Raw genomic sequence first — 144179 nt, forward strand, 5'->3', positions numbered from 1 at the left:
CAACCCACTCCAGTGTCCTTGCCTGGAGAATCCCAGGGACAGGGGAATTTGGTGGGCTGCCGTCTATGGGGTCTCACAGAGTCAGACCCGACTGAAGCGACTTAGCAGCAGCAGCAGCAATGCATATATACGGAATCTAGAAAAATGGTACTGAAGAATTCATTTACAGAGCAACAATGGAAAAACGGAGATAGAGAATAGACTTATGGACATGGGGAGAGGGGAGGAAAGGATGAGATGTATGGAAAGAATAACATGGAAACTTACACTACCATATGTAAAATATGGGAATTTTCTGTATGGCTCAGGAAACTCAAACAGGGGTCTGTATCAACCTAGAGGAGTGGGATGGGGAGGGAGATGGGTGGGAGGTTCAAAAGAGAGGGAATATATGTATACCTATGACTGATTTGTTGAGGTTTGACAGAAAACAGCAAAATTCTGTAAAGCAAGTATCCTTCAATAAAAAATAAGTAAATTAAAAAAAGGCGGGGAGTGTTCCCAGCTCATACTCTAGAGTGAAGGTTGGATATTTCTGAGGTGGTAAAATTGAGGGTAATGGGTTTTGATTTAGATATCTCAATTTAAAATTATACCACATGTGTTCAAATAGAAATCTTTTTTAAAAAATTAAAATGCCCTCCATTGCTGCCCTGCAAATAAATTCATCAGCACCATCTTTCTAGATTCCATATATATGTGTTTGTATACAATATTTATCTTCTTCTTTCTGACTTGCTTCACCCTGTATAATAGGCTCTATATTCATCCAGTTCATTAGAACTGACTCAAACGCACTCTTTTTTATGGCTGAGTAATATTCTATTGTATATATGTGCCACAGCTTCTGTAAAGCTATTATCCTTCAGATAAAAAAAAAATAATTAAAATGCCCTAAAATCCTGGTCATAAAGTGCTCCAGAATAGTAAGTTGTTAAAAAGCATTTGCAACTAATGCAGCATTGTCTCAACATTAAATAACAATGGAAACCAAGTGGATTTTATGACTTTGTTCTAGGATGTCCTTAGATATGATAATCTGATTGTTAATCCACGTTTTCTCCCTGTCCAATTGGATTTCACAGTCAGTTCGAAAGTGGGATTTCATCTTTTAATTTATTTATTTAAAAAATTGTCTATTATTTGTTAACTGAGCTATCCTGATAGCTCAGTTGGTAAAGAATCCACCTGCAATGCAGGAGACCCTGGTTCAATTCCTGGGTTGGGAAGATCCCCTGGAGAAGGGATAGGCTACCCACTCTAGTATTCTTGGGCTTCACTTGTGGCCCAGCTAGTAAAGAATCTGCCTGCAATGCAAGAGACCTGGGTTCAATCCCTGGGTTGGGAAGATCATTTGGAGAAGGGAAAGGTACCCACTCCAATATTCTGGCCTGGAGAATTCCATGGACTGTATAGTCCATGGGGTTGCAAAAAGTCGGACACAACTGAGTGACTTTCACATACACATTATTAGAGTATAATTATGATTATAATATACTGAATTTTAAGATGTAAAGAAAGTCAGGCATTTATTCAACAATGATTGATCATTATACATCTTACATACCATAGTCTATGCATGGATCTTCATGCTGTCCAGAGACTTAGTATAATTCACTGCAAAAAAAAATTTGGAAAAATCAACAATAATCCAAAAACTTGTCAAAATTCTTGTATCAAATTCTTAAAAACAAAACAGTTTGGACTTACTCAAGAGGATAAAGAATCCAAACTTAAAACTGGGCCATACATGGCCTTGGACCTGTAAAGTGTGAGGACCAGCTTGCAAGAGTTGATTGTCCTCATCTCTTTCCAGCTCCTAGTTTAGTAATGTCGACTTGAAATGGGCCATGACAGAAATAATTACACCATACAAACTGGCAAGTTGTACAAATTGGGGCCGTTTGTCCCCAGAAAACTGGTTTTGAGACATTTACATGTACACCACTGAATGTATGTTACTTGCTGTCTGAAGTTATTTATAACCAGATTGTGCTTATTCTAGTAAAAAAAAAAAAAAAGAGGATAAAGTCAGAAATCAATAGGAGAAGTAAAAGTGGTAAATTCCAAAAATTGTGGAAATTAAAAAACATGCTCTTAAGCAATGGATTAAAGAAGTAATCACAAAGGAAATTATAAAATACTTCAGTTCAGTCGCTCAGTCATGTCCAGCTCTTTGCGACCCCATGAATCGCAGCACGCCAGGCCTCGCTGTCCATCACCATCTCCCGGAGTTCACTTGAACTCACGTCCATTGAGTCAGTGATGCCATCCAGCCATCTCACCCTCTGTCGTCCCCTTCTCCTCCTGCCCCCAATCCCTCCCAGCATCAGAGTCTTTTCCAATGAGTCAACTCTTCGCATGAGGTGGCCAAAGCACTGGAGTTTCAGCTTTAGCATCATTCCTTCCAAAGAACACCCAGGGCTGATCTCCTTTAGAATGGACTGGTTGGAGATGAATAAAAATGAAAATAAAGCATACCAAAACTTATGAAACACAGCAAAAGCAATGAGTGCTAAGGAGAAATCTTATAGCTATAATCTCTGACATTAAAACACAAGAAAGATCTCAATTCAACAACGTAATTTTACAGCTTAAAGAGCTAGAAAAAGAAGGGCAAACTAGAACACACCCCAGTACAATGACAACCACTTTCCCAATGATGACACAGAAGCACAGGATATATGCTACTCAGGGACCTCTCCTGCAGTTGCTGTTTGAGACCTGAAGAGAAATTGGGTTTAACTTGAAGGTGGCACTTTGAAGTATGGCCACAGGAGGTCAGCAGTGTGCTGTGGGTCCACCAAGAAGCAAAAAAAAAAAAAGAAAAAGAAATTGAGCCTTCTCTACTCTCTTTAATCCGTAAATTCCTTACTCTAAACTAGGAGTATCTATTCTTTTCATACTTTCAGATAGATTGATTGATTAGCTTTAAGAAATAATGTTTGCAGCTTATAAAATAGCATAGGCACTAATTTCTTCTTAAAGATTCATGTACTGTGATACCAGTGTGTTTGAAGAAATGGTGTTTCATTAAACCTGTGTTTGATTAAGGGTGTTACCACCTATGTCACATTTAGATCACCACTTTTCAAGGAAAATACACGCTGCATTTGTATAACTGAATCACTTTCCTGTACACCTGACACTAACACAACATTGTAAATCAACTATAGCCCAATAAAAAAATACACTCAAACACATGTATTGTTAGAATTAGAGTATGCATAATTTCAGATTTCTCTGATATTTGGGACAGCAGAGACTGAATGGAAATACCTCTGAAATCCATTAATAAGAGGGCAGCAGAAACACTGTGCATACTTGTGCGTAGCAGACATGCCTCAGTATTAAAACACAGATTCCTGGGCATAAATCACATAAGGATATAGAAAGGCCACTAGCCATTGTACCGGAAGATGTTTGCCCTTCAAATGAAGCTGAGGATCATTTGTTCAGTTTTTGAAGTTAGACATCATGTAGTTTTGAAGTTGTCATTGTGATTTGAAGCCAGTAACTAAAAACAAGCCAACAAAACAAAATAAACCCCAAACTACTGCTCTTTATCTCCCCAAACGGTTCTTATTCTCTCACATTACACTCACCAGGACAGTTTTCTTGACAGGAACTTCTGTTTCCTTCCTTCCTTCCTCTCTATCTTTCTTTCTGTTTTTCTTTCTTGTGACGAATATATGATGTTTACTTTTAAAGCACACTTTAAAGGAGAGAGGTGAAATTTTCTCTCTCTGTCCTTGGCTGCCCACCCTCTCCATGCTTGTCTTGGGAATAAAGAGGTCAGAGAGGATGATCTCATAAATGTCTGATGATTTTAAAATAGGTTTGCTCTCCCTTAAGAGGGGAAGACATTTGTATCACCTGTATTCTAGGTTGATGATAAAACTATCTTGTAAAATTGGTTAATTATGCTGGCTTTCAACTGTTTACTATGCTGGTAACAAGGGCTTGCAGGGAGGCCCAAGGGGAAGAAATTGGTGATGAAGGAGGCCTCGACTTACAGCTTTTACTAGCAGTAAAATCTGAAGCCTGGAAAAATCTCAATAGTGCCCAATTACATAAAATCAAGTTAATATTTCTTGCACTGTCAGTATTTAAAAGCCACTTGGTGGACCATGTTGGCACACCTATATTTTGTAGTTTGTAAGGAAACAACTGTGGTCACATTTATAGTATTCCATTGGATAATGTGCTTCCAAGTCAAGATGTGCCGTTTCTCACTGGTCATATTTACAGACGTGTTTGCATCCAGTTCAGTTCAGTTCAGTTCAGTTGCTCAGTTGTGCCTGACTCTCTGCAACCCCATGGGCTGCAGCATGCTAGGCTTCCCTGTCCATCATCAATTCCTGGAGCTTGCTCAGACTCATGTCCATCGAGATGGTACATCCAGATCAGATCAGATCAGTCGCTCAGTCGTGTCCGACTCTTTGCGACTCCATGAATCGCAGCACGCCAGGCCTCCCTGTCCATCACCAACTCCCAGAGTTCACTGAGACTCATGTCTATTGAGTCAGTGATGCCATCCAGCCATCTCATCCTCTTTCGTCCCCTTCTCCTCCTGCCCCCAATCCCTCCCAGCATCAGAGTCTTTTCCAATGAGTCAACTCTTCGCATGAGGTGGCCAAAGTACTGGAGTTTCAGCTTTAGCATAATTCCTTCCAAAGAAATCCCAGGGCTGATCTCCTTCAGAATGGACTGGTTGGATCTCCTTGAAGTCCAAGGGACTCTCAAGAGTCTTCTCCAACACCACAGTTCAAAAGCATCAATGCTTCGGCGCTCAGCCTTCACAGTCCAACTCTCACATCCATACATGACCACAGGAAAAACCATAGCCTTGACTAGACGAACCTTTGTTGGCAAAGTAATGTCTCTGCTTTTGAATATGCTATCTAGGTTGGTCTAACTTTCCTTCCAAGGAGTAAGCGTCTTTTAATTTCATGGCTGCAGTCACCATCTGCAGTGATTTTGGAGCCCAGAAAAATAAAGTCTGACACTGTTTCCCCATCTATTTCCCTTGAAGTGATGGGACCAGATGCCATGATCTTAGTTTTCTGAATGTTGAGCTTTAAGCCAACTTTTTTACTCTCCTCTTTCACTTTCATCAAGAGGCTTTTGAGTTCCTCTTCATTTTCTGCCATAAGGGTGGTGTCATCTGCATATCTGAGGTTGTTGATATTTCTCCCGGCAATCTTGATTCCAGCTTGTGTTTCTTCCAGTCCAGCGTTTCTCATGATGTACTCTGCATAGAAGTTAAATAAGCAGGGTGACAATATACAGCCTTGACGAACTCCTTTTCCTATTTGGAACAAGTCTGTTGTTCCATGTCCAGTTCTAACTGTTGCTTCCTGACCTGCATACAAATTTCTCAAGAGGCAGATCAGGTGTTCTGGTATTCCCATCTCTTTCAGAATTTTCCACAGAGTGCCCCCTAAAAATTAAAATGAAATCTTGGAAGAAAGGAGGCAACTCATTTTCCTCACCTCCTTCTCTTTTTAAAAACCTTCTCTTTGAATTTAATGTTTTTACATGATGATTATTTCCCTCTAATACTTAAATATTTTTCAAAATTACTCTGACGTCTTCAGTGACTCCTTTCTGTATCAGAGACATACTTTGCAGCAGCCCCTTCCCTTATTCATTGTAACGATCCAACCTCCATACTGACATACATCTCAACTATGGTCAGAGGGATGCTATCTTTCAAAAATAAACCAAAGAGAAATGTAGTTAGCCAAATCTAATTAAGAGAATCCATTTAACATTGTGATGTAGTAGAAACAAACAAATTTCTTTTCTTGCCTCACTGATATTTACAAGTTACTTGAAGCCATTTTCAGACACCTCTGTTTGCTGCAAGCATAGGTAACAGCTGGGTAACGTTTATAGCATTCCATTCAATAATATACTTCAGAGTCCAGGTTTAGGATTTCAGATCTGTATTTTATAGGCATATGTGTCTCCAGATATCAGAAGACTTTGAAGTGAGATAAAATCATAAAAAAGAAAGCATATCATTCTACCACAAATTTTTTTTAACTTTTTTTTTTTTGCAAGTCAAGTATTACTATTAGTATGATGGCTCTTTTTTTATATTGCTTCAATTTTGAATACTCTTAAGATCTTAAACCATTCTCCTTCCTACGAAAGTCATTCTTAGCAGTTTCTTTCCATACCTACCCCATAGTACAAAAATGCAACCCTGAAAACAATGGAAAACAAATTTTTTTTTGAAAACAACTTTTAATATGAAATACTGTTGAATTTTATGATGAGCCTTATTGAATTCTCCAGTTTTTGAGCAGAATGTGTTGGGAAAAGCATGGTCTGTGGATTCTGACCCACCTTTGTTCAAGCATATTTCAGTTAGATACCCCTGCGCTTGACCTCAGTGAGCCTTGCTTTACTCTTTCATAACATGGATAAAACAATCCCAATTTACAGGGTTGTTTCAAGGATTAAATGAGAATGACTGTAATAGCTAATATTCATAAAGGAATTTCTACATGCTAAAAACAGTCAGGGAGGAAAACCTTTTCCTCTGTCCTCTTAGGTTCTGTGTCTGGGTACCTGTGAATGTAACCGAGAAAGACAGATTAACAGGAGAGAAGGAATACACAGTTATTAATATTTTACATGCACAGGAATTCACAGGAAAGAAGTGAAACTCAAAGGAGGGGTTAGACTTGGGAGCTTATGTAACATTTTGACACACAAAAGAGGGTTTGGATTTCAAGGGACTGTAAATTGTGGGGAAGTGACTAGGAAATATATGGGGGAACTAGTGGAAGACACAGGTTATTTTAGTAAAGTTTGTTTATGCAGAGTCATCTTGGTTGGTTTTGACTCTCTCTGATAATAAAGGTCACTTTCCTCATTTTGGAATAGGAGTGTGGGGAGAACTTAAGCTACCTTCACAAACGGAAATTTATGCCTGCATGCAGGCAAGTTAAGGGGAAGGCAGAGAAGTCTTCCTTTTTCTGTTGAGTCTTAATTTCCTTTAGCTTAAAATAATCTTTATGCCAAATTGGCGTATTTGTGGATGAAACATCCTGATTCCTTTCAGTACTGTGCAGAGAGCTTTATGCAGATCAAGTGTCCTTGGAAAAGGTGCAGCATTAATTAGGGCAGAGAAATATGAGTGTCCCTTCCTATGTCATTACAGATTTTCCTAAGAGTGACTTTTGATTAGAACATAATAGTCTAAAAAAAAAAAAAAAAAAGAACATAATAGTCTAAAGGACACGTCCTAGTGTACTTTGGCATTTCCCTATGTTGAAGAGCATTCAGATGGTTTCCGCTCTTTGTTTTGCTATTAAACACTGCAGTGAATATCACTGTGCCTGAATTTGTATCTGCATTTTGGAATTTTCACCCTTAGTATGAGGCCCCCAAATAAAATTAATGTGTCAAAGGATTCGAACGCTTTGAAGCCAATTTGCTTTCCAGATTGATTGCCCTATTTATTGATCTCATTCCATCCTTGCTATTGTAATTTAATCTTTTTGCAGTTGATAGGTGCGGAATGTTCTTTGTTTCAACTGAAGTTTTTAACATCACTAATGAATAGAGCAATAAAAATTTACTGAAAACTGTGTTTTCTCTGTTGAGAACTGTTTATTTATGTCTTTTTATGTATCTGTTGCTTTGGTGTTTTCCTCATTAATCCCAGGACTTCTTCATATGTTAAGATTATTAACTCTTTTTTCATTATCTGTTACCAAAAAAAAAAAAAAATCACACCATGCTGTTTGACTTTAATTCATTTTGTGTTAAATTTGATGACTGAGAAAATTTAAAGTTTAATGGAGTAAAATCTATCAATCTGTTTCTATTGTAACTTATTCCCTTGTTTTTATGATCTAAAAGTCTTTACCTTCCAGAGATCAGAAAAAAATTGTTGAAGTGTATTCTTCTAAGTTTATTTTTGGTTTAAGTTTTTCCCATTTAGTTCTTTAGTAATCTAGAATTTGTTTTGATGTGTGGTGTAAGGGGAAGATCAGAGTATTCTTTGGTCTGTACCATAAGATAGGGCCCACAGAACTTGGGTCCCATTAAAAATAAATGAAAAAGACATCTAAAACAAGACGCGCAAAGCCAAGTAATCAATTAATGGATTTTTTCCTTGGAAAAAAATCTGTCTTTACAAAAGAAAGAAACTTAGAAAAATTTTTTTTGTAACCTTAGGTTTAACTTAAGATTTAAAAACACAAGAAAGTCTCTTTTTTTATCTTAATTATTGAAGGCATACAAAACATTGTGTTATGTTGCTTCAGTCGTGTCCGAGTCTTTGCGACCCTATGGACTATAGCCCACCAGGCTCCTCTGTCCATCGGATTCTCCAGGCAAGAATACTGGGGTGGGTTGCTATTTCCTTCTGCAGCAAAACATTACTTTTACCTTATTCTAGAAAATCCACTTGAATAAACTCAGGGAGATAGTGAAGGACAGGGGAGCCTGGCATGCGGCCGCCCATGGGGTCACAAAGAGTCAGCTATGACTTAGCGAATGAACAACAACAAAGAAAATTTGTATCTTGGTATGTAAAAACTCTGAAACTTACATACCTGTATCTATATCTCTTATATCTATATCTAGTCTTTATTATCTACAGACATACATACATTCCTCGTTTGGCCTTCTCAACTTCTAAGGACTTGCTGGGTTAATTCTCTCCTGCCACACTGTAAGTTAAGACCTCAGGAGGGTATCCTGATTGAGATTGAAGCATATACATAAATAAATCCCCAGCCAATGCTTGATTTGAATAGATATATGGGAGTTGGGGATGGAATTGACCAGATGCTGGACCATATGATAAACACAGAGGGTCATGGTGTGGTATAAAAACTGGGCATTTATATGGTACAGCTGGCTGTGCATAATCTTCTACTAATTTATAAGGCAGGAGCATCTGGTCTCTAGTTGCTGCTCTTTCCAATTTTCTAACGGCCTTCTCCTTGAGTCTCTTGTTTAATCGAGCAGCTCCCCCCGCCCAACAAACAAGCTGCGGGAAAGAAGGGGGGTGGTCACACCAGGGAAAAACAACACGGTCCTGAATCTGCCTTTCAGAGAAGAGGGCCAGAAATAACTCCAGGAAGATTCTTGGTCTCATTCTGAATAAGACTTCTTTCTTGGCTGGTAGCATTTTGAACACGGTCTTTTACATGGAGCATCTTGGTTGCTATCATTGGGCAGGGTCTTCCTCTATAAGGAGAAGTTTCTCTTTGTCCCTTATCCTATTAGAGGAGAATTTAGGTCAAATGAAAGCCTCATATTGCTTTCAACCAGTATTAGTATTAGTTTCTGTTTAATTTGAATTGACTAGCATTACTGGGGACTCTGCAGGCAAAATTGGGAAGCAGGATCTATGACTCACTCCTCACCCTACCCCTCCCCTCAAAACATACCTTTGAGGGAATCTGCCTCCCTACTCACTGTTCTTTCCTTTGTTATATTTTTTTCTTCCTACCTCCTGCCAGAACGAGGTGGGGTAATGGAGGTGGCATATGCTTTATTACCTACTAGACTAAGATCAGCATTCTACTCCTTATCTACCTAAACCCACTCATGTATTAGGCGATGAAGGTTTAGAATATTTTTATTTTAAAAGAGACTTCTATCATTGATTTCAAAACATTCAAAGAAATGAGCATCTTCATGATGAAATTGTGTTTCCTGAGATGCATGGATCATATAGTTTAAAGAAAAGAAGCTCTTTAACTTCAAATAATGCTATTTGGGAAGAAACCCACTGGTCTAGGCTTTAGAAGAACTTTAGTCCTGATTTTGCCACGCATAGCTTTGTGATGTTGGTCATGTCACTTAGCTTCTCTGAGTCTCTGTTTCCAGAATATTATGGTGGGGGTAATAAGACCACAACTCATTTTACAAGAATATCTTTTAAGATGTAAGACATTAGGTAAATATAAGTGACTATGATTAGATCCATGGACTGTAGAGTATTAGAGCTATACATAATTTATTTAACCGTGTCCCTGACAATTCCTTCTCACCCCCTCCTTCAGCTTTAGCCATTTCTTCTGGGGCTGTGTGCTGTCCTTGATGTCCTTGATGTCCTGTGATCTTCCCACCATGCCCTACTCCAACCTAACACTACCTTCACTGATGGCACCCTGAGTTTTTATGTAGTGAATATTTTTAACTCCTCTGATCTTAAGAATCACTTGGGGTGCTCTCCTGGTGATTCTGAGTCAGAAGGTTTGCGGAGGAGTCTGCTGATCTGTATATTTAACCAAAGTCCCAGGTGATTTTTATGATCACTTGAGTCTGAGATACATGAATTCAATAAACATGAAAGTAGAAAGATGTCCTCAAGATCATTTAAGCCAGTGGTACTCAAAGAATGTCTTTCCAACCAGGAGCATCAGTATCATCAGGGACTTGTTGGAAGTGTCAATTATTGACCCTCTGTTGAGTAGAAACCCTGGAGGGGAACCCACTGACTTGCATTGTAACAAGCCCTCCAGAGATTCTCACATAGGCTAAAGTTCCAGACCACTGGCTTAGACCAGCCCTTTCCTGTTGTCCTCGATTTTACAGATGAGAAATGTTGATACTCTCTTCTCTCATGTTGGGACCTTGAGTGCTGATGGAAGGACAGTACCGCAATCCCTAGATGATTGTGAACAGGGTGAGATGACAGAAGGTAGGGAGCCACTGGGGATGGCGCATCATTGAGTGTGGTCCTTAACTCTCTCTACCTCCAGAGTGAGGTCTTGCCTGTGCAAATAAGGAATCATGTTTACCAAGGAGATTGCTGAAAGACAAAATCTTCTGGAGAGCCACGTCCCTGTGGTAAACCAGAGCCTGGTGTTACCAGTGACTCCCCACCTAAGAAATCCCCTGAGAACCCAGAAACCAAGGAGCCCCAGTTCCCTCCAGAGAAAGACATGCTTCAGCCTTGGAGAAGTTTCAGCTCTGCTTTCGGTGGTTAGTCTCTGCTCATTCTCAGGGTGGTTGATGAACGAATTCTAATTAGTGCTGCCTAAGAGTCATCTGAAATTGTAACCTACTGGTGGACACTAATGCGGTTAGATCACACATCTTCTTACATCACAGTGGTGAGGATGAGTGAGTGTTCAGCAGCTAGTTCACACATTCTTGGTAAGTGCAAAACCAGTGTTCTGAACTTTAGTCATTGACTACAATTTTCACAGTGTTTTCAATATTCAAGTACAATATGTTCTATTATTTAATACTTTTTATCTACTGAACTTTAGAAACTCTTTAAAAATAGTTTTGAACTTACAAAAAAATTATGAAGATAGTACAGAGGTTTCCCATATACCTACACCTAATTTCCCTTATTATTATCTGATGTTGGTAATATATACTTGTCATAATGAATGACCCAATCATGATACCTTATTATTAATTAAAGTCCATGCTTTATTCAGAAATCCTTAATTTTAACTTAATGTCCTTTTTTTTTCTGTTTCTTGATCCCATTTAGGATATCACATTCAATTTAGTTGTCATATTATATCTGGGTTCTAACCCAGACCTATTGAACAGTGAACTGATGCAAAATGATGATACTCTGTGTCATGTTATTGCCATGAGTGTTAAAGCTCTTTGTCTCTGACCCAGGAGTCTCATATCTGCTGTCAGCATTGAAAAAATATTGACAAGCTAATTTGGTGCTTCTAATTGGAGTAAACTATCAGATCTCTTACAGTTTTTGAAAACTTTGTGTTATACAATTGAGATAGTCAAAAGAATATGGAATATATTAAATTTATAAATATAGAGAATAATTCACTTAAATTGTAAAAGCCCTCTTAAAAGTGATTATTTAAAGATTGCCAGATTTATAAACAGAGTAATAAGGTTTATAAGTTGAACTGAGAAATAAAGAATAATAAGGGATTTGAATTTGTCATTCTCATAAATCAAGTATTAATTGAAAACAATCCAAATATCCTCTGAATAGTTTTTTTTTCTGGCAAAAAAGCCATTGCTAAGGATGTCATAAAACTCATGTTTTATATCATAAAACTCATGTGTGTGCTTAGTCACTTAGTCATGTCCGACTCTGAGGCCCCATGGACTGTAGCCTGCCAGGCTTCCCTGTCCATGAAATTTTCCAGGCAAGAATACTGGGGTGGATTGCCGTTTTCTACTCTAGGGAATCTTCTGGACCCAGGGATAGAACCAGTGTCTTCTGCATCTCCTGCATTGACAGGCAGATTCTTTACCACTAATGCCACCTGGGAAGCTCCATAGAACTCATACAAATAATCCCAAGCTTGATCTTGGGTTGTTGTCCTATGAGAACCCATCCTAGAAATGAATTTATGCCATGAACTCTTACCTCAACCCTATTTTGAGAACACTCTCTAAAATTCCTCCTCATCAAAGTGGGCATGCCCTTTTCACATTCCCAATGTCTCTCCCTCCATCCTTTTAAAGAAAATCTGGGATGGGACTTCTGGGCTTGACCACTATCCAAGGAGAACAAACAATGCCTACGAAATGACAGTTGAGTTGGAAGAAGAAACAATTACTCTAGGAGAGCTCTCTGCTCAGAGCTGCCCTCAAGCTGTTCTCTGCTTATCTCCATTATTACAACTTTGTCAAGAGTGGCTTGCTCTCTCACACTAACTTATGGAGAAGAATAGGCAGCAGCTTGTACAAAATGATAAGAAAAGCTCCCCCTCCTGTCCTCCTCACCACTTCTCCCATGATCTTAGTGGTTCTACTCTTGTTTCATTAAATTATCTGGCAAATATGAATTGAACATCTGCCGTGCATTGGTTCTGTTCTAGAGAACGAAGAGACAGCTGTGGGAACAAAACCAAACAAAACAAAATGAGAGCCCTAGTGGAGGAGGGAAAGATAAACAATTAACAAGACAAATAAGTAAACTACAGTGCATCAAATGGTTTAAGTGCTGTGGGGGAAAATGAGGAGCAGAGAGAATTGTAATGGGTAGTTTGCAACTTTAGACTGAATGATGAGGGAAACCTGAGTGGTAAGGCAACGTTCCAGTAAATACTTGCTAGAGGTGATGGCATGAGCCTATGGCTTTCTAGCACTGCTCTCCATGAAGCAGCTGGTATAGAGGCCTCGGGGCAAGAGCATTTTCATTCTAGGGCCAAGTAGCAGAGTCAGTGTATTGGAGCAGAGTGAGAATAGCTGAAATCAGGAAATGAGGTCTGAGAGATTATGAGCTAAGAAATTAGATCATCCAGGGTCTTGGGGACCATGAGAAGAACTTTGGTTGTTTTTTTTACCTTTATGAGATGGGGAGACACTGGAGGATTAGGAGCAGAAGAGTGACATGATCTAATTTACATTTAGAAGATCACCCGGCTATCCTGCTGAGACCAGACGAGAGCGAGGCAGGAGCAAAGAGGAAGACTAGCCAGGTGGCTCTAGAAATCATCCAGATGAGAAAGGCTGTTGGCCTGGAATAAGGTAGTTGTGAGAAATGTTGTATTTTGGAGTTTAGATCCAAGAGAATTTACTGACAGATTGAATATGGAATGTGACTGAAACAGGGGAAAAAAAGATGGCTCCAGAGTTTTTGGCCTGAGAACCTGTAAATGTGGAATTGCCATTTGATCGTAGGGCCAGATCAGTGATAAGCTACCCTAGTGGCTCAGATGATAAGGAATCTGCCTCCAATTCAGGAGACTGGGATTCAATCCTGGGTTGGAAATATCCCCTGGAGAAGGAAATGGCAACCCACTCCTGGAGAATTCCATGGACAGGGGAGTCTGGTGGGCTACAGTGCATGGGTTCGCAAAGAGTGGGACATGACTGAGCAACTAAGACTTTCACTTTTCTTTTTCAAGATCAATGAATGCCTCAAGTCCTGCTCAACTCTGCTCCGTTCTGGCTGGAACTTAGTGTGGGTCTAGCAAGTCTAATTAGGATTTCATCTGACAGGCTTCACAAGTCTATCCTTCAAAAACCCAAATAATAGATACTTCAAAATGCAAAGCAAAAAAATTAGAAGATTTATTGAAAGGGATATATATATAGTTGACTCATTTTGCTATAAGTAGAAACTAACACAACTTGGTAAAGTAACTATATTCCAATAAAAATTCATTTAAAAAATAGATTTATTGAGCCCTGAAGTCTACAGGCTCTATAATGGAATTGTTGGCAATCTCTGGGAGGGCTCGTGCCCAGGGGCACCTCCCAGCATTGCTGCTGCTGGTGCTGCTGTCCCCGAGGTGAGTTGCTGCTGACTCATGTCTCCGCAGGAGACCCTCCAACATAACAGGGACTGGTTAAGTATGCTGAGCCCACTGATTGCTCCTCCCAGTCAACAGCCAGCAGAGCAGCATCAGGATTCTTCTAGAACCTTGAGTGCTCAATATAAAGAAGACGTGAGTGTGGAAGAGGACAAGGGAGTGCTGACTCTGTTGTATGACGCGTGTCTGAACTGTTACTTTGATCCCCAGACTGGGAAATGCTATGAGTTAGTGTAATGCCTCCTTCCAGGGCAAAGAATGGCCACTCCAGGTGGAGGAGGATAGCAGTTCTGACTCTGCTAAATTGGCATCACAATGAGTGTCTTGGGCAGGCCCATGGAATTAAAAGGAGGCTGGCTCAGTGGAAAAGAATCCACCTGCCAGTGCAGAAGACACAAGAGGTGTGGGTTCAGTCCCTGGGTCAGGAAGATCCCCCTGGAGCAGGAAATGGCAACTCACTCCAGTATTCTTGCCTGGAAAATTCCATGGACAGAGGAGCCTGGAGGGCTACAGTCCAGGGGGTCACAAAGAGTCAGACACGATTGAGCAACTGAGCACTGAGCAAAAGAAATGAAGTTAGTTTGTACATAATGTTCAATGTTAAGACTACCTACATTCTTTTTGTGTATGGAGGTGTTTTTTATAACTGTGAAGGAATTAATACAGAGACAAGATTATAAAAAAGTTTATTGATTGAAATAGTGTAACAATATATTCCGAATACAATGAAGAATATGACATATCTTTGTTACAACGTATTTTATAGTTGCTTAAGAATGCCCAAGCCATATGGCTAAGTATGAAAGCAAAAACAAAGTATAGCAAACATGAAACAAAACTTGATTCTAGCTAATAACGTTCATGAGGCAACCATAACTTTTTTAAGCCAGACGTTAGGACTATTGAACTTCAGAAACTTAAATGCTGTTGGCCATGTATAATCCTTACTCCCAACCCATCCCATTGCTGTTAATTGCCCCTGAAAAGGACAGTAAGCCCCCCAGAAAAGCATAATTCAAAAACACAGATTAAAGTAACTTTAGTTTTGAGACGTTTTGAGACGTATGCTCAAATTCGCTTTTTATAACTTTATAGAAAAGCAGTAAGGCTAATTCTCTAGCTCTTTCTCTCTTACTATCTCCCTCCTTGCATTTCTGAATACTTTTTAATGTTTATTATTGTCTAGGTGGCTCAGTGGTAAAGACTCTGCCTGCCAATGTAGGAGACTCAGGAGACATGGGTTCAATCTCTGGGTCAGGAAGATCCCCCGGAGTAGGAAATGGCAACCCAATCCGGTATTCTTGCCTGGAAAATTCCATGGAGGGAGGAGCCTGGTGGGCTACAGTCCAGCGGGGTTGCAAAGAGTCAGACACAACTGAGCAACTGAGCATGCATGCATACATGTAACTGTGTAAAACCAGAAACTCTATACTTTTGTCACAGTTTGAACAATGTTTATGAGAAATTGTATAAAGGTTCTCCAATTCATATTGTTTCACAAGAAAGACAACCTTAAACACATATGCAAGGCTGAGCCCCAAGTGAGGAAGGCCACTTGAGCCCAAGGTCATAGATCTTTACTCACTGGGGACATGGAGCTGTTAGAAGGTTGTTGGGGGTCTTTAATGGCCCTACAATCTCTATCAGCACCAGCTCCTTTTCCCAATAAACCCACCACCCATGCTATGCTTTCAGCTGCAAGCCAACCTCTCTACCTGGTCCCCAGCCATCTCCCATGTCCCCAGTCAAACTGTCATTCAAAAGATCCTTGTATGTAGAGATAATGAAGATCCCACTGGCAGGAGACCCTTCACTGGAAGGGCTGGGTAATGAGTGTGGTGTAGTTTAGAGTTAGGCATTATTTTTTAACTTGTTGCTGAAAATTATTATACCTGATTTTGAGAATAAGGATATAGTCTTCTCAGGCAGTATTAAAAATCAAAACAAAAACAGAAAAAAAATATTAATGTGCTGCTGCTGCTGCTGCTAAGTCACTTCAGTTGTGTCCGACTCCTAGCGACCCCATGGACTGCAGCCTACCAGGCCACTCCATCCATGGGATTTTCCAGGCAAGAGTACTGGATTGGGTTGCCATTGCCTTCTCCGAATATTAATGTGAGTATGTGCTAAATGAGGGAAGTTGTATTGAGTAGGCGTTCTTTGGTGTTTAGATGTTATTGTTGATAAACTATTCAGATACTAATCCAGAGACTGTGAGAAGCTTTTTTAAAATACCATTCTTATTTACATAGGGTAGAACTTAAAATAAAATATTGGTTCATTAAGTAGGAATATTATATAATGGAAAATGAATGTCTTTGGAGTATATTCGTATAAAATAAAAACATATGGGAAAATACTTCTTCACATAAAAATTCCACTTTTGTTAAAGTTGAATTACCTATGTCACATTAACTGTCAATAGAGACTGAAAAAGAATTATATCTGGATCACTTGTTTGTAAAACTATTTTTAAAGATTTATTCAAGAATATTTTTTTTAAAATGCCTACACCTCTTTGGTTCTTTAGTTTTTATTTAGCAGACTTGGAAGAATGGAGATTGTGTTAGAGATGTTAGAAATGTAAACAAAATTCTGTATTTCAGAGAGTCCTTTTTTTCTAACTTTTTAAATTCTGATGATTTTGGGGGTGGGGGAGAGAGGTACTTCTTATTTTTAATTTACAAATAAAACATAAAAGAAGAAAGAACTATTAAATAAAGTCCCTGAAGTATAATGGTGAACACTGTGTTAAGAAAATATAAAAACTAACATTGTAACATTGTAAATCACCTATACTTCAATTTAAAAAAAAAGAAAATATAAGAATGGCTTTCAATAAGATTCTTCAAAACAAATCGTCTCATTCTCAGAGAGCTTTGAATTGCACTCTGCAGAGTACTTCAAGGAGTTTCCATGCATCTCTCTCGGCTTCTCTGACTTTTTCTGTCTAACATGGGCTGGTATAACTCAGCCACTACACAGTAACCAGTGTGAGGTGAGGTAACTTTAATTTCAACAACTCTGTGAGCTCCTTCATACACCTTTTGCTCCTGCACACAAGGGGGAAAAATGAGATGATAAACAGTTTTCAGTAAGTCATTGGCTTGCTCTATTTTTGATAAAACTAAGTTGTTCATGACCACAGTAGTAGTGGGCTGTAGAGCTACCTCCCAGACACATCCTCCATCTCCCGAGTCCTAGTTCTCAGACTGAGAAAGGGACAGGTCACGTGGCTGTGGAGGAACCACATGACTCCTTCGTGAGTGATGTCCATTGATTGCCCCAGTGGTCAGAGTCTCTTTTTTAAGAATTTGAACTGTGCAGTGAGGAGAATGGAGTAGACTTGGAGACAGCTGTAGATATGTGACTTACTTCTCCAGTTCTCCTTCCCAGTCATTATAAAGCCTGGCCACACTTTATTTCTTGCTTCCAGCTGCCTTAAGATTGATCTTTGCTGCTGCTGCTGCTGCTAAGTCGCTTCAGTTGTGTCTGACTCTGTGCGACCCCATAGATGGCAGCCCACCAGGCTCCCGCATCCCTGGGACTCTCCAAGCAAGAACACTGGAGTGGGTTGCCATTTCCTTCTCCAGTGTATGAAAGTGAAGAGTGAAAGTGAAGTTGCTCAGTTGTGTCTGACTCTTAGTGACCCCATGGACTGCAGACCACCAGGCTCTTCTGTCCATGGGATTTTCCAGGCAAGAGTACTGGAGTGGGGTGCCATTGCCTTCTCCGAAAAATCCTCTCCTTTCCACTTTCCTATTTGAACCAGTTTGAATGGGTTTCTGTTGTTTTTATAGCCAAAAGAACCCTGTCTTAGATGGATATCAAAAAGGGGAACATTTAGTTGACCACCAGACCTAAATAAAGGCACCAATGGGAAATTATAATATCATAGCAAAATTGGCACAAATATGTAATGCTCTGATCCAAAAGCCACTTAAAAGTGTGTAAAGATTCCATAAAAATGAATATTTGTGACCATCAAATGGAACTGAATATTGTTAATATCAATCTTTAGATATACAGGGACGATCAAATGGAAACCAACTGAGAGATTAAAAAGGTGCAAGTGTGCACGCAATTCTGATGGTGATGGTAACCATCAATTGCTTATCAATGAGGGTGAAAGGGAGAAGGAACTAGAAAAAGATAAGGAAAAATGAGAAGGGGTAGAGTAGCAAAAGACAGGACCTGTTTCACGGCTAGAATGTTACTTAAACAGAAGAAAAAATACCAAATTTATCTATCTGAACTTACCTTTTCCAGTGAATTGTTAAATATGAAGACTCGATATACTAGCTCATAGTATTCCATTGACACATTTTCCCCTTCTTGGTCTCTGTATGGTAAGTTGGGAGCATGGAGATTTACTAACAAAGATCCATTAACGTGGGTTATATTCATGACTGGAGGATCTATTTTTGCTGAAAGAATAGGAAATTTTGACAAATCACTCAAAATGTAATATTTCCCATGAACACATAATAACAGATCATTATTAAATTCAGGGATCAGGCAAAAGTCATCAGGGAGGGATACTGGTGACACTCAAAATATAAATATCTGAGAAGTTTCTTTGAAGATGATTTTTTATTTGCAAAGACTGATGTATTCTGAATCAGCTTTAAGAGGACATTTATCAATCACTTCCACAGCCTGCAGTGATTGTTTCAGAAAATGAACTATAAAAAGTTATTTGGGTGAATATTCTTAGCATAAGGCAAATATTTTGTAGGTCCTTAAAGAGGTAGAATTTCAAAGCAGCATTAAAATCATTCGAAGACTTGTTTGCATAACATTATTTCAATGGAACTATGTTATATAGTATGGAGTAGCTGGAGAAGGATTGAGAGAGAATTTTTGTTTCTTGAATTTTGGTGTCAATAATCAGATGATCATTAACTAGGAAAGAAAACCAAATAAACTGTCACTTTAATTTCCCCCAGATTAACTATTTGGGGGCAGGGTTTAAGGTCAGTTTAATTTAATTTAGCAAGTTAAATTCATTTAGTAATTATAAATGAATTAATTCATTAATTGATTTTGTTGTTGTTTTCTTATTTGGCATTCATTATGTGTTTTTAGTTTGTAGATTTCTATCTTTTATAATTCTTGAAAATAAGCCATGATCAATAGATTTATAGATAGATAAATTGATATAGAGATCGGGATACATATGTTTTTATTCTAGAATTTCAGTTTAGTATCTGTCACTATTTCTTATTTGATTTTTCCATGTCTTAAGTTCTTTTTTATTTTTCCATCTCTTTTTCTCAGTATTTTGAATGGTTTCTTCAGAGCTGTCTTCTAGTCCATTGATTTAAGAGTTGGAGACTAGTTGGCAACTGAACAACAACAGCATTTCTAAACTGATCTTTGCGTGTGTGCGTGCTAAGTCGCTTCAGTCGTGTCCGACTCTCTGTGACCCCATAGACTGTAGCCCACAAGGCTCCTCTGTCCATGGGATTCTCCAGGCAAGAATACTGGAGTGGGTTGCCCTTTCCTTCTCCAAAACTGATCTTTAACTCCTCTTAAAATCGAAGTTTTAATTTAATTGATTATATTTTTTTATTTCTATGAGTTCTATTTGAGTACTTTCCAGTCTATTTGGTCTTAGTAATATTTTGTCCTTTGATTATGTTTTTATTCTCCTCTATTATTTCTTTAAACTTATTTATTTTATTATCTGCTTTCAATAATACAAATCCTTAAAGCGCTGGTCCAGCCAAGTGCTTGTTTCTTACAAACTTGCTCGTGTTGATCTGCTTCCTTGTGTTTTTATTGTGAACACATGTTGAAAGCTGGTACTCATTTTTGTTGCTTTGGTTTGAAGTTTTAAACTTTAAATAAACTTTTAAAAAAATCAACCTATAAGATAGATGCAGACAAATAAATCATGACAATATGGCTAAACAAATCTTTACAGATAAACACCATGTACAGATACCACCCAGACAAGAACAAGGACATTACCAGCACCCCAGAAAACTCCATGTTTTCTCCAATGACTTAACCCCAGAGAATAACCACAATTGTCCTAGCTTTTATTGCCATGTGCATTTGTTTTTGGAATCATGCAATGTACACTTTTTTGTCTGGCTTGTTTCACTCTTTCACTTTTATTTGTATGTATATAATTATGGGCTGAATTATGCCCCACCTCAGACTCATAGGTTGAAGTCCTAACCCTAGCACCTCGGGGTATGACTGTATTTGGAGACAGGATCTTAAAAAAACACACACAGTTAAGATAAAATGAAGTCATATGGGTGATCCCTGATCCAATGACTGGAATCCTTATAAGACTGAATACAGAGGGATGACCATGCAAGGCCACAGTGAGTGAGGTGGTCAAGGAGAATGGCTTCAGAAGAAACCAAACCTCTGGATACCTGATCTTGGATGTCTAGCCTCCACAACTATAGGAAAATAAACTTGTTCGAGCCACCTAGCCTGTAGTACTTGGCTATGGTGGCCCTGGCAGTCGAACGCGTACATATCCATCCATGATGCATGTGTCAAGAATTTGTTTTTTTGATTGCTGTGTGGTATTTAACTGTATGAATAACACAGTTCATCCATTGTGTTATTCACAGACTCTTAGTTTGTTTTTAGTTTTTGGATATTCTGAGTAAAGTTTAATGAACATTCTTTTGTATGTAGTTTGGGAAACAAGCATTTCATTGGGACTATAACTAAGGCTGAAATTTCTGGGTGATAGAGTTTATATATGTTTAACTTTTATAAATACTTACATTTTCCCCACAGTAAATACACCATTTTTACTCCCACCAGCAGTATATGAAAGATTCTGTTTTTCACTTGACATTATTATATTTTAAAAAGTTTAATTTTGGTCATTCTAGTAAGTGTGTAGTACCAGTTAATTGTGTTTTTAAGTTGCATTTCCTGCTGACTAGTGGAATTTCATGTTTATTGGCCATTTGAATGTTCCCTTTTGTGAAAAGACTGTTCAAGTCTTTTGCCCCTTGTTATTGATGTGTAAAAGTTCTTTGTACATTCTGGACATAGTCCTTTTTCAAAAACAGGCATTGTGAATACTATATCTCTGTGGCTTGCATTTTCATTATTTTAATGTTATATTTTAATAATCAGAAGTTCATAATTTTAGTGTAGTCCAATTTATCAGTCATTTCCTTCTTCATTAGTACTTTTGGGGGTCTACCTATCTCCAAATCATAAAAATATTCTTCCATGTTATTTTACAGTGTTGGTTTAGTTGCTGAAGTTGTGTCCAACTCTTGCAACCCCATGGACTGTAGCCCACCAGGCTCCTCTGTCCTTGGGATTTCCCTGAGCCATCAGGGATTCCCATGTTATTTTATAGAAATCAGCAAAAGTTCTCTGTAAAGGGCCAGATAATACATATTTAGGCTTTGTGGGCTGTATATGGGGCTTCCCAGCTGTCTCAGTAAGTAAAGAACCTGCCTGCCAGTGCAGTAGACATAAGAGATGTGGGGTCAACCTCTGGATTGGGAAGATCCCCTGGAGGAGGGCTTGGCAACCCACTCCAGTATTCTTGCCTCAAGAAACCTATAGACAGAGGAGTCTGGCAGGCTACATAATCCATAAGGTCCCAAAGAGTCAGACATGACTGAAGTGACTGGGCATGCACACACATACATGAGCCATATATGTCTCGTTGTAACTGATTGACTTTACCATTGATGACTGAAAGCAGTCACAAAGTGTAAATGAATGGGGGTGACTTTGCTCCAATAAAATGAGATTTTACAGAAACAGAAGTAGGTCAAATTTGGCCCACAGTCTGTAGTTGCCAAGTTTTACTGTTTTCATTTCGCCATACTTGATTTTGAAAATGAGGGATGTAGGGGACCAAGATTTCTTATTTTTCCAATTGATCCAGTCTCCTTCATTAAAAAGACAGTGGGTACTCTACTGAATGGCACCATGGACACAGATCACATGACCTCATCTCGGTAGTGCTGCTTCTGAACTTGGGTCTGAGCATTTGCTTCTGCAAGGTATCCCATGGCACCGTCAGCCTGGTACAGCCTCAAAGTGGTATTTTCTGGAACATGAAGGTTGTATGTATTTGAATCTCAAAATGTTCTGAATTTAGGAAACATTTGATTCCTAACAGTCAAGACTGAAACTGTACACCTTTCTTTGTTTCTCTAAAGGGCTTTTTCCTGCACTTTTATTGAGAGTGTAGCCCTGTGTGGGGGCAAGATATTTTGGAAGTACACTCCCCACGCTGTGCTGGCTATGACATTGTCTTCTGTTCAGGGAAGGGCTGTTTCCCCTCCCAGGGTCCAGTTACTGCTAGTTACTAAATTGGGCAAATGTCCTCAGGGCAGTGGAACTTCACTTTGTTTCTTCTCTGGTTTCTAGCTTCTTTGTTTTGGCACCTGGGGATTTCCTTCCTTTTCTTTCCCTTTCGTCTACAGAGTTAAGAGAATGTGGTATAATATATTCAGAATTTCTAAGCCTCTTAGAAAAGGGGGATTCATTTTAATTTGTAACCAAAAAAAATGTTAATTCACTTTTCAACTATGTTGGAAACTTTGCCCGATTGCTTGAAGAAGGAATTCTTGTTTGTTTACATTTTAATCATGCAAAGTGGTTGATATTTAATTTTGTTTATGGTTTTCATGCTCCGAATTCTGGTGACCATAGACCTCCTGCCTATCACTTGAAAGATGAGAAGCATGAGTCAGTTTTGTAGGCCAGTATGATATGTATAGGGCTTCCTGGTAGCTCAGCTGGTAAGGAATCCGCCTGCAATGCAGGAGACCCCGGTTCAATTCCTAGGTTGGGAAGATCCCCTGGAGAAGGGATAGACTACCCACTCCAGTATTTATGGGCTTCCCTGGTGTTTCAGACTGTAAAGAATCTGCCTGCAGTGTGGGAGATCTGGACTTGATCCCTAGTTTGGGAAGATCCCCTGGAGGAGGGCATGGCAACCCACTCCAGTATTCTTGCCTAGAGAATCCCCATGGCAGAGGAGCCGGGTGGGCTACAGTACATGTGGTCACAAAGAGTCGGACATGACTGAGTGACTAAGCATAGCACAGCACGATATGCATAACTGATTTTCTCCTAGTAATTTTGTTATTTCTGGCCCAAGTTATGACTGTTGAAGAATTTCCCTTTAATCATATGCATACAGACCTCGTCCTTTGAATGTAGTGACTCATTATTTTAGAGTCTGGATGTTTAATGTGTTATTTGATCCTAAATACAGATGAAGCACATAATTTCAAGCATTGGCCTAGGAACACCAGTGAACCTGACTACAGACTTCATAAGGGCTCCTGATTTGTGATCTATGACGGAGGACTTTGTGACTCAGAGAGCATTATCAGCCGTTTCACTGGACTGTGATTGTGTTGCAATGGCCAATTTAAGATTACTTGACCTCATAGCACTGTTTTATTCATTGACTTCTCTCTCCTCGAGATATTCACAAATAAAGCAGTCCCCTGATTTCCTCCTACATCTTTGGCTATTTCTTTTCAGTCTCCTTTTAAGATTTATCCTCCCTACTCAGGCATCTTTTGTTGGGGTTCTCTCAACACCTGGTCTTACTCAACACTCAACACTCTGTCTCAGTCCTATCAGGCTTCCCCGATGGCTCAGCAGGTAAAGAATGTGCCTGCGGTGCAGGAGATGCCAGTTCTTTACCTGGGTCAGGAAGGTCCCCTGGAGGAGGAAATGGCAACCCATTCCAGTATTCCTGCCTGGAGAATCCCATGGACAGAGGAGCCTGGCAGGCAATAGTCCAAAGGGTCACAAAGAATCTGACACGATTAAGCGTGCATGTGAGCAAATTGTATCAATACCCTTTGTACCGTAGGCAAATGACTCACAAATGTGTGTCTCTAACAGAGTCCTGGATCTGTACAGATATTATCCTTGGGTGTCTGAAAAGTATCTTAAACTCAATACAATAAAAATTGAACTCAACAATCATAGCTACTTTGAACCCCCATTAAACTGGTCTTTTCCCATCAAATCCCATGAAAAACATCTCAGTGATTCATCTAATTATGCCAACCAGAAACTTAGAAGTCCTCTTTCACATATCCTTCTCCCTTAACATTATATCCAGTCTATCACCAAGCCCTGACAATTTTTCCTACCAAATGTCCCTCCAACAATAAATTTTCTGTAGCCCTTTTCATTACCCTAATTCAAGCCAAATTCTATCTTATATTTCAGGAGTCTACCTCACTTACCCGTACCCTATTTGTTTTTTGTTTTCTGATATGTAACTTTCCAATATACCGAACGTGATCTTTTTAATACCCAAGTCTGATCATGTGACCCCTTGATTTAAATTATATTTTTCTGGAGAAAATGATTACTCCAAAGCAATATCTCATTGATGGCCTACTGCTCCAGCCCTGCCTCATTTTCTGCTCCCTTCTGCCTACTCTTCTTAACCATACGGTTGTCTTTCAGTCTCTTGTATTTGCCATGCTTCTTCCTGCAAAAAGGGCATTTGCCAACCCCTGGGATGCACTACCTTCTTTGCAGTTGGTGTTGTTCAGTAGCTAAGTTGTGTCTGACGCTTTGCGACCCCATGGACTGCAGCACAAGAGGCTCCTCTGTCCTCCACTACCCTTGGAGTTTGCTCAAATTCATATGCATCTTCAGCTATCAGCTCAAGTGTCATTTCCTCAGAGATGTTTTTCCTGACATCCCTGATCAGGTCCCTCCTTAACCAGGCTCTCACAGCACTGGGCACCTCTTTGGTAGTTGCTGTTGTTCAGTCGCTCAGTTGTGTCTGAATCTTTGCAACCCCATGGACTGCAGCACACCAGGTTTCCCTGTGCTTCATGATCTCCCAGAGTTTGCTCTAACTCATGTCCACTGAGTCAGTGATGCCATCCAACCATCCCATCTTCTGTTGCTCCATTCTCCTCCCACCCTCAATCTTTCCCAGCCTTAGTTCTTTCCCAATGAGTTGGTTCTTTGCAACAGGTGGCCAAAGTATTGGAGCTTCAGCCTCAGCATTAGTCCTTCCAATGAATATTCAAGACATTTCTTTAGGATTGACTGGTTTGATCTCCTTGCAGTCCGAGGGACTCTCAAGTGTCTTCTTCAACACCACAGTTCAAAAGCATCAATTCTTCAGCACTCAACCTTCTCTATGATCCAACGCTCACATTCATAATGACTACTGTAAAAACCATAGCTTTGACTATATGGACCTTTGTAGGCAAAGTAATGTGTCTGCTTTTTAATATGCTATCTCAGTTGGTCATAGCTTTTCTTCCAAGGAGCTAGTGTCTTTTCATTTCATGGCTGCAAATTGCTATCTGCAGTGATTTTGGAGCCCAAGAAAATAAAGTCTGTCACTATTTCCATTGTTTTCCCATCTATTTGCCATGAAGTGATGGGACTGGGTGCCATGATCTTAGTTTTTCAAATGTTTAAGTTTTAAGCCAGCTTTTTCACTCTCCTCTTTCACCTCCATCAAGGGGCTCTTTAGTTACTCTTTGATTTCTGCCATAGGGTGGTGTCATCTGCATATCTGAGGTTATTGATATTTCTCCAGGCAATCTTGATTCCAGCTTGTGCTTCATCTGGCCCAGCATTTCTCATCATGTACTCTGCATATAAGTTAAATAAGCAGGGTGACAATATACAGCCTTGATGTACTCCTTTCCCAATTTTGAACAAGTCCATTGTTCCATGTCCAGTTCTAGCTGTTGCTTCTCAACCTGCATATATGTTTCACCGGAGGCATGTTAGGTGGTCTGATATTCCCATTTCTTTAAGAATTTTCCACAGTTTGTTTTGATCCACACAGTCAAAGGATTTAGCATAGTCAATGAAGCAGAAAGAGATGTTTTTCTGGAACTCTTTTGCTTTTTCTGTGATCCAACAGATCATAGAAATACTGGTCCATGATTCTGAGTTGATGGTAATCCTTGGGGACTCAGAATACTACTGTGTGAATACAGAATGGATCAAAGATTTAAATGTAGAGCTAAACTATAAAACTCTTAGAAGAAAACTTAGGATAAATCTTCATAGCCTTAGATTTGGCAAAGGATTCTGAGATATAATGCCAAAATCATGAGCAACCAGAGTAAAAATAAGTAGACTGGACTTTATCAGAGTTAAATACTTGGGGCTTCAAATGACACCATCTAGAAAGCTCAAAGACAAAACACATAATGGGAGAACATACTTGAAAATCACATATCTGATAAGATATTGTTGTCCATAGTACATAAAAAAACTTCAAACTCAGTGATTAAAAACAAAGCATTCAATTTCAAAATGGGCAAAGGGTCTGAATAGACAGTTCTCCAAGGGACATATGCTGAAGTCCAATAAACACATGAAAAGATGCTCTGTATCACTAATCGTCAGGGAAATGCAAATCAAAATCACATGAGAGACCACTTCATATCCACTAGGACTGCTATAATCAAAGAGCAGATAGTGGTGCTGAGGATGTGGAGAAATAGGAACCCTCATACTCTGCTGATTGGAGTGGAAAATGGTGCATCTGCTCTGGAAAACAATGCAGCATTTCCTCAAATGATTAAACAGAGTTATAAGGTGACCAAGTGATTCCACTTCCAGGTATGTACCCAAGAGAATTAAAACATATCAACCCAAAAACTTGTATATGAGTGTTCACAGGTACTCTATTCATAGTAGTGTAAAGGTGGAAATAAACAAACATGCAGCAACTGAGGAAAGTATAAACAAATGCAGTGCATTCAGGTACTGCAATGCTTTTCGGCAGCAAGAAGGAATGAAATACTGATATACATTACAACATTAATGAATCTCGAAAACATTAAATGCTAAATGAAAAAAGCCAATCACAAAAGATCACATATTATGTGATTCTATTCATATGAAATATGACCAATAAATGGTGCTATTTCTTCCATGGACAGAATTCACTGGTCTAAGATACAGGAAGTAAAAGATGGAGGGGCAATTCTCACTTTTAAACACAGCGGATGATTCATCAAATGGTTTGTTTCCCATACACTTGATCCTTTCCTTCTTCTGGGTTATAACAATAGTTTCCAAGAATGGGAAGTTAAGGCTTCTTCATTATGGTTGGGAGATTTTTACGCCATTTAACCAACAAGGAGGAAGAGAGGTCCTTGTGTTGTCTAGGATGACTGGTTCCAATTATCAAAGTGAAATAGAGCTGTTATAAATACATTGGGGTCAAATACGCTAGGCATCCTCAGAGGTGCTTCTTAGAACTCCTGTTTTCAGAGATAAAAATTAATGTAGGCTATGTTAAACTAATAGAGGAAAGATCAAAAGGACACAAACTCCTGAAAAATGAAAGGCTGAGGTGCTGGCTGAAAAGAAAGCAAATGTTGAGTTAATCATGAGAGGAGATGTTATAAATATTAACTATAGATTCATGATTAGTTGCATTGTGAGGACTATAATATCTATATTTTTGTTCTTGTTCTGTTATGCATATCTTTGTACATACACTTTAGACACATTTTTCTCATACATTTTGTCTACTATTTTATATGAAGTCTGTTAGTTTTTTAAATAACTTTCATCATAAGTTATAATACATTATTCTGAGATTATGACTAAATTAGAAGGAGAACAAACATTATTGAGAATTGGATACTAGAGAGTATTTTGGATCTCCTGTTTTGGAGAGGTAACTAAAAACCTTACTTTTCTCAATAGAAAAATTGTCTAAAGTGTATTTTTAAGAACGTAACCCTCATGCTTAGGAAGGGCAATATGAACCCTTTCTGCTATATAAAAATACTTTTTTTTCTAGATGGCAACATCCTGGCAGCAGGATGGAGTGTCAGCTTCGTAATCAGAGGCAGCCCATTTTGAATCCTGACTTGGCTTATACAGGCTGTGAGACCTGGGCTACTTCCAAAGAGTCTGTCCCTTGATTTTCTGGACGGTTAAATGAGAACAGTAAAACCCATCTGCTAGAGTTGTTCTGAGAATGAGATCAAATGAGATGATGGTGTGCACCTCAGCAAAGCCCAGGGCCTGGTAGCTAGCTAGCCAGGCTCTGTGAGGGCTACTGAAGGTCAGGGAAAGCAAATGCAAAGAAATGCCATGGAACTCACTTTCCCACCATGGAATGAACCGCTGTGTCATGGTCCAGCCTGAGTGGATCCCAGCCAGAGCTGTCTTCACTCTCCCATAATAAGGTTCCCATATATCTGATGTTTCATTGGTAAGGTCACAGAAGAACTCTCGAATCCCCCAGCAGGTCTCTTTATTTTTCCACTGTCTCTCTCCATACCTAGAGACAGAAAAAGACAAAATCTGAGTTCCTTTATTCCACTGGAGGAGTCTTCAGTTTTTTTTCAGTCTATTCAGTTTTCAGACTGGTTGGCTTTTGTCCTCCAGTATCATCAGCACCCCTGTGAAAGTTGACAGTTGTTCTTAAGTCTCTTTAAATGTTTTTTTCTTTTTGTTAATAAAAATGCTATCTTGTTGAAAGGTAAATTCAAGCCTGATAATCTTCTGTATCCCTAGCATAAGGGTTTTTGGATCTTTAGTACTTAGGCAAGTTTTTCTTCTGGTGTCTGAACCAACTTCCATTTTTGACTACGTCCTTCAGGCTCCTGGGGTTTCAGGGCTTTGTGGTTTTCCTCACTTCTCATCAGCCTGCTGTTGAGTAATGCGGCTGGTTCTGAGAAGTTGCTACCACTTTTCATCTCAGGTGATGTTTACCCAACACCTAAGGTCAATCTCTTTTTTTTGACAACTGATCAGGGGTGGTAGTGAGGGTTAGCTAAGGAGTTTTGCAATTAGAGGCTGGGAGAAAGGGAGGAGAACCCAAGAAGAGAACATAATGAGTCAAAGAGCCAGATACAGTGATTCAGCCTAACACTCTGGGATGGTGTAACAGCAAAAGGGAAGATTACCAGTCACAGATAAGAGAAAACGCAATAAGGTGATGGTGGAAACAGAGGAGGGATTAGATGCTGGGGAGAAAAGCCCCCAAAGTATTTGCTGAAGGACTTGAAATATAATTCTATAGTCATATAAGGAGGAACATTCATGGTATTTGTTCTCTGCAAACTATATGTTGACAATAGTTTCATTATATCAAAAGATACCATATGGGCAGAACCAATAACATATATTGAACACAATTTAATGTTTTCTAACTGCAGATGGTGATTGCAGCCATGAAATTAAAAGACGGTTACTCCTTGGAAGGAAAGTTATGACCAACCTAGACAGCGTATTAACAAGCAGAGACATTCCTTTGCCAACAGAGGTCTGTCTAGTCAAGGCTATGGTTTTTCCAGTGGTCATATATGGATGTGAGAGTTGGACTGTGAAGAAAGCTGAGCGCCGAAGAATCGATGCTCTTGAACTGTGGTGTTGGAGAAGACTCTTGAGAGTCCCTTGGACTGCAAGGAGATCCAACCAGTCCATCCTAAAGGAGATCAGTCCCGGGTATTCATTGGAAGGACTGATGCTAAAGCTGAAACTCCAATACTTTGGCCACCTCATGTGAAGAGTTGACTCATTGGAAAAGACTCTGATGCTGGGAGGGATTGAGGGCAGGAGGAGAAGGGGATGACAGAGGATGAGATGGCTGGATAGCATCACCGACTCGATGGACATGAGTTTGGGTGAATTCCAGGAGTTGGTGATGGACAGAGAGGCCTGGCGTGCTGCAATTCATGGGGTCACAAAGAGTCGGACACGACTGAGCAACTGAACTGAACTGAACTCTTATTTATTGATGAGACATTGTCTTTGCTAGCTAAATTTAGCTGTAATGACTGGCTTCTTTTTTTGGTGTAATATATCATCTTTTGTCCTATTCCAAAGGGAATATATATCTATGAGTATGAGAGGGTAACAGGCAGGAAGGCCAGGGGTCTCCAAATGGAGGACCTAGCCTGCAAGTGTCAAACATTTTTATCTCTCTTAAGCGGCAGGAGGAAACAAACTAGCAATATTTTTTCCTTCTTTATACAAATTTAAAGGGAGGTTTCTCTTAAAATACTGTGTTGCCATAATGACACCCGGTTTCACCTGAAGTTAGCTATTCTTGAGCCTAGAGATAACCAATCCCTTTTTCTTATGGAAATGTTCGTCTTAAGCTATGCTAATGTACTATGCCTTTACCCCAAACTCTGTCTCCAAGTCGGTTCTGCCTCTCGGCCCAGAACCTACATGACAAACCAGTATGGATATTGTTCCCCTAATCTATGTAAATGAAACTATTTGTATGGTGGTCTGCCCTTCTTAAAGATTCAAGTTAATCATTTTATGGCCCAGGATAAACCATTTGGTGCCAAGATTATCCCAAAATGCATCTTATGGGTGAGGGGCCTGGTGCCATTCTGAATTTTAAGACATTCCTTTCTTTCATTAACAGACTGCTAGTGACTATATAACATCCAGCTGCAGACTACCAGGGGGGTACTCTTTCTGCCCCCTTCTGATGCCTATGTCAGAAGCTTTCTCTATCTCCTTTATACTTTAATAAAACTTTATTACACAAAAGCTCTGAGCGATCAAGCCTCGTCTCTGGCCCCGGATTGAATTCTCCTCCGGGGGCCAAGAATCCGGGTGTATTCGTGTGATTCAACAACAACCTTTCAAGTATATCTATGAGATATCTAACAGTATATCCACGAGAATTGGATAGACCCAAAGCAAAAAATTTCAAAAATATAAATCTGCATCGTGCTACTGAAAATACCACATAGGTAGGAAGGGATCCAGATATTCTGAACTTTATACAAGTCTGGGAGCTCTATTTAAGAAAAAGAATTAGAACTATGAAATTCTTCCATGGGGCCCTAAAGTCTAATCTTCATTAATTTCATGGTAAAACAACTTCTAATCCACTGTTTATATTGAACCACAAATAGGCTCATTTTGGACATGTTTATACTGCCTAAAGGGGAAGCATAAAAAGATCATCGATCCCCACTTCCTATATGCAAGGAGCATTTCCAAAATAGATGCACAAGTCTATTTTAGAAGTGGAGAAATTTTTATCATAAAGATTCATAAAGTTTATAATTGCTCCACAAAACATGTTGAAAAAACCCACCAAGACTGAGAAACTTTTGGAGATAGTCCTTCTGAAGTTAGAGAGATTGATTAATGGAAAAATTTGACCTTGAATCTATCCCATGCTAGAGAGACAGGAATGAATTTATGGCATAAAAACTGCCATTTTAGTCCATAGCTGCATCTGATCTTCTGAATTTCTAATAGAAAACCATAAAAGCTAAACAGTAATATTGCCTGCCTCATGTTCAACTAGCATCTCAATCTATGAAAGAGAAGAGCCTTAACTCCCACCTTGTACTCCACCGCCCCACCGTGTCCGCCGCTGCCCCACCGTGTCCAGAACAAGATGTGTGAAGGGGAAAATCTGCCATCTGCAAATCTGAAACTTCTGTTCCCAGGCCTTGATCCAGGAAAGGAGTAGATTATATCTGAGTTTTTGCATTGATCCATTAGAATTAGCCTGAAGATCATGAAAGAGGAACATGCCGTGGTGTGTTCCAATTTGCGTTCATGCTTTCAAGAGGCATTCAGTTTTAAAAGGACTTTTCTAAATAGCAAACTCACTCTAAACTTAAAAAGACTTTTAATTGAAAATATACTTTACACACTCACTTCCCTGTGTCCCACAACTTCTTTTTCAACTATCAATAGCAGCAGTTTAATTGAGATTGAGTACTTATTATATGCTAAACAAGTCGCTTCTAGCACTCAGTGGACAAATGAATAGTAAGAGTCTATTGTGAAGCTGAAGGCTGAGCCTGTAAGGCCTCAGTGGGGTCTCCTAGGTATGAAGTACCTCCCTTCACAGACTTCACGTCATCATGCATTTTGTGTCACCTTCAGGGGAGACACTCTTCTGCCCCAATCTCTGCTTCTTCTCAACCCTTCTGAAACTGCCAAAGCTCAGATCCTGACACGCCATCGCATTCTAGGACATGGAATCTCAGCAGCCATCTACTAGCTGGAGGACACTCAGATGACTTACATTTTATACTGCACAAAATAGATACTGTTGTTCCCAAGACAAGCTTGTCCAGGCTGCCAGCGCAAAATGTTGTGAAAATTTCGGGATTGAAAATGGACTCGTTGAGGTTTCAGAGACTCGTTGGCTGGCTGAGTTTCTAAAATAATAAGAAGAGAGACAAAACTGAACATTGATACAAGCACCATTGTCATTAGCCATAAGTTTCAGTGTAGTAATATCTCCACTGGGATTCTTTGAAATTGTTCTAAGAGCAGGTGGTAGACATGGAGCCCAGAAATCAACATTTTGGATCTTTGATGTGATGGATTTTGATGCATGCTAAAGTCTCAAAAGAGTTGTGATCCAGACTGTAAAAACATATGTGATAATCTTCCACATCACTTCTAAACTGGAGAGGAAGTAAGAGAGTGAGAAGATACTGTCTTGATCTGTCCCTGGTGGTGATGAAATATAATGACTGAGATGCTCATCTTCCTAGGAGGTCTTGTATTACCACTCCTCAAGGTTTCGCCTGGGATCAGTTCAGCCTCCAGGACCTCACCCTAGCACTCATTCCTCCTTTCTCTGGTTTTTCCTCCATCTCCAGGTCCTGCCTCATTGTCCTCTGCCTGTCTAGTTGACCTGACTTTATTCCATGTACTCAGGAGTAGATCCTCTTACCTGCCTGCATCCTGGCTCCAAGTGCCCGAGCATAATTGTTTAGGTGACTGGTCTAAGCTATGGAGGGAGACTGCCCGTGCCAGGAACTTCCCTGAGAGGAGTCTCATCAGGGGTCATGACAGGAATGGGCATAATTTCACACTGGCACAGTTTGTGATTTCTTGCTCAATTAATGGAATGTGAAAGCTCAGTCTCACCAGCCTTTAGTCTGCTGGAGGTAAAAGATCTTTGACAATTTTTTTTCTGGAGTCTGAAGGAAACCAGAATATATCACCCCCAGAAATGTCTCTTTGACATAAAAATTATTTTGAGCTGAAGGCAATTGAGAAGCAGCAAATGCAGTGAAAACTTTCCTGATCCCCTCCTTTTCTGCCTAAATGCTATGATATGCTGTCGCTCAGTCATGTCCAACTCTTTGTGACCCCTGACTGTAGCCTGCCAGGCTCCTTTGTCCATGGAATTCTCCAGGCGAGAATACTGGAGTGGGTTGCCATGCCCTCCTCCAGGGGATCTTCCCAACCCAGGGGTTGAACTCAGGTCTCCTGCATTACAGGTGGATTCTTTACCCTCTGAGCCACCAGGGAAGCCGACATATAAATTCTTCTTTTACTGGGGACAGACTCTTACCAGCCCAAAGAAAACACTAGATGAATCTGCAAATGAAACTGACTCCATTAGTTTCCTCATATTTACTTTCCCACAGATTGCCACCTTTGGAAGCCTAGAACTGTTCTCCTTTGTCCTGTCATATTTCCACAGGTATATCATTCTTTGTTGAAGATGCCACAGAAGCTGGGATTTTAAGACGCCATTTTGAGTTCATCTTCATTTAAGTTCCTCACTAGTGATGTGCTATGTATGCATTAATAAACTGTTTTTCTTTTGCTAGAGTCCTAGTTGACTTTTTTACTGGATAAATTTGTCATGTAACATTGTGTAAGCAAATTAAATAAAAAAGAAGAGAGTACCAGATGAAAACGTAAAAGAGGCAGAATTAAAGGTTTGCCTTCCTGACAGGCCCAACGTTTCTGCTGAAGGATAGGAGATAGGCAGAAGCAGGAGTCAGGAAGCATGTCTCCCCTGCCTGTCTCTTCCTCATCTTCTATCACTTGCCCCCTGGCTTCTCCAGAGTGTCCTCCTTTCTCCTGCTCTACCATGCCGGGGGTGGCCCCATCTGAGGTCTCTGTATTGGCCCTTTCCTTTTCCTTAAATACTCTTCTCTGGATTTCCACAAGCCTCATTTCTTCACCCCCTTCAAGTCTTTGCTCAAATATCATTCAAAGGGAAGCGAATATTCTGATGCCTATGATCTCTTCCCTGAACTTTCGAAACTTGTTATTCTCGGGGCTTCCCTGGTGGTCCAGTGGTTAAGAATCCCCCAGCCAATGCACGGGACACAGGTTTGATCCCTGACTTGGGAAGATGCCACATGCTGTGAGGCAGTGCACAACTACTGAACCCGCGTACCCTAGAGCCCATGCCCCACAACAAAAGAAGCCATCACAGTGAGAAGCCCACGAACTGCAACTAGACTGCAGCCCCTGCTCACCGCAACTAGAGAAAGCCTGCAGGCAGCGAGGCAGACCCAGCACAGCCAAAAGTAAGTAAATAAATAAAACGTGTTATTCTCCAATGAATAAGGCTGTTTCCTTAGGTATTTATTTTTACCAACCAAATTGCTGTTATTTGGTTTCTGTTTATTTTTTACTTTTTTGGACTTCCTTTCGTCCAAAGTACAAGAACATATCACTTGGAAAGAGTCAAATGCCATGATTGGTTTCGCTCAGGCAAGTCACTATCGGATCAATCATATTTAGCACATAAAAACTTTGAAAGTTTTCAGGAGTTGATAGGAAGTGATAGGCACAGTTTCCTAAAGATCCTGCCTACAGTTGATCTGCTATCCTGAAGACAAATGGTCCAGTGTCCTTTATCTCGTCTGTCTTCAGGCTTCTTCTCTCATTTTTGTAACACCGTTGGTAGGCACCATCAAAGAAAATAACAAGCCCTCTGCAAAACACCGCAGGTCTTTTACCTGCAAGAATCCGCCCAGCTCACCTATGAAAAGGATAATATTATGGTCTTTCTCTTACAGACCAAAATCCAAGCCTTGGGGAGGTAAAAGAGCTGGCAAAGTGGCAGACAGTGAGGCTGATTTTATACCAATGCTGTCTGGCTCCAGAGCCTGCCTCTCAGCGGCCACAGCAAACCGAGAGCAAAGCCTGGGGGGACAGGAGCCAATGGAGGAAGCAGAACAGTGAGAAGTCAAAGATATTCCTCCTTTTTGCCCTCTTCCTCCTCTTCCTGGCTGGTATTCATAAAACATATTTTGAACATTAAACATCTATCAGGCACTGTGCTCAAAACTTCATCTCTTTTTTCATTCTTACAACCACCTAATAAGGTAGGTACTTTCATTAGGACGTTTTACAGATGGGAAAACCAAGGTCTAAAGAAGTTGTGTGATTTGCCTAGGGTTGGTAAGATGCAGCACCAAGGTCATTTTGGTGGCACTTGAATTCCTGTCATATTCTTTTAATTGAATCCTTGGTATGACCAAAGACCAAAGGCATAGTCTTCCCAAATCCACACATTTCTGGGAAATGGAGGCTTGTTGTGTTTAAATTATCAGTCACTGGGCAAGTGTAGAATGCTGGGAAAGTTACTTGAGCCACTTACACTGGAAGGTACACATCTGTTAACTGGGGGCCCTCATGGTTTTGCTCAGAGGTAAGCTGGGGTGACAAGATGCTCTCTGCTCTTGAAGAATTCTCCATGAATGCCAACAGCAAATTCTCACATGTTGTTTATGATCTATTCTATGCTAGGCACGGTGCTAAACACTTGGCATATATTATTAACTCATTTAATCCTTACAGTGACCTACAATCCCCATTCTACAGATGGAGTAATCGGGGCAGAGGAGGTTTAAGCCAATCAGCCCAGTTTTTCTAGATAATAAAGAGACAGAGTTGAAATCCAGATTCAGGCAGTCTGGTTTAGGAGCTCTGCTTGTCCCTTGAAGTTGAAAGAAATGCTAAGGAGACCCAGAAGGGTGTGTATTTGTCCTGTGGAGTTTTTTGGACCCTAGAGTGCCTCCTCTTTAGTAGCTACTCATGAAGTCTGCATGTATTTATCCAGGCTATAGAGGGAAACTGGGCTTCCCAGGAGGTGCCAGTGGCAAAGAACCTGCCTGCCAACGCAGGAGACGCAAGAGACATGGGTTTGCTCCCTGGGTCAGGAAGATCCCCTGGAGGAGGGCATGGCAACCCACTCCAATATTCTTGCTTGGAGAATCCCCATGGACAGAGGAGCCTGGGGGGCTACAGTCCATAGGGTCACAAAGAGTCAGACACGACTGGAGCAACAACACACTGAGAAACTGACCCCATGTCTGTTCTGACCAATATGTGACAGGAGAGAGCTGAAATTTTTCCAAAGCCCAGAAAAGCGCCACTGCTATGTCTAATGGTCCCCTGGAGCAGACTCTGATGACAACACTGTGAGAAATTAAGAAGAAAGGAAGCACTTACCTACCACACCAGGCAGGAGGACACTGAGGAGGAAGCCTAGAAAGCAACATTTCGGCGTCATGGTTGCGAGTGTGACTGGTCGGGTGGCCAGAGTTCACCTTTATGAGACGACAGCGCTGGACAAGAGAGGAAACCAGAATCCTCTCGCTCGAAGATCCCCTTTTGGTTTTAACCATGCTTCTTGAAGTAAATACAATTTCATCCTGTTCGTGTATTATCACTTGAGAGGACTAAGTATTAAGAATCATTTCAAAAATATTGTCAGTTAAGTCACTTTAATGTGGAAGCTTGTTTTTCTTGGGAGCTTTGCTAGCTGAGAAAAGGCAGAACACTGAGGGTTGGTGGGCCGGGGGGCAGGCAGGGTGAGGAATTATGCCAGGTTCTGGCAGGTGAGCGGAGGAGGCCTAAATGGCATCTGGCAGAGGGGGCAGAGGGGCTGCCAGTGACTCTGAGTAACGGGCTTGGCAGTTGCAGTAATCAGGGTCCCTGGCAGTGGTTCAAGCAGGTGGGGTCTCTGGCTAATTTTTCCTTTTCCTCCCTTCATGGGAGCTCCTCGAGTAACCTCCTCGGTGTAGACCTCATCCCCTCCACCCGCCTGGCCTCTCTGCAGGGCTCTCTCCCACCCTCTGCGGCCGTCCCAGTCCATAGCGCCCTGGGCCCCATGCAGCTCTTGCCTCTTCCTTTTCCATCTGCACTCTCCATTTCCAGCAATCTAGCTGATAAAGATTTTGAGCCCAACAAACCAAGTAAATCCTTAAAAGGAGGAAGACCAAGGACAATCATTTTGAACTACGTTAAATCTTCATCATATCTTCTTGGAAATCTAATCAAACTAGGTCATCTGTTCTTTGCCCATGATTCACTACATCAGTTTTCTTACCAAACTTTTTTTTTTATTACATGTTTTTAGCAACACTAAGATTATACATTAAAGCACAAGAAACTCAAAGATTTTCTTTTAAAGAGGCTTTTGGGGTAAAAGAAGAAATACATGCTGGTTTCTTTTTCCTTTGGGGTAGTTGAACTTTCAAGCTCTTGGTGGAATAACCCCTTTAGTCGGCAATAGTGATGGCTGCTGAGCAGTATCCATTAATTAATAATTATTTAAGTAATAAGTAAGTAAATACTTGACTCAATAACATAGTTTCTGCCCTACCATGAGATAGGCATTGTTCTCAGCATCAAGGATGAAGCAGCAAATAACATAGACATTGTCCCTACTTACCTGAAGATGAGTTTTAATGGGGGAAGTAGGCACAGTTCCTAAGCAGGATGGGGGGCTTTGTGGAGACAATGCTGGGTTTTCCAGCACTTTCTGGCAGGGTCAGACTTCTGAATCCAAACTCCTTACCTCCTCCAGGTGAAGTTTCCACTGCTTCTAAGTTGACTTAGGCTTTCAAAGAAGAAACAGCAGCCTATCTCAGGTACCCTTTGTATGAATACTTTCTGAGGGATCTTTGTCCCTTAGCGTTTTCAGCATCATCCTTCATTTCCTTGCTCATAATTCACCACTGAACGCTAGACTTTTTATTCACCTTGGTTTCAAGTGGGGAATAGTGATTTAGGTTTGAACCATTGATGTTCAATATCTTTAATGCCAATAATTCATGTTTTAGAGCAACCAAATTGCTCCAACTTCCAGTTAAGAAAAAAAAAGAAATGAATTCAAGGTTTAATAAGTAGAGAAGCAGAGAAGGAAATTGGGTTTTCCACTGTAACGACTTTTTGTAGGAACAAATAAGGGGAAAATGGGGTGGGGGGAGAAGGTTGGAGGAGAGCAGAGAATATACTAAGAACCAAATTTGCTCAAATATGTGTGAATGTCTGTGCTTTGTTAAATTTCAGAAACGGAACTCATCTTGTCACCCTTAGATGAGCTGTCTGATTGTCTCAGATCACAGTCTGCATAAGAGCCGACACTGCCAACCATGCCTCAAGTTAATGAAAAGATACAATTAAAATACCACCAATTGGAAAGCAGAGGAATTTGTATAGAATTATTTCAAATCAAATGAGATCTGCTTTGGGAAGTAAGAAACTTACAGACAATGGGAGACCCCTGCTTTATTCGGCTTCAGGCATGAAATGCTGACTGCAAACTTGTTCCTTCCCCTCCCAAATCCCCCACTCCCAGCCACCAGCCCCTTAGCAGGAAGAGACCACCTCGACAGTGACCATGGATGCCTCTACCGTGTTGGATCTGGAGAGAACTTGCCTAAAGCCCTGCCTTGGACAGACCTGATTCTCTTTTCTCCTGTGGCTTCCAGCTGACCAAAAATTCATCAAATTAAGGAATCTTTATTCATTATTTTTAGGAATGATATGGGATTTTAGTTATTATTTTAGAAATACACATTGAAGTATCACAGATGACATGACATAATGTCTGGGATTTGCTTCAAAATAATCCAAGCGGTTGGGGAAGGGGGGTGACCAGCAATGAACTGATAACTATTGAAACTGGGTTCTGGGTACAAGGCAGTTCATTATACTCTGTACTTTTGTGTATGTTTGAAATAATTTGTAACAAAAGAAAAAAATTTTACGTTTATCTACAAGATGTCATCTCTGTGAAATTTCTTATAGTGATTTTAATGCCATTTTAGTGATGATAATAGTATCTAATAACTATGAGGCAGTATGTTGTATCCTTTTTGAACATTACTTTAGTTAATCCTCACAACAAGCCCAGGAGTTTGGTATTATTATCCTGATTTTGCAGATGAGGAAACAGTTGCTGAGAGGCAAGAGAAGCTGACCAGGCTTGATAGCATGCAGTAACACAGTGGGCAGTGAAGCCAGGTCTGCCTGCCCTCAGGGTCTGAGGGTTATAAAAATCGGAAGTTGCTTTTTTCTTGTAATGTTGATTCCATAAAGGGATTGAATGATGTCAAAGAAGATTCAGCTATTTATTCCTTTGTTTATTCACTCAAACAAATCTTTACTGAGCATGTGCTGTGTGCCAGGCACCCGACTAGGCATGTGGTACTGAACATACCAGCAGAGTCAGTCCACAGGGAGCCCGTGTCATTGTCTTCAGTGCGTCTTGGTAATGAAGGGCTATATGTTTCTTATTATCTTCAGAAAGGTGTTTAAAAACTGATGTTCTGCACTATTTCAGTGGGTTTATCCAAGGGGGTCAGATGGATTGGGTTTCTGCTTCATGCCCTTTCCCTCATTCTATGACTTGGTAAGCAGCAGGACATCTTTCAAACTTCAATCATGAATTATATCTCGAACACCACTCTTCTCAGCCTACAGAGAACCACATGCCTCTAATACCCTTAACTGGGAAACTATTTGTTCTTTCTTACCCGCTGGACCCTCAATAACTCTGCTGAGTAATAACCATGACCTTTAAGTACTTCTGCATTCTGGAAATAGCTGGCATGAGTTTTAAAATAGTTTATGGGCTTAAACTCAGAAAAAAAGGAGCTGCATTGTTCAAATACAGGCAATAAGCACAATGACCAATTTGATCAAGTTTAATTTTATTTTTGGACTTTGTACACTAATAGATTATTCTCAATCTCCATTCATTGGATTTAGGGCTTTATTAAGATAACTTTTTCTGCTCTTCTCTCATATTGTTTGGATAAAAGATGCTACTGATTTTGCTTCGATTGTTCTTGACTGAGGTCTTCCACTGACCTCAAAAACTCTATTGGGTGTCATCAGTCATGATACTTAAGCACTAGCATATGCCTGTACCTTGTTGCAACTCTGAAAGGATTTTTGGCATAGCCAGGTCACCCCCGTGATTGCAACCACGTAGGTCTCTGCCGCCATCATCTCCTTCCCGGGTTGAGGCTGACTGTCTCCTTGCCATTCTCTCTGCCTCTGTCTCTGTCCTCTGCATCAGGCAGATTGTTTCTCTCAAATGTCAGATCAGAGCCATTGCTCAGAATCCTCCCATGTCTTCCCATGCCTCTCAGAATAAAAATAAAAATTTTGATGGTCACCTCTGAAGCTCTGTATAATCTGGCCTTGCTAGATTCTAAATTCATCTGCTATAACTCTCCTCCTAACCCCAAGCCCTCCGGCCCTGGTGGCCTTTTCTGCTGTTTGTCAAATACGTCAGGCACATCCTCTACTAGGACTTATTTTTATTAGCTGTCCCTTCTGCCTGAATGCTCTTTCTGAGATGTCCAGGCTCACTCACTCACCTCCCTCATATTTTAACTTGGATATTATCTTATCAGTGAATCCCTCTGTGACCACCCACCATGGCAGCACTTCATCTGCTTCATTTTTCTCCATCACACTTTCATTTAATGCACCGTGTTATGTTATTCTTGCTGTCTGTCTCCTCCACTAGAATACAGACTCCATGAGGTCAGGAACATTGTATGTTTTAATTGCTGCTTCCATTGGGAAGGATGCCTGACATAGAGTAAACACAGAATATATATCTAGTGAATCAGTGAAAGGAAGTGATATAGCAGTTTTCATGAATTTGCAAGACTGAAGTTAAAGGAATAAGATGCTTCTCTGTTTGGGGGGCTTCCCTGGTGGCTCAGACAATAAAGAATCTGCCTGCAATGCAGGAGACCTGGATTCGATCCCTGGGTGGGGAAGTTCCCCTGGAGAAGGGAATGGCAACCTACTCCAGTAATCTTGCCTGAAAAAATCCCGTGGACAGAGAAGCCTGGTGGACTACAGTCCATGGGGTTGCAAAGAGTCAGACACGACTGAGTAATTAACACTTTGCTTTTGCGGTCTGAGTTTTGGAGTCCTGGTGGGAGAGGGCTGAGATTCTCTGCCTGGGGTCACTGTAGTTCAGTCAGACACACAGAAGAAACAATGACCTTCACCGTGTTATGTGGCCATGAAGCTGGACAGATTAATCTATGTGACCTGAGAACTATTTGCTTCTTGAAGGTTGGAGAGATTTCCCTGAGAAATCATCTGGGTGCTTTCCTGGGTGGGACGTCGGGGAACTTGGGGGTAGCATTTCTTTGCCAATTTTATTATAATTCTTGCATAATCATTAGTCTGTTTAGATTTTCTATGTCTCCTAGGTTTAGTTTCTACAAATTGTATTTCTTTAGAACAGTCAGTCTCTACTTCATTCATGCTTTTAAATGTATTTGCAGAGAGTTGAGCCAATTATTCCCTTATGGTGCATGCAATTTTGCCTGTTTCTGCAGCTTCCCTTTTATAATTTCCTATTCTGAGTAGTGATATTTTCTCCCTTGTTTTGTTATTTTTAGTTAGGTAAGCTAGTTATTTATCTTTTCCACTTTTCAAGGAAGCAGACTTTGTGATATATATATTCTGCTTTTTGAAAATTTCATGTCTCATTCATTTCTCCTCTTTTACCTTTTAAAGTTCTTTTCTTCTATATAATTTATTCTTTTAAAGAAAAATTCTCTGTGTCATATGTTTATTGCATTTGCTTTGTTCTTTATTTGATACCAATACAAATATTTACACTAGGAATTTGTTCTGGACTGTATCTCGCAGGCTCTCCCTTTGTTTCTGAAATGTGATTTTTTTCCCCTCTATTATTAACAATTCTGTAACTTGGATTACTTGTTCTGATCCAAGCGTTTTTAAAGAGAATTAAAAACAAACTTTCCAAGTGGGAAAAGTTTTTGATTTCAATTCTCATTGCTGCTTTTTCGTGATTCCCAGGGAAGAAAAAGATGCTGATTTTGGCAACCACTTGCAACTTGGAAACCCCCTTTATTATTGCTTTGCTTTCTGGGAGGAGTTGAAGAGCAGAGAAACAGATCAGTATTAATTTATTATTCACGAACAAAGATAAAACATGGCCAGACAATCCAACAAGGACACTGAGCTTCTTAACAAAATTTAAAAATCCTCACGAACCTCAGAGTAAGCAAAGGAACTTTCCCATTTTAAAATAATGACTTCATGTACTATTTTATGATAGCATTGTGAGTAACTGCCGTAAGTAACTTATGCCAGTATATTCCCAGCTTCATCGAAGGCTGTTTCTGGGGGTAGGTGCCAGTTGTCAAAGAATAACACATATTCAAAGACAAGTGGAAGGTTTAGGGTCCCCCCTAGCCCTTTGGTTTTGAATAATAGGAAGCTAGAGATATCAGACCACAACAGAAAAATCCTGGACTTTGGAGACAAGTGACAGTTGAGTTTGAGTCTCTCAACATGAGTATCTCTGAGCTTCATTCACCAGCGTAGTCCCCAGTCAGGTGCTCAAAGGCCTGGAGGATGCCATTTTTTATCCCCCTCCACCAAATGCCCAGAAAACCCAGAGCACTAATTTTTGATTTCTGGAGTCTCTAGACTTTTAGGCTTCGTAAACTCTCCAAAGTCAGGGTCCCACATCATACTGCAGAGGTGACCTGCCTTCCCCCATCCTGTCCTTTCCTCAGCCTAAGAGGCTCCCGCAGAGGTTCCTGCCCAGGGTCATGCTGGGCTGCTGGCTTCCACATTCCAGGACTTGGCTGACCCCTTCACCTCTGACCTGCAACCCACCCCACTCCCAGCTGCACTGGTCCCAGGCCTGCTGTCCTCCAGGTTTTATTGGCTTCTGAGTGCCTACTGTGCTGTGTTCCCACGATACACCTTTGTGATTTCTAGTTTACCTAACAACTTTTAGCAACTTCCCTGTGCCCCAGTTTCTTTACTTGGAAGAAACATAGAATACTTTCCACATTAGGTCACTTGGGATCAATAAGAAATTTGCCAGACATCTGCTTAGAGCAGACTTGATAAATATCAGTCCTTCCTGCAGGCTGGGGGAGTCCAGAGAACTGTTGCAGTTTTCCAAACATTCAGGCAGGAGTCAAGGGGGATTCCTGCTGTGTGAAACAAAGGATCCCTACAGATCTAGAGAGTGAGTCATATCTTGTTCCATGTAACCCTGCAAGACACTGGGAATGATGGAAAAGAACAGTTCTATAGACACAACACAGGTGTAATTGTTGAGGTAAAATCAGTTCACTGAGTTTGATTCCCTGTTACAAAACATGGAAATTGGTACTCTTAAAAAATATAAAAGAGGCTTCCCTGGTGGTGCAGTGGATAAGAATCCGACTGCTAATGCAGGGTACATGGGTTCGATCCCTGGTCTGGGAAGATCCCACTTGCTATGGAGTAACAAAGCTGATGCACCACAACTATCGAGCCCAAGCTCTAGAGCTCGAGTGCTGCAACTACTGTGCCTCTATGCCACAAATACTGAGGCCTGCATGCCTAGAGCCCAAGCTCCACAAGAGAAGCCACAGCAATGAGAAGCACTGCAATAAAGAGTAGCCCCTGCTCGCCTCAACCAGATAAACCCGAGTACAGCAGAAAAGATGCAGCACAGCCAAAAATAAATAAAATTATAAAAAAATTAGAAGTTTTTTTGTAACATGTCTAGCTTATCATCTGACTTTACTCCCACACCTTTATTCCAGATTTTACTTCAGTTCTTGCTTGCAAGAATTTGTGGTTTTTTCAGATTTTTCTGGAAGCACAAAAACAGGACACTTCTCTCTACACACACACACTTCGCTGCAAAAGGAGTAAAACTGACATGGACATAATCGTAAGCCAAATAGAAGTGACTGTATAGACAATTCATTTCCTCAACAAGTATTTACTGAACACTTGCTGTGTTCAGTAACATTTGCCAGGCACTGTCCTAAAGTCTGGAAATATTACAAGGGATTAGAAAAGTTCTTCCTCTCAGAGAGCTGACATACTAGCATCTACATGTTGAGGCAGACACATGACTGCTTTCTCAGGCAAGGATCGGTGCCCTCAAGAAAGACGAAGCAGGGGGCAGGGGGAGAGCTTTTCAGCAAGGTGCTGTTGCCAGTGGAGGTGAACAGAGGCCTGAGTTGGGTGAGGCAGGGAGCCCTCCACGATCTAATCTGTACTTTTAGGTGAGAAGAAATATGTTTTTTCCATGGCTTGTTAATGTACTCACTTAATTTGCATTTAACATTCTTGAGGGTCAGTTAATTAATTTGAGTCTTAAAATTCCTAGCCTCTTAGTAATTCCCCAAACTTCTGTGTAATATAAACTTTTGGTTTTCCTTGTGTGTGTTCTGCACACTGATTGCTAAATATTAAGACATAGATACAAAAAGACCATTTTTAAAGATTAGGCTATTTTTAGGATGGTTTTAAAGATATGAATAATTAGAAAATGATTCTATAATATTAATGGATAGAAACAAGTGAATGAATAAAAAACATCCCAGTTAACTGAATGGAAACAAAAATGAATTTTAAAGTTACTTTATTAAAAAATATCCCTCATGGTAATTTCTCATAAAAAATACATACATGCTTTCACTTACACGTTCTATTTAATACTACTGATTTCAAGGCAATTTTAAGTGCAGTTTTGAAAAGCATTCAGGATTTCTCCTTAAAGTATATGAAAAAATTATATACATTGCTTGCAGCATTGCGAAGTCGTTTCAATCATGTCCGACTCTGTGCGACCCCAGATGGCAGCCCACCAGGCTCCCCCGTCCCTGGGATTCTCCAGACAAGAACACTGGAGTGGGTTGCCATTTCCTTCTCCAATGCATGAAAGTGAAAGGTGAAAGTGAAGTCGCTCAGTTGTGTCCGACTCTTAGCGACCCCATGGACTGCAGCCTACCAGGTTCCTCCGTCCATGGGATTTTCCAGGCAAGAGTATATCATGCTGAGGCACAAAAAGGAAAACAGTCCTTATTAAGCCAAATAGAAATGACTGTATAGACAATTCATTTCCTCAACAAGCATTTACTGAACACTTGCTGTGTTCAGTAACACTCTTAAAGTGGTTAGAAAGGACCCTGGAGTTAACACCTACAGGAAGCAGGGTTATGTTCACCATTAACACGTAGATGCAAAGGTTCACATGTGACAATGGCTTTTTTTTTTTAAAAGAGACTGCAGTTTTCAGACCAAAAGTGACATGGCCAGACAGGCTCTTTACACTTTTATCTAAACCATGACACTCCATCTGATTTCTATCAAGTGACGCCATTTCTGAAATCCTGGATCTGTTCATGGAATAAAAGTGGAAAAGCTCTTCAGGAAAAACAGATCCTTCCCAGTTTGTCACCTTGGTTGATCTCATGAAAACTCTCTGGAGTCTGCTGTAAGTCTGTAACCAATTAAGGACTCTTTACCACCTTCATCCACAAGCAGATCCACTAACACATGCGGTTTATCATAACCAAAGGAGGTGGTGGTGTTTCTCAGCGTTATGAAGTCTTGTCCTTCAGTCTTTACTTCAGTTTTATTACTTGGGGGAAATTCTGAGCTGGAGCAGTTGTCTGACACCGCCAGGCCACTATCAGAGCCATTTCTGGAGTGATACGCATTCAAAGTGATGCTGCAGGATTCAGACTGGTTGCTGCTTGCGTGGATAGAATCCTCTCTCTCTGGGGTCAGAGGACTACATGGGGCCAAGTCAGAAATATTTTCTTCAATGGTCACCACTTCCATTTCACTAGAAAGATCTCCGTGTTCCACTTTTCCTGGATTGTCCTCAGTGTGCAGGCTTGAAATGGTCCCTGGGGACAGCTGCTCATTTTCTACGGCAATTGGCTGGTAGGTGATGGGTGATATAATTTTTGAATCAAATTTTGCCTCTGAAGAGGCATTTTTTACCACAGACAGCTAAGGGAAGAGAAATCAGTGATTAAACAATAAATTATTAAACTTAAGTGCTTATTCTCAAAAAAAAAAAGTTTAAAAGGGTAGAGGATAACTAAATGTATCACTCATTGGCATATTTAGGATAACAGTGGAATAGAGTCTGATAATTGCCTTTTCTTTCTTTTTAATGGAAACACCATTAAGATTAAAATCAAGTTTTTAGAAAGTCACTATCTCACCAACATATGTTGCTTTTTGTGTTACCTTCAACAAGCATGCACATTATGTTTGTAATAGGAGTATAGTTACTTATTCTAGGTAATGTTTCACCATTTGTCTTTATAGTCTAATTTTCATAGGCTCAATAATTTTATATTGATGATGAAATCATTTATCTAATACTAAGTGTTAAGGTGTTCGAATTTTTACCATTTATAGAACATGCTAAAGTTAATACTTTTATACATCTTTTTATTTATGAAACTATCTTTTTAAGGATTAATTTTTTAGAGTGTGGCATGCTTAGGATGCTGCTACTTTGTACACCCATTGCATACTTATCAACTCCTCAGGGTTAAAATTTCTTTTTTTGCCAGCATACACTACTTTTATTACAAGGTACTAGTGGATATTCAGGTTTATTTTTCCTTCTCGAGTAGGTGTAAAATAGCATACTGCGAGCTTCGTTTGTGCTTAACCACTGCTGCTAAGTCGCTTCAGTTGTGTCCAACTCTGTGCGACCCCATAGACTGCAGCCCACCAGGCTCCCCCGTCCTTGGGATTCTCCAGGCATGAACACTGGAGTGGGCGGCCATTTCCTTCTTTTAACCACTGCTGCTGCTGCTGCTAAGTTGCTTCAGTCGTGTCCGACTCTGTGCGACCCCATAGACGGCGGCAGCCCGCTAGGCTGCCCCATCCCTGGGATTCTCCAGGCACTAGTAGTTAATAATTCATATATGAATTGTCTGCTAACTTTTGACAGTTCTTATCCCCTCGACTTAAAGACAGTGTTTCCATAACAAATTTACATGTGCCCTTTACATATCACAGGTATGATTCCTGTCATATTTGACTTAAATAGTTATCATTCTGACACTTTTAAATGTTCTTTTCATTATACTTTAAAATGTTAGGCACTAAAATGTCAACCTTCTAGTTTAGACTCACTGTTGGTCATCTTTCCTTCTACACTTCAACTACCATGAAGCATTTCTGTATTCGCAGGTTTTCAAAAGCCACACCTTATTGACAGTGGGCCTTAGCACACACTGTCCCTCGGTACCTGGACAAACTCCTCTGCCTCTCAGGACTGTTTAGCTGTCACTGCTCCTGGAGAAGCCATGACTAACCCAACTCTGCAAAGATGGACCAAGTCCTCACCGGCATGTATATAAACCTCGATCTTCAAACCTCAGATTGCACTGGACAACCACTGAGTCCTTATCATTTTTCCACTTGACTTTAAGCTCCTGAGCACTTAGGCCTAACTATGCCTCTGCCCCTCAGATAAAAAGGCAGCCGGTGCATAGTAATAAAAAAAAAAGTGGTTTTGGGTATGTGGCAGATTGAGTGATTTATGATAGGTGACATGCAGCTGAGTATCATTCTACTTTAAAAAAATTTTTGAAGAATTATCAAAAAGGTTTAAATTAACATTTAGTGTCCAGTTCACCCTTGAACAATACAAGGGTTAGGCACACTGGGCCTCTCTTGCAGTCAAAAAATCTACGTATGACTTTTGACTCTCTAAAAACTTAACTACTAAGAGTCTGCTGTTGGCCAGAACTACCAATAACATAAACAGTTGATTGACCTGTATGTACCCTGTGTATTATATTTATACGCATTTTATACATTTACGACATACCTAACTTCACTTAATTTTTTCAATACTTCTAGGCTATATGGTGAGTTTTTTTTCAAACTGTCACAAATCTCCAAAAAAATTTCCAATATATTCACTAAAAAAATACTGAAGTGGCCCTGTGCAGTACAAATCCATGTTGTTCAAGAGCCAACTATAAATAAATAAAGAAAAAAATATCTAAATATATTACCAAGGATTTGGGTAACTTGGTGCCTTCTCGCTTAATTGGATAAAACTTCTTAATGATACAACATACAACTACCAGAGCAAATACAAGAAAGAGAAGTAAAGCAGCAACAATAGGAATCCAAACAGGATCTACGAAAAGGGAAAAAAAATCACAAATTAGAATTGCAGTCAAACAGTGCTAGATCCATCAAACAGTTTTATACAGTCTCAGTGCTATTCTTTAATGGATTTACATATCCAGTAATTAATATGGTCAGAGTTTTAAAGAACACTGACACAGAAGTCAGAAGACATGAGTAAAAAATTAGGTACCTGTCCAAGATATCAACATGCGATTCTTCCCAGCTTTCAGATTCTAAACTTTATGCAACTATACTGTCATATAGTGTGGCTAAAATGACTTTTTCATAATAATTTCCTTACAGCCCCCAATACAGGCTGTTTCTCTCAGTTGAAAAGGCAAAAAAAAAAAAAAAATTAAATATATCTCTTTGGAAATAAACTCTGGTAATGTCTGTAACTTTTTTTTTTTTTTTGTCTGTAACTCTTAAAACAATCTGTATGTCTTTTAGTCCCACTCTTCTGAATTGTTACATTTTGTTATTTAAAGATTACAAAAACTTTATAAAATACACAGATGTACACAAATACACACATACAGGCAAGCTGCACAGGAATAAAGTCCCTTTGAATGTAAATCAGATATAAAGAATACATAAAATAGGGAAGGGAAGGTTTGTTTCAGGGCACAAACATCTATAATCACGACTGTATATTTTTCTCTAATGCTGCTTTTTATTTTCACAGCACAATCTTCAATTTTTTTTTCCAGTCCTCTCTTCAAATTAACAGTGCTCTACATGCTGTGGTGGTGTTTGCCATCCTTCACAGCATTTTATTACCTTTAATTTCTATTCCAAAGTTACTTCTTTGAAATAATAACTCTGACAGCAAGATCTTTTTTGACCCATCTCCTAGAGTAATGAAAATAGAAACAAAAATAAACACATGGGACCTAATGAAACTGAAAAGCTTTTGTATGGCAAAGGAGACCATAAACAAGGCAAAAAGATAGAAAGGGACAAAATATTTGCAAAGCAAAGGAAAGAGGATTAATCTCTAAAATATATAAACAGCTCCTGGAACTCAAAATCTAAAAAAAAAAAAAAAAACAACCCCAAAAAACAGCCCAGTTGAAAAATGGGTGGAAGACCTAAATGGACATTTCTCCAAAGAAGACATACAGATGGTCAAGAGCACAAGAAAAGATGCTCAGCATCATAATTATAAGAGAAATGTAAATCAAAACTACAATGAGGTTATCACCTCACACCAGTGAGAATGGCCATCATCAAAAATTTTCAAACAATAAATGCTGGGAGGGTGTGGAGAAAAGGAAATCCTCTTGCACTGTTGGTGGGAATGTAAACTGATACAGTTACTGTGGCAAACAGTCTGCAGGTTCCTTAAAAACAGAACTACCATACAACCCAGCAATTCCGCTACTGGGCAAATACCCTGAAGAACCGTAATTCAGAAGTGAGATGTATGGAGAGAGTAACATGGAAACTTATATTGCCATATGTAAAATAGACAGCCAATGGGTATTTGCTTATGTCTCAGGGAACTCAAACAGGGGGCTCTGTATCAACCTAGAGGGGTGGGATGGGAAGGGAGATTGGAGGAAGGTTCAAGAGGGAGGGGACTTGTATATACCTATGGCTGATTCATGTTGAGGTTTGACAGAAAACAACAAAATTCTATAAAGCAATTATCCTTCAATTAAAAAATAAATAAATTTAAAAAAAGGACATGTGTACCCCAATGTTGACTGCAGCACTATTTACAATAGTCAGGACACAGAAACAATCTAAATGTCCATCCACAGAGGAATGGATAAAGAAGATGTGGTAAGCAGTTACAATGGAATATTACTCAGCCATAAAAAGGAATGAAATTGGGTAATTTGTATAGATGTGGATGGACCTAGAATGTGTCATATAGAGCACAGTCAGAAAAACAAGGATTGTACGTTAATACATATATGTGGAATCTAGAAAATGGTACAGATGAAACTATTTCCATAGTGGGAATAGAGATGAAGACATAGAGAACAGACATGTAGACATGGAAGGGAAAGGGTGGGACAGACTTGGAGATTAACCTGACATACTTAGACCACCATGTGTAAAACAGATAGCCAGTGGGAACCTGCTATAAGGTGCAGGAAGCTCAGCTTGGTGCTTGATGATAACCTAACTGGGTGGGATGGGGGGTTGGTGGGGGTATATACACACACACAGTTGATTCACCATGTTGTACAGCAGAAACTAACATAGCAATCGTACGCCAACAAAAAAACAGAATAACTCTGGAAGTTACTAAAATAAATGCCTGTATCACACCTGTTAGAGGACATGAAAAAAATTTTTACAAAAGGAAAAGATAAAATAACCCCATAAGCAACACAGCACCCTGCTCAAAAGCACTGGAGTGACAGGCAGAGAATGCTGCCTGCATATGAGCCACAGAGGTACCACTGTGCAGCCACCTGTCAGTCTGGTTTGTAACTCAGGATTTCTCTTTTTTTTTTTTTAATAAATCTGGGGTATTTGCATTATTTCAAATTTTATGCATTTTCTTACTCAAAACAGCATAACACAAACGGATATTAAATGCACTGCATCGTTTTAAGTTATCTATTTGAAATCCTCATGTAACGGCCTAAAAGTTTTCAGTATTCATTTTAAGTGTTTGGTCTGATTCTTCAGGCTAGATTTTCATTCTTCGAAAAGAAATTAGCAAAATTTTTTGTACATTTTTAACCTAGGAAATATATTCTAAAAACACTTGAACACCGTAACATATATACACACACACACACACACGCACACACACACACGCACACGCCCAAAGACAGTCAGCAAAGTATGATTTATAAACACAAATCGACAAGTTAATCCAAAAATTGAGAAACATTAAATATGATCTTTGGGCTTCCCTTGTGGCTCAGCTGGTAAAGAATCCGCCTGCAATGCAGGAGACCTGGGTTCGATTCCTGGGTTGGGAAGATCCCCTGGAGAAGGGAAAGGCTACCCACTCCAGTATTCTGGCCTGGAGAATTCCAGAGACAGTATAGTCCATGGGGTCGCAAAGAGTCAGACACAACTAAGCGACTTTCACTTCACTTCAATTCAAATATGATCTTCATAATAAAATATTTTAGAGACATTAAAAATACTATTAATAAAGTATGTAAAATAAAATGAAAAAATATTTATAGCATATGCTTAGCATGTGTGCATGTGTTCAGTTATGTCCAACTCTTTGTGACCCCACGGACTATATTATATATAGTCCGCCAAGCTCCTCTGTCCATGGGATTTTCCAGGCAAGAATACTGGAGTGGGTTGCCATTTCCTACTCTAGGAGATCTTCCTGAGCCAGGACCAAACCCACATCTCCTGTGTCTTCTGCACTAGCAGACTCTTTACCACTGAGTCACCTGGGAAGCCCCATATACTAAGTTCTATTTGTACTACAGCATGATCATGGCTACAAAGCAAAGAAAAAGTAGGATGGAAAAAACCCCACCAAACTGTGAATAATTGAATATTCATTTGGATGGCAGAACTACAGCTTTTGTTTCCTTCTGGCTTTTTATATTTTAAAAATTATCTATAATGAACTTTTAAATTTCATAACATCAAAAATAAGCCCAAAGTTTTGTTAAGGTACCTGACAAATGAGAATGCCTGTTTAAGAAAATAATAATAAAATGAAAACATTTAAGAATGTGTTATAAAAATGACCTATAATCTATGATTTAAACCCATCTTTTTTTGTTTTTGGATGTTAATTTCCAGTGCTTGTCTAGTTCTCAGGTAACACAATTTTAGTCAGTGCACTACTGTTTAGTTTATAAACTTACTGTCCCCAGGAAGAATATTTTAATGGATATATAACATTTTGCTATATTAGAGTAAGTAACAAACTGATGTTATGTCCTTACCGGTAATCCTGAAATGCAGAAGTTTATGCACACAGCTTTATGTGTTACATTTTTCTTTCCTGGGTCAAAGGTCATCACATGGCTCTCTAAACTGGTTGTTTTGTATCTTTTAAGACTGAAAAATGGCCTTATTTTTAATTTTAAACTTCTCAGGAATGGAACTACTAAATATTTTTTGTAAAGAGCAGAGATGTACTGAAATTAAAAATCAACTCTTTTCACATTACCATTTTAGTGATCACTCCTTATACTGGGTTTCCCTGGAGACTGAATGGTAAAGAACGCACGTGCCAATGCAGGGCATGTGTGTTAGATGCCAGGGTCGGGAACGTCCCCTGGAGAATATCCACTTCAGTGTTCTTGCCTGGGAAATCCCATGGACAGAGGAGCCTGCTGGGCTAGTCCACAGGGCCCCAAAGGAATCAAACACTACTTAGGGACTAAACCACAACCCTACATTTAGGAAAAAATTGTAACAACTTACCTTCTGTGTTGTTATCATCAGAAAAGGTAATACAAAGTTCATCAGACTTTTCAGTTGTAACAGCCCATAATTCTGAGACTCCTTCTGCTGAAACACAGTACTGAGAATTCAGTGAGGACACAGGAATATTTAAGAAGCACTGAGTCTCGTTACAATCCTCTTCCTTCGTGTACATTTTATCCGTAGTCTGGACAGAAGAAGAAAACAAAGAAAATGCATGGCACCTTTTACTTTGGGAAAAAAAAAAATCACCATACTTACCCTGGTCGAACATTTGAAGAAAAACATAGACATGATGAGTGCTGAACATGTCTGAACATAGTGTTGATATTCATACAGTAAGTCAACCTGTTACTTCAACAAAGCATGATGCATGATGCTATAAATCCATTAAAATGTTCTTTATAGAGATTATAAATTTAAAAATTAAAATATAGATTATGAATATAAAAACTCAAATAGCAGGAATGTTCAGTGTTGGCTGTCAAAGCAACAAATGCTCACTGGTCCTATTTCTATAGTGCCTGAAACTGTGCTGATGTGAGAGACGAGCATGTCATAGGAAGAATAACCCAGGCATCCTGCCGGAGCATCTCTTACCAGTAATACATGGAAGGGACTGAAGCAATCTCTGGGAGCTTATTATTCATTCAACCAGCCACAGTGCACTGATCACTGTGCTAGGGCCTAAGGACACAAAGGTAAGAAGTGGTGCCTGACCTCCAGTAACTTACGATAGAGTGTACAGGAGACACAAGAAGGAAATGCGAGTGAGTGATGAGGACTGTAAGAGAAAGCCCCACTCTATGAAATGAGGAATAACCAGACCACAGAAGAGGAAACAGTCCATGGGGCCAGAAAAGACTTGAAAGGAGAGCTGATTTGCCAGCTGAATACTGAAGAATAAATAGAAATTCTCCAAAGCAGACAAGGTGGAGAAGGGCATTCTGCAAAAGAGCAGGGTACCTGCAGGAAACTAAGAACAGTAAGCAGTTCACCAGAGCACAAACGAAAATGAAGCTGGAAGGCTGGAGACATGTAGCTGGAAAGGATGCAAGAGGCCAAATCATGAAGGCCAAGGGGGCCATGTCACCAAAGATAATTTAGAAATGATTTTGTACTTAATGGGGACTTGTTAAAGGGTTTTAAGCAGTGAAGTAATGTGGTCAGGTACACACTTCAGAAAGACAACTCAGCTGGCAACCAAAGTGATGTTTCACAACCTAAATCAGATGTCCTTCTTCTCGTAACATCTTTCCATGACGCAAAATGACTCAGTGAGAAGAGTCAGATCTCTCCAATGTCTCAAGAGAAGTGGTCCCCAGTGAACTTTCCCATGTCAGCTGCCCCAGTGCTCTGCCCCGCTGTGGTGCTCCCTTCGCGTGCCTGGGTGCCTCTGCCAGGCTCTGCCTGAAACACTCTCCCCACGTACATCCAGGAGCTCACCTCCTAACCTCCCCCAGCCCTGGCTCCAGTAACACTTCCCAGCAAGGCCTGGCCACCCTGCTGGAAATCACTACTGCCCCACCCAGCTGCCCGGCCCTCCTCCCTGCTCTGTGGTTCTCCCACAATACTTATCACTGGAGCTTTGTCTGCACTGCTCACGGCTACTCCTAGGGCCTAAAAGGCACCAGGCATGTGCTTGACAAATGCTGTTAAGTAAAGGAATGGCAGTGCTGTGGACAGTGGATGCAACAGAAAAATTTTAGGTAAAGTGTGGGCTGCATGTCACTGCCAGGGTGCAGTCATGTCCTACAGAAGTATGGGTAACTGCTTCTTTCAAAGACAGTGATTCCAATTAGAGCTTTGTATTACTTCACGTCACTACCAATGAGAAGAAAGGATTAAAGCTATCCTCATCTTACCAGTGGAGAAATGGAGATACACAGGTTAACAAATGGAGATACACAGGTTAACAGTCTAGATTAGAACCACACTGTTAAAAGAGGCAAAGAAAAAACTTAAAATGTATTCACGTGGCAAGTATTAAAGATTAACTCCAGTACTGAGTCCCTTCAATATATATTTCTTTTTTCTTACTAAAACTGATGAGCCATGAGTCTTGACTGAATATTCATAAACATTCTACTTTCATTTTACCACATACAAAACAATTTATGCAAACAGGAAAATTTCAGTGTAGAAAAAGATGAGATAGAAACGCATACCTCGCTTCTATTGACGCTCACAAACACACTGTATGTGAATGTATAACAAGTATTTTCATCATCATACATAGCTTCTGGCTCTTTTCCATTTACAGTAATTAAAGGGTGAAATATATCAACAATGATTTGGTTTTCCTTCTTTCTGATACCCAGTTTAGGTGGTCCAACTTTCCCTGGGGGGTAGGGAACAAAAAAGAATTTGCATCAGCCTTGGAACTGTGATCCACAGCATATTACACAACATTACCAAACTCAATCCATCAACCTACTCTTTTCGTTGCTGTTGTTCTAAAGCAGGACTGCATTTAAATCGTTCCACAAACATCTAGAATATATTTTAACTGTCTTTAATGAATCTTGGTAAAAAGCCTTGACATAAAAGAAGCTCAATGAATTTATCTTTCCTTTATCTTTGATTCTGTAGATTAAAAATCATTAAACAGAACATGGTTTTTAAAATACATTTCAGAAAAGGCATTGTAATTATCTTTGAGTCCTCATCAAAACCCTTCGTATTTCCAGTGCCTATGGACACGGGGCATGAAGACTTCATAAAAGTTTGCAAAATACATTCAATTTTTACTACGAAAATCAGAACTAGCTATTCACTGATTCCATAATATTATTATTATGTCTTTGATGTCTGGAATTTGTAGGTGAACCATTTATCTATTCTTCCCATATTTACTGCACACCTACTATGTGCCTGACAGATCTGTTTTTACTCACCAATATACCCTAGGGCCTAGCATACTTTCTGGCACATAGTATGACCTTGATAAATCTGTGTGGGAAAAATCTGACATAACAGATAGTATAATTATCAGGGGACAGAAGCGTGGGATCTGGGGAATGAAACTACTTGAAGGGCGGGTAGAGGCAGGGCTTTTAGAAGAGACGAAGTAGGCACAAACCAGAAGGAAGGAGTAGACCCGGCCAGTGGCTGAAGTCACGAAGCATGGAAGCTGAGCGAGGATTAAAGAGAAGCTAGAAGGCAAGGCATTAAGAGCTACAAGACTGGGAAGGAACCATGTGACTACAGACTTCTCTTACCCATGAGTGACGATATGAAAGCTACAAGGTAGGGTGTTAGCCAAAAAAGAAGAATGGGCCCTGAAGAGTCTGGAGCTTGAGGTGACAACGAAGATCAGGCAGATCATGGGAATGGGATGTCGGAAGCGTGAAGAACTGAAAAATCACTGTGATTGAAGAGATTATAGAGCTGTAAAATTTTTAATGTGTTAAATTAAAAATGTTAAATTTAATGTGTTAAATTGCCAGAGGCCTTGAGGGGAAGACTGAGGGCAGTTCTCAGGTCCTGAGAGCAGTTCTCAGGTTTAGAAGGGCAAAGTGACGGGTACCTCTTATCTTGTGGGGCTTGGGCGAAGAGAAGACAGGAACTCCCTATATTTCTCCAAATGTTCCTGAGGACATTGTGATAATTTTTAGCAACTGCTTATATAAGCAAATATATACAGAAGACACGAATGAAATTAAAATTCAGACATGTATACATTCTACTCACCTTCTTTGCATAAAATAAATTCTTTGGACTGTGCATAGACAGATTCTTCTTGTCCAACCCTGACTTTAACTCTACCCCAGACAGAACTTGATGGATCATTAATTACAGAAAAGATATTACAAGAATGATCAGAGGTATTGCAGGCATCAATCCATTTCCCGTCCCTAAAATAAAGAACACAAAGGTAACTTTTACTGTTAATACATGAACCGTCTCTGTCCGTGCTTTGCTGCTCATTCACAGCATGGAGCTGATACAGATGAATAAGAACAGGATCAAGAAGCTAGATAAAGTGGGAAACTTTTACTCTTTGGTTAGAAAATCTGTAAAATCATTTACAATGAAGAGGCTCAATTCAGAATAAGACCTATATAAACCACATTCCACATGCAATTTAAAAAAATCTGTTCTTTAAACAAATCCAGAGTCCATTAACAGTCATAACTTATAGAATCCAACATATAATAACCCCTGACACTTGTCAAAAATTCTGTTGAAATTTTTCTTTCTACTTCATACATATACTATAGGAAGTAAGATGACTTGGCTGTTTTTAACACAGAACTGTAAGCTTTATTCATCATGCCTTAACATGTCAGAAGTTGGTCATACTCCTCTACCCTAAATCTGACACGAAGAAGAACTAAGAGGCAGGAAATATTCTGAAAAGAACTAATTTGCATCCTTATTACATCTGGATGTTGTTAAGCAGTTCAGGCAGTTCTGCCACATGGGAAGGAATGATGACGGAAGAATCAGTTATGAGATGTGCAAAGGCCTTGGCAAAAACAGGATAAAAAGATAAAAGTGACACTCACTCATAGTTCATCACTTGTACGGTAAACATAGGACTCTGTAGTATAACAGGATAGTCCCAAAATATAACAGTGTTCAAGTTGTAGGCTTGTATTGTAACATTGGTTGGTGGTGGCACTACAAGAGATGCAAAAAGTAAGGATCATAGTGAGCAACAAACATTAACATTACAAAACCTTAACGGAAGCAGCCAAATATACACTTGAAGGATTCACCAGGATAGAAAATTTATTTAAATTAAGCATTTCTAAAAATTAATTTTATTAAAGAATGTACAGAAGCATTCTAATTCATTTCAAATTACTGAAACAACATTGTGATATAAGGGACACACAAATACAGTATGAACAATGGTGGTTCCCAGGGGTGGAGGGAGGGGGAAACGTGGAATTGTGTCCAATGGGTACAAATTAGGCATGCAAGATTAGTAAGTTCTCGGTATCTGCTGTATACCCTTGTGCCTATAATTAACAAAACTGTATTGTTTACTTATAGGAAGACTCTTGACAGTCCTTGGACAGCAGGAAGATCAAACCAGTCCATTCTAAAGGAAATCAGTTCTGAATATTCACTGGAAGGACTGATGCTGAAGCTGAAGCTCCAATACTTTGGCCATCTCATGTGAAGAGCTGACTCACTGGAAAAAAGTCTGATGCTGGGAAAGACTGAAGGCAGGAGAAGGGAGTGGCAGAGGATGAGATGGTTGGATGGCATCACCGACTCAATGGACATGAGTTTGCGCAAACTCCAGAAGATAGTGAAAGACAGCTAAGCCTAGCGCGCTGCATGCAGTCCAGGGGTTGAAAAGTTGTACATGACTTAGTGACTGAACAACAACAATTGCTGTATTTAAAATGTTTTTTATGAGTGTAGATCTCAAGTGTTTGTACCACAATAAAAAATGTGGCATATACATATAATGGAATGTTACTCAGCCTTACAAATGAATACAATGATTCTGACACCTGTTGCAACGTGGATTATCCTTGAAGACATTATGCTAATTGGAATAAGTCAGATACAAAAGGACAAATACTGTATGATTCCACTAATATGAAGCATACAAAATAATCAAATACATTGAGACAGAGACTAGTACGGTGGTTATCAGGGGCAGGTGTGGGGGTAGGAGACAATGGGGAGTTAATGTTTAATGGGTACAGAGTTTCATATGTGATCACGAAAAGTTCCAAAGATGGAGTGCTGGCTGCACAACAATGTTAATATACTCAATGCTACTGGACTGCACATTTATAAGAAGAACAATGGTAAATTTTACATTATATATATTCTACCACAGTAAAAATAAAACACAATTGACTTAAAAAATACTAATATAGTATAAGCAACACACTGCTAGAATGTTTTAGGAATTTTTATCAATAATTGCACTGCAATTATAATTGCACTGCAATAATAATTGCACTGCAATAATAATCCTCAATTCGTTTAATCACTAGAATTTTCTCTATCTGGTACCAAAGATTGTATTCAATGGCTAGAGAAGAACTGGCCACAAGTGGGATGGTCAATTTCAGTCTAAAGTGCTACCTGGGCTCTCAAACCTCCACTCAGCACTGTTACACACCTTTACTGCCTTTTCTCCAGCACAGCAATAGATACTGAACGACTGCCTGACGGAGCCATCAAGCAGTCCAGTTTCGTCAGCAGCTTTTTTCAAAACATACCCTATATTTCCTTCTGCCTTTGCTCTTTTAAACCATTTTAGAAAATGTCTGTTGATAAGATGTGCAAGTTGTCACACAAGAAAATAGGCAGAAGTCATTTTGACATCTTATATTCACACTCTACCACAACCATTATCTAGTCACTAAAAGCTGCCATTTCTTCCCCTGCTGGGTGTGAATGGTTATCGTCTACCAATCCAGAGAAAACTGAACACACACCTCCCTTCCTCCTTCTCTCTCCCCCCCTTCTCCTTTCTTGCCCTTCTCTGTGAACAAACATGAAGGTATAGAGTTAGCAATATGACCTGAAACGTAAGACCATTCAATCCTACCTATCTAGAAAACTCCATCAAACATGATCTGCTTGTACAGCTAAAATAAATAAATGAATAGCAATGTGGTCAGGTGCAGTGGTTTCCAAACATAACTTGTCACCCTAAAAACCTCAAAGAGAGCCAAAAGTTTATACTTTTAAAAAATGTATTCCAGATAATAATGATAATCACTTAGATTTATACTGACTTGTTTGTTGTTTATTCACTAAGTTGCGTCTGACTCTTTGTGACCCCATAGACTGCAGTCTGCCAGGCTCCTCTGTCTATGGAATTTTTCAGGCAATACTGGAGTGGGTTGCCATTTCCTCTCCAAGGGGACTGTCCTGACCCAGGGATCAAACCTGCATCTTCTGCACTGCTGGAGGATTCGTTACCACTGAGCCACTAGGGAAGCCCTATACCCAGTAGCCTTATACCTAGTAGACTGTTCTAATAAGAAATATATTCCCTAGGTTAGACCTTAAGAAATCTGGATTCTTTCCTTGCTATATTACTAAAGAGTTGTTTCAGAATCCCTCACCTGTCAAGTGAGGTGTTAATTTCACATACACAGGATATTTGCTTACTGATGAAGAAAAACACCTACTATATTTTTTCCCAAAACAAAAAATTCCAATATTTGAAGCCAAACTGGTACACTGTCTTAATTTACAATTATTTAGCAATTGCATTATTGTTTCAAAGCAGAACACGGATCAAGAGTTATTTAGGTAAAAAACACATGTGTGTGCCTGCATGCTTAGTCACGAAGTCATGTCTGGCTTTTTGCAACCACCTGGACTGTAGCCCATCAGGCTGCTCTGTCTATGGGATTTTCCAGGCAAGAATACTGGAGTCGGTTGTCATTTCCTCCTCCAGAGGATCTTCCCGATCCAGGAATCAAACCTATGTCTCCTGTACTGGCAGGCAGATTCTTTACTGCTGAGCCACCTAAGGAAGCCCTCAAGGACAGTGTGATTCTATTGTCATACCCCAACCCCTTTTTTATTTTTCCCTTTATATCAGTGGTTTTCCACAAGAGGTGCTATGTCCCCTAGGGATATACGGCACTGTCTAGAGACAGTACGGTTCTCCTAAGGGTGTGGTGCTGGTGGGGTTCTACTCGCGTCTAAGGGACAAAGGCTGGGGATGCTGCTGATATCCTGCAACACACAAGACAGCCCTCCACATTTTGGCAGTCAAAAATGCCATCAGTGCCGAACACTGAGAAACCCTGCCTTATCATAATTTTAGGAATCGTTTTTATTTAAGAAGAAAATTAATTTAAAGAGAGAATGGAATTCAAAATCACCCCACACCTGTCAGAATGGCTATCATCGAAGTCTATAAACAACAAGTGTTGGTAAGCATGTGGAGAAAAGGAAACCCTAGTATACACTGTTGGTGGGAATGCCAATCAGTGCAGCCTCTATGGAGAACCGTATGAAGGGTTCTTAAAAAACTAAAAATAGAACTACCACATGATCTAACAATTGCACTCCTGGATATATACATATATCTGAGGAAAATAAAAACACTAACTTGAAAAGATATATGTATTCCAATGTTCACAGCATCATTATTTACAAAAGCCAATATATGGAAGCAACTCAAGTGCCCAAAAATGGATGAATGGATAAAGAAGATATGGTGTTTGTATGTGTATATATAATATACATATATGCATATATACACACATACACAATGGAATACTACTCAGTCACAAAAAATGATGGCATTTTGCCATTCACAGCAACATGTTTGGACCCAGACTGTATTATGTTTAGTGAAAAAAGTTAAAACACTGTATATCATCACTTACATGTGCAACCTAAAATCAAATGGATGACTGTATCAAAAAAGAAACAGGCTCACAAACATAGAGAACAAACCAGTGGTGACCAATGGTGTGGTAGGAGTAAGAGAGGAGTAGGGGATTAAGAGGCACAAACTACTGTGTCTAAAATAAATAAGCTACAAGAATACACTGTACAGCACAAGGAATATAGTTGATTAATAAGTTTAAATGGAATACAATTTAAAAATATTGAATCACTGTTATATACCTGAAAGTAATACTGAAAATTAACTACACTTCAATAAAAAATAAAAGACAAACAGAATTTTTTGATAAACTAATGTGTTTTACACTTCCTGCTCAGCAAATAGCCTTGGTGTCTCTTGAAATCTCTAATTTCCATATTATTCACCAAAGTAGTAGAACACTTTGTACCTAAAGATTGAAATTATGAAGTTGGAATGATGTCTCATGTTCAAATACTCAATATGCCCTTTAACCTGTAGCCAGTGATCAGACAGCATTTTTCTACTTTTCCTTTCTGGAATAATGTTGATGGCTTTTGGTATCTATCATCGCTGGTTCTCTAAGCAATTTTCTTGCAGGTAGTCAGGAAGCACTGGACTTGCCAGATTTTGCTCTGGTGTTAGTCGAGTTCCCGTGGCCATACACAGCAGGGTGGACTGAGCCCTCCTTAACAGGGCTCCTTCCTCTATGGTGTGTTCACACCTCAGCTTCATGAAGCAACCTGTCTCAAACAGTTTACTTTCTATGGTTGAGAAGGAAATTAAAGGCATCCCCCTCTAGGGTCAATTCAACATTAATATCAAATATCAATCACACATATAAATGTAATTTTGCAATTATATAAGAAACCTAATGTTAAGAAAATTCGTAATAAATCAGAACGTCCCTCAGATGCCATTTCTTAATTTTAGCATCTTTTGCTGCTCTTGTTGTTCAGTCTCAAAGTTGTGTCCAACTTTTTGTGACTCCATGGACTGCAACACTCCAGGCTTTCCTGTCCTTCACTATCTTCCTGAGTTTGCTCAAACTCAGGTCCATTGAGTTGGTGATGCCATCCAACCATCTCATCCTGTCACCTCCTTCTCCTCCGCCTTCAGTCTTTCCCATCATCAGGGTCTTTTCCAATGAGTAAGCTCCTTGCATCAGGTGGCCAAAATATTGGAGCTTCAGCATCAGTCCTTCCAATAAAAACTCAGGGTTGATTTCCTTTAGGATTGACTAGTTTGATCTCCTTTCAGTCCAAGGGACTCTCAAGAGTCTTCTCCAACATCACACTTCAAAAGCATCAATCTTTGGCGCTCAGCCTTCTTTATGGTCCAACTCTCAAATCCATATATGACTGCTAGAAAAACCATAGCTTTAACTATATTGACCTTCGTTGGCAAAGTGATGTCTCTGCTTTTTAATACACTGTTTAGGTTTGTCATAGCTTTTCTTCAAAGGAGCAAATGTCTTTTAATTTCGTGACTGCAGTTAGTAGCTGAGAATTTACAAACCATCAGGTCCTGGTTTCTTTTAACAGTCCTTCCCTTGATTACTCTCTCTAACCTTGTATTTTACAGTAAGAAATAAAAAGACACCACATGGCGCCTTCAATCTGCTTGGAAACCTCCTTTGCTAGGTCACTGGGCTCACCAGGCACATATCCTACTTTCCCTGCTATTAAAGGTGATGGTGGTGTTAAGTTTCCTGCCACTATGTAACAAGGATCCTTTCACAGTTTCCAGTAAAGACAAGTCCTTCACTTCCTTTTAAGTACCTTTTAAAAAATTATTCCCAGTAGGAATATGTATGTACCCAATCTGAAATTAGTTTCTGCATTTGAGGGAAAGGCATATAGAAATAAACCTATGTACTAGAATATAAAATAAAGTGCAATTTATATTTAAGAGGTTACTGAATGATACATTATGAAATACAAACAGCAGCAGACTTATGTTGCATTCATCTTTAGAGTGAATCAAATATTTCCCAAAATTTAAGTAAAAGCTTGGCATGATTAGACTAGGACAAGGACTTAAATCACAGCTTTCAAAGCAATCAAGGCAGGTAGTAGGAAAAGAGGTTTCAATGGATTCTAAAACACAGAAATTACTTACTAGATTATAGGAGAGACTTTTGAATATTTACATCAAAGGATGTAACCTGTGGTTTTAATGCTACAGAAGAGAAACCATGTGGTGATCAGACATCTGCTTTTGTCATCCTTGCCAAAATCACATGATAAAGTAGACATGAGCAGTGTTCTCCTTAAGTTTCAGAATTTTGTAACCTAAAGTTTAAATGGTTACATAATCAGCTTAAAATAATTGAGGCTTACAGCTAACTTCTATTCATAATGAATGTACTCTATGTCAATAAAAATATATGTAGAAATAGCAAGAGAATGGAGTTAAAGGAGTATCTCATGAAATAGCATCATCTTACAGATGTCCCCATCTCTTAGAAATGCCCAGAAGTTTTCTGTAACACATGTTGTTTTCGGAAATGGGTTTAGAGTCCTTGTAGCATTATATCTGGCATTATACAACCCAGAGTCAAGTTCAGCTCTGTTTTAAGATCTGCTTCCCCAAACTCCTCTAGAGCTAGCAGCTGAAGGTTAAACAAAATCAAACAAAGGAGGGAGGAATCACTTTTCATAACATTCTAATTACAACACAGATAAAAAGGAGAGATCTGGTTACAGCGGATTGTTTCCTGGTGATAAGATATGCAAAAAAGAGCAAGGATATGAAAAAACAGCAAGGGAAAGGACAGAAAAGACAAATGAAGTTCAGCAAGTGGTGAAGCCCTGCCGCTAGATGGAGCAATGGAGGTGTCACCGAAGCCCCTAAACCAGTAGCTAGGACAGCTCTATGATCCTCACTGGGAAAGGCAGCAGGGGGGAAGCACATCATTACAGACACCTCCAGATTTCCTTTGCAGGGACGGTGATAGGGGTGCAGGCAGCCTCCTATGCACTATCCCGTAGCCTCTGAAAGCATCTGTGCTTCGACCAAAAGACGGACAGTCACAGTAGTTCGACGATTTTTACATAATAGCATTCAAAGACAAAAAAATTATGTGAGTGCGTGTGAGCATGGTCAATCATATTTGACTCTGCGACCCCATGGACTGTGGCTCACCAGGCTCCTCTGTCCATAGGATTTTCCAGGCAAGAATACTGGAGTGGTTGCCATTTCCTCCTTCAGGGGATCTTTCCAACCCAGGGATCAAACCAGCATCTCCTGCACTTCGGCAGATTCTTTACCACTGGGTCATCTGGAAAGCCCCAAAAGTTGTGTACATCTAAATGCAAAACAGAACTCTGCATTCCATGGACACCATTCGACTATCTGCTCACAATCTCTCCAGGGGAAGGACAAACAGAAGCATAAAGAGGTTAAGGAGACAGTGGCCAGTAAGTAAGTTGTTTTGGAGGATTCAAAGTCATCTGACACTACAACTCAAAAACAAACTAACTTAAAGCATCTAGACTTTTTTTTTGAGTGAGCAACTCTCAAAATATCTAACAACTTCCTCATGTTAAAGATGTGGGGTTATGGACATTTTCACAAAGGTTTCTTCTTACACAGCAAAATAAGAAATGACATGAGAAATCCAGGCAGAAAAAGGGAAAAACATCAAGACTTCTGCATTCTTTTCAGAATATATTTATGATTATGATCTATCTACTGGTTTTACGATGCTGATAAAATAACTTTTTCTTAGGGCTTTCCAACTTCTTCTCTTAGCAAATATTGATAGCACGATCCTCTAAATTTAAGCTGAATAAAGACATTTAAGAATTCTTGCACATGGTGTTTCAAGCATTCATAAAAGTTTAAAAACTGAAACATTTAAATATTGGGGGGCTTTGAAAGGAATCCTATCTATCACTTTGTGAAACAAAAGGAAAAAATGATCCTATTTAAAATTCCTTCTATTATTTCCTTGTACCTTCGTAAAAAGGGTGTTAGAACTAAGGGTTCAAGTGAGTTCATTAAAATATTTCAGGTCTGTTTCACCTTCCAGAGTTCCTTAGCTCTAGTGTCCTTGAAGTTTTCTCTTCCTCCTGTCTGCAGGTTTTATCACTCACTCTCTCTTCCTTAAAATATAAGACCCAGAAGTAATGTAACTGATGTGAATGAAATACTTTTCTGAAGGATGGTTCTATCAAATCGTGGCTTACACTTAATTTGTAATGAACTAAAACTCCCCAGGTCTTTCACAGAAACCACAACCAAATTAGGGCTTATCCAATAAACTTCTTCCCAGACACTTTTCTCATCTGAAATGCAGCACTGTAATATTGTTCCTGTTTATTCAATTTCATCTAGTTGGGTTTGCTTGGCATGCCAATAAAATTCTAATTGAACCAGGTCCACCTAGTCTATGAGAGAACTCATTTCTCAAGACTAATTCTCATTTGGACTGATAAACTCTAAGTTGAGAAATAGTTTAGGAACAGAAAAAATTAAACAGGACTTTTCAATCTTAGGAAGAATGGGAAAACGTTGGAACAAGGAGTTAGTCACGGAGCCTATTTTAAATTTTTCATATTGATCTGGATGAGTTTGTTTTTAAAGCTGACACAATTTCTCATTCATAACTAAAACAATGCAATATTTAAAATATATATTTGTGAAAATGATGCACATAATTGAATGACAGTCACCAACATATATGAAATATTTACTGGACAAGCTGTGAGCTCAACTTTGTTATGCATTATCTCAGTTAAACACCACAACCGTCCTAGAAGGGAGGTAGTATTTACATCTTTTTACCGAAAAGAGAGGGGAAAAAAAAAAAGCTTAGAGAAGTTACTCAAAGACTTGACACTGTGCAAAGTTTTGTTGGTTTTAATTAATAAAAGCTGTGTAAGCATCATCTTTGTGATAGTTTACTAAAAGTGGGGAAAAAATATAAATAGAAACTGGAGATAATTGTTTTCTGATGACTTCATAAGCATTTGCTTCAAGTAATTTTGCCTAATTTATTACACTATCACAATTACAAGACAGTCACTGAAAATCTGAACAATATACTAAATTATTTATTTAGAATGGACATGATTGAAATGGATATCTAGTATTGGGATAATCTAAAACAAAGACACTCCCTTAATAAGAAAATTACAAGTAACTGATTCCTTTTTGTCAGGAACTCATTTAATTCTGGCTCATCTTTCATTTTGATTCTTTGTCCAATTAAAATGGAGCCATTAATTATCCATTTAGCTCAGTCTTTAAAGGGGTTATTTCTCTCTTGAGTTCTTTAGGTTTTCTTTTATATAGAACCAAAATGTGGATCTTTCAAAAACCCATATAAATCATGGATCACAATAAAATGAAAACAATTTATTAATACCCTCTTCAATAAATATAATTGAAATGCACTGATTTAAGCATTCTGAATCTCTGAAATACATATAGAATCTAAAGTAATGAAAACTCTCAGCACACCCAGAGCATTACCTAAAGTCAGAGAATGAACAGCTAATAATCAAGTGGAGAAGGTGTTAAGAGCCTCACTCCTGTTTTAAAGCAGTCTGCTCTTCAGATAATACCCAGAGTGGAAGAACAAACTGGAAAAAGGTAGCTGACACCTGTGGTTATACAATGAATGCTCAAGTACAGAAGGCCACAGATCTTCCTATGGAGAAAGGCAGGCAATCCTCCTCCCAGGGCTGGTATCAAGAACACAGGAACTGTGTAGTCCCAAGGGGCCCATGGTCAGGGGGCCTCCGGTCTCAGAAGGAAGGGCCTTGTACTTGGTTTACTGCTCTGCCCTAGCCAGGAACCTCAGTCACTCTCTTCCTCTCTTCCCACATCCAGTCATCCCCAAGTTATGCTCTCTATTCTGATTTTTTCTTTTCCATTTCAACTTACCACTGTCTTCTCCCAGACTTAAGTAGCAGCCTCCTATGTGGCATCCCTCCTTTGAATCTATCTCAAAACTATCCTCTAAGATGAATGGTCTTTCTAAATGGCGTATCTGATCCTGCCTAAAATCACTGATCTCCTGAAAATAATCCCATGGCTACCCACTGATTTGAGCAAGAGTGAGCCTGTTATCTTGTTGGCTCAGCACCTGTACTTCTTTCAGGAACATTATGGCTCTCCCTCCCAGGATTCTCCTACTGTTACCACCTGCAACAGTATCCTTCCCATAGCTGGCACCTGATCCAAGCTGGGCAAATCGGAGCCTTCTTCTGGGATTTTTCCAGGGTGGAGGAAGCTGCAAGATGTCAAAATCCAAAAGCCTATCAACATCCATGATTCCTGCCAAGTAGAGAAGGCTGCCAATAGCCAAAGTCAGTAATAAAAAATGGAGGGTCTTGGCACTTTTGAGTTTCTGGTTCAGCCGATATCTCTACGTTTCTGTTTTAACTCTGGTTTGGATTCTCTGAGCCAATAAACTCCTCTTTTTGTTGAAGTGAGCTGAAGCTGTGTTTCTGTCCTTTGCTGTTACACATGACAAGGCACTTCATTAACTGGTTCCTACCAACCAACTGGTTCCTAAACAACAATTTTGCTGCTGTTGTTAGTCGCTCAGTTGTGTCTTTTGAGACCCCATGGACTGTAGCCTGCCAGGCAGCCTCTGGCCATGGAATTCTTCAGGCAAGAATACTGGAGTGGGTTGCCAGTCCCTTCTCCAAGGGATCTTCATGACCCAGGGATCGAACCCAAAATGCTTAAATTATTCCACAAATTCAACTTGCTGTTTCACAGCCCTTCCTCTGCACACATAAGTCTCTTTGCACCTTCAGCTCCAACTCTGGAGTCACCTTCTCAGTGAAATCTTCCCTGATTCCCCTGCTGAGTCAGGCATCCATGTCTTGCTTTCCAGTAAACTATGTGTAAGTTCTGGCTCTTATCACCATGGACTGAAACTGCTCTTATGGGTGACCAACTTGCCCTAGTAATGGCAGAGGACAGAGTTAAGTACTTCGGACTCTGGAACCCAACTGCCAAGCTTCCCAGTGAATAGCAGCAATTTAGTAGATTCCATGCCTCAATTTCTCATCCATAAATAAGAGCTAGAACAGCGTCTACTTTACAGGACGTTTGGGAAATGATGTGATAAGAACTTACAACAGAGCCCAATAACTGTTAGCTATACCATCAGGATCCTTGAAGGCAAAAACTGAAGTTATTTTTGTCTTTCCAACACAAATGGCGCAATGTCTCTTCCAAGGAATGACTTAACTATTTGTTTGCTTGACTTCCAAAGAGCAAGCCAAAGGAGAGCGGGATACGAAGGGATCGCACCTAACAAGTGTCACAGAGGAAGTTATAACACAGGTGCAGACCCGGAGTTCGCCAAGGGTAAAGGAGGCGGGGTCGCCCTGACCCCTTCCAGGCAGCTGCTAATCGCATACACAGAGGAAACGCTCAAGAATGCCCCGCTTTCCGATAATCTAGGTTTGCCCCTTTTGCAGAGTTTACTGATTTCACCGGAGCTCCTAATTATCACTACACTGAGCTTTAGAAAAATATGTTTCCCGGGAAATCTCTTTAAGCAGGCGGAGATAAAGGAGGAACTGAGGTCTGCCAAGAGACCTACTGCCGGACAAACGGACTCGAGAGTACATGCCCTGAACCACTTCCAGACTCGCATGTAAGACGGCCACTTAACTGCCTTTTAATAATTCTCAGCTGGCGAAAGAACGTCTAAGGATTTGGGGCCGACCTTACGAATATTTAAATCATGAGCTGTGGCCACAGTGTGCAACTGCTCACCAGGTAACTCACTTATTTAAAAACGAATTAAGAAAACGCGTTTTGTTTCGGCAACCGCGGAAGAGGGCAGAAAAAGGGAACTCCGCTGCAAACCGCGGAGACTCGGCGTCACCTTCCCAGCGGCCGCCCCCTTAGGACCCGAAGCCGCCGCCGGGCGTCGAGAACCGCCGCGGGCGCGGCCCCGACCCCGGGCGGGGCTTCCTGGCCGGTGGGGCTCCCTCCTTTCCCGTCCCCACCCGCCTGCGGCCCTGCCGCGAGCGACAGTACCCGAAGAAAGTCCTGGAATCGCGGCGCTCATCTCAACCCAGCTTCCGGTCAGCAAGACAGGGACGAGGAAAAAGAGGAGAGCCATGTTGCTCCAGACTAACGCGGGTGCTGCCCAGCACCACGGCGGGTATACACCCGCGCGGACCTCGGGCTTAGGTCTTGCGTCACTTCCTCCGCCGAAAACCATCCCTCCAGCGGAGGCGGGGCGTGGACGGGAAAGTGGGGCGCGGACAGGGAGGCCGAGACCAGGACTGGGCGGCCAGCCTGGCCAGGAGGCGGGGCCAGGGCCGGGAGGCGGGGCCTGGGCGGGGAGGGCGGCCTGCGTGGGGGTAATTAGGGTTCCTCAGGGGAGGCTGAGGTGGCCTAGGAGGTTGAATTGGGTAGGCGAGCTGGAATACAGCGGGAAGTCAAAGAGAGGTCGCCTCTGTGGAAGCTCGGCGTTAAGGGCACGGCAGTCTGTGGTGGAGATCTTGGCTCACCCGTTTGTGAGCACCTTGGGTCCAAAGGTTATGTTCTTTAAGCTTGGCACTACTTGCCGTAATTCATCTTCCTCTTTTTTTGCAGTGTTCTAGGATTGCTGCTGCTGCTGCTTTTAAGTCGCTAGGTAGTGTCCGACTCTATGCGACCCCAGGGATGGCAGCCCACCAGGCTCTGCCGTCCCTGGTAATCTACAGGCAAGAACACTGGAGTGGGTTGCCAGAAATTCCAATACTTTGGCCACCTGATGCGAAGAACTGACTCATTTGAAAAAACCCTCATGCTGGGAAAGATTGAAGGCGGGAAGAGAAGGGGAAGACAGAGGATAAGATGGTTGGATGGCATCACCGACTCAATGAACATGAGTTTGAGTAAATTCCGAGAGTTGGTGATGGACAGGGAGGCTTGGTGTGCTGCAGTCCATGGGGTCGCAAAGAGTAGGACACGACTGAGCAACTGAACTGAACTGAGGATTGCAGAACTTTGTTCTACGCCACAGATCAGATCAGATCGGTCCCTCAGTCATGTCTGACTCTTTGCGACACCATGAATCGCAGCATGCCTGGCCTCCCTCTCCATCACCAACTCCCAGAGTTCACTCAGACTCACGTCCATCGAGTCAGTGATGCCATCCAGCCATCTCATCCTCTGTTGTCCCCTTCTCCTCTTGCCCCCAATACCTCCCAGCATCAGAGTCTTTTCCAATGAGTCAACTCTTCGCATGAGGTGGCCAAAGTACTGGAGTTTCAGCTTTAGCATCATTCCTTCCAAAGAAAACCCAGGGCTGATCTTCAGAATGGACTGGTTGGATCTCCTTGCAGTTCAAGGGACTCTCAAGAGTCTTCTCCGACACCACAGTTCAAAAGAATCAATTCTTTGGCGCTCAGCCTTCTTCACAGTCCAACTCTCACATCCATACATGACCACAGGAAAGACCATAGCCTTGACTAGACGAACCTTTGTTGGCAAAGTAATGTCTCTGCTTTTGAATATGCTATCTAGGTTGGTCATAACTTTCCTTCCAAGGAGTAAGCGTCTTTTAATTTCATGGCTGCAGTCACCATCTGTAGTGATTCTGGAGCCCAGAAAAATAAAGTCTGACACTGTTTCCGCTGTTTCCCCATCTATTTCCCATGAAGTGATGGGACCGGATGCCACAATCTTATTTTTCTTAATGTTGAGCTTTAAGCCAACTTTTTCACTCTCCTCTTTCACTTTCATCAAGAGGCTCCTTAGTTCCTCTTCACTTTCTGCTATAAGGGTCGTGTCATCTGCATATCTGAGGTTATTGATATTTCTCCCGGCAATCTTGATTCCAGTTTGTGTTTCTTCCAGTCCAGTGTTTCTCATGGTTTACTCTGCATATAAGTTAAATAAACAGGGTGACAATATACAGCCTTGACAAACTCCTTTTCCTATTTGGAACCAGTCTGTTGTTCCATGTCCAGTTCTAACTGTTGCTTCCTGACCTGCATACAAATTTCTCAAGAGGCAGATCAGGTGGTCTGGTATTCCCATCCCTTTCAGAATTTTCCACAGTTTATTGTGATCCACACAGTCAAAGGGTTTGGCATAGTCAATAAAGCAGAAATAGATGTTTTTCTGTAACTCTCTTGCTTTTTCCATGATCCAGCGGATGTTGGCAATTTGATCTCTGGTTCCTCTGCCTTTTCTAAAACCAGCTTGAACATCAGGAAGTTCATGGTTCACATATTGCTGAAGCCTGGCTTGGAGAATTTTGAGCATTAGTTTACTAGTGTGTGAGATGAGTGCAATTGTACGATAGTTTGAGCATTCTTTGGCATTGTCTTTCTTTGGGATTAGAATGAAAACTGACCTTTTCCCTTCCTGTGGCCACTGCTGAGTTTTCCAAATTTGCTGGCATATTGAGTGCAGCACTTTCACAGCATCATCTTTCAGGATTTGGAATAGCTCAACTGGAATTCCATCACCTCCATTAGCTTTGTTGGTAGTGATGCTTTCTAAGGCCCACTTGACTTCACATTCCAGGATGTCTGGCTCTAGGTCAGTGATCACACCATCGTGATTATCTGGGTCATGAAGATCTTTTTTGTACAGTTCTTCTGTGTATTCTTACCATCTTTTCTTAACATCTTCTGCTTCTGTTAGGTCCATACCATTTCTGTCCTTTATCGAGCCCATCTTTGCATGAAATGTTCCTTTGGTATCTCTGATTTTCTTGAAGAGATCTCTAGTCTTTCCCATTCTGTTGTTTTCCTCTATTTCTTTGCATTGATCGCTGAAGAAGGCTTTCTTATCTCTTCTTGCTATTTTTGGAACTCTGCATTCAGATGTTTATATCTTTCCTTTTCTCCTTTGCTTTTCGCTTCTCTTCTTTTCACAGCTATTTGTAAGGCCTCCCCAGACAGCCATTTTGCTTTTTTGCATTTCTTTTCCATGGGGATGGTCTTGATCCCTGTCTCCTGTACAATGTCACAAACCTCATTCCATAGTTCATCAAGCACTCTATCTATCAGATCCAGGCCCTTAAATCTATTTCTCACTTCCACTGTATAATCATAAGGGATTTGATTTAGGTCATACCTGAATGGTCTAGTGGTTTTCCCTACTTTCTTCAATTTAAGTCTAAATTTGGCAATAAGGAGTTCATGGTCTGAGCCACAGTCAGCTCCTGGTCTTGTTTTTGCTGACTGTATAGAGCTTCTCCATCTTTGGCTGCAAAGAATATAATCAATCTGATTTCGGTGTTGACCATCTGGTGATGTCCACGTATAGAGTCTTCTCTTGTGTTGTTGGAAGAGGGTGTTTGTTATGACCAGTGCATTTTCTTGGCAAAACTCTATTAGTCTTTGCCCTGCTTCATTCAGTATTCCAAGGCCAAATTTGCCTGTTACTCCAGGTGTTTCTTGACTTCCTACTTTTGCTTTCCAGTCCCCTATGATGAAAAGGACATCTTTTTTGGGTGTTAGTTCTAGAACGTCTTGTAGGTCTTCATAGAACTGTTCAACTTCAGCTTCTTCAGCGTTACTGGTTGGGACATAGACTTGGATTACTGTGATACTGAATGGTTTGCCTTGGAAATGAATAGAGATCATTCTGTCGTTTTTGAGATTGCATCCAAGTACTGCATTTCAGACTCTTTTGTTGACCATGATGGCTACTCCATTTCTTCTGAGGGATTCCTGCCCACAGTAGTAGATATAATGGTCATCTGATTTAAATTCACCCATTCCAGTCCATTTCAGTTCACTGATTCCTACAAGGTCAACATTCACTCTTGCCATCTCTAGTTTGACCACTTCCAATTTGCCTTGATTCATGGACCTGACATTCCAGGTTCCTATGCAATATTGCTCTTTACAGCATCGGACCTTGCTTCTATCACCAGTCACATCCACAGCTGGGTATTGTTTTTGCTTTGGCTCCATCCCTTCATTCTTTCTGGAGTTATTTCTCCACTGATCTCCAGTAGCATATTGGGCACCTACTGACCTCGGGAGTTTCTCTTTCAGTATCCTATCATTTTGCCTTTTCATACTGTTCATGGGGTTCTCAAGGCAAGAATACTGAAGTGGTTTGCCATTCCCTTCTCCAGTGGACCACATTCTGTCAGATCTCTCCACCATGACCTGCCCATCTTTGGTTGCCCCATGGGCATGGCTTAGTTTCACTGAGTTAGACCAGGCTGTGGTCCTAGTGTGATTAGATTGACTAGTTTTCTGTGAGTATGGTTTCAGTGTATCTGCCCTCTGATGCCCTCTTACAACACCTACCGTCTTACTTGGGTTTCTCTTACCTTGGGCGTGGGGTATCTCTTCACGGCTGCTCCAGCAAAGCACAGCCATTGCTCCTTACCTTGGACGAGGGGTATCTATGCCACAACCTGGCCATAATTCTTCCTTTACCACGTATTAGCTTTTGGCATCAATGCCTCTGGGAATTTGAGAGTTTCAGGCAGAAAGAGCCCTTACATGGCTTCTGTAATCCCTGCATTTGTAGTTGAGGAACCAGAAGGTTTGCCGGGAAATGGTTTGTGCAAACTGTCACAGCCCAAATCTAATTGGCTCGGGCAAGAACTACTTTATTTCTTGGAGGAAAAAGAACTTGCATTACCTTTTCAGCTATTAAATAGCAGCCTCTCATCATAAGATCTGCCCTCTTATCTCTATGACCACATCTCCTATTACTCTGCATCGCCTCACCTATTCTCTTTCAGCCACATTGGCCTCTACCCTTCTTAGAACATTCCAGGATCATGCTTAGATATGCATATGGCTAACTACCTAGCTTGCCTCAAGTGTTTGCTTATGGCTTTCTGCAAAATTTTGGGATTGCAACCCATCTTCCCATCCTCTTTACCTTGCCCTACTGTTTTTTTGGTGTGTGTGTGTGTGTGTGTGTGTGTGTGTGTGTGTGTGTGTGTGTGAGGGGCATTTATCACCTTCCCTCATGCTCTACAATATGTATATTGATGTTTATTTTCTCATCTTTGTAGAATGTAAGTGCTGTAGGGTTGAAATCTTTGGGACTCATTTAGTATTTGTTGGATGAAAGAAGGCATGATCACATTAAAATTAAAAAAATTTTTTAGAAAAACATTATGAAGATGTACAACATAGAGAGGAAATATTAGCAAGATCACTTTATTTATAATAATAAATCCCTTAGCTCAGTATTTCTGAAAATCAGTATGAACAACCTGGGATCTTATTAAAATGCAGATTTGGATTCAGTTGGTCAGATTCAGGTTGGGCCTTGAGAGTCTGCATTTGTAACAAAATACACAAAGAATGCCAATGGCCATAGTTCTAAGATCATACTTTGAATAGGAAGGGTTTAACACAAGTAAACTGTTTGGGGTAATATTTTATTTTTTGAGTTTATTGTGTTCAATGTCTGCTTGGGTGGTTATAACAGGATACCACAAACTCAGTAGTTTATAAACCACAAGATTATATTTCTCCTAGTCTTGAGGCTTGGAGAAGGCAGTGGCACCCCACTCCAGTACTCTTGCCTGGAAAATCCCATGGATGGAGGAGCCTGGTAGGCTGCAGTCCATGGGGTCGCTAAGAGTCGGACACGACTGAGCAACTTCGCTTTCACTTTTCACTTTCATGCACTGGAGAAGGAAATGGCAACCCACTCCAGTGTTCTTGCCTGGAGAATCCCAGGGATGGGGGAACCTGATGGGGTGCCGTTTCGGGTCGCACAGAGTCGGACACAACTGAAGCGACTTAGCAGCAGCAGCAGTAGCAGTCTTGAGGCTACAAGTCCAAGATAAGAATGCCAACATGGGCAGATTAGGGCTGCAGTACTCTTCTAAGTTGGGCTTCCTTGGCAGCTCAGATGGTAAAGTGTCTGCCTACAATGCGGGAGACCTGGGTTTGATCCCTGGGTCGGGAATTTCCCCTGGAGAAGGAAATGGCAACCCACTCCAGTACTCTTACCTGGAAAATCCCATGGATGGAGGAGCCTGGTAGGCTACAGTCCACGGGGTCACAAAGAGTTGGACACGACTGAGCCACTTCACTTCACTTCACTCTTCTAGGTGGCAGGCTTCTAACTGTTTACTCACTTGACAGAAGAGGGAGGGATCTCTCTTTTATAAGGTGTTAATTCCATTCCTGAGGGCTCCACCCTCATGACTCCAGCACCTCCCAAAGGTCACACCACCTAATATCATCACCTTTGAGGGTTAGAATTTCAACATGTGAATTTTGGTGGTATATATACAATCAGACCATAGCACTCCCTTTATAAAAGTCACCTTCTAATCAGTGCAAGGATACAAGGATAAATAAGTTCCCTGGTGGCTCAGACAGTAAAGCGTCTGCCCACAATGCGGGAGACCCGGGTTAGATCCCTGAGCTAGGAGATCCTCTGGAGAAGGAAATGGCAACCCACACTAATACTTTTGCCTGGAAAATTCCACGGACAGAGGAGCCTTGTAGGCTACAGTTCATGGGGTCGCAAAGAGTCAGACACAACTGAGCGACTTCACTTCATTTTGCTGTATAGGAGTTTATGGAGCATAATGTTCAATTCAATTGAACATAATATTCAATTCAGTTCAGTAAATATTTTTGTAGTAGCCATCAAAGGTTGTTACCCATGGAGTAGACTCTTAGGGGAGATTAGCGTACAGACATGCTCTTGTATGCTCTTGGGATTGACTCCTGTGAAAGGGAGGTGGAGGAAACAGGATTGAGCAGAGGGAGGTGAGCTATGATGCCTTCCTAATAAAGACTTCAGCTGATCCCTTCCAGGCCTTTTAGAGGTATCTTTGAGTTGGCATGAGTGGCTGGGTCTTCAACTCCCAAGACTGATTAGTCATTGAGTATCAACCACCCAGAAAAGGGACATGTTTGGGGTTGCCTGTTTCTTTCAGTGGGGGCATTCTCTTCAAAAAGATACATATACCCCCAGTGTTTATTGCAGCACTATTTACAATAACGAGAACATGGAAGCAAACTCAGTTCAGTTCATTCACTCAGTTGTGTCTGACTCTTTGCGACCCCATGAACTGCAGCACGTCAGGCCTCCCTGTCCATTACCAACTCCCAGAGTTGACCCAAACTCATGTCCATTGATACAGTGATGCCATCCAACCATCTCATCCTCTGTCATCCCCTTCTCCTCTCGCCTTCAATCTTTCCCAGCATCAGGGTCTTTTCAAATGAGTCAGCTCTTCACATCAGGTGTTTGAAGTATTGGAGTTTCAGCTTCAACCTCAGTCCTTCAAATGAACATTCAGGGCTGATTTCCTTTAGGATGGACTGATTGGATCTCCTTGCCGTCCAAGGGACTCTCAACAGTCTTCTCCAACACCACAGCTCAAAAGCATCAATTTTTCGGCACTCAGCTTTCTTTATAGTCCAACTCTCACATCCATACATGACTACTGGAAAAACTATAGCCTTAACTAGATGGACCTTTTTTGGCAAAGGAATGTCTCTGCTTTTTAATATGCTGTCTAGGTTGGTCATAACTTTTCTTCCAAGGAGTAAGTGTCTTTTTATTTCATGGCTGAAGTCACCATCTGCAGTGATTTTGGAGCCCAGAAAAATAAAGTCTGACATTGTTTCCACTGTTTCCCCATCTATTTCCCATGAAGTGATGGGACCAGATGCCATGATCTTCGTTTTCTGAATGTTGAGCTTTAAGCCAACTTCTTTACTCTCCTCTTTCACTTTCATCACAAGGCTCTTTAGTTCTTCTTCACTTTCTGCCATAAGGGTGGTGTCATCTGCATATCTGAGGTTATTGATATTTCTCTCAGCAATCTTGATTCCAGCTTGTGCTTCATCCAGCCTAGCATTTCTCATGATGTACTCTGCATATAAGTTAAATAAGCAGGGTGACAATATACAGCCTTGACGTACTCCTTTTCCTATTTGGAGCCAGTCTGTTGTTCCATGTCCAGTTCTAACTGTTGCTTCCTGACCTGCATACAGATTTTTCAAGAGGCAGGTCAGGGGGTCTGGTGTTCCCATCTCTTTCAGAATTTTCCACAGTTTATTGTGATCCACACAATCAAAGGCTTTGTCATAGTCAATAAAGCAGAAGTAGATGTTTTTCTGGAACTCTCTTGCTTTTTCAATGATGCCCATCAACACATGAATGGATAAAGAAATTATGGTACATATATAGAATGGAATGTTAATTATAAAATAAAATGAATTTGAGTCAGTTATAGTGAGGTGGATAAACCTAGAGGGTATTATACAAAGTGAAGTAAGTCAGAAAGAGAAAAACAAATGTTTTTATTAACACGTATATATGGAATCTAGAAAAATGGTACAGATGAACCTATTTGCAGGGCAAAAATAGAGAGGCAGACATAGAAAATGGACTTGTGGAGACAGCGGGAGAAAAATAGTTTGAGTTGAATTGAGAGACTAGCATTGACATATATACACTACCATGTGTAAAATAGAAAGCTAGTGGGAAGCTGCTGCATAACCCAGGGAGCTCAGCTTGGTGCTTAGTCATGACCTAGAGGGGTGAGATGCAGGTGGGATGGCAATGAGGTTCAAGAGGGTGGGAATATATGTGTACACATCCACTTTATTGCACAACAGAAACCAACGTGACATTGTAAAGTGATTATCCTCCAGTTAAAAATAAATTTAAAAGTGAGGCATTCTCCAAAGGCAGCTGGCAGCTGAGGGTGTCTGCCAGTAGCACTCCCAGTAGCAGGGAGAGAATGGTACGAAATTTTCTATTCCTGGGCAGAGCTCCGCAGTCAACATCTGCTGCAGTATCTATTTTTTGGCAGCATTATGCTAGTCACTTGGAGACTAAAGTTACTTATTAATTCATTAAATGTTATTGAGCGCCACTGTGTATATCCAACACTGCTACACACTGAGGTGTAGACTTAAACAAGAGAGAGATGGCCTCTGTGTTCATGGAGCTTACAGTCTAGTGAGAGATTGAGCAGGTATTAATCAAGCTATTGTTGTTGTCATTTAGTCACTTAATGAGTCTTGACTCTTTTGTGACCCCACGGACTGTAGGCCACCAGGCTCTTCTGTCCATGGGATTTCCCAGACAAGAATACTGGAGAGGGCTGCCAGTTCCTCCTCCAGGGGATCTTTCTGACCCGGGGACCAAACCCATATCTCATGCATTGCCAGGTGGATTCTTTACCACTGAGACACCTGGGAAGCCCAATAAAGCTATTACAAGTATTGAAATTGTAAGTTTTATCAGGAGAGTGATGGGTTTACAGGAGCATGAACAGGAACTTAATCTAAGTTTTAAGGACTCTTTTTTTAGGTGGTTACAACTTTGTTAGAACCTGAAGGATGGAAGGGTATTAGCCTGAATAAAGCTGGGTGATGGGGGAATCACAGGCTAATAAGGGGGGTAAGAGGAAGATCAGTAGAATAAGTTAAAAATTCAATATATAAATCTTATATAGTCACATGGAAGTCACATGAGCAGTGCCGGTTTCCTTGGTAAACATCTAATGCCTAAGGCCAGAGAATATCCAAGTATATGTTGGTCTGCATAATATCCTCTGGTGAGTTTTTAAAACCAAGACCACTAATGCATAGAGTGCATAGAGCACAAGTGCATAGAGAAGTGCTGCTCAGGAGTACAGCTACATTTTATAGGCCACATTCAACATATCCTGCTGCTGCTTCTGCCAAGTCTCTTCAGTCGTGTCTGACTCTGTGCAACCCCATAGAGGAAGTTAAATAAAGGCCAAATAAAGTAATTTTAGAAGTCAAAACTATGTTCTAATGAGAATGGGGACAGGGTGTACAGCAAAAACTATGCTTTTGGCTCCTGGCAGTGTGCATTTCCTTCCTTGTTTCTCTAGCACAAAAATGTCTGTCAGTTTCTCTGTAAAGGGGACAGACTGAAAAGTCTGTGGCTAAAACATTTAGTTCTGAATTCTGATTGTTCTATAAATTAAACCCAGTATGCCCTCCACACTGCTCCTTACTTAACTGTGTGGAGGGCATACTGGGTTTAATTTATAGAACAATCAGAATTACTTAACTGTGTTTTTGTCATTATATGTCTGCAGACACGTAAGCACTGAAATTATGGTGATCATTACAAAGAGAAGAACAGGATTATTGGAGCCTAAGTTTTCTCTGTCTTCCGCTAGAAAATAAACTCAGTGTTTTCCTCACTGTAGTAGTCCCTGCACCTAGGCAAGTGCCTAATCGCAGAGTTATGTTGCACAATGGTCTTCCTAAAATCAAGTGGCATAATTTGATACCATGGGCATGTTTCCCCCATGATCCTCCCAGTCATAAGTAATGCTGTACAGTTCAGTTCAGTTCAGTCGCTCGGTCATGTCTGACTCTTTGCGATCCCATGAATCGCAACACGCCAGGCCTCCCTGTCCATCACCAACTCCCGGAGTTCACTGAGACTCACGTCCATCGAGTCAGTGATGTCATCCAGCCATCTCATCCTCTGTCGTCCCCTTCTCCTCCTGCCCCCAATCCCTCCCAGCATCAGGGTCTTTTCCAATGAGTCAACTCTTTGCATGAGGTGGCCAAAGTACTGGAGTTTCAGCTTTAGCATCATTCCTTCCAAAGAAATCCCAGGGCTGATCTCCTTTAGAATGGATTGGTTGGATCTCCTTGCAGTCCAAGGGACTCTCAAGAGTCTTCTCCAACACCACAGTTCAAAAGCATCAATTCTTTGGCGCTCAGCCTTCTTCACAGTCCAACTCTCACATCCATACATGACCACAGGAAAAACCATAGCCTTGACTAGACGAACCTTTGTTGGCAAAGTAATGTCTCTGCTTTTGAATATGCTATCTAGGTTGGTCATAACTTTCCTTCCAAGGAGTAAGCATCTTTTAATTTCATGGCTGCAGTCACCATCTGCAGTGATTCTGGAGCCCAGAAAAATAAAGTCTGACACTGTTTCCACTGTTTCCCCATCTATTTCCCATGAAGTGATGGGACCGGATGCCATGATCTTAGTTTTCCAGCGTTTCTCATGATATACTCTGCATGTAAGTTAAATAAACAGGATGACAATATACAGCCTTGACGTACTCCTTTTCCTATTTGGAACCAGTCTGTTGTTCCATGTCCAGTTCTAACTGTTGCTTCCTGACCTGCATACAGATTTCTCAAGAGGCAGATCAGGGGGTCTGATATTCCCATCCCTTTCAGAATTTTCCACGGTTTATTGTGATCCACACAGTCAAAGGCTTTGGCATAGTCAATAAAGCAGAAATAGATGTTTTTCTGGAACTCTCTTGCTTTTTCCATGATCCAGCGGATGTTGGCAATTTGATCTCTGGTTCCTCTGCCTTTTCTAAAACCAGCTTGAACATCAGGAAGTTCACAGTTCACATATTGCTAAAGCCTGGCTTGGAGAATTTTGAGCATTTGTTTACTAGCGTGTGAGATGAGTGCAATTGTGCAGTACTTTGAGCATTCTTTGGCATTGCCTTTGTTTGGGATTGGAATGAAAACGGGCCTTTTCCAATCCTGTGGCCACTGCTGAGTTTTCCAAATTTGCTGGCATATTGAGTGCAGCACTTTCACAGCATCATCTTTCAGGATTTGGAATAGCTCAACTGGAATTCTATCACCTCCATTAGCTTTGTTGGTAGTGATGCTTTCTAAGGCCCACTTCACTTCACATTCCAGGATGTCTGGCTCTAGGTCAGTGATCACACCATCGTGATTATCTGGGTCATGAAGATCTTTTTTGTACAGTTCTTCTGTATATTCTTGCCACCTCTTCTTAATATCTTCTGCTTCTGTTAGGTCCATACCATTTCTGTCCTTTATCGAGCCCATCTTTGCATGAAATGTTCCTTTGGTATCTCTGATTTTCTTGAAGAGATCTCTAGTCTTTCCCATTCTGTTGTTTTCCTCTATTTCTTTGCATTGATCGCTGAAGAAGGCTTTCTTATCTCTTCTTGCTATTCTTTGGAACTCTGCATTCAGATGTTTATATCTTTCCTTTTCTCCTTTGCTTTTCGATTCTCTTCTTAATTAATCCTAAACCCTAAACTATTAATTAATCCTTAATTAATCCTAAACCCTAAACTCAGCAAACTTATTTTGCCATAAACATTCCCCTCACAAACAGTTCTCAGATAATAATCCTTCCCATGGCCTCAATATGCGGCCTACATGCTCATCCTGGGACATTCTTTGTAAAGATCCTTGAACAAATGTCAATGGTTATTTTATAGATTATTTTCTGGGCACAACTGCAGAAGGCTTTGTGCTTTCTCATGCTTCTCTCAAGCACCTTAACATTCTTTCCAGCCAACTCAACTGAAGAAAGGAAAGAACAAGTCAGAATCACAAGGCCTAAATCCTTCATCCCGGGACTGTGCCTGTGAGATGAGGAGAGGGAGTTGGGGCCGTGCCTCCATTTTGTCAGTAATGCCTAACACGGCTCCCGACAGTTAATAACCTTTCTTCTTGTTTCCTTCCCACTACAGAGGCTATACAATCTCAGTAGTCACTTTCAGAACCTTCGTGGCAGCAGCATAGTCATATGACATAGTTCTGGTTCATGAGACATAAGCAGAAGTCTGCGAGCATGTGTATGCACGTGCTTGTGTGTGTGTGTGTGTGAGGCAGATTCAACAAGAGAGCTTGCTGGCTTTGACCCTTCTCTAATCTTTTTGGCTTAAATGTTGGCACATGGTGCCTGGATCTGCAGCAGCTATCATAAGGCTGGTTTTTCACAATTAAGGATGAAAAACCAACAGCTAAAAATGGAAGGCCAGAAAAAATAGAAAGACTGAGATTTGGGTGTTAGCATTGAGCAGGTGAACCAGTATCTGGTACCACCTACCTCTGGGTTCTTGTTATAGGAGGTAAAATAAAATCCTATGGATTGAAGTCATTGCCAGTTGGATTTTTTGTTAATTAAGCTTTAATCAAGTTAATTAAGTTTTCTATTAATTTTTCTCACTCAGTGTCAGACCAAGTTAAATAAATGCTCTTTCAGAGAGCTGAGATGTAAACCACAGTGGAAGGAAAGATGGCTGGACAGAGGGGGTGCGAAAGAGGGAAAAGGAAAAAAAGAAGCACCGAGAAACTCAGGGACAGAAAATAGAGCACTAGAACAGTAAGCAAAGAAGAACCTTTGTTGAAGGGAAACAAGAGGCCCAAGCCTTGGAGATGCAGCAGTAACCCAAGGCTTTGTAGCACTGCTGTGTACCTGAACAGTATTCCCTCACTGTGGTCTCTAAGGACCCCCTCACCGGTGACTGTTTCCTCTTTTGACTTTCCCATACATTTGCACCACAATTCTTTGTCACTTAAGGTAATCAGAGTCTCTGTCTCTTGCAACTAAAATAGCCCACCTGTCATAATTTCTAGCCAGTGTGTGGTCAGTTCCATAAAGAAGAGCTACCATGTTTTTAGAAAACATTTCTCAGTATCCCACAAAACACTGGGCTGGGTAAACTGTTGCTGAGCAAGAATCAAGCAATGTAAAGAAGCATGCAGTTTGTCTTGGGTGCCTTGAACTTCCTCTTTCAGAGTTTCTTCCTCTTGAAGTGCTTTCCTGTGTCTCACCAATGCCCGGTACCCTCTCACTGCTTTTCAGACAAGATTCTTCTGCTTTGAGAATAACTAGAACTGCCTTGGTTAACAAGGTTTCAGCTTAAGGTTTCTCTCCACCTCAATCTTTGATCAACATTTAGGTTGTTCCTAAAGAACCACAGTAAGTGGTTCTTTAATCTGCAAGCATATGTTCTTTGCTGGCTGTGAGTAAAGATGGGTAAACAGATTAGTTTATAGATATCAGCATTCTGATAGCCATTTTTGGAGATATTTTAGCATTATAGACAGTTTCTAAGTAGCAAAACAATGGATTTACAGTGACGGTGTAACAACAGTGACATTGGAAATCTTGACAAGAAGAGTAAGATACTTTGCTCTGAAACAGGGATCTTTTACGTGTCTTTAAAATTATGCTATGACAACCCACTTTCCAAAAGACAGGACACACCTAATACTAGTTACTGCAAACTCACAGCTCATGAACTAAAGTCAGCCAATAGACATGTTTTGTTTGGTCACCAGGGCTGGTAGAGTATGTATGCATGTGTGCTAAGTCACTTTAGTTGTGTCTGACTCTTTGTGACCCCATGCACTGTAGCCTACCAGGCTCCTCTGTCCATGGGAGTCTCTAGGCAAGAATACTGGAGATGGTTGCCATACCCTCCTAGAGGGGATCTTCCCAACCCAGGAATCAAACCCACATCTCCTCTGTCTCCTGCATTGCACGTGGATTCTTTACCTGCTATTGGGGAAGCCCAGGTAGAGTATAGATTCCTTTTAAGTTTTTAATATCTACATTTATTAATATTATCCTGTACACCAATACTCGGCTTCTGGAGCAAAGCAGAATATTATTTACTTACAGCAAATGATCATTCCATCTTCTCTCTGTCCCAATTCTTATCCCTGGGCCATGCAGTGAGAACCAGATGTCATCCTACTCAAAACAGTGTCTACTGTAGGTGAGCAACTCACTCCCCAGAATCAACCTGCACATTTATTTATCTCTCCCATTCTGAGAGGCAAAGTAAAATCTTTTGCTTCATATTATAAACAAATTCTCCTTGAGGAACAAAGGAGCAGGATCCTGGATTTTTACTCTTTGGGATGTAAATAAATTTATTGACATGAAGATAAGACTAGAGTTTCCAGCTTCACATCACAGATATCCTGAATTGGGTGGGTGGGGGGGAGATGATGGGGATAGGGGGAGGGGATTGCATTGCTCTATGACATTAAAAAAACCCCACAGCTCTAAGTAAATCTCTCTGGAATTCACAATAAGTAATCACTCATAAATTCATGTCGAGTCTTGTTCTTTTAGCTCAGATTACAAAGGCCCTTAAAATTTGCTCAGAAAATCATGACATAAAAATATAAAACATGAAAACTTTCTCTACTGTTTACTGTCCCAGTTGAACCACAGTCTCACTGTCTCAATCACTTCACACAGTGCTTAATTTAGTCTGCCTTCTGAGTTCTTGCAGCAATTTGAGTTTGGGACCCCCTATTTCATATCATCCTTTACTTTAGTTCAGTTCAGTTGCTCAGTCGTGTCCGACTCTTTGCGACCCCATGAATCGCAGCACGCCAGGCCTCCCTGTCCATCACCAACTCCCAGAGTTCACTGAGACTCACGTCCATCGAGTCAGTGATGCCATCCAGCCATCTCATCCTCTGTTGTCCCTTTCTCCTCCTGCCCCCAATCCCTCCCAGCATCAGGGTCTTTTCCAATGAGTCAACTCTTCGCATGAGGTGGCCAAAGTACTGGAGTTTCAGCTTTAGCATCATTCCTTCCAAAGAAATCCCAGGGCTGATCTCCTTCAGAATGGACTGGTTGGATCTCCTTGCAGTTCAAGGGACTCTCAAGAGTCTTCTCCAACACCACAGTTCAAAAGCATCAATTCTTCAGTGCTCAGCCTTCTTCACAGTCCAACTCTCACATCCATACATGACCACAGGAAAAACCATAGCCTTGACTAAAGGGACCTTTGTTGGCAAAGTAATGTCTCTGCTTTTGAATATGCTATCTAGGTTGGACATAACTTTCCTTCCAAGGAGTAAGCGTCTTTTAATTTCATGGCTGCAGTCACCATCTTCAGTGATTTTGGAGCCCCCCAAAATAATACTTAGTTGGCTGTGCTGGGATCTTTAGTTGCAGCATACAAACTCTTAGTTGCAGCATGTGAGATCTAGTTCCCTGACCAGGAATCTAACCCGGGCCGCCTGCATTGGGAGTGCAGGGTCTTAGCCCCTACACCACCAGGGAAATCCCTCATTCTTTGGTTTAAATTAACCTTTAATGTAAGTTTTCCACCAAGCTATCACAGTCAGTACTTTGATCAAGGAATGTATATGTGCTACCATCTAGACCTCTAAAAGGAGAATTGAAATACATTATGTGAAAGAAGAATTTATAATTTTTTGGACTAGAAATAAAACCAAAATGAGAAGAAAATTTCTTACTACTTGCTAAAGATGGAATGTCTGTGTCTCTCCCACCCCTCAATTCATATGTTAAATGCTAACTCCTAGTGTGATGTATTAGGAGGTGGGCCTTTTGTGGGGATGAATAGGTCACAAGGTAGAGCCCTCATGAGTGGCATTACTGCCCTTATAAGAGAATAGTATTGAAACATGTATATTACCATATGTGAAATAGATCGCCAGTCCAGGTTCGATGCATGAGAGGGTGCTCAGGGCCGGTGCACTGGGATGACCCTGAGGGATGGGATGGGGAGTGAGGTGGGAGTGGGATTCAGGATGCGGGGACACATGTACACCCATGGCTGATTCATGTCAATATATGGCAAAAACCACTACAATATTGTAAAGTAATTAGCCTCCAATTAAAATAAATAAATTAATTTACAAAAAAAAAAAGAAAGAAACCCCAGAGAACTTGCCCCTTCCCTCATGTGAGAACCCAGCAAGAAGATGACTGGCTGTGAGCCAGGAAGAGGGTCTTTACCAATTCTGCTTTGGTGAATTGGTCTTGGACTTTGGTCTTGGGCTTCCCAGCCTCCAAAACTGTGAGAAATAAATTTCTGTTGCTTATAAGCCACTCAGTCTAAGATATTGTTCTATAGAAGCCTGAACAGGCTAAGATATTACTCCAAAGTATGTAGCAAACAATTTTATCTGCATGGAAATTTGTCATATGGAAGTGTGTTAATTTTGTTAGAGAATCCTGGCTGCTGCTTGGGAGTGAGCAAGACAGTCTTTTCTTCAGTCAGTCTACCATCAGACATTTCATCAGTGCAGTGCACTGATTAAGCATGAAGCCTCTGAAGTTGGTCTGCCTGGGTTTATCACCACTGAATAACTTCTCTGTTCCTCAGTTTCATTACCTGTAAGTGGAGATAGAATCATGTGTACCACATAGGGTCATTGTGAAGGTTAAACGAGATAGTTGTGCCTGTGGCTTAGCCCCAGGCCTGACAAGAAAGTAGATAAATATTAGCTGTTTGTTATTATTTGCTCAATATGCCCACCACAGTTATATAAATAAGAATAAGCTGTCATTCCTTTTCTGAAGAACTTGTTTTATGAGAGAGAAACAGAGAAGGAAGAGTTGTAAACTAAAAATGACATTACAGCTTTATTTGTCTTTCAATAAAAGTTTGTGCCAACTCTAGTGAGAACACAGCAGGGAGTGGCCAGTTCTACTCAAAGTGGTGGAAAAAACAATCAGGAAGTTCTTTACAAGATGCAGGGATCTTTGAACTAAATCTTGAAACCAGTTTTTTTCTCACCATCTTGATCTCCTAGCAACCACCAAATACTGGTGGAGAAAATAAAACAGAAATTTCTAATAGTACGTATTTTCCTATAGACTACTAAGAAATGACTATCTTTGACAAAAAAAAAAAAAAAAGCTTACTGCTGTAGATTTCAATGATGCAAGTACTCTCTGCTTGCATTTCCCCTGTTTTTGTTTTTCATGGCTCCTGAACTTATAGACCCACAGACTCTACACTTCTACCACACCCACTTCTTTAGTCATTCATGTCAGATTCAAGAACATTGGCAGTCTGGTAGAAGACTATAAGAACTTGGTCTTTTTGTCTTATTGAGGTATAATTGACATATAAAATTTTATTAGTTTCAAATGTACAACATGATTCGATATTTTATACATTGTGAAATGATCACCATGATAAGTCTAGTTACATCTATCACCATATATAATTACAACATTTTTCTTGTGATCAGAACTTTTAAGAGCTACTACCAAAGAAAGGCAATGCTAAAGAATGCTCAAACTATCACACAATTGCAGTCATCTCACATGCTAGCAAAGTAATAACTCAAAATTCTCCAAGACAAGCTTCAACAGTATGTGAACTGTGAACTTCCAGATGTTCAAGCTGGATTTAGAAAAGGCAGAGGAACCAGAGATCTAATTGCCAACATCTGTTGGATCATCAAAAAAGCAAGAGAGTTCCATCTATTTCTGTTTTATTGACTATGCCAAAGCCTTTGACTGTGTGGATCACAATAAACTGTGGAAAATTCTGAAAGAGATGGGAATACCAGACCAGCTGAACTGCCTCTTGAAAAATCTGTATGCAGGACAAGAAGCAACAGTTAGAACTGGACATGGAACAACAGACTGGTTCCAGATAGGAAAAGGAGTACGTCAAGGCTGTATATTGTCATCCTGCTTATTTAACTTATATGCAGAGTACATCATGAGAAACGGTGGGCTGGATGAAGCACAAGCTGGAATCAAAATTGCTGGGAGAAATATGAATAACCTCAGATATGCAGATGACACCACCCTTATGGCAAAAAGCGAAGAACTAAAGAACCTCTTGATGAAAGTGAAAGAGGAGAGTGAAAAAGTTGGCTTAAGACTCAACATTCAGAAAACTAAGATCATGGCATCTGGTCCCATCACTTCATGGCAAATAGATAGGGAAACAGTGTCAGACTTTATTTTCTTGGGCTCCAAAATCACTGCAGGTGGTGACTGCAACCATGAAATTCAAGGATGCTTACTCCTTGGAAGGAAAGTTATAACCAACCTAGACAGCATATTAAAAAGCAGAGATATTACTTTGCCAGTAAAGGTCCATATAGTCAAAGCTATATATGATTTTTCCAGTAGTCATGTATGGATGTTGAGAGTTGGACTATAAAGAAAGCTGAGTGCCAAAGAATTGATGCTTTTGAACTGTGGTGTTGGAGAAGGCTCTTGAGAGTCCCCTGGACTGCGAGGAGATCCAATCAGTCCATCCTAAGGGAAACCAGTTCTGAATATTCATTGCAAGGACTGATGTTGAAACTGAAACTCTGATACTTAGGCCACCTGATGCGAAGAGCTGACTTATTTGAAAAGACCCTGATGCTGGGAAAGATTGAGGTGGGAGAAGAAGGGAATGACAGAGGATGAGATGGGGGGATGGCATGCCGACTCAATGGACATGAGTTTGAGTAAACTTTGGGAGCTGGTGATGGACAGGGAGGCCTGGTGTGCTGCATTCCATGGGGTTGCAAAGAGGCCGACACAACTGAGCAACTGAACTGAACTGAACTCTTAGCAGCTTGCAAATATGCAATACTGTATTATAAGCTAGAGTCACCATGCTGTATGTTACATTTTCATGACTTATTTATTTTATAACCGGAAATTTATCTCTTTTGACACCCTTTAGCTATTTCCCCCACCTCCACCTCCCATTTCTGGCAACCCTTCAATTTGTTCTCTGTCTATGAAGGAACTTGCTTATGAAAACCACGATATAATGAAGTTATCACTATCTCTTAGGCCAAAAGAGGGACGAACAATTTAATCCTGACCTAAGTGAAGATATTTAGCATAATTTTTCAAAACCACATCAAAAAAGGAGAAATGATTTTGATGGAAACACAGAAAAAATGAAGAATTCACGTAGGTAAAATCATGGAGTATGTCACCAGCAGTGTCGGAAAAAAGAGATGTCATTTCCGGATTATACATGCATGTAGTCCCTTTGCCAGAGAATACTATGGTTAATTAAGAGTGTAGTAAGCCAGACTGTCTGGGCTCAGATCCCAGCTGCATTACTTAATAACTCTGTAACTTGAGTACGTTATTATACGCTGCATGCCTCTCCTTTCTTGTCTCTGAAATGTTGAAGAAGAGTCATACTCACCTCAGTAGGGCAGATCTAAGACTTCAGTGAATGGGGGTAGGAGTGTTAGCGCAATGCCTGACACACAGAAAGTGCTTGAGAAATCATAGCCAGTATTTCTCTTTTCTCAGCATTACCTCATCAGTTTCATCATCTTTCCTCCAGCCCCAAATGCCAGCACACTCTGTAACACAAGTCTGGTCCATTTTGACATTTCTGATATTAACTTTAGTTATTTAGTGGGACTGAAGCTGAACCTGGCTAGTGGTGTTAGGTGTGATGGAAGAAATTGTCAAATATTTAATGTATGTGGAAGTCCTTCTGACTTATACATTATTTAGCTTGAGTGGAGCTGGGTGGTCATTGTGGCTGTGGTTTCAGTCACGTTTCTACATCCCTGAGAACTTGAGTTTTTTGAACTGTATCAGATTCAAGGACATCACCAGTCATCCTCAAAACAGTATCTGCTAGCAGTTGCCAGCTGTAGCCTTATGGTCTGAAGGGAACTAGGAAACCAGTTCGAATCCCTGTTAATCCTTGCATAACAAGCACCCTTATTTCTTGCCAGCTCCAGTGGTGATTGGTGACAAACAACTTACGTAATTTTACAGGTTTTGCCTTTAGAAGAGTCTCCCAGTGCTTCCTGAATCCGTGTCTCCCAGGCTATATAGTCCTCAGTTTGATTAAAATAAAACTCTTTTCTATTCCTATTATAGATTGTTTATTATTTCTATCAACAGGTGAAACCCTGCTACAACTCCTCAGATTGCAGGAACAAACAAGTTGAGGTTTATCACAGATTGTTGAGGACTTGTTGACTATCGTGAAATGTTCATGAGCTAAACAGCTACTAGGCCACATCCAGACTTCCCAGGTGGCCCAGTGGTAAAGAATCCACCTGCCAAACAGGAGACCTGGGTTAGATCCTTGGGTCGGGAAGATCCTCTGGAGAAGGAAATAGCAACCAACTCCGGTACAGTCAATTGGGTCTCGAAAGAGTTGAACACGACTGAGCGAGTAAACAATAACAGCAACAGGCCTTATCCTCTGATTTAAATGGAACTGGGACTCTCTTGAGATGACCTTGTTTTGCTGTTTAGTTTCTCAGTCATGTCCAACTCTCTGTGATCCCATGGACTGCAGCATGTCAGGCATCCCTGTCCTTTACCATCTCCTGAAGCTTGCTCAAACTCATGTCCATTGAGTTGGTGATATTATCCAACCATCTCATCCTCTGTCATCCCCTTCTCCTCCTGCCTTCAATCTTTCCCAGTATCAGGGTCTTTTCTATTGAGCTGGCTCTTCACATCAGGTGGCCAAAGTATTGGAGCTTTAGCTTCAGAGTCAGTCCTTCCAGTGAATATTCAGGACTGATTTCCTTTAGGATTGGCTGGTTGGATCTCCTTGCTGTCCAAGGGACTCTCAGGAGTATTCTCCAGTATTACAGTTTGAAATCATCAATTCTTTGGCACTCAACCTTCTTTATGGTCCAACTCTCAACATCCATACATGACTACTGGAAAAACCATAGCTTTGACTATATGGACCTTTGTTGGTAAAGTAATGTCTCTGCTTTTTAATATGCTGTCTAGGTTGGTCATAGCTTTCCTTCCAATGACCCTGGACTCTGCCTAAAATTGGGACTCAGGGACATAGACCCTGATACAAAGGACTGAGGTGGAGAGCAGGGCTCTGAGAGAAAATCATGAGACAGAAGGCTGGCGGGGGGACCCATAATAGGCCACAGGGCCCTACATTAGTGAGGGCTTCATTTAGTCAGATGAACATCTTAATAGATCAGTGACTAACCTCCTCCTCTAAGAAGGAATTCTGCTAGCAGACAGCCTTCAGACTTGAACTGCAACCTCGGCTCCTGGGTCTCCAGCTTTCCAGTCCCACCTTGCAGATTGCGGATTTGCCAGCCTCCATAATAATACAAGCCAAGTCCTTAAAATAAATCTTGACTTAGGCAATTGGTGCTTAGCATTTCACAAGTTGACTTGGTTATTTATAGACTATGCTGCTAGCTCTTTCTGCCCAAGTCTCAGAAACTGTGGGGCTCTGCTCTGAAAGTTACAGTTGTCCTTGCAACCCCCAGCCCAACAGCCCCTGCTGCATAGCAATCATGGGTTGTGGGTTGAGTTGCTCTCACCCTGCATTCTAAGCCCACATCTGTTAGGTAAGGGCCATTTGCCTTCTCAAAGTCCACCAACTTAAATGTAAATCTCATCCAGAAGCACTCTCTCAGAAATATCCAAAATAATGTTTGATTAACTATCTCAGCGCCATGGCCCAGCAAAGTTGACACATAAAATTAACCATAGAGATTCAAAGTAGAGTTAGGCACTGAGCGCTCTCAGGATCACTGCCTTCTAGGTTTTCCCACTTGCTCAGGTATTGGTTTGTGATATGGACAGAGCTTGGTCTTCCTGTTTCAGATTGTGGGGTACTTGTCTCTGAGAGGGCTGAGGGAGGGAATAGGGACTGGCAGAACACCAAATTCCCAGAAGCAGGCCTGGGAGAGTAAGAAAAGGCTTACCTTCCTAGTTACACAGTTGAACTTGGACCTAATTACCCCAGAGAAGTAAAACATCCAGAAAAAGGCAAATTAGTAGAATCTGCTTCAGAAAGAATACAATTAGTGTCCAGTACAGCTTTCACATATGTGCTGGGCATAGTGAAAGTGAAGTCGCTCAGTCGTGTCTGACTCTTTGCAACCCCATGGACTGTAGCCTACCAGGCTTCTCTGTCCATGGGATTTTCCAGGCAAGAGTACTGGAGTGGATTGCCATTTCCTTCTCCAGGGGATCTTCCTGACCCAGGGATCGAACCCAGGTTTCCCACATTGTAGACAGACGCTTTACCGTCTGAGCCACCAAGGAAGTCCTGGGCATAGTACCTCAGGAAAATCGGGATTCTGAGATGAAGGCAAAATTAGGGAGGTGAATGGTATCCTGATGCTGCCTTGTAGGACCTGGGCCCATTTCTGACTAGGTGGGGATGAAGATAAAACCCTCCGTTCTTAAAAATTTTAGTACTGTAGTAGTTTCTTTATAAAATGATTATTGCAATGATGCCTGCATTACATTTTTTTAGCAAAAAAATGAAACTAGAGACATAATCATATTTGATGGCAAAAGCTTGTCATTTTCTCTGTTTAAAAAAAAAAAAAAAAGAGCCTAGAAGTTTATGTAGCTCTAGTGAAGTTTCCTTTTTAGAAGGTGTTAAATTCTAATCATTATTTCATTATCACTTCAAAAGATTTGTGTTTTTCATCTCTGTGGTTGAAAATGTATGTGTTAATGTGTCAGCAATAAAGAGCTGGGGACTTGGTTGAGTTCCACAACGGTAGTTTTTAACTAGACCACTCAATGTCACTTTGCTTTAGTCCAAATTTCTGTGAATGAAGACTTCTCTTTTACATGGAAGATTCTGGAACAAAAAGTAGACTGGGCATACAGTGTAAAAGGGGAAGGTTTGGATTTGAAAATCTGTAAACCCAGTGTGGTTTGGAGGTTAGGAAATGAGAAAAACATCTAAAGCTGTTTAAAGAGCCTAGACTTGCCACTAGTTACTGTGGCTGCAGAGCTTCTTTAATGTGGCTCCTCCAAAAGAGACGTACAGAATACTTACTGGATTTGGGAGACTTAAAACAAAGTAAGGCATATTATTAATATTCTTTTAATATTGATTATATGTTTAACAACCATATTTTAAATGTGATATCACATATCATAATGTGATATGCTATGCTCAGTCAATCAGTTGTGGCTGACTCTTTTCGACCCTTTGGACTATAGCCCACCAGGCCTCTCTGTCTACAGGGTTTTTCAGGTAAGAATACTGGAGTGGGTTGCCATTTCCTCCTCCAGGGGATTTTCCCAACCCAGGGACCAAACCTGCATCTGCTGTATCTCCTGCATTGCAGGTAGATTCTTTATCTGCTGAGCCATTGGAGAAGCATTGGGTTAAATAAATTTATTATCAAGACTAATTTCAGCTCTATCTTCATACTTCTTTATGCCTATTTAATGTGGCTACTGGGGCTCAGTGGTAAAGAATCTGCCAGCAATGCAGGAGACCAGGGTTTGATCCCTGGGTTGGTAAGATCCCCTGGAGAAAGAAATATTAACCCACTCCAGTATTCTTGCCTGGGAAATTCCATGGGCAGAGGAGCCTGGCGGGCTATACAGTCCATGGATTTGCAAAAGAGGCAGACACATCTTAGCCACTAAATAACAACGATGTGGCTATTAGAGAATTTTAAATCACAAAAATGGCTTGCATGAACATCAGCTGAACTGAAAATTATGTGCTTTGTTTCTGCCATTTTCTCTACCTATCTCTGGTTACCATTTTGGTCCTAGGCTCTCTTGCTTGGTTAGTACAACAGCCTGGTGTCTGCCACCATGTCACTTCCTCCTCTCCACCTTTCCTTCTTGCTGGTAAAATCTTCCTCAATCAGTGTGTCATCCTTGTGCTTAAGACTGACAGTCTTCTTTCTGCCTGAACTTCCTTGGCATCACTCTGAGGCTTTTGAGGAAATTGTACATCGTTTTAGTTCCCTAGATAGAATTTGTGGAAAAGATACTGGAGCATCTCGGAGTGGAGGACAAATATTGTTTTAGTTCCCCAAGTAAAATTTTTGGGGAGGATAATGGGGCATCTTGGTGGAGGTGGGGAGAGGACTCCAAAGACTGAGCCTTGGGAAAAGAAGCAGGGATGAGAGCCGGGTGGGCTACTTGGGAGAGTCGTTTCCATGGTTTTTTTGTTCCTCTGCATGTGGTTAGAGAAGCTGGTTAATGGCTTCTGATGTTTACCCATGAGTCTGGTTCAGCTACAGGTAGAAAATGGCACTGTCACCGGTCAGCTGACACCTGTCTGATTCTAAAGTGGAGATGTCTAGCTTGGAGCCATGGTCTGGTAACTCTAGCTGAAACTTCTTTAAATCTTCCTCACTGTAGTTGGCCTGAATATATGGCCCATCTCTCAATACTGACTGACTCACATAACAATAGTAACAAGAACTTACCACTGTTTGCTTTGCAGTGTAAGAAACATACATTGTATTCTTTTAAAGAGTCATTATGTCGCCTAGAGTCATTATGTCATCAGATTCCCACAACTGTAGGTAGCACCAATACTGACTATGGTTATTTTGTAGACGTGGTCACCAAGATGCAGACCAACCAACTGACTTGGCAAGGTCCCAAGGCAGACACCTCTGTTGTTTCATCTCACAGATTGGGCTCTTGATCACCAATCAAGACTCTTTTCACTCTTGAACACTTCCTGCTGCTGAATTTCTTCAAGAAACCCCTTTGGCCCTGACCTCTGAAAGAAAGCTTGTCTTTAAAGTTCGTCAAGTAGCTTGGTCTGCTTTCTATTATTTGGATTATAAGAAGAAGAAAGCATGTGCCATGCTGAATAGATGAGTCATGGTCCAAGGCTGAGGAAGTAAAGATTTGTATCGTGGGGATTTTCAGGAGGCTGATGAGAGTTTCTTGATGTTAAAAACAAATAAGCAGAGAGCAGAGAAAAATAGCCTCTGAGATTTTATTTTCCCTTCCCTCTTTTCATGAGCACTCTCCCTATTACATTTCTTTTCTTTTAAGCTTTAAAAAAATTTTTAATTGAAGATTAACTGCTTTAAAATGTTGTAAATGTTGCTTTCTGTTGTACAACAACACAAATCGGTCATAATTTTATATATACATACCCTTTCTCTTTAGCCTCCCTCCCCCTCCCATCCCACCCCTCTGGTTTGTCACAGAGTGACAAGCTGGGCTCCCTGTGTTATATAGCAGCTGCCCACTAGCTATCTGTTTTACACATGATAGTGTATATGTCAGTTCTTCTTTCTTAATTTGTCCTACCCTCTCCTAGTACATTTCTTACTTGACACCTCACTGTTCATAGGGTTCTTGTCGCAAGAGTACTGGAGCGGTTTACCATTCCCTCCTCCAGTAGACTGTGTTTTATCAGAACACTTCACTATTACCTGTCCATTTTAGATGACCCTCCAAGGCATGGCTCATAGCTTCACTGAGTTATGCAAGCCCCTTTGCCACAAGAGAAACATGTATGCAGGTCAAGAAGCAACAGTTAGACCTGGACATGGAACAACTGACTGGTTGAAAATTGGGAAAGCAGTATAACAAGGCTGTGTATTGTCACTCTGCTTATTTAACTCAGTTGAGGACTACATCATGTGAAATGCTGAGCTGGATGAATCACAAGCGGGAATCAAGATTGCCAGGAGAAATATCAACAATGTCAGATATGCAGATGATACCACTCTAATGGCAGAAGAGAGGAGGAACTAAAGAGTCTCTTGATGAGGGTGAAAGAGGAGAGTTAAAAAGCTGGCTTAAAACTCAACATTAAAAAAAAAAAAAAAGATCATGGCAACTGATCCTATCACTTCATGGCAAATAGTAGGGGAAAAAGTGGAAGCAGTGACAAGTTTTATTTTCTTGGGCTTCCAAATCACTGTAGACAGTGACTACAGCCATGAAATCAAAAGATGCTTGCTCCTTGGAAGAAAAATTAAGACAAAACTAAACAGCCTACTAAAAAGCAGAGACTTTACTGACAAAGGTCCATCTAGTCAAAGCTATGATTTTTCCAATAGTCATGTATGGATGTGAAAGTTGGACCATAAAGAAGACTGAGTGCTAGAGAATTGATGCTTTTCAATTGTGGTGCTGGAGAAGACACTTGAGAGTCCCTTGGGCAGCAAGGAGAGGAGATCAAACCAGTCAGTCCTAAAGGAAATCAGTCCTGAATATTCTTTGGAAGGATTGATGCTAAAGCTGAAGCTCCAATACTTTGGCCATTTATGTGAAGAATGGACTTCTTGGAAAAAACCATGATGCTGGGAAAGATTGAGGGCAGGAGGGGAAGGGGGTGACAGAGGATGAGATGGCTAGATAGCATCACAGACTCAATGAACATGAATCTGAGCAAACTCCAGGAGACAGTGAAGGACAGGGGAGCCTGGCGTGCTGTGGTCCATGGGGTCACAAAGAGCCAGACAGGACTTAGTGACTGAGCCACAGCAACTTGCCCCATATCTAATCTTAACAACTTTTTTGTTAAAGAAAAATGCTTATTGGTTAAAAATGAATTTTATTTCCCAGCATTGTAGTTTTCTTTCTCTACCATGTTCTTAACTGTTTCCCTCTGTATAGGTGCTGAAACATATACTTCACAAGCTAGTTTTTCAAGAATCCTTTCCTGTTAGTGTTAGGGTGTGGCCTTCAGTGAATAAACCCATGGTTCAAGACTCTTTTCTTCCATTTCTGCTGTGCTGTTTTCATTCTCCTCCAGCATTTTACCCATTTGCAAGAAAGTGTTATGAAAGGTGACCTACTCCTTGCCAGGAAGGAAGAGCAATGTGTTTTCTCGCTAATAGAAACACACAGATGAGTCATGTTAACAGTGTAATTCTTTTTTGCCTATATATGTTCCCTAAACATTTTCTTATCAGTCTTTAAATGCTCTTTTGTGTATTTAGTATTATCTGTGAGAATCTGCAGGACTAGTTAGCATTAAGTTCTGAACAGTTATTTTCTTGGTTACTTGCTGTACTGAGATGAATGAAGTCTCTGCTGAGAAAACAGATGAATTGGACAGTGTTATGTTGGGTATAGTTTTATGAAGACTTGGCTACTGTTACTCTTTAAGCTTGCTACTAATTGAAGCATCCTCCATACACAATACCTTGGGACCACAGGAACTTTTCTTTTGCACTAAATATAGCAGAAGTTTGACACATAGCACACTGATTAATTAAAAGATTTAAGAATTTTAATCTTTTAAATCTAAGATATTTTCATCTCTTTAAGATTTCACTTCTAGCTCCTCAGTTCAGTTCAGTAGCTCAGTACTGTCTGACTCTTTGCGACCTTATAGACTGCAGCACACCAGGCCTCCCTGTCCATTACCAACCCCCAGAGTTTACTGAAACTCATGTCCATTGAGTTGGTGATACCATCCAACCATCTCATCCTCTGTCATCCCCTTCTCCTTCCACCTTCAATCTTTCCCAGCATCATAGTCTTTTCAAATGAGTCAGCTCTTCCCATTAGGTAGTCAAAGTATTGGAATTTCAGCTTCAACATCAGTCCTTCAAATGAACATTCAGGACTGATTTCCATTAGAATGGACTGACTGGATCTCCTTGCAGTCCAAGGGACTCTCAAGAGTCTTCTCCAACACCACAGTTCAAAAGTATCTATTCTTTGGTGCTCAGCTTTCTTTATAGTCGAACTCTCACATCCATACATGACTACTGGAAAAACCTTGACTATATGGACCTTTGTTGACAAAGTAATGTCTCTGCTTTTTAATATGCTGTCTAGGTTGGTTATAACTTTCATTCCAAGGAGTAAGTGTCTTTTTATTTCATGGCTGCAATCACCATCTGTAGTAATTTTGGAGCCCCCCAAAATAAAGTCTGACACTGTTTCCACTGTTTCCCCATCTATTTCCCACAAAGTGATGGGACCAGATGCCATGATCTTCGTTTTCTGAATGTTGAGCTTTAAGCCAACTTTTTCACTCTCCTCTTTCATCAAGAGGCTCTTTAGTTCTTCTTCACTTTCTGCCATAAGGGTGGTGTCATCTGCATATCTGAGGTTATTGAGATTTCTCCTGGCAATCTTGATTCCAGTGTGTGCTTCTTCCAGCCCAGCATTTCTCATGATGTCCTCTGCATATAAGTTAATGAGCAGGGTGACATTATACAGCCTTGACGTACTCCTTTTCCTATTTGGAACCAGTCTGTTGTTCCATGTCCAGATCTAACTGTTGCTTCCTGGTCAGCTGGTCTGGTATTCCCATCTCTTTCAGAATTTTCCACAGTTTATTGTGATCCACACAGTCAAAGGCTTTGGCATAGTCAATAAAGCAGAAGTAGATGTTTTTCTGGAACTCTCTTGCTTTTTCGATGATTCAGTGGATGTTGGCAATTAGATCTCTGGTTCCTCTGCCTTTTCTAAAACCAGCTTGAACATCTGGAAGTGCACAGTTCATGTATTGAAGCCTGGCTTGGAGAATTTTGAGCGTTACTTTGCCCATGTGTGAGATGAGTGCAATTTGCAGTAGTTTGAGCATTCTTTGGCATTGCTTTTCTTTGGGATTGGAATGAAAACGGACATTTTCCAGTCCTGTGGCCACTGCTGAGTTTTCCAAATTGGCTGGCATATTGAGTGTAACACTTTCACAGCATCATCTTTTAGGATTTAAAATAGCGCAACTGGAATTCCATTACCTCTACTAGCTTTGTTTGTAGTGATGCTTCCTAAGGCCCACTTGACTTCACATTCCAGGATGTCTGGCTCTAGGTGAGTGATCATACCATCATGATTATCTGGGTTGTGAAGATCTTTTTTGTACAGTTCTTCTGTGTATTCTTGCCGCCTCTTGTTAATACCTTCTGCCTCTGTTAGGTCTATACTGTTTCTGTCCTTTATTGAGCCCATCTTTGCATGAAATGTTCCCTTGGTAGCTCTAATTTTCTTGAAGAGATCTCTAGTCTTTCCCATTCTGTTGTTTTCCTCTATTTCTTTGCACTGATCACTGAGGAAGGCTTTATCTCTCCTTGTTATTCTTTGGAGCTCTGCTTCAAATGGGTATATCTTTCTTTTCTCCTTTGCTTTTGGCTTTTCTTTTCACAGCTATTTGTAAGGCCTCCCCAGACAGCCATTTTGCTTTTGTGCATTTCTTTTTCTTGGGGATGGTCTTGCTCCCTGTCTCCTGTACAATGTCATGAACCTCCGTCCATAGTTCATCAGCCTTCTGTCTATCAGATCTAGTCCCTTAAATCTATTTCTCACTTTCACTCTATAATCATTAGGGATTTGATTTAGGACTCAATAATGTTTACCTTGATGAGACTGTGTAGAGAAATCTAACTTTGAATAACTAATTTTGACTCCTAATTTAGGTAATTTGAATAGAAAATTCTACAGTTATATGCAAAGGTAGCTTTGTTGTATGTTCTTTTAGACTCCAATGGCACCCCACTCCAGTATTCTTGCCTGGAGAATCCCATGGACGGAGGAGCCTGGTGGGCTGCAGTCCATGGGGTCGCTAAGAGTAGGATACGACTGAGCGACTTTACTTTCACTTTTCACTTTCATGCATTGGAGAAAGAAATGGCAACCCACTCCAGTGTTCTTGCCTGGAGAACCCCAGGGACCGGGGAGTGTGGTGGGCTGCCGTCTATGGGGTCACACAGAGTCGGACATGACTGAAGTGACTTAGCAGCAGCAGCAGCAGCAACCAATTGAAAAAATGTACTATATTGTAAGTTTTCTTTTTTGTTTTATATCTGTATTATCTCAACCAGAAATATATATAATTTCTTAATCATTATATTGACCTTTTCTCTGCTCTAGACTATAAATTGGAAATGAAATGTTCAGTAAATCAGGGCTGTAGGATGGGCTACTTACTGTTTCCAGAATTTTGTACTAGAAAACCTAAAGAATATTCAGCCTAAAATCTAGAATTAGATCTTCTCCCTCATATCTCTTACTGTTCTTTCTTTCTTTCTCTTTTTTCCTCCCTTTCTTCTCTCCCTCTGTCTTTCCTTCCTTCTTCCTCTCATTCCTATATTCTTTCCTTTCTATAAACACTTACTAAGAGCCAGTTTCTGTTCTAGGTGCTAGGGATAAAGAAATGAAAATAACAAAGTACTTGCCCTCATGGAGCTTCCTTTCAAATATCAGGCTTATGGGGGTATTGATTACAGGTAGTAAAATTATCCACTCTAAGGTATATAGTTTTATGATTTTTGACAAACCTATACTCTCAGGTGACCAGCACCACAGTCAAGTCACGGTGACTTTTCCTGTCCTGAAGGAAGTTCCATACAGGGACTCCTTTGTAGTCAGACCTCCAACCACCACCAGCCCCTGGTAAACACGGGTCTGGTTTCTACCTCTTTAGTTAAATCTTTCCCTGAATGTCATATAAATGGAATCTTTCAGTGTGTTCCCCTTTGCGTCTGGCTTTTTCTACTTAGCAAAATGCCTCTGGCATTCATTCATGTTGTTGCAGGCATTAGGATTTTGTTCTTTTTACTCCTGAGTTGGATTCTATTTTATGAATGTAAAACAATTTATCTGTTCAACATTTAAGGTCATTTGGGTTGTTACCCATTTGGGGTGATTACGAATAAAATTGCTATAAATATTCACTTATGGATTTGTGTCTGTGTGTGTGTGAATATGTGTTTTAGTTTCTTTTGGGTAAATACCTGGGAGTGGGACTGATGAGTCCTGTTTTAACTTTATAAGCAGCTGCCAAAATATTTTCCAAAGCGGCCATATGGTTTTGGACTCCCACAGGAAATGAATGAGAATCCCAACTACTTTTTGTCCCTGCCAATATTTGGTGCTGTAAATTTGGCTTTGTTTTTGCTTTAATTTTGCTTTAACCATTCTACTAGGTATGTGAGCCTTTTATTATTATTGTTGTTGGAAAGCATTAGTCCTTTGCCCAGTTTATTCGGTGTTGGTATTTTTCAATTTCTCACACTTCCTGGTAGATTAAGAGAGTTTATCAAATTGTGGCAAACAGAGGGGCTCAATCATTATACTGCCAGTTTGAACTGTGGCTTCTTTTCCATGGGGTCAAGTCAGACCTTTGCCTTTCACAGGTTCATCGGGCTTTGCTGAAATCTGGATGACGTGTTCATGTACCAGTGTGGGGAAGTGGGTGAGCAAAGCCCCTTGTTTCTGATGATAGCCTAAGAGCCTGGGGAATCCCTGAGAAAAGCTTTGTTTCTGGATGACTAATCAAGACGGAATGCTCGGGACGCACTGTGGAAATGGACTCAGGAACCCAGTCTTGCCCTGAGCTCACAGGGGCTTAGATTAGATTGTACTGTTAGTAAAGAAAGGCTGGATAGGATTTTAGAAAAAAAGAAGATGGATAGGATAATCTATATTCATATAGTCTATATTAGTGCTGCTATGCTATGAAGCTGAGGGCTTCCCTGGTAGCTCAGATGGTAAAGAACAGGACTGTAATTCAGGAGACCCAGGTTCAATCCCAGGGTTGGGAACATTCCCTGGGAAAGGGAATAGCTACCCACTTGAGTATTCTTTCCTGGAGAATCCCGTGGACAGAGGAGCCTGGTGGGCTAAGTCCATGCGGTTTCAAAGAGTAGCTAAATAATAAGGTGTTGATTTGCATGAAGTTTCACATTTAGAGAATAAGGAGAAGGATTCCACTGTTAAAGAGAAAGAGCATTTTTACAAAGTCCCCATCTTGCTAAATCCAGTGGTCAGGCAATCCTCCAGTGGTGTTTTACTTAACTTATCAGCACTTGACGTAGGTTAACTGACACATCAGACACTTCTTTTTTCTCCTAACTTTAATATATCACTCTTGGGTCCCCTTTGGCAATACTGCCTGCTCTTTCTCATTCTCCTTGTTCTCTTTCCTCCCTCTCTCCTCCTCCTCTGAATCTTTATATCTTTAGCCTGAACATTTCTCTTGAACTCAATTTGCATATCTAACTACTGACCCAGCACCACTGCTATGGTGTCTAATAGGCATCTCAAATGTAACACCTCCATGGCCCAACTCCTGGTCTCCATAATCCCAAACCTCTGTCCCTGGCAGGCTTCCTCTCTTCTAAGCACTCAGGCCCCAAACCTAGAGATCAGCCTTGACTTCTCTTTCTCTCACACCTCCATCATTTCTATCAGCATTTGCTTTTGGCTTTACTTTCAAGTTTGTGGGTGAGACTCAGCCCATGATACAAAGAATTAAAAAGGAAAACTATGAACACCTTCCGAATGAGGTCGCCAGTGCTAAACCCAGTGATGTAGAGCTAGAAGCTGAACTGAAGGCTAAAGATTTGATAGTGGATGTTATCAACATGGATTATGGGATGAAAGACAAGAATTCTATTGATCATGTTTGCTTCTATTGTAAGAGTGACCTCAGCAAGGCAGTCATGATTACTAGAAACCAGGTTTCTCAGTTTTTGCCAGAGAGATTTGCTGAGCAGCTGATTCGAGTTTACTGTAAGAAGACAGATGAAAAGACTCTGTTTGCTGCACGACAGCATTTCGTCCATTGGTGCTTAATCAATGACTTCACCAAGCCACAGGATGGTGACATTGTAGCCCCGCTTATAACACCTTGGAAATTGGAGTGGAATTCAGCTGGCACCCAGGAAGCGGCCAAAGTCAAAGCCCAGTTTTTCCCAAGTGACTCAATGTGAATGTCTACACTTGCTTGTTTACAAAAAGCCCCTCCGCATCCCCTTTCTCTCCTCCCCCAGCACAATTAATTTAGGGAATTTGATCACAGAGGTCTACAAATGGAATGACAGCTAGTGCTTTATATTTTATATCTTGAATGTACGCACATACTAAGTCATTTTTATCCAGAGGAACAGGTATTAGGCAGACCTTATTAACGTGAGCTATGGAAAGCGCTGCCTTGCCTCTCTTTAATATTAGTCAAAGTCTTTCTTCTTTAGCAGTCTATTTTCTTAGAATTAACAGCTTTTTTAAGTTCTTTGAACTCCTATGACATAAGATTGTTTTTTAAAAAATTTGGAAATAAGACAAAGGCGCACACTGGAATTTGCAGTTGGGGTTGTCATGAACAGCCGTGGTTAAAAACAGTACGTGAAACTCCGGCCCCCTGAGGAGGTGCCCATCACCCTGAATTTTAGGCTAGCTTTCCTTGAGTGATCAGAGGTTAAAGCGTCTGCCTGCAATGCAGGAGACCTGGGTTCGATCCCTGGGTGGGAAGATCCCCTGGAGAAGGAAATGGCAACCCACTCCAGTATTTTTGCCTGGAGAATCCCATGGACGGAGGAGCCTGGCGGGCTACAGTCCACGGGGTCGCAAAGAGTCAGACACGACTGAGCGACTTTACTTACTTACTTACTTTACTTTCAAAACATGCCTAGCATCTGACCTTTTCTGTCAGCCTCTACTTATGACCACCCTAGACCAAATCACCTACTCTTTGAGCCTGTTTCTCACCTGTATAATAATAATAATGTCTTCTTTATAGAACTGTGCAAAGAATAAATGAGGTAACTCATGGAAAGTAAGACAGCATCTTGCACAGTAAGCACTAAATAATTGCTATTTATTATTTGTATAGGGGTTTCCCAGGTGGTGCTAGTGGTAAAGAACTTGCATTGACATGTAAAAGATGCAGTTTTGATCCCTGGGTTGGGAAGATCCTCTGGAGGAGGGCATGGTAACCCACTCCAGTATTCTTGCCTGGAGAATCTCTTGGACGGATGAGCCTGGCGGGCTATGGTCCATAGGGTCACAAAGAGTTGGACATGACTGAAATGGCTTAGCATGCAAATTATTTCTATAACTTACAGAAAGAGGTATTCCATATCAGAAAACAGATAAAGTTATATGAAAAAAAAAATTGGTCCTTTTCCCTGGTCCCCACTTTGCATCAACAATTTTCAGTTGCTCTCTTTTAAGGATATGACTATTTACACTGTGACAGTTTGTGGTTTGGTTGAGGGAAGTTGCACAATGCACTTATTTATGCTGACCACTTAGAAAGTTTCTGTGTCATTACAAGGAATTGCATTGCTCTGAATAACATAAAGCATGGCTTAAAAATGGGAATTGGAGGGTTATTGAGAACAGCCCTCATGTTTGTGAATTGTTGCTCAGCTGTTCTTTCTGTTTAGAGAAGAATGCTTTCAGTGGGCAGCCTGTTCTCCTGATTGTAGAGAAAAGAACAGGTGATATTTCTAGTCTCCTTTATTTTGCCCCTAGTCAGATTTCTAGCCCTTGCACTAGATGTTCCTCCATTAAAAACTGGCAGATGGTTTTATTATCTATTACTCAATAAAGAAACTTATTTAGGGAAGACTTTGGTAGCTCAGTTGGTAAACAATCTGCCTGCAATGCAGGAAACATGGGTTCAGTCCCTGAGTTGGGAAGATCCCCTGGAGAAGAGAATGGCTACCCATTCCAGTATTCTTGCCTGGAGAATCCCGTGGATAGGGGAGCCTGGTGGGCTACAGTCTATGGAGTCACAGAGAATCGTGTGTGACTGAGTGACAAACTTTTTTTTTTTTTTTAATTAACCATAGTTACTGAGAAAGAGAAGCTATGCATGCTCTTATTCAAACTCCCTTAATCTTTTCATTCCAGAAGATGAGAGGTTTAGATTTTGGAAAGATATCCCATATAAATTTTCTGTTGGCCACTAATAAAGTCTTCATTTCTGACTCCTTATCCCTTGGGTATAGGTTGTTTTTCTGGTTATGATTTAAAACACACACACACACACACACACACAAGAATGTTCTCTAACCCAAACTTTCTCTCAGTTCTTCTTATGAAAACTGACCATCTATTAGAAGAGGGTGACCAGGATGTGAGACACACACACCAGCCCCTGAAAGGGAAGCTAACTGGTGGTGAAAGAGATGTGTATCTAGCTGGAAACAACGTGCCATTGTGTTCACTCTTACAGCATCTAATTCATGGTAGCCAAATGTTTGAGGGAACACACCATAGAGCTGTGCTGTCTTGTGGATGCTGTGCTGTGCTTGTGGATTGTCTTGACTGGTTGTGACAATTGCTATTACTGTGTGTTTGCAAGAATTGCACCATTTGGAATCAGTGCTGGGAATACACATATATTAAAATGAGGATGTGCCAGAATCAATGGAGCCTTGGTTCATGGTCCAAATGAGGGGTCATCATGTTTAGAGCTAAAATTCAGATATGAACTTTATTTTTTCCTATTATGTAATTATAAAGCTTAAAGCTTGAACATCATTGTTTTCCTTTCCTTCTTATTATTTATTTATTTTTATTTGTTAACTTTTATGAAGGGATTGAACCTGGGCCCTCAAGAGTGGACCCACTAATCACTGGACCACAAGGGAATTCCCACATAATTATTTTTCTGATTTTTTTTGAAAAATATAATTGGAACAAGGAACAAAGAAATATAGATGCTTAAATATAATTAACATTCTCTTTTCTGTTTCATAAATGCTGGTTCTTCATTCATTGTTCATTGAAAAAAAAAATTCTTTAGTTTCTCTCCAGACCTCAGGCTTCATAACACAAACTCTCTCATGTTATGCAAATTTCAGAGCTTTGAGGAGCCTGGTGGGCTGCCGTCTATGGGGTCACACAGAGTCGGACACGACTGACGCAACTTAGCAGCAGCAGCAGCAGTGGGTCAAAATACCTAACATTCTCCTTTCAACTTTCTGACTGCTGAGTACTAAAATTCTTGCCAATTTTTCCAACCTCTCCTCAAGGTAATACTCAGAGGTTTTCATTTTCTTTCATTGAATTTCTTTTTTTTCTTCCTTCCATAGGGAAGAAAGATGAGAGCATTTCCCTATGATGGGCTTTACAGTTACCTGGATGACCCGATAGTTATTGTTTAATCAGGAAATACTTCCTCTCTTCTCTCAACCTCAGTTCCGGCTCTATTGTTTTTCTGCTGCTGCTGCTAAGTTGCTTCAGTAGTGTCCGACTCTGTGCGACCCCATAGTCTCTTCACATCCATTCCTCTCAGAAGCTGGAGCTACAAAAAAATAGTTCTAACAAGTCCTAACTTTAAAAAGTATATTTAAATGGTTCTTTTTAAACAGCAAAGTTTGAAAACATATAAGTTATATCCCTACACTGGCTTATTTTATCATAAGTCCCATGGCACATACCCATATGTATTTATTGTTTTTTCTCTTCCCCCCTTCCCCCTCTCAGTTTTGTCTCTTTTAATTAACTTCTGAACTCTCAGCATCTAGAATAGTGCCTGGCACATAAAAAAATAATAAAATATTTGTTGAGTATATAAGCTAATATCTTTTCATTCCTTTGTGGTTTCTATAGATATTAAGGGTCTTACTATGTTGTATTATATTGAAAAGAGGGGTTTGAATGAGAGGTGAAAAGTTTCAAACAAGAGACCATATATTTTGGTTATTAGTCACAAAAATATATAGTTATTTGATAGACACATCTTCTGAGAATTCTGCATAGGAAAATTGAACCAGGAATATTTATTTTATATCTCATACAAATGTAACATTTTGACACATAAAAGAAATTGGTGCAAGGGTTACAAGTGCTATATTCTGGTCTCAATTCTCTCCTTAATTATGTCTGGGACCATGAGCAAATTTACTTTTCTGGACTTCCTTCTGCTGTGTCTGCCATATTGGATTAACTATCTCCATTATCTCATGTGACCATGTTCTCATTGATCTGTGGTCATCAAGCATACATGTTTCTCTACACTTCTGACATTACACTGAGCATATCTACTTCTTTGTGTTTCCTCCCTAGATTTAAGATTTGGACTCTATCTCATAAAAATGATTGCTACTAATTTTTAGTACTTTCAAGTGTCATAATCTACCTAACTGAATTTTTTAAAGACCACTAAATATCTTGAGAAATTTGTATGCAGATCAGGAAGAAACAGTTAGAACTGGACATGGAATAACAGACTGGTTCCAAATAGGAAAAGGAGTACGTCAAAGCTGTATATTGTCACCCTGCTTATTTAACTTATATAAAGAGTACATCATGAGAAACACTGGACTGGAGGAAACACAAGCTGGAATCAAGATTTCCAGGAGAAATATCAATAACCTCAGATATGCAGATGACACCACCCTTATGGCAGAAAGTGAAGAGGAACTAAAAAGCCTCTTGATGAAAGTGAAAGAGGAGAGTGAAAAAGTTGGCTTAAAACTCAACATTCAGAAAATGAAGATCATGGCATCCGGTCCCATCACTTCATGGGAAATAGATGGGGAAACAGTGGAAACAGTGTCAGACTTTATTTTTTGGGGCTCCAAAATCACTAAGATGGTGACTGCAGCCATGAAATTAAAAGACGCTTACTCCTTGGAAGGCAAGTTATGACCAACCTAGATAGCATATTCAAAAGCAGAGACATTACTTTGCCAACAAAGGTCCGTCTAGTCAAGGCTATGGTTTTCCCTGTGGTCATGTATGGATGTGAGAGTTCGACTGTGAAGAAGGCTGAGTGCCGAAGAATTGATGCTTTTGAACTGTGGTGTTGGAGAAGACTCTTGAGAGTCCCTTGGACTGCAAGGAGATCCAACCAGTCCATTCTAAAGGAGATCAGTCCTGGGTATTCTTTGGAAAGACTGATGCTAAAGCTGAAACTCCAGTACTTTGGCCACCTTCATGTGAAGAGTTGACTCATTGGAAAAGACCCTGATCGTGGGAGGGATTGAGGGCAGGAGGAGAAGGGGATGACAGAGGATGAGATGGCTGGATGGCATCACCGACTCGATGAACATGAGTTTGGGTAGACTCCGGGAGTTGGTGATGGACAGGGAGGCCTGGCGTGCTGCGATTCATGGGGTTGCAAAGAGTCGGACATGACTGAGCGACTGAACTGAACTGAACTGAAATAATATATCTAGACTCTTGTGCGTCCCTTGGACTGCAAGGAGATCCAACCAGTCCATCCTAAAGGAGACCAGTCCTGGGTGTTTATTGGAAGAACTGATGCTGAGGCTGAAACTCCAATACTTTGGCCACCTCATGTGAAGAGTTGACTCATTGGAAAAGACCCTGATGCTGGGAGGGATTGGGGGCAGGAAGAGAAGGGGACAACAGAGGATGAGATGGCTGGATGGCATCACTGACTCAATGCACATGAGTTTGAGTGAACTCCGGGAGTTGGTGATGGACAGGGAGGCCTTGCATGCTGCTATTCATTGGGTTGCAAAGAGTCGGATGTGACTGAGCGAATGAACTGAACTGAACTCCATTTTGCAGAAGAGGAAATTTATGATTTTGAGAACTTAATCATTATGCCCCAGGTCTATAAACATTTGGGATACCAACCTCTACTTTGATCCCCAAATTTCTGCTTTTATCTACCTTACACTAGATCTATTGACTCTCTAAAAGGTGGACATCATGTCCTAAACACATACTAAGTGTCAAATACTTAGATAATGATTATAATCTTGAAATTCTTAAGGAGATGGAAATACCAGACCACCTGACCGGCCTCCTGAGAATTCTGTATGCAGGTCAAGAAGCAACAGTTAGAACTGGACATTGAACAACAGACTGGTTCCAAATTGGGAAAGGAGTACATCAAGGCTGTATATTGTCACCCTGCTTAATAACTTATATGCAGAGTACATCATGAGAAATGCTGGGCTGGAGGAAGCACAAGCTGGAATCAAGATTGCCAGGAGAAATATCAATAACCTCAGATATGCAGATGACACCACCCTTATGGTAGAAAGTGAAGAAGAACTAAAGAGCCTCTTGATGATGATAAAAGAGGAGAGTGAAAAAGTTGGCTTAAAACTCAACATTCAGAAAACTAAGGTCACGGCATCTAGTCCCATCACTTCATGGCAAATAGATGGGGAAACAATGGAAATAGTGACAGACTTTATTTTCTTGGGCTCCAAAATCACTGCAGAAGGTCACTGCAACCATAAAATTAAAAGACGATTGCTCCTTGGAAGAAAAGCTATGATCAAACTCAGTTCAGTTCAGTTCAGTTGCTTAGTCGTGTCCAACTCTTTGCTATCCCATGGACTGAAGCACACTAGGCCTCCCTGTCCATCACCAACTCCCGGAGTTTACTCAGACTCATGCCCATTGAGCCGGTGACGCCATACAACAATCTCATGCTCTGTCATCCCTTCTCCTTCTGCTTTCAATCTTTCCCAGCATCAGGGTCTTTTCAAATGAGTCAGCTCTTTCCATCAGGTAGCCAAAGTATTGGAGTTTCACCTTCAACATCAGTCCTTCCAAGGAATATTCAGGACTGATTTCCTTTAGGATTGACTGGTTGGATCTCCTTGCAGTCCAAGGGACTCTCAAGCGTCTTCTCCAACACCACAGTTCAAAAGCATCAACTCTTCGGCACTCAGCTTTCTTTATAGTCCAACTCTCACATCCATACATGACTACTGGAAAAATGATAACCTTGACTAGACAGAACTTTGTTGGCAAAGGAATGTCTCTGCTTTTTAATATGCTGTCTATGTTGGTCATAACTTTTCTTCTAAGAAGTAAGCATCTTTTAATTTCATGGTTGCAGTCACCATCTGCAGTGATTTTGGAGCCCCCAAAAATAAAGTCTGCCACTGTTTCCACTGTTTCTCCATCTATTTGCCAAGAAGTGATGGGATCAGATGCCATGATCTTAGTTTTCTGAATGTTGAGCTTTAACCCAACTTTTTCACTCTCCTCTTTCACTTTCATCAAGAGGTTCTTTAGTTCACCGCTTTTTGCCATAAGGGTGGTGTCATCTACATATCTAAGGTTATTGATATTACTCCCAGAAATCTTGATTCCAGCTTGTGCTTCTTCCAGCCCAGCGTTTCTCATGATGTACTCTGCTTATAAGTTAAATGAGCAGGGTGACATTATACAGTCTTGATGTACTCCTTTTCCTATTTGGAGCCACTGTTGTTCCATGTCCGGATCTAACTGTTGCTTCCTGATGTGCATTTCTCAAGAGGCAGTTCAGCTGGTCTGGTATTCCCATCTCTTTCAGAATTTTCCACAGTTTATTGTGATCCACACAGTCAAAGGCTTTGGCATAGTCAATAAAGCAGAAGCAGATGTTTTTCTGGAATGCTCTTGCTTTTTCGATGATCCAGCATTTTGTTGGCAATTAGATCTCTGGTTCCTCTGCCTTTTCTAAAACCAGCTTGAACATCTGGAAGTGCACAGTTCATGTATTGTTGAAGCCTGGCTTGGAGAATTTTGAGCATTACTTTGCCCATATGTGAGGTGAGTGCAATTTGCAGTAGTTTGAGCATTCTTTGGCATTGCTTTTCTTTGGGATTGGAATGAAAACGGACCTTTTCCAGTCTCATGGCCACTACTGCATTTTCCAAATTTACTGTCATATTGAGTGCAACACTTTCACAGCATCATCTTTTAGGATTTAAAATAGCTCAATTGGAATTCCATCACCTCCACCAGCTTTGTTCATAGTGATGCTTTCTAAGGCCCACTTGACTTCACATTCCAGGATGTCTGGCTCTAGGTGAGTGATCACACCATCATGATTATCTGGGTTGTGAAGATCTTTTCAGGATAGACCAATAGATCAGAAAATTGATGCTCAGAGATGACACGTGAGTAGTACAACCATGTAACTAGTACATGCTGATTAGTCTAGAACTTCTTTCTGCAAATTATCATATTTATGCTTCACTTTATCTTTTACCTATTCATGTTCTCTTTCCCCTTATTGAGCAGCTTGCACGGGTGTGTGCAAAGTAGCTTCAGTTATGTCTGACTCTTTGTGACCCGCCAAGCTTCTCTTCCTTTAAATCCCATAGGATTCTCCAGGCAAGAATACTGGAGTGGGTTGCCATGCTCTTCTCCAGGGGATCTTCCCAACCCAGGGATGGAAACCACGTCTCCTGCAGCTCCTGCATTGCAAGTGGATTCTTTACCCTTGAGCCACTGGGGAAGCCCCTAGCCAACAGCTTAGCTAGTTGGAATCATTTACAATGCTGGATGTTTTTTCACTTGGTTAAGTTTTTGAAATCTTCATTCCTGAAAGGTCTGAGCCCTTAGTGGTCCTATCCCTATTGAGTTATTCCGATCTTTCAGGAAATTGATCACTTAATATGAAAATCCTGACAGACAGTCCCTTCCCCCAATGACTTGCTGAGACCGAGTTGGGTTGATTTGCTTTAGGAAAGACTGGACTTGTAAAAACAAAACAAAACAAAAAGCAATACTTATTGAACTTGTCCCATTTACAATTACATTTATGATAATTAACAGTCATTCCCAAGACATGTGTCTCCTTCACAAGCCAGAAAAGTGAATTAAGTGGGGATGTAACAGGATTCACCCTCCAACCCCACGTTTTCCACATCTTTGATAGGGGGTGGTATTGATTTCTGTGATTCCCTTAGAGATGTGTTATTGTTTTGATTGATATTTTAGGAGGAAGACAGAGTCAGATGGGCTCCTACTTTGTGTTTTCTACCCTAATATCCCTTACTCTGTGGTAGAAAGATTTTTATTACAACTCTTTGAACTATATACCCAGGGACTGGAGAAACAATCACAAATCGCGTTTACAGATTATTTGAGACCAATTCAGGCCAAGACTTTGCTTTACTCTGCCCTCTTCTGCTGCTGCTTCTGCTGCTAAGTCACTTCAGTCGTGTCTGCCTCTGTGCGACCCCATAGATGGCAGCCCACCAGGCTCCCCCGTCTCTGGGATTCTCCAGGCAACAACAACACTGGAGTGGGTTGCCATTTCCTTCTCCAACGCATGAAAGGAAAAGTGAAAGTGAAGTCACTCAGCCATGTCTGACTCCTTAGAGACCCCATGGGCTGCAGCCTACCAGGCTCCTCCGTCCATGGGATTTTCCAGGTGAGAGTACTCTGCCCTCTTGGCCTCCACCATTAGGTTCTACTCTGACAAATGGACCCAAGCAGAATTCTGGTTCCACTGTGATTAGGGTCAGCTCAAATCCAATGTCTAATTATATCTCCAAAGTCTGAGAGCATTCTTCTTCCTAGTGCTTAGTCACCTGGTAAAGGACCTCATGGCCTATGTGTTGGAGATTTAGGAAAATGTTTATGGTACACAATTATGGCAGTAATGAAGCGTTCTTGCTCAAGGGAACTCTATTGCCTCTTAATTTGAGTGACTCTACCTCCATAACTGGCCCATATCTGGGAGCTGGATGAGAGATCGTGATTCCTCATTATAATGGTTCAAGTTAGGTTCCTATTTGCTGGTCATAAAATTTTTTTTGGTCAGGGGCTTTGGGGGAGGGGGTTCCCTGATGGCTTAGACAGTAAAGAATCTACCTGCAATACAGGAGACCTGGATTTGATCCCTAGGTCAGGAAGATCCTTTGGAGAAGGAAATGGCAACACTCTCTAGTATTCTTGCCTGGAGAATTCGATGGACAGAGGAGCCTGGTGGGCTACAGTCCATGGGCTTGCAAAGAGTCCCACACGACTGAGCAACTAACACAGAGCATTTTTAAAAACATACATGTACAGAACTATGTTACCTTGCTGATAGTGTGTAAATATATCTTTAATTTATGAAAATAGTATTGGGCTGTGATCTTTTCCCTTACTTAGGAATTGTATTCATATTCCTTCTGATTGCTAACAGTTCCGTACCAGATTTTACTCACCTGTTCCTCCAGTACTGGACACCTGTAATGCCATTAGCTTCCTGCTCTGTGAAGGATCTCCTGTGTGAAGATCCCAGACTGTGGACCTCCGGGGCGGGGCCACTCTAGGGATGTATCCAGGGGAAGGAATGCCTCTTCATGAGACCTGCTGAGGACTACCTATGTGCCCTCCTGAATTGCTAAAATACTACATTCCCATCTGCAGTACATAATCATTCCCATTTCCCTTTGTTTTTACTAAAACTTAACATTTTTTTGATTACTTAATTATTGTCTGTCTAATGTCTAGTTTATCCACTTACATTTACCTGAAGTTCAGGACTTTTCTGGTGGCCCAGTGGCTAAGACTCCAAGTTCCCTTTGCAGGGGGTCCAGGTCTGGTCCCTGATCAGGGAACTAGACCCCACGTGCTGCAACTAAGAGATCCCTCATGCCACAACTGGCACAGCTAAAATCTTTTTAAACATTGTTTTTTAATTACCTAAAGTTTAATCTTTTTAGTTTGCATCTCTCTAATAGCAGGCTGGGTTGAGCATCTATTTATATACTTGTTAGACTTTGTATTTCCTCTTCTGTAAATTGTATCATATCCTTTGTCCATTTTTCTATTGTTTCCTGTCTTTTGTTTACATATTTCTGTTCTAAAAGAAGCCCTTTTTGATTTTAGATATCAAGAATATTTTCTCTCAGTCTGTCACCAATGGGGTTAACTCGTCTGTGTATTTTTTTGTTGTTGTTGGAAAGAAAGCTTTAATTTCAATATGTTAATCTATCACTTTTTTAACCATGCTACATAGTATTTGCTGCTAAGTCGCTTCAGTTGTGTCCGACTCTGTGCGACCCCATAGACGACAGCCCACCAGGCTCCCCCGTCCCTGGGATTCTCCAGGCAAGAACACTGGAGTGGGTTGCCATTTCCTTCTCCAATGCATGAAAGTGAAAAAATAAAGTGAAGTCGCTCAGTCGCGTCCGACTTTTTGCGACCCCATGGACTGCAGCCCACCAGGCCCCTCTGTCCATGGGACTTTCCAGGCAAGAGTACTGGAGTGGGGTGCTATTGCCTTCTCCGACATAGTATTTGAGTCTTATTTAAAATACTCCTTCTCACATTAAATCTGCAAAAATATTCTTCTACATTTGGCTCTGTTACCTTTATAGTTTCCATATACAGTTCTTTAAAACATGTACGGCTGACCTTCATGTACAATGGGAAGTAGAAATCTATTTTTTCTTTATAATAAGCTACTGTTATAAAGAGAAAAACAATTACCTACTAAACAATTCTACTAAACAATCCATCATTTCCTTATTGATTACACGTGAATATACAAAGGACTGCTTTTAGCTCTTTGTTCTGATCCCATGCTATTTTTAAAAAGTTGTTACAGTGGCTTGTAGTATGCTTATTATCTATTAGCAGGAAGCCCTTTACTTGTTGTTCTTTTTTCAAAATTGTTTTATGTATGCATAATCTTTTATTCATTCATATACTTTTTGAAATTTGTTTATTCTTCAAAAGAAACCCAACTGGAGAAGGGGAGGAGCTAAGATGGCAGAGGAATAGGACAGGAAGACCACTTTCTCCCCGACAAATTCATCAAAAGAACATTTAAATGCTGAGTAAATTCCACAAAACAACTTCTGAATGCTGGCAGAGGACATCAGGCACCCAGAAAAGCAGCCCATTGTCTTCGAAAGGAGGTAGGAAAAAATATAAAAGACAAAAAAAGAGACAAAAGAGGGAGGGACGGAGCTCTGTCCCAGGAAGGGAGTCTTAAAAAGAGAGAAGTTTCTAAACACCAGGAAACACTCTCACTGCCGAGTCTGTGGAGAGCCTTGGAAGCACAGAGGGCAACATAACAGGGAGGAAAAATAAATAAATAATTAAAACCCACAGATTACGAGCCCAATGGTAACTCCTTCAGCGGAGAAGCAGCTCAGACGCCTGCACCCGCCACTAGCAAGCGGGGGCTGGGCAGGGAGGCACGGGCTGTATCGCTTAGAGTAAGGATCTGGCCTGAATGCCCCGAGCGCTATCTGAGCGAACTAACTTGGGCTAGCAAACCAGACAGTGGGATAACTACCATGCGAAAAGCCAGCCCTAACCTAAGACACCGCCAGGTCCGTGTATAGTACAAAGGACTGAACAGAGATAGCCGGCTGCAGACCATCCCCTCCGGTGACAGGCAGCCAGAGCTGGAAGGAGGCAATCGCAGCCCCAGAGAGACATTATCTACAAAACTGTAAGCAGGCTTCTTTGCTAACTAAGACTTCTTGGGGTTCTGGTCAGTCAACATCCACCTGAGAAGGTGCGCCAGTTGTACACCCAGAAAACCGAGCGGCAGGGAAGGGGGAGGCGATAAGTCGCAGCGACCACACTCACCAAACACCTCATCCCCTGAGCTGCCCGGACCTGGGAAGGGCACAAAACGCAGGCCCAAACGAGTCTGTGCCTCTGAGGACTACCCGAGTGGCTTAGACCTGGGAGGAGCATGCAGCCCAGGGCCAGCCCCGGATGGATTCCGGCAGAGCAACCTAGAGCCTGAGCAGTGTGGGCAGGGAGGCTACACGCGCTGTGAGCGGGGACAGGCCCAGTGTGGCTGAGGCACTGTGAGCACACGACAGTGTTATTTGTTTGCAGCGTCCCTCCCTCCCCACAGCGCGACTGAACAAGTGAGCCTAAAAAAAAAAACAAAACAAAAAAGTGCCCACCACCGCCCCCTTTGTGTCAGGGTGGAAATCAGACACTGAAGAGACCAGCAAACAGAAAGAAGAAGCTAAAACAGAGGGAACCGCCTTGGAAGCGACAGGTGCAATAGATTAAAACCCTGTCGTTAGTACCGACTACATAGGAAGGGGCTTATAGATCTTGAGAAATATAAGCTGGACCAAGGAACTAGCCGAAAATGAACTAACCCCACAATACCCACAACAACACTAGAGAAAGTCCTATATATATTTTTACTATTTTTATGATCATTCTCTCTTTTTTTTTTAATTTTTAAAAAATTTTAAGTCCTCTATTACTCCATTAATTTTCACTTTTATAACCTACTATTACTTTGCAAAAAAAAAGACCCTATTCTTTTAAAGGCAAACTTCATATATATATATTTTATAATTTTTGTGACTTTTTTTTCTCTTTCTTTTTTTTTCTTCTTCTTTTCTTTAACATTGTAATTTTGAAATTCCAAACTCTACCCTAGATTTTTAATTTTTGCTTTTTGGTATTTGTTATCAATTTTGTACCTATGTTTTTAAAAATAATTTTTGTGACTTTTTTTTTCTCTTTCTTTTTCTTCTTCTTTTCTTTAACATTGTATTTTTGAAATTCCAAACTCTACTCTAGATTTTTAATTTTTGCTTTTTGGTATTTGTTATCAATTTTGTACCTTTAAGAACCCAATCTTCAGTACCCATTTTTACTTGGGAGCGAGATTACTGGCTTGACTGCTCTCTCCCCCTTTGGACTCTCCTTTTTCTCCACCAGGTTGCCTGTGTCTCCTCCCTAATCCCTCTCTGCTCTACCCAACTCTGTGAATTTCTGTGTGTTCCAGACGGTGGAGAACACTTAGGGAACTGATTACTGGCTGGATCTGTCTCTCTCCTTTTCATTCCCCCCTTTTAACCTCCTGGCCATCTCTGTCTCCTTCCTCCCTCTTCTCTTCTCTGTATAACTCTGTGAACATCTCTGAGCAGTCCAGTTGTGGAGTGCACATAAGGAAGTGATTACTGGCTAGCCTGCTCTCTCCTCTATTGATTCCACCTCATCTCATTCGGGTCACCTCTAACTCCCTCCTCCCTCTTCTCTTCTCCATGTAACTCAGTGAACCTCTCTGGGTGTCCCTGACTGTGGAGAAACTTTTCATGTTTAACCTAGATGTTTTATCAATGGTGCTGTATAGAAGAAGTTTTGAGACTACTGTAAAAATAAGACTGAAAACCGGAAGCAGGAGGCTTAAGTCCAAACCCTGACTCCAGGGAACTCCTGACTCCAGGGAACATTAATTGACAGCAGCTCATTAAACGCCTCCATACCTACACTGAAACCAAACACCACACAAGGGCCAACAAGTTCCAGAGCAAGACATACCACGCAAATTCTCCAGCAACACAGGAACACAGCCCTGAGCTCCAATATACAGGCTGCCCAAAGTTACTAAAAAACCATAGACATCTCATAACTCATTACTGGACACTTCATTGCACTCCAGAGAGAAGAAATCCAGCTCCACCCACCAGAACACCGACACAAGCTTCCCTAAACAAGAAACCTTGACAAGCCACCTGTACAAACCCACCCACAGTGAGGAAACTCCACAATAAAGAGAACTCCACAAACTGCCAGAATCAGAAAGGACACCCCAAACTCAGCAATTTAAACAAGATGAAGAGACAGAGGAATACCCAGCAGGTAAAGGAACAGGATAAATGCCCACCAAACCAAACAAAAGAGGAAGAGATAGGGAATCTACCTGACAAAGAATTCTGAATAATGATAGTGAAAATGATCCAAATCTTGAAATCAAAATGGAATCACAGATAAATAGCCTGGAGACAAGGATTGAGAAGATGCAAGAAAGGGGTTTAACAAGGACCTAGAAGAAATAAAAAAGAGTCAATATATAATGAATAATGCAATAAATGAGATCAAAAACACTCTGGAAGCAACAAATAGTAGAATAACAGACGCAGAAGATAGGATTAGTGAATTAGAAGATAGAATGGTAGAAATAAATGAATCAGAGAGGAAGAAAGAAAAACGAATTAAAAGAAATGAGGACAATCTCAGAGACCTCCAAGACAATATTAAATGCTACAACATTCGAATCATAGGAGTCCCAGAAGAAGAAGACAAAAAGAAAGACCATGAGAAAATACTTGAGGAGATAATAGTTGAAAACTTCCCTAAAATGGAGAAGGAAATAATCACCCAAGTCGAAGAAACCCAGAAAGTCCCAAATAGGATAAACCCAAAGCAAAACACCCCCAAGACACATATTAATCAAATTAACAAAGATCAAACACAAGGAACAAATATTAAAAGCAGCAAGGGAAAAACAACAAATATCAACAAGGGAATTCCCATAAGGATAACAGCTGGTCTTTTAATAGAAACTCTTCAAGCCAGGAGGGAATGGCAAGATACACTTAAAGTGATGAAAGAAAATAACCTACAGCCCAGATTACTGTACCCAGCAAGGATCTTGTTCAAATATGAAGGAGAAATCAAAAGCTTTACAGACAAGCAAAAGCTGAGAGAATTCAGCACCACCAAACCAGCTCTCCAACAAATACTAAAGGATATTCTCTAGACAGGAAACACAAAAAGGATGTATAAACTCGAACCCCAAACAATAAAGTAAATGGCAATGGGATCATAACAAAAGAGTCCGAAATGCAGTACTTGGATGCAATCTCAAAAATGACAGAATGATCTCTGTTCGTTTCCAAGGCAAACCATTCAGTATCACAGTAATCCAAGTCTATGCCCCAACCAGTAATGCTGAAGAAGCTGAAGTTGAACGGTTCTATGAAGACCTACAGGACCTTTTAGAACTAACACCCAAAAAAGATGTCCTTTTCATTATAGGGGACTGGAATGCAAAAGTAGGAAGTCAAGAAACACCTGGAGTAACAGGCAAATTTGGCCTTGGAATATGGAATGAAGCAGGGCAAAGACTAATAGTTTTGCCAAGAAAATGCACTGGTCATAACAAACACCCTCTTCCAACAACACAAGAGAAGATGCTATACATGGACATCACCAGATGGTCAACACCGAAATCAGATTGATTATATTCTTTGCAGCCAAAGATGGAGAAGCTCTATACAGTCAGCAAAAACAAGACCAGGAGCTGACTGTGGCTCAGACCGTGAACTCCTTATTGCCAAATTCAGGCTTAACTTGAAGAAAGTAGGGAAAACGACTAGACCATTCAGGTAAGACCTAAATCAAATCCCTTATGATTATACAGTGGAAGTGAGAAATAGATTTAAGGGCCTGGATCTGATAGATAGAGTGCCTGATGAACTATGGAATGAGGTTTGTGACACTGTACAGGAGACAGGGATCAAGACCATCCCCATGGAAAAGAAATGCAAAAAAGCAAAATGGCTGTCTGGGGAGGCCTTACAAATAGCTGTGAAAAGAAGAGAAGCCAAAAGCAAAGGAGAAAAGGAAAGATATAAACATCTGAATGCAGAGTTCCAAAAATAGCAAGAAGAGATAAGAAAGCCTTCTTGAGCGACCAATGCAAAGAAATAGAGGAAAACAACAGAATGGGAAAGACTAGAGATCTCTTCAAGAAAATCAGAGATACCAAAGGAACATTTCATGCAAAGATGGGCTCAGTAAAGGACAGAAATGGTATGGACCTAACAGAAGCAGAAGATTTTAAGGAGAGATGGCAAGAATACACAGAAGAACTGTACAAAAAAGATCTTCACAACCCAGATAATCACGATGTTGTGATCACTGACCTACAGCCAGATATCCTGGAATGTGAAGTCAAGTGGGTCTTAGAAAGCATCACTATGAACAAAGCTAGTGGAGGTGATAGAATTCCAGTTGAGCTATTTCAAATCCTGAAAGATGATGCTGCACTCAATATGCCAGCAAATTTGGAAAACTCAGCAGTGGCCATAGGATTGGAAAAGGTCCATTTTCATTCCAATCCCAATGCCAAAGAATGCTCAAACTACCGCACAATTGCACTTATCTCATACGCTAGTAAAGTAATGCTCAAAATTCTCCAAGCCAGGCTTCAGCAATATGCGAACCATGAACTTCCTGATGTTCAAGCTGGTTTTAGAAAAGGCAGAGGAACCAGAGATCAAATTGCCAACATCCGCTGGATCATGGAAAAAGCAAGAGAGTTCCAGAAAAACATCTATTTCTGCTTTATTGACTATGCCAAAGCCTTTGACTGTGTGGATCATAATAAACTGTGGAAAATTCTGAAAGAGATGGGAATACCAGACCACCTGATCTGCCTCTTGAGAAATTTGTATGCAGGTCGGGAAGCAACAGTTAGAACCAGACATGGAACAACAGACTGATTCCAAATAGGAAAAGGAGTTTGTCAAGGTTGTATATTGTCACCCTGTTTATTTAACTTATATGCAGAGTACACCATGAGAAACGCTGGACTGGAAGAAACACAAGCTGGAATCAAGATTGCCGGGAGAGTTATATATACCTCAGATATGCAGATGACACCACCCTTATGGCAGAAAGTGAAGAGGAACTAAAAAGCCTCTTGATGAAAGTGAAAGTGGAGAGTGAAAAAGTTGGCTTAAAGCTCAACATTCAGAAAATGAAGATCATGGCATCCGGTGCCATCACTTCATGAGAAATAGATGGGGAAACAGTGGAAATAGTGTCAGACTTTATTTTTCTGGGCTCCAAAATCACTACAGATGGTGACTGCAGCCATGAAATTAAAAGACGCTTACTCCTTGGAAGGAAAGTTATGACCAACCTAGATAGCATATTCAAAAGCAGAGACATTACTTTGCCAACAAAGGTTTGTCTAGTCAAGGCTATGGTTTTCCCTGTGGTCATGTATGGATGTGAAAGTTGGACTGTGAAGAAAGCTAATGCCGAAGAATTGATGCCTTTGAACTGTGGTGTTGGAGAAGACTCTTGAGAGTCCCTTGGACTGCAAGGAGATCCAACCAGTCCATTCTGAAGGAGATCAGCCCTGGGATTTCTCTGGAAGGACTGTTACTAAAGCTGAAACTCCAGTACTTTGGCCACCTCATGCGAAGAGTTGACTCATTGGAAAAGACTCTGATGCTGGGAGGGATTGGGGGCAAGAGGAGAAGGGGATGACAGAGGATGAGATGGCTGGATGGCATCACTGACTCGATGGACGTGAGTCTGAGTGAACTGCAGGAATTCGTGATGAACAGGGAGGCCTGGCGTGCTGCAATACATGGGGTCGCAAAGAGTCGGACACGAGTGATGGACTGATCTGATCTGATCTATCAGTAATTACCTTAAATGTAAATGGGTTGAATGCCCAACCAAAAGACAAAAACTGGCTGAATGGATACAAAAACAAGACCCCTATATATGTTGTCTACAAGAGACCCACCTCAAAACACGGGACACTTACAGACTGAAAGTGAAGGGCTGGAAAAAGATTTTCCATGCAAATAGAGACCAAAAGAAAGAATGAGTAGCAATACTCATATCAGATAAAATAGACTTCAAAAAAAAGGCTGTGAAAAGAGACAAAGAAGGTCACTACATATGATCAAAGGATCAATCCAAGAAGATATAACAATTATAAATATATATGCACCCAACATAGGAGCACCGCAATATGTAAGACAAATGCTAACAAGTATGAAAGGGGAAATTAACAATAACACAATAATAGTGGGAGACTTTAAAACCCCACTCACACCTATGGATAGATCAACTAAACAGAAAATTAACAAGGAAACGTAAACTTTAAATGACACAATAGACCAGTTAGACCTAGTTGATATCTATAGGACATTTCACCCCAAAACAATGAATTTCACCTTTTTTCTCAAGCACACATGGAACCTTCTCCAGGATAGATCACATCCTGGGCCATAAAGCTAGCCTTGGTAAATCCAAAAAAATTGAAATCATTCCAAGCATCTTTTCTGACCACAATGCAGTAAGATTAGATCTCAATTACAGGAGAAAAACTACTAAAAATTCCAACATATGGAGGCTGAACAACACGCTGCTGAATAACAAACAAATCACAGAAGAAATCAAAAAAGAAATCAAAATTTGCATAGAAACAAATGAAAATGAAAACACAACAACCCAAAACCTGTGGGACACTGTAAAAGCAGTCCTAAGGGGAAAGTTCATAGCAATACAGGCATACCTCAAGAAACAAGAAAAAACTCAAATAAATAACCTAACTCTACACCAAAAGCAACTAGAAAAGGAAGAAATGAAGAACCTCGGGGTTAGTAGAAGGAAAGAAATCTTAAAAATTAGGGCAGAAATAAATGCAAAAGAAACAAAAGAGACCATAGGAAAAATCAACAAAGCCAAAAGCTGGTTCTTTGAAAGGATAAATAAAATTGACAAACCACTAGCCAGACTCATCAAGAAACAAAGGGAGAAAAATCAAATCAATAAAATTAGAAATGAAAATGGAGAGATCATGACAACACAGAAATACAAAGTATCATAAGAGACTACTATCAGCAATTATATGCCAATAAAATGGACAACGTGGAAGAAATGGACAAATTCTTAGAAAAGTACAACTTTCCAAAACTGGACCAGGAAGAAATAGAAAATCTTAACAGACCCATCACAAGCATGGAAATTGAAGCTGTAATCAGAAATCTTCCAGCAAACAAAAGCCCAGGTCCAGATGACTTCACAGCTGAATTCTACCAAAAATTTAGAGAAGAGCTAACACCTATCCTACTCAAACTCTTCCAGAAAATTGCAGAGGAAGGTAAACTTCCAAACTCATTCCATGAGGCCACCATCACCCTAAAACCAAAACCTGACAAAGATGCCACAAAAAAAGAAAACTACAGGCCAATATCACTGATTAACATAGATGCAAAAATCCTTAACAAAATTCTAGGAATCAGAATCCGACAACACATTAAAAAGATCATACACTGTGACCAAGTGGGCTTTATCCCAGGGATGCAAGGATTCTTCAATATCTGCAAATCAATCAATGTAATACACCATATTAACAAATTGAAAAATGAAAAGCATATGATTATCTCAACAGATGCAGAGAAAGCCTTTGACAAAATTCAACATCCATTTATGATAAAAACCCTCCAGAAAGCAGGAATAGAAGGAACATACCTCAACATAATAAAAGCTATATATGACAAACCCACAGCAAACATTATCCTCAATGGTGAAAAATTGAAAGCATTTCCTCTAAAGTCAGGAACAAGACAAGTGTGCCCACTTTCACCATTAGTCTTCAACATAGTTTTGGAAGTTTTGGCCACAGCAATCAGAGCAGAAAAAGAAATAAAAGGAATCCAAATTGGAAAAGAAGAAGTAAAACTCTCACTGTTTGCAGATGACATGATCCTCTACATAGAAAACCCTAAAGACTTCACCAGAAAATTACTAGAACTAAGCAATGAATATAGTAAAGTTGCAGGATATAAAATCAACACACAGAAATCCCTTGCATTCCTATACACTAATAATGAGAAAATAGAAAGAGAAATTAAGGAAACAATTCCATTCACTATTGCAACGAAAAGAATAAAATACTTAGGAATATATCTTCCTAAAGAAACGAAAGACCTATATATAGAAAACTATAAAACACTGGTGAAAGAAATTAAAGAGGACACTAATAAATGGAGAAATATACCATGTTCATGGATCGGAAGAATCAATATAGTGAAAATGAGTATACTACCCAAAGCAATCTATAGATTCAATGCAATCCCTATCAAGCTATCAATGGTATTCTTCACAGAGCTAGAACAAATAATTTCACAATTTGTATGGAAACACAAAAAACCTCGAATAGCCAAAGCAATCTTGAGAAAGAAGAATGGAACTGGAGGAATCAACCTGCCTGACTTCAGGTTCTACTACAAAGCCACAATCATCAAGACAGTATGGTACTGGCACAAAGACAGAACTATAGATCAATGGAAAAAAATAGAAAGCCCAGAGATAAATCCACACACCTATGGACACCTTATCTTTGACAAAGGAGGCAAGAATATACAATGGAGAAAAGACAATCTCTTTAACAAGTGGTGCTGGGAAAACTGGTCAACCACTTGTACAAGAATGAAACTAGAACACTTTCTAACACCATACACAAAAATAAACTCAAAATGGATTAAAGATCTAAACATAAGACCAGAAACTATAAAACTCCTAGAGGAGAACATAGGCAAAACACTCTCTGACATACACCACAGCAGGATCCCCTATGACCCACCTCCCAGAATATTGGAAATATAAGCAAAAATAAACAAATGGGACCTAATTAAACTTAAAAGCTTCTGCACAACAAAGGAAATTATAAGCAAGGTGAAAAGACAGCCTTCAGAATGGGAGAAAATAATAGCAAATGAAGCAACCGACAAACAACTAATCTCAAAAATATATAAGCAACTCCTACAGCTCAATTCCAGAAAAATAAATGACCCAATCAAAAAATGGGCCAAAGAACTAAATAGACATTTCTCCAAAGAAGACATACAGATGGCTAACAAACACATGAAAAGATGCTCAACATCACTCATTATCAGAGAAATGCAAATCAAAACCACTATGAGGTACCATTTCAGACCAGTCAGAATGGCTGCGATCCAAAAGTCTACAAGCAATAAATGCTGGAGAGGGTGTGGAGAAAAGGGAACCCTCTTACACTGTTGGTGGGAATGCAGACTAGTACAGCCACTATGGAGAACAGTGTGGAGATTCCTTAAAAAACTGGAAATAGAACTGCCTTATGATCCAGCAATCCCACTGCTGGGCATACACACCAAGGAAACCAGAAGTGAAAGAGACACATGTACCCCAATGTTCATCGCAGCACTGTTTATAATAGCCAGGACATGAAAGCAACCTAGATGTCCATCAGCAGATGAATGGATAAGAAAGCTGTGGTACTTATACACAATGGAGTATTACTCAGCCATTAAAAAGAAAACATTTGAATCGGTTCTAATGAGGTGGATGAAACTGGAGCCTATTATACAGAGTGAAGTAAGCCAGAAAGAAAAACACCAGTACAGTATACTAACGCATATATATGGAATTTAGAAAGATGGTAACAATAACCCTGTATATGAGACAGCAAAAGAGACACTGATGTATAGAACAGTCTTTTGGACTCTGTGGGAGAGGGAGAGGGTGGGATGATTTGGGAGAATGGCATTGAAACATGTATAATATCATACATGAAATGAGTTGCCAGTCCAGGTTCAATGCACGATACTGGATGCTTGGGGCTGGTGCACTGGGATGACCCAGAGGGATGGTACGGGGAGGGAGGAGGGAGGAGGGAGGAGGTTTCAGGATGGGGAACACGTGTATACCTGTGGCGGATTCATGTTGATATATAGCAAAACCAATACAATATTGTAAAGTTAAAAAAAAAAAAGAAAAGAAACCCAACTGGAACGTTTATTAGAATTGCATTAGGTCAGTTTGAGGAGAAATACATCTTAATAAAGTTAAATTGCTTTACTGCTTTTCTATGGTGTCCTTTAATAGACTTTTAAACTTTTCTCCTAGTACAACTTCTTTTGCTATTTTTATTGATCTATTATTTTCTATCACATTTTTCTTTAGGAATTGTTTATGTAGAGGAATGTAAATTGACCTTAATTTTGGCAATCTTACTAAATCTTATTATTATTTCCTGAAATTGTTTCATTGATTCTGTACCTGTTTGTTTTTGCTAGTTGATATTCCTTGTAAATAATGGCAGTTTTGCCTCTTCCCTTCTAATCATTAAACCTTTGTTTCTTATTTCTTGTATGTTGACCAAGGTCTTCAGTACTGTCAAGTAGAATCTGTATGGAGGGTTTTGCTCCTGATCATACAATGAAAGCATCCAAAGTTTCTCCATTAAGTAGGATATTTATTAAAAGTTTTGTTAGATAATCTTAAGCAAATTCTTTATATTCTAGTGTTCTAAGATTTTAAAAGATAATAAATAGGTGCTGAATCCTTAAGATTCATATAGTTGGTCTCTTATGTACAACAACCAGAGACAGCTGGTCTCTGGTGTAAAACACCAACTTTTATCCATCTCCTCCACCAGTAGTGAAACCTGGGCTGCCTCTAGCTCCATGATACGGAGACAGTGCTGCAAGGTAGCTTCTTGGCCAGATTTTCCAGGAGACTTTCCTATGTAATTTTTCTGAAAGTCTTTTTAGGATGCTATTTTACCTATGCACTTATTTTAAAAATTATTTTACTTTAATATTTTGTTTTTGCTCTATTTCATTAATTTCTAAATATATCTTTATTGTCTCTGTTATTGGTTTTTTTTTTTTTTTTCTTTTCTTTATTCACTTGTACTCATGTTTTTCCTTTCTGGTTTCTTGAATTTCAGATATTCTATTTTTCAATAAAGGAGTTTAATCAGTTTTCACTTACTGTAATTCAGTTCAGTTCAGTTCAGTCGTTCAGTCATGTCCAACTCTTTGCGACCCCATGAACCACAGCACGCCAGGCCTCCCTGTCCATCACCAACTCCAGGAGTCCACTCAAACCCATGTCCATTGAGTCGGTGATTCCATCCAACCATCTCATCCTCTATAGTCCCCTTTTCCTTCTGCCCTCAATCTTTCCCAGCATCAGGGTCTTTTCAAATGAGTCAGCTTTTCACATCAGGTGGCCAAAGTATTGGAGTTTCAGCTTCAACATCAGTCCTACCAGTGAACAACCAGGACTGATCTCCTTTAGAATGGACTGGTTGGATTGCCTTGCAGTCCAAGGGACTCTCAAGAGTCTTCTCCAACACCACAGTTCAAAAGCATCAATTCTCCGGCAATCAGCTTTCTTCACAGTCCAACTCTCACATCCATGCATGACCACTGGAAAAACCAGTAGCCTTGACTAGATGGACCTTTGCTCACAAAGTAATGTCTCTGCTTTTTAATATGCTGTCTAGGTTGGTCATAACTTTTATTCCAAGGAGTAAGCGTCTTTTAATTTCATGGCTGCAATCAACATCTGCAGTGATTTTGGAGCCCAAGAAAATAAAGTCAGCCACTGTGGGGAACACTGTTTCCCCATCTATTTGCCATGAAGTGATGGGACTGGATACCATGATCTCAGTTTTCTGAATGTTGAGCTTTGAGCCAACTTTTTCACTCTCCTCTTTCATTTTCATCAAGAGGCTCTTTAGTTCTTCTTCACTTTCTGCCATAAGGGTGGTGTCATCTGCATATCTAAGGTTATTGATATTTCTCCCAGCAGTCTTGATTCCAGCTTGTGCTTCATCCAGCCCAGCGTTTCTCATGATGTACTCTGCATGTAAGTTAAATAAGCAGGGTGACAATATATAGCCTTGACGTACTCCTTTTCCTATTTGGAACCAGTCTGTTGTTCCATGTCCAGTTCTAACTGTTGCTTCCTGACCTGCATACAGGTGTCTCAAGAGACAGGTCAGGTGGTCTGGTATTCCCATCTCTTTCAGAATTTTCCACAGTTTATTGTGATTCACACATGTTACATTGAAATTTATTTTTGTGATGACTTGAAAAACAATATAGCTTTATCATGTAAAGTCAAACATTTGTACAGCTTATGCCCCAGCCATTTTTCTCTAGTTACATGCAAATGAGAAACTTCAGTACTTATGAATCAGGAAAGAAGCAGAAAAATATTGATGGAATCATGCTTTATAATAGCAAATAATTTGTGGACAACTCAAATTCTCGTTTACCAGACAATAGATAAATTAGTATGTTTTCATGACAGAATAGTATATTACACAGAAAATGGATCAAGTACAACTGCATACAACAATGTGAATTAATTTCAGGAATATAATTTTGAACAAACAGTTCAGAGTCAAAAAGGCAACACATAGTATAACATCCTTTTTATAAAGTTCAAAAGCACATAAAATCACATGGTATTTATAAAGGAATCCCTGGTGGTTCAGCAATAATGAATTTGCCTGGAATACGGTTCAATCTCTGGGTCTGGAAGATCCCTTGAAGAAAGAAATGGCCACCCACTCCAGCATTCTTGCCTGGGAAATCCCATGGCCAGTGGAGCCTGGGGGAGCCACAATCCATTGGATTGCAAGAGTCAGAAACCACTTAGCGACTAAACAGCACCACCAGAATATTTATGCATCTGTTTATTTTTACTTCACATATATTTATTGTAAAACATAAAAGGCAAGGGAAGCATGAACATAAAATTCAAGGTAGCTATTCCTCCTGAGGGAAGAGAGAGATATAAGGAGGGGAAGAACAAGCAGGAAGATTCAGATTATCTGTAATGTTCTAATTTGTGGGTGATGTGTTCATGAGTATTCACTGTATTATTTACAACTTTGTATGTATTAATAAATTAAAAAATTACAGAAGGTCATGTATAGAGTGATGAGAATGTGTAGGCTATGTACACATCTGGTACCTTAAATCTAGTCTCAGTTAACAACAGAGAATATTTGTATTCAAAGCATCTTGTGTATTTAGTGACTTCACCAGAAAACTGTTTTGAGTGAACCTAATTAAATTATGCAAAAAAAGTCCAATTGAGATAACAGATTTGACATTAGTTTAAGTAAAATATTAACATTTGTCCTTTGTAAGATTTGAGTTCTTACCCTTTGTCAAATTAGGTCACCCAAAATTATAGTATCCAGTCTGAATTAACATAGTTTCTTGTTATGTTGCCATCAATAATGTAACTTGAAATTGTTGTCTTTGGCATTCTTGCAAATTGATGTAATAAATGGTCCTTACTGTTCTGACCTTAGGATTAAGATTTCTGCAGCTTTTTAGAGGTCTCTGTTGCAAAGATTAATAATCTAGCAAAAGCTACCATTCAGAAAGCACTCCATCTGTTTTAGACATATGCTATTACTGAATATCATTTTCACTATAATCCTCCTAACTAGATGTTATAACCCCCCCTTTAAAGATGAGGAAACCAAGATAAATTTAAACAAGTTGCCCACAAATAAAAATTGCTTGACAATGATTCAAACCCAGATCTGTTTCATCTTAAAGTTTGTTCATTGTTACTGTACTATTCAGTTTCTATAAGATATGGTTTTTTTGTTGGACAAGCCACAACCAGGATGATGTCCAGTGTCGGAAAGAAAGAATTTTCTTCTACTTTTCAAAGGTTCTTTTAACTGGCTTAGTCATCAAATCAACGTGAGATGGATTGACAGGAGAAAAACAAATTTAACTTTATACATATAGGAACCCCACATACATGAGAGGTTTTAAGACGGAAAGACAAAATAAGGTATATATGTCATGCTGAGCTAAGGAACAGGACCCAAATCTGGGGTTTCAAAGAAGAAGAAGTAATTCACAAGATAATAGAAAGAGCAGATGTTTGATAATTAGATATTTGCCTTGTCATATAGCTGAGTCACTCAGATAAAGTTTATCTCTGGTGATAATCCTCATTCTAGGAAAAAACCAATTTAAATTCTCAGAGATAGTTAAAAGACACGTAGAAGTTTCTCTTGCACTCTACGAGTCTCCACTGCCTTTAGCTCCAAAATAATTCACATGACAAAGTGGCACATTTTAAGGAGGCTGGTTCTGAACTCCTTCAGTGGACTGTGTGTTTGCCCAGAAAATTTCTTTGGCCAAGAAGCTAGAAAAAGAACTGGACTTTGGTCACTCAGTCATACTGGAGACTCAGACTATTTATGACTTGGACATCAAACAGAAACTTGATTGCACAGACAACGATGTATGGGACATTGAGGTGACTCACATGCACAAGAGTTTACCTATGATTTCAGAGTCATTAAGAAACTGTGGGTTAAAAACTCACCATCTGTGCTCCCATATTTCCCAATTTTTCTTGGCCTCTAGGAAACCTAGTATTGGAGGTCAGGGCAAAGTGCCCCATAATATGGTATGAAAATATGTGTGTATCAGTCAGTCAGTTCAGTCACTCAGTTGTGTCCGACTCTTTGTGACTCCATGGATTGCAGCACACCAGGCTTCCCTGTTCATCACCAACTCCCAGAGTTTGCTCAAACTCATATCTATCGAGTCGATGAAGTCATCCAAGCATCTCATCCTCTGTCACCACCTTCTCTTCCTACCTTCAATCTTTCCCAGCATCAGGGTTTTTTCCAATGAGTCAGTTCTTCACATCAAGTGGCCAAAGTACTGGACCTTCAGCTTCAGCATCAGTCCTTCTAAAGAATATGTGGGATTGATTTCCTTTAGGATTGACTGGTTGGATCTCCTTGCTGTCCAAGGGACTCTTAGGGGTCTTCTCCAGCACCACAGTTCAAAAGCATTTTGGTGCTCAGCTTTCTTTATGGTCCAACTTTCACGTCCAAAATCATAGCTTCAACTAGACGGATCTTTGTTGGCAAAGGAATGTCTCTGCTTTTTAATATGCTGTCTAGGTTGGTCATAGCTTTTCTTTTAAGAAGCGTCTTTTAATTTCATGGCTGCAGTTCACCATCTGCAGTGATTTTGGAGCCCAAGAAAATAAAGTCTCTCACTGTTTCCATTGTTTATCCATCTATTTGCCATGAAGTGATGGGACCAGATGCCGTGATCTTTGTTTTTTGAATGTTTTGTTTTAAGTCAGCTTTTTCACTTTCCCCTTCGCTTTCTGCCATAAGGGTGGTGTCATCTGCATATCTGAGGTTATTGATATTTCTTCCTAAAATCTTGATTCCAGCTTGTGCTTCATCCAGTCTGGCATTTTGCATGATGTACTCTGCATATAAGTTAAATAAGCAGGGTGACAATATACAGCCTTGATATACTCCTATCCCAATTTGGAACCAATCTGTTGTTCCATGTCCAGTTCTAACTGTTGCTTCTTGATCTTAACACAGATTTTCTAGGAGGCAGGTAAGGTGGTCTGGTATTCCCATTTCTTTAAGAATTTTCCATGGTTTGTTATGATCCACACATTCAAAGGCTTTAGCATAGTCAATGAAGTGGAAGTAAATGTTCTTCTGGAATTCTCTTGCTTTTTCTATGATCCAACAGATGCTGGCAATTTGATCTCTGGCTTCCTCTGCCTTTACTAAATTCAGCTTGAACATCTGGAAGTTCTCAGTTCATGTACTGTTGAAGCCTAACTTGGAGAATTTTGAGCATTACTTTGCTAGCGTGTGAGATGAGTGCAATTGTTTGATAGTTTTAACATTCCTTGGCATTGCCTTTCTTTGGGGTTGGAATGAAAACACCTTTTCCAGTCCTGTGGCCACTGCTGAGTTTTCCAAATTTGCTGGCATACTGAGTGCAGCACTTTCACAACATCATCTTTTAGGATTTGAAATAGCTCAACTGGAATTCCATCACCTCCCCTAGCTTTGTTCATAGTGATGCTTCCTAAGGCCCACTTGACTTCACACTCCAGGATGTCTGGCTCTAGGTGAGTGATCACACCATCATGGTTATCTGAGTCATTAAGATCTTTTTTGCAAGGTTCTTCACTGTATTCTTGCCACCTCTTCTTCATATGTTCTGCTTCTATTAAGTCCATGCCATTTCTGTCCTTTATTGTGCCCATCTTTGCACGAAATGTTCCCTTGGTATCTCTAATTCTCTTTATTTTCTCTTTTATGCATGCACACACACACGTATAGCTGTTGTTTATTTGCTAAGTTGTGTCCCACTCCTTTTGACTATGGATTGTGGCTCTCTGGGCTTTTCTGTCCATGGGATTTCCCAGGCAAGGATATTGGAGTGGATTGCCATTCCTACTCCAGGGAATCTTCTTTACCAAGGAATTAAATGCACATCTCTTGCATCTCCTGCATTGGCAGGTGATACCACTGAGTCACCACAAAGCTCAATATGTATATATTAGGTTGCACTAGGTCTTCGTTGCTGTGCACGGACTTTCTCTAGTTGCAATGCGAAGGGACTACTCTTCACTGTGGTGCACAGGATTTTCATTGTGGCAGCTTCTCTTGTTGTGCAGCACAGGCTCTAGGCTGTGGTGGCCTCAGTAGTTCCAGGACTCAGGCTGTAGAGCAGGGGCTCAGTAGTTATGGTGCATGGGCTTAGTTGCTCCTTGGTATGTGGAATCTCCTGGACCAGGGACTGAACCCATGCCCATTGCATTGGCAGGCAGATTGTTAACCACTGTACCATCAGGGAAGTCCCTGAATTTTGTGTTTTAACAGACTTCTTCTACTTAATTTTTATTTAGTTGTTATATCATTTTCATATCAAATGGGATCTGATTTATTCCCAGTCTACTGATTTTGAGCAGCAAATTGCTTTCCTTGAAAATAATGAGTTATCCCTGACTCTTCCCAGTGAGAAACTTGGAAATTACCTTTATTTTTTGGCTAGATGATCTGATAAATGAGATTGTGATTACTTTGAATATTTTTCTGTTCAATCTGCAAATGAAGAAAAATGAAAGCAATGCAAAAGAGTTGGCTAATAGAGAAAACCAATGCATGTTCCTAGGTATTTAAGGTTTCTTACTTTCCTTGCTCCTTGTTTCTGCATTTGAAACATCATTAAAGTAATAGTTCAATGAGGAAGGAAAGAGCTCACATTATTTTGTTGCATTTTTTCCCATTTTTGAGCTGTAAAATATATCATGCATATGTGTGTGCATGTTAAGTTGCTTCAGTCATACATCTTCATCATGCTTCAGAACCTGCATCTCATTATGTCACCTGCATTGCAGGTGGGTTCTTTCTACTAGCGCCACCTGTGTAGCCCAGCATGCATATAACTGGTATAAAAAAACATACATTTATTGATTGAAAAGGAGGATGAGTCGCATTGTGTATATACCTTCTGTTTCCCCTTTACCTTGACACCCTTGCTCCATGTACTCTGGGCTCTGGGGAGCTGAGCCTGACCCCAACAGTCTCCATCCGCAGCTTCCTTTGCCTTCTGACTTCTGTTGGCATAGGCCAATGGGGCAATGCATTGACTTATTTTCTACACACTGTCTCTACCTTTGTAAGTAGTCCCTTTGGTAAATTCCTCTCGAATTCATTTGAGTATATCATCTGTTTCTGAGAGGAAGTGGCTATGGAGGTATTTACCAGTCTAAACTTTGTGTTTCTCATTCTCTTGCTTTTTAAAAAATGTAATTTCACCATACATGTATTTTAAAACATATATTATTTAGTTCTGCAGTTTTTGACTTATGTAAATGTATTGATTTTTAAGGTATCCCTTTGCCACACTCCATTTTTTTTCTCTGCTAATTTGGAAGTGATACATTCTATTTCTAAATATTTAGTAGTAATTCTAGAAATGTTAATATTCACATTTAACTTAAGTGTCACTCACTCAGTCATGTCTGACCCTTTGAGATCCTATGAACTGTAGCCCACCAGGCTCCTCTGTCCTCTGTGGGATACTCCAGGCAAGAATACTGGAGTGGGTTGCCATTTCCTTCTCCAGGGAATCTTCCTGACCCAGGGATTGAACCCAGGGCCCCCACATTGCAGGCAGATTCTTTACCATATGAGTCACCAAAGAAGCCCTCATTTGACTTAAGTCTCAATCAAACACTTACCTTTCCTAACTTCAAAGCTTTTTTAATCCAGGATTTTGATTCTGTCTTATCTTTATACTTGCAAAAAGTGGGCACTGTTGGCATTAATATTCTGTGTAATCAGTGAGTCTCCAGATTTAGTCATGCATTTATTATTTTCTTCATTCACCATTCTATTTTGCATCTGAGACCTTCTTTCTGGGATCATTTTCCTTTTTCCAGAAAAGCATAGTCATCCTTCAGTATCTGTAGGAGATTGGTCCAAGACCACCATGGACACAAAAATCCCCGGATGCTGAAGTTCCTTGTATAAAACCATGTTGTATTTGCATATAACCTACACACATCCCTCCTCTATAATTTAAATCTTTAAATTACTTATAATACCTAGTATAATATAAATGCCACCTATATAGTTGTAAATGCAAAGTAAGTGCTGTGTAAAGAGTTTATGGCCAATAAACTATTTTTCAAGTTTTCTTTTTGAAGCTTTCTGGAACTTCTTTTTTTTTTTCCTGAATATTTTCAGTCTGCAGTTGGTTGAATCCACAGATGCAGAACCTGTGAATGCAAAGGGCTGACTATACTTCAGAAGTTCTTTAGTGAGTTTCTGTTGCTGGGAAACTTTGTCTTTATCTTCAAATGTCTTTATTTTACCTTTGTTCTTGAAAGAGAGTTTCACTGAATATAATATCTCTTAGCACTTTGAAGATAGAAGTAAACACTTGTTCTTTTTTGGCAACTTTGGGATAATTTGGGTGTTCTTTTGTTTCAATACATTTTCAGTAGGTGTAGATTTATTTTTGTTTGTCTTGCTTGATATCCCTTGGATTCACTGAATCTGAGAATTATTATTCTCTATAAATTCCAGAAGTGTCTCTACCATGATCTCTTCAAATTGTTTTCTCTCTCATTCTAAGGGCTCATTCTGGTATCCTTTACCTTTTCTCATTCTATGACTCTGAACTTTCAACCTCTTTCCTAAGTTTCATCCCACCATTTTCTAACTGAGTTTTGATAATCTTTTGTTTGGTCATGTTTAATCTGCTGTGCAGTTGTCTGTCAGCTAAAAGAAAACTGCAGAGTGAGAGTTGTGAGTTTGTTTTCTTCAGGGCCTTACTGAGGACTATAGTCTTGAAAACAACCTCTCAGTGGCTCTGAGGGAACCACTCCACAGAAGTAGGGGAGAAGTGAGCAGATATATGTTTTTTACTTGGAGAATCTGTAGTCAAGTACACATCTCCATTAAAGATTACTGCTAGTCACAAGGAACTGATATCTCAGTTAATGATTTCAGTGCTTATATGTGTATGGGAAGATGCAAGAGTCTTCCTGAGTCATACATCTAACTATCTAAGGGGTTTGTTTTTTTCAAATGGCTTGGGCCATTTGGGGGAGTTATTCAGTTTTCCTTGGTATTCTCTCATGTATATAGGAGACATACAAGTTATTACACTTCTGTTTGTTTCTCTCCTGTTAATCTGTCTTTTATTACAGGGAGGAGTTCAGCCAAAAAGCTGGAGGAGTAGAGAGAAAATTATTTTTCCTGTCCTACAATAAGCAATATGCCATTTGATGAAAATGGATGTGAAATAAATAATGTGATATTTAAAAAACTTTAGTAAAAGCAATGATGTGAAAGAAACAAGTTTTTGGTTTAAATATTTTGATTTGAACTTTTGAAATAATTGTAACCATTTTTCTGTGGTGAAATGAAGAATATATCTTTTAAAATATAATTTTATCTGTCACAATTAGAAGCATGTAGCCATGCTCATGCTGGTTATTCAGAGAAGAGAGAGGATTTATATCAATTCTTGCTGGGAATTTAGGACCAGGGCCTATACAGGTAAGACATCAGGGAAAATTACTTTTAACACATTTTCCCCTAAACTGCACTGAATTAATAGCATGATTCTCTGAGGTGAGCATTCTCATAGCCTGCTATATTGATAGATTCACTTCCCACATTTTGTTCCCTAAATCTTAATGACAACGCCTCTTAGAATGAAAGCTGAAACCCAAAAAATTGTTAGATTGTAGATGAAAATTCCCTATTGATAGAATTCTTTTCTCTCTTTGCTTGATGAGAAAAAGGCCTTTTGAATTCTCAAATTCAATGGTGTTTTCAGCAAAAGGGCAAATGCTTAGCAAATATAATTTTTTACTTATGAGGGTATGTTTAAGTTAGTGATAACAGTGAGTAATAACAGCTTGCCTCCATGGAGGAGGAATGATTAGTCTCTTTGAAAAAGTGGAAAAAACTCATTTTCCTTAAGGCTATTGTGCATTGTTTTACAATTTCCTTTAAAAAAGAAGTCATAGAATGTTTTGTACTTCATAGTACTTCAGAGTACTAATATAGTATATTTCATTTGTAATAACTTCTGTGAGTCAAGTGCTTTATACATTTTTTTTTCTGATAACTCTGCAGGGTAGACATTACTATAGTCAGAAACTGTGGATCAGAAAGGTTAAGTCATTTGCCTAAGGTAATACAGCTTTTGAATAACAAACAGATCAGAGATGAAAACCATGTTATAGTTTGTATTATACATGCCAATACCCCCTCAAGCATTAAATATCTATACCCACTTAAATGTAGAAAACTGAAGAGCAGGGAGGAACTTCTATAGTAGTCTACCCTCTCAATTTTACAAATCAAGAAATCAGGACCCAGAAAAGTTAGGCAAATAATCAAAATCACACTGTTAATTAGATCCTAGCTTCTTTTGATTCATGGGCCTCTGATTATTTCTGCATACAAATCTGTAATTTAAAATTCATGAACTGTGAATGAAAAACATTTTAATAAGTATTCGAAAGAAAGTAAAACTTTGGATGCTGGTTTAATATAGGGATGTTTTTGTTGTTAGTTGCTCAGTTGTGGCCAACTCTTTTGTAACCCATTTACTTTAGCCCGCCAGGCTCCTCTCTCTATGGGATTTCCCAGGCAAGAATACTGGAGTGGGTTGCCATTTCCTTTCCCAGGGGATCTTCCCAACCTGGGGATCAAATCTACATCTCCTGCATCGCAGGCGAATTCTTGACCATTGAGCCACCAGCAAAGCCCAATGGTGGGATATTTGCCACATAATACTGATACTGATATTATGAAGGGGTGGGGAAGTGGCAGTGAAGATTGAGAAGTACGAGGCCTTGACCTTCTTCCCTGGTGGCTGACCTGCTCAGAAGAGGATGTCAGTCGTTCCTTCTTTCCTTTTCCATTCTGGCTCAGGGCCTTTGCATGTGCTATTCCTTCTGCCCTGTATGCTTCTCCACCCACTTACTGAGTTAACCCCTATTCTTCCTTCAGAACTCAGCTCAAAGCATCACTTCCTCAGAGATGTCTCCCCAGACTTCCTTGGTTTGGAAATGCCTTTACTAGGCATGCGTAGCACCATATTTTGCTTTTGGATTACAAATCACAATTGAAATCACACTTGGATTTGCAATGTTTTGATGAATGCCTGTGCTGCCAGTAACCCGGCAGTTCCACGATGTAGGATTCGTGCATTATGAGTGTTCCTGTTGTTTTCTCACTATCTCACACAGTGCCCTGCATACAGGAGGCACTCTAACATCTATTTATTGATGAAATGAATCAAGGCTCTCAACAAATATTTATTGAGCATTTACTAGTTGCTTTGTGATAGGCACTATGGTAACCTCGAAGAATCCATGAAAATGATCCTTTGCCTTGAGTAATTAACCTTTCAGCGAGGGGGAAAAAACAAAACACAATGCACGGCTGGAAGTTACACACACAGTTTTGGGGAGATCAGAAATTGCCTCGGGGAGAACTGGCTTTTAGATGGTGGGATTAGAGAAAGTTTATAGATGAAGCTTTTGAACTGAGTGTAGTGGATGCATTTCAAAATCTGCCTTTGAAAATTCTCCTGTCAATTACCTAAGATGGCATTTACTTTAGGTGAAAAATCAAATTTTTAAAATTGAGATATAATCGACATCAGTTCAGTTCAGTCGCTCGGTCGTGTCCGACTCTGCGACCCCATGAATTGCAGCAGCCAGGCCTCCCTGACCGTCACCAACTCCCGGAGTTCACCCAAACTCATGTCCATCGAGTCAGTGATGCCATCCAGCCATCTCATCCTCTGTCGTCCCCTTCTCCTCCTGCCCCCAATCCCTCTCAGCATCACAGTCTTTTCCAATGAGTCAACTCTTCGCATGAGGTGGCCAAAGTACTGGAGTTTCAGCTTTAGCATCATTTCTTCCAAAGAAATCTCAGGGCTGATCTCCTTCAGAATGAACATACATTATATTAATTTCAAGTGTACAACACAATACTTCAGTATTTTTGTCTACAGGTTTCCCCATCATCTGAAAGGAGAGCTTACCTTGAAGTGGCCTAAAGCGAAAAAGCAGTTACCTTAGGGCACATTTTGCTAACGCCTGCACAAAATGAATCGAAATAAGACACAGATGCTCACAGACATAGTTCACAACTAGGACAGCTTGATGTTGAGATGCTGAGGGTAGTACCCAGGGAAGGAGCATGGTGGTGTCACTCTCACCACTTGGGGTGTCTGCTGTTTCTATAAGGTTCGCTGCAAAACAATCACCAAACACTAATTTTGCCCATTTTCATAAGAATGAAAATCCTCTTTGGATTTCTTTTAGCTAGACAAAACACATACTACTGTAAGTCTTTTGTAAAAGCAAAGTGGTGTAAAGAGAGCCTTCACAGAGTGGGATAGCTTTTTGTATTGTGGAATTATCACCATAGTAATTCTGCTGTTGCTGCTGCTGCTCCGTCGCTTCAGTCCGGTCTGACTCTGTATGACCCCACAGAGGGGAGCCCACCAGGCTCCTCTGTCCCTGGGATTAGTTAACATTAATTACCATGTAGTTGCAATTTTTGTCCTTGAGATGAGAACGTTTAGGATCTATTTTCTTCAGTTCAGTTCAGTTCAGTTCAGTCGCTCAGTCATGTCCAACTCTTTGTGACCCCATGAATCGCAGCACGCCAGGCCTCCCTGTCCATCACCAACTCCTGGAGTTCACTCAAACTCACGTCCATTGAGTCGGTGATGCCATTCAGCCATCTTATCCTCTTTCGTCCCCTTCTCCTCCTGCCCCCAATCCCTCCCAGCATCAGAGTCTTTTCCAATGAGTCAACTCTTCGCATGAGGTGGCCAAAGTACTGGAGTTTCAGCTTTAGCATCATTCCTTCCAATGAACACCCAGGACTGATCTCCTTTAGAATGGATTGGTTGGATCTCCTTGCAGTCCAAGGGACTCTCAAGAGTCTTCTCCAACACCACAGTTCAAAAGCATCAATTCTTCAGCGCTCAGCTTTCTTCACAGTCCAACTCTCACATCCATACATGACCACTGGAAAAACCATAGCCTTGACTAGACGGACCTTTGTTGGCAAAGAAATGTCTCTGCTTTTCAATATGCTATCTAGGTTGGTCATAACTTTCCTTCCAGGGAGTAAGCGTCTTTTAATTTCACGGCTGCAATCACCATCTGAAGTGATTTTGGAGCCCCCCAAAATAAAGTCTGACACTGTTTCCACTGTTTTCCCATCTATTTCCCATGAAGTGATGGGACCGGATGCCACGATCTTAGTTTTCTTAATGTTGAGCTTTAAGCTAACTTTTTCACTCTCTTCTTTCACTTTCATCAAGAGGCTCTTTAGTTCTTCTTCACTTTCTGCCATAAGGGTGGTGTCATCTGCATATCTGAGGTTATTGATACTTCTCCCGGCAATCTTGATTCCAGCATGTGCTTCTTCCAGCCCAGCGTTTCTCATGATGTACTCTGCATATAAGTTAAATGAGCAGGGTGACAATATACAGCCTTGACATACCCCTTTTCCTATTTGGAACCAGTCTGTTGTTCAATGTCCAGTTCTAACTGTTGTTTCCTGACCTGCATATAGGTTTCTCAAGAGGCAGGACAGATGGTCTGATATTCCCATCCCTTTCAGAATTTTCCACAGTTTATTGTGATCCACACAGTCAAAGGTTTTGGCGTAGTCAATAAAGCAGAAATAGATGTTTTTCTGGAACTCTCTTGCTTTTTCCATGATCCAGCAGATGTTGGCAATTTGATCTCTGGTTCCTCTGCCTTTTCTAAAACCAGCTTGAACATCAGGAAGTTCATGGTTCACATATTGCTGAAGCCTGGCTTGGAGAATTTTGAGCTTTACTTTACTAGCGTGTGAGATGAGTGCAATTGTGCGGTAGTTTGAGCATTCTTTGGCATTGCCCTTCTTTGGGATTGGAATGAAAACTGACTTTTTCCAGTCCTGTGGCCACTGCTGAGTTTTCCAAATTTGCTGGCATATTGAGTGCAGCACTTTCTATTTTCTTAGCAACTTTCAAATATACAATTCAATATTATTAGTCATCATGCTGTACTACTACATGATTTATTTCATTCTAGTCATTTCCCATGAAATTTAAACCCTTTCATTGTTATTTATTTGCACATTGTATGAGTAATCTCATAGAAAAAGAACAAATGCAAGTGAGCACGTGGAATCCTTCACTACTTTAAAGTAGTCTCTCTAATATAATTTTAAGTTTACACTTTAACTGAGTGAATTTAGGAAGGACTCTTAGAGGTACATCTCTGCTCTTTTATATTTCTGACATCCCTGTCTCAGAATTTTTTGTGAGTTCATCTTCTTCCTCGTCATTTTCATTTTCCAGGCTCTCCCTGGAGATCTTACTTGCTACCTTTGTTTAATTTCTTAATTTGAAACCTGTATTTTGGGTTAGGCTTGTGGGATCTTAGTTCCCTGACTAGGGATTGAACCCAGCCCGATAGTGAAAGCACTGTGTCCAAACCACTGGGGAATTCCCATTGGGTGAATTTTAAAAACGATGATGATGATAAAGACTGTTATGTAGCGTTCAAGTAAATATATTTCTAGATGTGAATCCTAACTCTATCATTTGCAGGCATTGTGATCTGGGTAAATTAACTTACTTTACCTCTCTGAGCATTCAATTTTCAGCTTTAAAATGTGATAACAATTTGCACATCTCAGGACTGTTGTAAACATTAAGTTCAAAGGTGAATACAAAGTCCTCCTCACAGTTCCTGGTTCTTAAGAAGCAATAGCAATAACTAATAGATGTAATTATGCAGAGTATAGCTTTGCCAAGGCGTGCTGGCACCTTTGTGGCACCAATGAGTTTACAATCAAGTTTTCTTGGCTCAGTCGCATCCCTACTTCCTGTCATTCACACTGAAACCCTTGCTTTCCCTAAACAAATCAATAACTGAGTTTGGGGATGCTTACCCATCAAGTTACACCTCATTTACATCTCTCCTGTGTGACTTCTCTCCATCTGTTGTGAATTTGTCATCATAGACATGGTCTCCTCATCTTACCATCCAGCCTTATCTTGAGAGCATGACTGTCAGCTTATCCTTCCCTAAGGTGTAAATCTAATCCCGGTGATTCCTTGCTTAAAACCCTTCAGTGTGATCTGAGGGAAGAGAAGAAGCTTAATGTAGAATTAAACTTTTAAAGTTTTTCTTTTTTTTTTTAATCCTGGTCTTGGTGCAAATGTTAGTTATGCCTTATTCATATCACAGTTAGATCACCACTCTGTGACATGGTCTGTTTTCATGCTGTCCTAGAAACTTTTGTAATTATTTGTTGCAGACTTGTGACTGTCCCTCTTAACTTTCTTTTATGTAAGTAATTTGTAAAATGTTTCTTAAAATTTTCGCTTTTGCTTATTTAATTTTGAATAAAAGCTAAATTCGTAATACTTCTTTTCTTAATTATTAGAAAGAAAGAAAGTAAAAGTCACTCAGTCGTGTCCAACTCTTTGAAATCCCATGGACTATACAGTCCATGGAATTCTCCAGGCCAGAATACTGGAGTGTGTAGTCTTTCCCTTTTCCAGGGAATCTTCCTAACCCAGGTCTCCCTAATTGCAGGTGGATTCTTTACCAGCTGAATCACCAGGGAATGTTAAAAAAAAAAAAAAGAACAGATGAGCTTTCTTTACTGTTTTGTGCTGTAAGATGTAAGTAATATAGCTTTCAAAATATTTTTGAAATTTTTTGGGGGTCATTTTTTGACCGAACAGTCAAGTGTCTTAAGGAAGCTCTAGGCCCATCCTCTAAAGCACATTTTGCAACCTCTTAAAAATCTGTCCCTAGTTGCTGTGTGAGGTAGGGAGCTCAACATGGTGCTTTGTGACAACCTAGAGGGGTGGGACAGGATGGGAGGGAGATTCAAGAGGGAGGGGACATATGTATGGGAGGGCACAATCGTACCTATGGTTGATCCATGTTAATGTATGGCAGAAATGAACACAACATTGTAAAGCAATTATCCTCCAATTAAAAATAAATTAAAAAAATATCTATGTTCCTTTAGGATTAAAAAAAAACCCTTCAGGGGTCCTGATTGCAGCAGGGAATACAGAACCCCTACCAGACTTGCCCCACGTCTTCTTTCTAAGCACTCTTCCCACCCCCCTCCCTCCTTACATTATACTCTGACCCAGCAGGGCAGGGCGGAGGGCCTGCAATTTCCCGAATTAGCCACACCTAGAATCAAGGTTCAGGGTGACACCTGCCAGCAATGCCACCCACCTCCTGGTATTCCCGGAGCCACCCCTACCCCACCTTCTTTACCTGGCAGACACGTACACTTATCCTTCAACTCATGTTTTAATCATCATCTCCTGATAAGTTTAGATATTTTCCCCAGGTGTCAAGACCTTGCTAACACTTTATAGCTCCCTCTTCACTACTAGACTGTGGCCAGGTTTTTCATTTCTCTATTCAAAGGAACAGTTCCTGGATTAAAAGATGTTAGATAAATACCTTTACAAACAAAGTCAAATCACTGAAAACTATCCAATTCATATTGAAACTCTGACTGGGAAATAGATTGGTAAACAGTTAAGTTTCTCTGAACAGAAGGTTCTCCATTGCACACATAGCTAGAGTTATAATGTAACTTACTCTGTTTCACTGTACAAAATAAAATTCCCACGGTGCCTGTCAAGCTACACAGCATCTTTTATAGTCACACTGGAAATATTTGTTTCATTCATGCAACAGGTTAGATATGTGTGCCCTTTTAGAAAGAATCTGGTCATTTTCTGTACTCTCAAAGAGGATAAAATCTAGTCTAGGTATTAGCACCTTTCGAGAGAAACTCTCCTCCTCCCTGTACTGAAATCCCCAGCTCCAGGGTCTGGTGAAACTCCCTCACAGAGGACCATGATTCTCTGATTAAAGCCAGAATCCAGGACACATCCTCTCTGCTTTGGGGTCAGTGATGATGTCCCTCGCTCTTTGGCAATGGGGCTTTCTTTCTCCCCGCCATTGGACTTCAGGACTCCAGGGCTGAAAAGTCCCCCCGTTAAATATGTTTTCTTTCTCCACCAACACCCTTTCCTTCCTCCCTCCCGTATTCATTTCCTTCTGGTGTTCTAATAGAGTACAATAAACATAGCAGCTTAAAACAACACCAATGTGTTTTCTTACAGTTCTGGAAGTCAGAAGTCTGAGATGTGTCTTGCTGGATTAAAAACAAAGGGTAGGCAGGCTGTGTTTCTCTCTGGAGTTTCCAGGGAACCATATGTTTCCCTGCTTTCCAGCCTCTAGAGGCCACACACTTTCCTTGGCTCCAGGCCATCTTACTTCTCGTCAAAGCCAGCAACTAACTGCAGACTGTATCCTTCTTACATTGCTTTACTTTAATCTTCTCTTATGCTTCCTTCTTCCACTTGTAAGAATTACATTGTGATTCCATCGGCCCACTGAGTAATGCCTAATAATCTCCCTATCTCAAGCAATTTAACTTTATCAACATCTGCAAAGTCTCTTTGCCATATCATGTAACATATTCTCAGGTTCTGAGCAGCAGGACATGGGAATCTTTGAGGGGCACGGTCTTTCTGCTGTCTATCACATTCACCATTTCCATGATGATTATCATTTTAATGCAAACGTATACAGCAATCTGCTCTCCATTTTTATCAATTAATTTATTAATTTAATAGATATTTTTTGATTGCTTTGATGACAAAAATGAGTTATAGTGTCTCTGTGTGCTGCGTGCTAAGTCACTTCAGCAGTGGCTGACTCTTTGTGACCCCCATGGACTGTAGCCCCCCAGGCTCCTCTGTCCATGGGGTTCTCCAGGCAAGAATACTAGAGTGGGTTGCCATTTCCTTCTCCAGGGGATCTTCCCAACGCAGGGATCGAACCCACGTCTCTTATGTCTCCTGCATTAGCAGCTGGGTTCTTTACCACTAGAGCCATCTGGGAAGCACTGAAGTACCTCTGCTCACAGTCTAATACACAAAATATGCCACTGAGCAAATACGTACAAAAACCAGGTGACAAGGGCTGGGCCTCCTCCAATTTCCCTGTCAGCCCTGGCAGGAACTTTTTTCTTTTAACATTAAATTTGTGTTTATTCTTTTTAATATACAATTTTTAAAGGTTCTACTTGGCAGGAACTTAAAAAAATTTCAGAGTACAAAGGTTTCAGAGAGGAAACAGTGCTCAAGTCATCCCTGAAGGAGACAGGAGATTGGAAAGTTCGGGGAAGTCTCCTAAGGGCAGGCTTCTCCAGACTCCTGGATTTACCAAATAGACATCAGAGAGGAAAAGATGCTGGACAGAGAGGACAGCACGTACCGAGGCTCTAGACTGTGAGAAAGTGGGTAGGACTTGGGAAACTGTTATTAGTTTGGTATCTTTAGAGCAGTGCTGTCCAATAGAACTTTCTGCACAGGTGGAAATATTCTGTATCTGTGATGCTCTTCGTGGCTACCACCGGCCACATGTGGCTCTTGGGCCCTTGAGATGTGGCTAGTTGACAGCGGGACCAGGTTTTTAATTTAATTGAAATTAATGTAAATCTAAAGAGTTGCAGGTGACAAGTGACTGCCATAGTGTCAGCACAGCTAAGCACATAGGATATCTCTAGGGAATGATGGGAGGGGACAAAGCTGGAGAGATGAGTGGGGGTTAGATTACAAGACGTCTTTTTTTTTATTTTTTGCTATGCAGGGAATTACAAATTTATTTTTCAGAAATGTAGTTTTTAAATGGTGTTCCATGGATATCACTGGTTCTGTGGAGGTTACTTAGAGCTGCTGTCAGGGCTGGAAGGAAAGGTGGGGGAGATCCAGGAAGGCTGCATGGGTGTGTGGAGGTCTGTTCCTCCTCCTCCCATCAACCATTGCATGAGACTTCTCTTTTAGCTGGGCAGTGCATTTTATCAGGTTAATATACTGGGGCTTTGTGTACAATATTAAGGAGGGAAATGACTGATTTCGGGGATGCTGGGAAATGGGATGATGGATTTGCCTTTCTGATAAGTCACTCTGGCTGGAGATTAGATTTCGGCCATAAGGAAGGAACTGGAGGCAGAGCGAGAATTGGGAGTTGGTCTTAAAATAGTCTGGACAAGAGATGGTGCTGCCTAAGCTAAGTGGCTGTGGCTCAGTGAGTGGGGGTCAGATTAAAAGGGGGCCCATAAGAACAACTACATACTCAATATTGTAAGGAACATGGCAGACCATTGCCCACAGAGAGAACTGAATTAAAGCAATTTATAACAAAAAATAAAATAAAATAAAGGGGGCCCAGGAGGAAGATTAGACAGGCCTTGAAGAGTGATTATATACTGGGAATAAGAAAGAGGAAAGAATCTATGATCACTATGTTAGGTTTCAGCTATGGGAGAATGAGTAAACAGATGTGCTCAGGGAACACAGGAAGATGAAAAATTAAGGAGAAAAAATAAGATGAACATCGAGAAGCTTGTCTGTTTACACCTCAGACTACTTGCTACTGAGAATATTTTTATCATGGCTAATGACACAAGGTGGGCTTCCCTGGTGGCTCAGTGGTAAAGAATCCACTTACCAGTGTAGGAGACCTGGGTTCGATCCCTGGGTTGGGAAGATCCCCTGGAGAAGGAAATGGCAACTTACTCCCGTGTTCTTGCCTGGGAAATCCCATGAACAGAGGAGCCTATCCATGGGGTCCCATAAGAGTCAGACACAACAGTGACTAAACCACAACAATAACAACAAATCAAACAAGAGCCTGAGCCAGGTAAGCTCAGGATTACAGACTGGCCCTTCCCAGCCTGAGCTGAGTTGACTGTGGATGGCACCCTGCTATGGGATGAAGGATTGGAAATGACTGAAGACAAATTGTGGGTGCTATAGACAGGCTGATGCCATCCCAATCAGCAACACACCAGACTTGTGTTTTCCAGGTAGCCCTTGGATCTTTGACACAAGAAATGCAGTTGAGAGAGCCAGGTG

General features: G+C 40.4%; 2 protein-coding genes across 7 annotated transcripts; both read right to left on the reverse strand.

Moving 5' to 3' along the window:
* Nucleotides 1-11379: 11379 nt before the first annotated feature.
* Nucleotides 11380-43954, reverse strand: IL22RA2 (interleukin 22 receptor subunit alpha 2). 4 transcript variants are annotated; one of them, XR_009495861.1, is made up of 6 exons: nt 36444-43954; nt 32251-32386; nt 28337-28515; nt 27209-27481; nt 19991-20114; nt 18581-18670 (listed from the first exon to the last, which is right to left on the reverse strand). XR_009495861.1 is itself a non-coding variant. In XM_010808623.4 (5 exons), exons 1-5 carry the CDS (start codon nt 36502-36504, stop codon nt 17147-17149), a joined length of 693 nt encoding a protein of 230 aa, XP_010806925.1. In that variant the 5' UTR covers nt 36505-43954; the 3' UTR covers nt 11380-17146. The 4 variants fall into 4 exon arrangements, 1 of the variants encoding a protein (XP_010806925.1); XM_010808623.4 differs by lacking the exons at nt 19991-20114; nt 27209-27481 and adding an exon at nt 11380-17296 and having other exon boundaries at nt 18504-18670; XR_009495859.1 differs by having other exon boundaries at nt 27209-28515.
* Nucleotides 43955-44647: 693 nt separating this feature from the next.
* On the reverse strand, nt 44648-69039 carry IFNGR1 (interferon gamma receptor 1). 3 transcript variants are annotated; one of them, NM_001035063.1, is given in 7 exon segments: nt 44648-46043; nt 48080-48207; nt 52575-52761; nt 54743-54915; nt 56268-56431; nt 57086-57200; nt 68905-69039. In NM_001035063.1, coding segments are annotated over 7 exon segments (1401 nt in total). In that variant the 5' UTR covers nt 68990-69039; the 3' UTR covers nt 44648-45494.
* Between the last annotated feature and the right edge of the window lie 75140 nt (nt 69040-144179).

Source organism: Bos taurus, chromosome 9 (genome assembly GCF_002263795.3).
Source record: "Bos taurus isolate L1 Dominette 01449 registration number 42190680 breed Hereford chromosome 9, ARS-UCD2.0, whole genome shotgun sequence".
NCBI lineage: Eukaryota > Metazoa > Chordata > Mammalia > Artiodactyla > Bovidae > Bos > Bos taurus.

Bases quoted from the DNA above. Each gene is read 5' to 3' on its own strand.
- IL22RA2 (XM_010808623.4), bottom strand. From the start codon at position 36,504: ATGACGCCGAAATGTTGCTTTCTAGGCTTCCTCCTCAGTGTCCTCCTG. The intron at 32,387-36,443 runs GTAAGTGCTTCC...TTATTATTTTAG, and splicing joins CCTCCTGCCTGGTGTGGTAG to AAACTCAGCCAGCCAACGAG. The intron at 18,671-28,336 runs GTGAGTTCCATG...CTATTCTTTCAG, and splicing joins GTTCATTCCATGGTGGGAAA to CAAAAATAGATCCTCCAGTC.
- IFNGR1 (XM_059889619.1), bottom strand. From the start codon at position 67,171: ATGGATGTTGATAGGCTTTTGGATTTTGACATCTTGCAGCTTCCTCCA. The intron at 57,201-67,074 runs GTGCCAGCTATG...CATCTCTTGTAG, and splicing joins ATTTGCCCAGCTTGGATCAG to TGCCACCACCAACCAATGTT. The intron at 52,762-54,742 runs GTATGCGTTTCT...TCTTCTGTCCAG, and splicing joins TGAGCGTCAATAGAAGCGAG to ACTACGGATAAAATGTACAC.